The sequence below is a fragment of the Citrus clementina genome, unplaced genomic scaffold (genome assembly GCF_000493195.1).
Source record: "Citrus clementina cultivar Clemenules unplaced genomic scaffold, Citrus_clementina_v1.0 scaffold_1, whole genome shotgun sequence".
Classification (NCBI taxonomy): domain Eukaryota; kingdom Viridiplantae; phylum Streptophyta; class Magnoliopsida; order Sapindales; family Rutaceae; genus Citrus; species Citrus x clementina.
The window spans coordinates 17,749,320-17,866,057 of NW_006263303.1; the positions used below are offsets into that span (position 1 = coordinate 17,749,320).

The 116,738-nt window shown below is 35.3% G+C and overlaps 11 protein-coding genes and 1 non-coding gene across 19 annotated transcripts; 4 read left to right on the forward strand and 8 right to left on the reverse strand.

The window, feature by feature from the left end:
- The first annotated feature begins 7,911 nt into the window (after positions 1 to 7,911).
- Positions 7,912 to 12,558, forward strand: LOC112095691 (non-canonical poly(A) RNA polymerase PAPD7-like). The gene is made up of 8 exons (XM_024177795.1): positions 7,912 to 8,068; positions 8,334 to 8,446; positions 8,535 to 8,591; positions 8,774 to 8,869; positions 11,543 to 11,593; positions 11,858 to 11,955; positions 12,064 to 12,112; positions 12,514 to 12,558. The coding sequence occupies exons 1-8, from the start codon at positions 7,912 to 7,914 to the stop codon at positions 12,556 to 12,558; spliced, it is 666 nt and encodes a 221-aa protein (XP_024033563.1).
- Positions 12,559 to 15,636: 3,078 nt separating this feature from the next.
- On the forward strand, positions 15,637 to 19,253 carry LOC112095692. The gene is made up of 2 exons (XM_024177796.1): positions 15,637 to 18,501; positions 18,690 to 19,253. The coding sequence occupies exons 1-2, from the start codon at positions 15,637 to 15,639 to the stop codon at positions 19,251 to 19,253; spliced, it is 3,429 nt and encodes a 1,142-aa protein (XP_024033564.1).
- Positions 19,254 to 20,033: 780 nt separating this feature from the next.
- Positions 20,034 to 22,150, reverse strand: LOC112095693. The gene is made up of 3 exons (XM_024177797.1): positions 21,880 to 22,150; positions 21,310 to 21,786; positions 20,034 to 21,199 (listed from the first exon to the last, which is right to left on the reverse strand). Exons 1-3 carry the CDS (start codon positions 22,148 to 22,150, stop codon positions 20,034 to 20,036), a joined length of 1,914 nt encoding a protein of 637 aa, XP_024033565.1.
- Positions 22,151 to 24,918: 2,768 nt separating this feature from the next.
- Positions 24,919 to 26,568, reverse strand: LOC112095694 (putative adenylate cyclase regulatory protein). The gene is made up of 2 exons (XM_024177798.1): positions 25,782 to 26,568; positions 24,919 to 25,601 (listed from the first exon to the last, which is right to left on the reverse strand). Exons 1-2 carry the CDS (start codon positions 26,566 to 26,568, stop codon positions 24,919 to 24,921), a joined length of 1,470 nt encoding a protein of 489 aa, XP_024033566.1.
- A 1,786-nt stretch (positions 26,569 to 28,354) lies between these two features.
- LOC18053847 (disease resistance protein At4g27190) lies at positions 28,355 to 31,242 on the reverse strand. The gene is made up of 2 exons (XM_006451820.2): positions 28,780 to 31,242; positions 28,355 to 28,393 (listed from the first exon to the last, which is right to left on the reverse strand). The coding sequence occupies exons 1-2, from the start codon at positions 31,240 to 31,242 to the stop codon at positions 28,355 to 28,357; spliced, it is 2,502 nt and encodes an 833-aa protein (XP_006451883.2).
- A 3,998-nt stretch (positions 31,243 to 35,240) lies between these two features.
- Positions 35,241 to 42,903, forward strand: LOC18053848 (non-canonical poly(A) RNA polymerase PAPD5). The gene is given in 16 exon segments (XM_024177799.1): positions 35,241 to 35,323; positions 35,911 to 35,939; positions 36,352 to 36,531; positions 36,798 to 36,910; positions 36,999 to 37,055; positions 37,238 to 37,333; positions 37,421 to 37,491; positions 38,815 to 38,857; positions 39,692 to 39,772; positions 39,856 to 39,915; positions 40,857 to 40,907; positions 41,183 to 41,280; positions 41,389 to 41,437; positions 41,837 to 41,881; positions 41,965 to 42,025; positions 42,028 to 42,903. Coding segments are annotated over 16 exon segments (1,503 nt in total). The 3' UTR covers positions 42,414 to 42,903.
- A 54-nt stretch (positions 42,904 to 42,957) lies between these two features.
- Positions 42,958 to 50,404, reverse strand: LOC112095899 (disease resistance protein At4g27190-like). 7 transcript variants are annotated; one of them, XM_024178591.1, is made up of 7 exons: positions 50,134 to 50,404; positions 49,578 to 49,641; positions 49,365 to 49,409; positions 48,608 to 48,686; positions 45,939 to 48,510; positions 43,577 to 44,518; positions 42,958 to 43,382 (listed from the first exon to the last, which is right to left on the reverse strand). In XM_024178591.1, exons 5-7 carry the CDS (start codon positions 48,501 to 48,503, stop codon positions 43,296 to 43,298), a joined length of 3,594 nt encoding a protein of 1,197 aa, XP_024034359.1. In that variant the 5' UTR covers positions 48,504 to 48,510; positions 48,608 to 48,686; positions 49,365 to 49,409; positions 49,578 to 49,641; positions 50,134 to 50,404; the 3' UTR covers positions 42,958 to 43,295. The 7 variants fall into 7 exon arrangements, with proteins under 7 accessions (XP_024034359.1, XP_024034358.1, XP_024034357.1 ...); XM_024178590.1 differs by having other exon boundaries at positions 48,608 to 48,690; XM_024178589.1 differs by lacking the exon at positions 49,365 to 49,409.
- A 6,517-nt stretch (positions 50,405 to 56,921) lies between these two features.
- On the reverse strand, positions 56,922 to 62,050 carry LOC18053849. 2 transcript variants are annotated; one of them, XM_024177633.1, is made up of 3 exons: positions 61,814 to 61,944; positions 61,368 to 61,601; positions 56,922 to 60,996 (listed from the first exon to the last, which is right to left on the reverse strand). In XM_024177633.1, exons 1-3 carry the CDS (start codon positions 61,845 to 61,847, stop codon positions 57,419 to 57,421), a joined length of 3,846 nt encoding a protein of 1,281 aa, XP_024033401.1. In that variant the 5' UTR covers positions 61,848 to 61,944; the 3' UTR covers positions 56,922 to 57,418. The 2 variants fall into 2 exon arrangements, with proteins under 2 accessions (XP_024033401.1, XP_006451885.1); XM_006451822.2 differs by having other exon boundaries at positions 56,923 to 60,996; positions 61,368 to 61,536; positions 61,814 to 62,050.
- Positions 62,051 to 81,858: 19,808 nt separating this feature from the next.
- Positions 81,859 to 85,284, reverse strand: LOC18053850 (3-deoxy-manno-octulosonate cytidylyltransferase, mitochondrial). The gene is made up of 8 exons (XM_006451827.2): positions 84,925 to 85,284; positions 84,229 to 84,274; positions 83,672 to 83,758; positions 83,482 to 83,606; positions 83,081 to 83,220; positions 82,922 to 82,973; positions 82,654 to 82,764; positions 81,859 to 82,332 (listed from the first exon to the last, which is right to left on the reverse strand). Exons 1-8 carry the CDS (start codon positions 85,156 to 85,158, stop codon positions 82,240 to 82,242), a joined length of 888 nt encoding a protein of 295 aa, XP_006451890.1. The 5' UTR covers positions 85,159 to 85,284; the 3' UTR covers positions 81,859 to 82,239.
- Positions 85,285 to 88,358: 3,074 nt separating this feature from the next.
- On the reverse strand, positions 88,359 to 88,709 carry LOC18053658 (dynein light chain, cytoplasmic). Its single transcript, XM_006451828.1, has one exon. The coding sequence runs from the start codon at positions 88,707 to 88,709 to the stop codon at positions 88,359 to 88,361; it is 351 nt and encodes a 116-aa protein (XP_006451891.1).
- Positions 88,710 to 92,509: 3,800 nt separating this feature from the next.
- Positions 92,510 to 93,984, forward strand: LOC18053659 (thioredoxin 1). Its single transcript, XM_006451830.2, has 2 exons — positions 92,510 to 92,891; positions 93,434 to 93,984. Exons 1-2 carry the CDS (start codon positions 92,645 to 92,647, stop codon positions 93,745 to 93,747), a joined length of 561 nt encoding a protein of 186 aa, XP_006451893.1. The 5' UTR covers positions 92,510 to 92,644; the 3' UTR covers positions 93,748 to 93,984.
- A 13,904-nt stretch (positions 93,985 to 107,888) lies between these two features.
- On the reverse strand, positions 107,889 to 107,995 carry LOC112096041. The gene has a single exon (XR_002904199.1). It is a non-coding gene; the product is annotated as a small nucleolar RNA R71 (small nucleolar RNA).
- Between the last annotated feature and the right edge of the window lie 8,743 nt (positions 107,996 to 116,738).

Here is a 116,738-nt window from a genome sequence, read left to right on the forward strand (position 1 = left end):
ATAGCATTGGTTTTATGCACTGGGAAATATTTATTCAAAAATTTAGTTACCATTTGTTCCCATGATGAAATGCTATTAGCAGGCAACGTATTTAACCATGAACGAGCTCTATCCTTTAAAGAAAATGGGAATAGTCTAAGTTTAACATCATCATCTGAAAAATTCTCATATTTGAATGTTTGACAAATGGCATGAAAATCATTCAAATGATTATATGGATCCTCATTTTCTAGGCCATAAAATGTAGGGAGACAATTTAACACACTAGGTTTTAATTCAAAACTCCTAGCAGCTACATTTGGGTATCTTATGCATGACGTGCTCAAATTAGCTAAGGGACTAAAATAGTCCTTAAATGGCCTCTCCTGTGGTGCTTGTAAATCCATTTTATTTTTAACGTGTTTGTGTGTGCGAAGTGTTTTTTCTAATTCAAGGTCTATAGGTTCAAGATTAGGTAATAATGACCTACGACCATGCATGCAAAATAAATAAAATAAAAATAAAGATGCAAACAAAACAAAAAATAAAGATGGGAACAAAACAAATAAAAATAAAGAAGAGGGAGAAATTACGATACTAACCTTATTGCGTTATTAAAACCTTTCTATAAAAATACACAAAAACAAATACGTGAAATAAATTAACTAAAAATAAATTAATAAGATAAACAAAAAAAAAATTACAAAGAAAAATAAATTGAAAAATAAATTACAGAATTTTAAAGAAGAGAAAAAGAAAAGAAATACTAACCTTTAAATGTAGATTCACTTTTTTTTTCTTTTTTTTTAATAATAAAAAAAAAATACAAGAAAACAAATAAAAGAAATTATTCACAAAAATTAATTCTATGAATTAAAATTACTTACCTCCCCGGCAACGGCGCCAAAAACTTGTTGTGCAAATTTTAATGTACTCGCAAGCGCACGAATCTATTGTAGTATAGACTAATGGTGACGAGTGTCGATCCCACGAGGAGGTGGATTTTAATTATATGTAGAATTAATTTTGTAAATGGGTAGTTGGATTTATGGTGGAAATGATTTGGAATATGCTAATAATTAAATTAAAATGGCGAGAATAAATTCTAAAATTGGAATTGCAATTGAGAGAATAAATTGAAGAGAAAATCTATTAAATTGACGTACTTGGGTATCTGGATCCGTATCAACATGCATCATGGGCTAAATATTCCTTATTAATACCAATTAAATCATGAGGGGGGAATCCACACCTCATGAACCACGCTCTAATCAATATGGTGCTAAGGGCTTATCGTGCCAAATAATAATAACCTTGTACCAGAGGGCCGGTGAAACCAAGGCGGTACTAGACAAGATTAGTATTATTTGTCGACGAGAAGTCAAAACATCCACAAAAACTAGAGGGGAAGAGAAAATAAATTTACCAAATTAAGCCCATGACACATGTTGAGACTTCACCTTCAACCCAAGCTTGAAAGAAAATTAGCCACTCATAATTGAACTAGGGGCAAAATGGGAATTTATTAAAATACAAAGAAAATACAAGATGGAGAGGGAATTACAGAAAATGGATCCCAAAAATGGATTCAGAGATATCAAATTAGGGGGGGAAGGCCCCCTTTTTATAGATACATGGAGTAAATCATGGCCATCGGATTAAAAACAGTTTGGACGCTCAGGATTGCGCCACGTCATCAGTCAACAGTCCACGGTTTGACCACGCGGATGAACAGTAACACGGTTTGACCCGACTTTGAACAGTAACGCGGTTTGACCCGGATGAACAGTAACGCGGTTTGGTTGAAAATAATCCTGTGTGATGCATGCACCGTACACGAGATTTTTCGTCCACTGATATGATGTGAATAGTGCCATTTTTCCTTTTATGCTCCTCCTAAGGTTTTCGACCGTCCTGAGTTCAAAAGTGATGTCCGTTTTGCCGTCTGATCTCTCCTTTATTGTGAAATGGCTATACTGCCCCTAAAATACATAAAATACTTAATTAAAATAACACACACGTAATTACATCACAAGAAGGTTAAATACATAAAAGTAAGGGTTGTTAGTAAGACTTGAAATGTAAAATGACGGTTTTCTCCTTTATAAATATGCATTTTCTAACACTCAACACCTGCGATGTTTGGATGAGGACGACGCAGATTACGTACTGAGAGAAGTACATGAAGGAATTTGCGGGAATCATTCTAGTGGGAGGTCCTTGGCCCACAAGGTTCTAAGGCAGGGATATTTCTGGCCGACAATGCACCAGGATGCACAAGAGAAGACCAGGAGCTGTGTAAGCTGCCAGAGTTTTGTATGTTTCTCCAACCAGCCACCAGAGAAGCTCACCTCTATGGCCTCCCCTTGGCCATTTGCTCAATGGGGAATTGACCTGATCGGCCCGCTGCCAAAGGGACGAGGAGCAGCAACACATGCAATAGTTGCTATAGACTACTTCACGAAGTGGATAGAGGTAGAAGCCCTTAGTAGGATCACAGAGAAGAAAACAACAGACTTTGTGTGGAGAAACCTGGTCTGTCGATACGAGATCCCTTATGCCTTGGTAACGGATAATGGCAGGCAGTTCGATAATCACAGATTCAGAGATTTCTACCAGAACCTCGGGATAGAGCTGAAGTATTGCTCGCCTGCTCACCCCCAATCGAATGGACAAGTAGAAGCAGCCAACAAAACCATCAAGAGGCTTTTGAAAACCAGGCTTGGAGCAAAGAAAAGTGCTTGGGTTGATGAGCTATCATGCGTACTATGGGCATACAGGACAACCCATAAGACAGCAACGGGGGAGACACAGTTCGCCTTGGCTTTCGGACATGAAGCGGTCATACCAGCTGAGATAGGAACGACCACACACCGAACAGATCATTTCAACGAGCAAGAAAACGACGAACAGATGTGTTTGAATTTGGACTTGCTAACGGAAAAAATGGAGCAAGCAGCCGAGCGATCAGTCATTTACCAGCAGAGGGTTGCCCGGTATTATAACCAGAAGGTGAATGTACGGCAGTTCAAGGTCGGAGATTGGGTGTTAAGAAGAGTAAATCAGAACACCAAAGACTCGACTCAGGGAGTGCTCGATCCGAATTGGGAGGGACCATATAGAGTCAAGCAGCTAGTTGGACCAGGAGCGTACAAGCTAGTTCGCATGGATGGCCACGAGGTGAAGCGCCCATGGAACGCAGCACATCTCAGGAAATATTTCCAGTAAGAGTCGTTAATATTTTCAAGTTATTTCTGTTAGTATTTGCCGTTATTTATTTTATGTACAAACAATTCCATGTAAGTTGAATCCTGCAATTAATGGAACGTCAAGGAAATTTAGTCACTGGAAATCGTGAAAATTTCTAAGGCACGCAAAGGACTCGTCAAGTCTCAAAGCCTGTTTTATGGAAAGACAGAAGTCAAGCGTACCAGGATCTGCTCGACCACATGAAGGCGAGCAGACTCCAAAGCATTCGAAAAAAGTTCTAAGGCATGCAAAGGCTCATCAAGTCTCAAAGCCTATTTTATGGCGAGACAGAAGCCAAGTGTGCCAGGATCTGCTCGACCACGTGAAGGCGAGCAAACTCCAAAGCATTCGAAAAACGTTCTAAGGCATGCAAAGGCTCATCAAGTCTCAAAGCCTGTTTTATGGCGAGACAGAAGCCAAGCGTGCCAGGATCTGCTCAACCACGTGAAGGCGAGCAGACTCCAAAGCATTCGAAAAAAGTTCTAAGGCATGCAAAGGCTCATCAAGTCTCAAAGCCTATTTTATGGCGAGACAGAAGCCAAGCGTGCCAGGATCTGTTCGACCACTTGAAGGCGAGCAGACTCCAAAGCATTCGAAAAAAGTTCTAAGGCATGCAAAGGCTCATCAAGTCTCAAAGCCTGTTTTATGGCGAGACAGAAGCCAAGCGTGCCAGGATCTGCTCGACCACGTGAAGGCGAGCAGACTCCAAAGCATTCGAAAAAAGTTCTAAGGCATGCAAAGACTCGTCAAGTCTCAAAGCCTATTTTATGGCGAGACAGAAGCCAAGCGTGCCAGGATCTGCTCGACCACGTGAAGGCGAGCAGACTCCAAAGCATTCGAAAAAAGTTCTAAGGCATGCAAAGGCTCGTCAAGTCTCAAAGCCTGCGCCATGGCGAGACCGGAAGCCAAGCATGCCAGGATCTGCTCGACCACGCGAAGGCGAGCAGAATCTCAAGCATTGAAGAATTCTCTAAGGCATGTGGCAAAACCATATGCCAAGCCAGAACCTGCTCAACCAGACGAAGACGAGCATGTTCTCAAACGAAAAATAACTCATGATTCCAACGCAAGAAAGTAATAAAAAACATCTTTATTAATTTGTTAATAATGAACAGAAGAGGTAATCTTCACAGATATTGTTCATTACAACACAAGAAATATATTCAGGAAGATGGTGGATCGGTAAGCCGAGCAGCATCAGTTGGCTGGACCTCCTCAGGTGCAGGGGGAGTATCACCAGTTGCGTCCGGGGGGGTGCTCGCCTCGCCAACAACGACAGGGGTTCTCGCCTCGCCAACGTCAGTAGGGACTACACGTGGAGGAAAATTTTCTTCCTCAATCACGATCGATTCTGTCCCTTCGGCATCTTCCTTAGCCGCCTCCTCATCCATATGTTGAGCAACACCAGCTGCAAGGTCATCCATCTTCAGATCAGGGTGCTGCTTCCTGAGGACGGCCATGATACAACGGTAGGAATGCCGAAGTCCCTGGTCGTACTGGTTGTCGGCTTCCCTCTCCAAGTTTTCGACCTGAGCTTGGTGGGAATCGCGAAGAGATTCGAGCTGAGCCTCATACATAGCCTTCTGCCTTCGCAGATCCTCCTTGACCTTGTTCAGCTCCTCAAGGGTAATAGCTTTTGCTTGAGCGAGAGATTCTTGCTCTATCAGCTTAAGGTTCTCAACATTCAGCTCCCCTGCTTTCTTCTCGGCAACGTCAGCTCTAGTCGTCGCCGATTGAATATCCTCCTTCATCTTCCGGTCGTAGCGTCCAACCTTGGCCTTATAGTAGGTGGTCATGCAGCTGAGATGGAAAGCGCTGTACTACATAGCTCCCACCAGCTCGCCTAAGGTGCAGCCATCAAAATGCTCGAGGTCTTTCTTGCTCACGAGTTTGGAAAGCTCGTTGAGATAGGGCTCCAAGTGCTCTGCTCGGTTGTCAGGTAGACGAGACTGAGGCTCAACAGGAGGAGAAGAGGAAGCAGGATCAGTGGCTGCTCCAATGGTTTCTCCGGCTTTGGCAGGAGGAGGAGGCAAAGTATTCAAGGGAGAGACCTGCTGCACGATGTTGGCCCGCTTTGCAGTAGGGGCGTCCTTACTCTGGTCCTTCTTCGTGGCTGGAGGACGAGAACGTTTCCTGGTTAGAGCCCCAATCACAGCGTCCTCCATCTTATGGCCAGGAAGTATCAAGCGAGACTCGAGGAAGTTGTATGTAGTTAGCAGTTCTCGGCTCGAGCAGGAATTGGCCAGTACAGCCTCGACCCGTTTAAGCTGGTCAGGTTTGAGCGGGAAGTGAACACCCCAAGAACCTGCAACACAAACAAACTCTTGGTTAGGGACAAACCAGTAAAGAGCAAACAAGAAGGGAGACAAGACATCTAATACGAGCAGGCAACCTGGGACCACGAAATGAGGTAGGACGCGGAAGTCCTGCCCATCAACCTGTGCAACTTGACCCTAGGGACCCCCTGCAAAAAAGAACTTCCTCTTCCAATTCCGACCACCACCAGTAGGAAGATCGGTTATGGGTTTCCTGGTCTTGGTACTTGATTGGAAGTAATACCAGCCGGCGTCTTTGGGGCTGCTTTTCAGCTGGTACAGGTGCTTCACCTCATCGACCATGGGCTCGCTTTGGCAACATCTGTCCCACAGTATGAACAGACCAGAGAGCACTCTCCACCCGTTTGGGTTCAGCTGACCAGGAGCTAGATTTAGCCCGTTAATAATCCGGGCAAAGTAGAGTTGCAAGGGACACCTCAGCCCGTGCCTAAAACTCTCCAAGAACAAGGTAACATAACCCCTAGGAGGCCGGCTAGGGGTATCCTTCTTTCCTGGGACCTTAAGAATTATTTCACCAGGAATGCTATACCTAAGCCGGAGGTCATCGAGCTCGCCAAACGGGGTCGTGCACGTCATATAATCAATAGCGTAATCCCGCGATAGGGCTCTACCCCCTACTGTACTCTGCCCTTCTGGACGCGACGCTCCTAATGGGGACACCTCACCAGAATTATCTCCTCGACCCTCACTTAAGGTGTTCTCCGAGCTTGAAGACCCCTCTTCATCGCTATGTCCGCTCGAGGAGGTTGTTTGGGGGGACATCCTCCTAGCGTTAGTGCCAACACTGGATCTAAGAGGCTCCAAGGGGATCCCGGGGTCAAAAGCAGGATCGGTGAGCAGACTAGGCAGGAAGTCCAACCCACCGTCGTCAACCTCAATGACCTTTTCTTTACCTTTCGACATTCCCTAAGCTCTAACCACAACACCACCACCAACTACTACCCAAACAAAAGAGAAGAGAAATTATCTATAACTATCCGAGACGAAGGAGATAGAAGAAATACCTGAAGTAATGGTTCAGTCGGTGAAAGACAGAGATGGAGGCCTTTATGCCGGAACTTCTTCGCCGGAGAGACAGAGACGAAGACGGAGGGAAATATGAGTTTTTCGATTCGAAAAGATATGGGTTACCTAATGGGGACGGACTCTTAGGTTGCCAGCATTTAACGGCACCAAATCCCAAGGGCCTCGTAACCGTTGGTTTTAAATTCGAATAGAGGGGTAGATTTCTGCCACCTCACTTTCTCCGCAATTAAATGCGATATGACTCTTGGCAGCCTTTCCCAGTCCCACGCGAGCAAGAGCTATTGAGTTTCTACTGCTGGTCCATTACATTACCCAACACCAGAAACTGGGGGACCGGTGTTCGAGGAAAATATATCGAGGAGACCAGACGTGATGAGCAGGTGTCTGGTGGCAGAGTTCTGTGAGCAGGTGTGTCCTGTAAGAGCCAAGTAGCAGGGGAATAGGAGTAGAAATATTCTGCTCATCCATGAATATGCCATTCGCGAGGCCGGACTCCCGATTAGAGGCATAAGGTCATTCCTGCTAAAGGTCGAGGCGAGGAGACCCAGTCAATGACAATTGGCAGGACGTGCGTTCCTATCCAAGAATTAAGGCACGAGGTCCGACTCCATTCGCCCATAATGGCGATAATGGGGCGTCCACATCCGAGAGTGGGGAGAATGACGGGCGTAGACTGCGGAAGACCGGGATTCAGAGGAAGCCTATAAAAAGGTAGCCAACGAAGGTAAAAGGGTTAGAATTTTTGCTATTTAGAACTAAAAAAAGAGAACTCTAAAGAACAGAGATTACTGAAAAGCCATAAGATCCGTGGCAAGCGTTCCCGGAACCTTCATATCTAACTTGAGCGTCGGAGGGTTTACGCCGGAAAACCAACCGGCGTGCTCTGACTTGTTTCTGTGGACGCAGGAACACCTGGAGAAGAAAGCGTACGATGAGAGATCCTGATCGAGGTGAGGTTGGTCGAGCAAATATCCTGGTCGTAGGAAGAGTGTAACCAGAATCTCGCATCAACAGTGAGTTTTCCCTGCTACTAGTGCTCCTTGCTCTATTTTCACGAGGAGTTCTATCAGAAGTCGTGTCCTCACCCCCATCCTCGTCATTTGACCCACTAGCTTCGGTAGTTATTCTTCTTGAAGAATCATTCGAGGAAAGAACAAACAAACTTTAGAAAGATCTTCAAGGCATAAAATGGTGATGACTTGTTACATTTACAATTAACAATAAAAGAGCATAAATATTACCCTTTTTATTCCATTAATTATAGAAAAGAATTCTTTTAAATAAGTAATACGGTACATATTCACAGGCTCAACATTAGACGATGACGAAAAATAAAAGGCATTATTATAATGAATTAACGTTTAACTCGAAATTACAATTACTCACAACTACTGGTACAAATAGACCTGTAGAACCTAGTAGCAGATGGTTTAAAGGGAATAGTAGGTTTAAAAGTCCTATGCTTCAGATGCATAAAGGTGATAAATTTGATTTGAATTGCGAGATTAACAGCTTAATTTGTGAATACTTGCAACTGGGTTTACTTGCTTTGTTTGTTTTTGTTTAAATGTTTCAAAATTTGAACTGTTTGGAATTTACAGTTGTTCTTCATTAGTTGAAAATACGTTTATGCAATGAAGGTTAATTTCTTTAATATTTTCAATAAGTTTTTATGAATCTATTGTTGTGTTTTTATAAATATTCTGTATGTTATCATGATTTGTATCTGTTTGTAAATTGCAGAGATAGTGGACTTCTGTGATTTTCTATCTCCAACTTCAGAGGAACGAGAGGTTCGCACCACTGCAGGAGAAGCTGTGCTTGATCTTTTTAAGTATACATGGCCCAAGTGCAAGGTATGATAAGATGCTATCTCTTTCTTTTTGTCTGTGCTTTCTCTGATTTTGTGGTAGGCATGGTTGTCTTACTAATGTTGCTTTATAGCCTAAAGTTTTTGGGACCTTCAGAACTGGGCTTTATCTTCCAACCAGTGACATCGATGTAAGTATGATGATTTTTCTGCATCTCCTCTTTGTGATTTTAGGAACTTTTTTCAGTGATTTATCATTTTCTTCCTCAATTGTAATATGAAACATAAGAATCTATGTTGTCTAGTACTGGCGTTGATCAGTTTAATTAATTATTATCTTAATTAAGGCTTTCGCTGAAAGCTTTGGTTCTAGGTTGTGATTATGGAATCTGGTATCCATAACCCAGCAACTGGTTTGCAAGCTCTTTCTAGGGCATTATTGCAACAGGGCATTGCCAAAAAGATACAGGTGGAATTCCCTTAACAATTACCTTGTTTTGGTTTTTTTATTTATTAATAGAATAATTTTTAATGAATTGATCTATCCTCTTTTTAGGTGATCGCGAAGGCTCGTGTGCCGATTGTTAAATTTTTTGAGAAAAAAAGTGGTGTTTCATTTGATATAAGGTTTATTTCTTACCTTTCGCTCCAGCTGCATCTAAAGCCTACATTGCAAATTTCATGTGTGTGATTTTGCCTTTTGTTGACATCTTAATTTGAGCATGCTGAGGCACTTTATGGATATATGTCGCGTCATAAGAATGGTGTGTCATACCTGGGGTCTTGTTGGAGATTTAAGGTTTGGTGGTCTACAGTTGAACGGTTGAAGTTGGTTTCTGTAATTCAAGTTATGGCAAGAATGTTTTAGTCTGCTCTAAGAAATTGCTGCAAGTGGGACCTATTTTCCATTGCCATGCTTAGTAGGGTTTATTAATAATGAGTGAGAGTGTAGAGATATTTATGTGCATCTCATATAGAGGGATATGTGCGTTATCCACTCATCCTATCATTGTTCCTGCTTGATCAGAACTGTATCTTCTCTGCCTTCCATTCGTCTCTGATCATGTCGGTTATCCCGATGTCAGTCATTTGTGGCTAACCTAAGAAATCGGCTTGTTTGTCTTCATTGATTTTAACTTCTTGTTTAGTCGCGTTGCTTGCTAGTTTTGACTCTTTCTGTATTTTTCATCTTTGAAAGTACTTTTTCCTGTTAAAAGAAAAATAAAGTCATAAAATTTATTTTTTCTGCATTTGTACAGAGATTAACATTATTTTTCCTTGTAACTGTAACCAAAAAGAAGCAAATGATGATAATTAGGAAAGAAAGGGCACTGTTCCATTTTCGACATCTATAAATTATATTGGTTTTTAACTGTTATTGTTACTTAATGGGTTTGTTGGAGACGCGGTTTTGTTGGTGGAGGATTGAACGTAAGCTTACTTCTTAATACATAAATTATACCAGATTAACAATTTAATGTGCACGCAAACAAATACAAATAGTTGATTTTCTAATTTTCTAATTTTATTTTTTATTTTAAATTGATTATTTTAAAAAAATCTATAAGAAACATTTGAGCGAGATGTTGAATACCAGAATCAATCAAGATGTTACCTGTTCAGGCTCCAAAATGTGATATTAGTAACCAACGCTTTTGATGCGTTGTGTTTGTGCCGTCACCTTTTCCTTTTTCTTCTCTTCCTTAGTTTCTGGGTGTTTCTGATTACATTTAGCTATGCATGATAGTACAGAAAAATCATTTTAGTGAGTCACATGTGTGTTGATTTAATAGATTTATTGCACATTATCATCAGCTATGAACTCCATTTTGTTGTCGGGAATATTCATCAATTTTCTTCCACTTTGATGACAGTTTTGATGCACAAAATGGACCAAAAGCAGCTGAGTTTATTAAGGTTTGTTCCTCACCTATCTTTTTACAAGACCTGATAGTGGTTGCAATTCTTTAATAAATTTCAGATGAGAAAATTTTTTGCAACTTTGAATATTACTTGTGCATTACTCATTGGGTTTTGAACATCTCTCGGATAAGGCTTAGCATGCTATAACCATTAGTTGTATTAGGTTCTACAGTTTACTTGCTCTCATAAATGCATGTTGATGTGGAAAAAAGATGAGAAATGTGTGGAAATCATTGGTAGAATGTGAAATTTTTGTTGGAAATTGTGAATCTCACTGTGGCATTTTATATGTTTGCACGGAATTGATTATCTTGAAGTTATTAAAGGAGAAAGAAGATATACTTGTATAATCTTGTGAATTTTTAACTTATTAGCCTCCTTTGTTATCACTGAGTACCAAGATATTTTTGGACTTGTTTGGTGAGTTTGCTTGGTGTCTCCATCATCCTACTTCTTGGGCCATTTTTGGGATCTTGTCATCAGTTTTGTATTGCTGGTCTCTTTTTTTTTATTGTAGTTGTGCATCACCTGATTGTAGTTCTGCTTCACCTAATAATTTGGTATAAAGATTATGCATTATTAGTAAATTGAAATGAAGTGTAATATGGTTCCTGGCAAACCTTAAAGTTATGTTCACGAACAACTAGGTCCACTGTGTGTCATCAGTTCTGCACTGTAAAGGTCCCAATAGATGGTTTTTATGGTAATTTATGTCATTATGAAGAGCTCCTACGAATCAGAGTATATTAGGTTCGTTCCAGTACCGTTGTGACACAATCAAGCAGCGAGCTCATCAGTGAAAGTGGTGGGCTGGGGTGAAGACTTAAAATAATTTATGCATAACCTTAAAAAAACCCCCTTCTCCCTATATTAAATTTTGAAATAAGTCTTCAAAATCCTTCATTCCCTTAGCCCATATGCCGGGCGCGCCATTTTTTAATAATACCAGTCCTAAATTTCAACAAAGACTATTGTCTCGTGATTTTTTTGTTTCCCTTTTGGCTGGACTAATTTGGCAGTTGATGCAGACAGTGTTCTGTGGTTATTAATCCAGTCTGCTTAAGAGTTCCCAGACCTTAAGAATACATTATATTAATAGCCTTCAATTCTTATAATCGCTACAAGTGAACTATTCATTAATTCACCAGCATTATGCATTATAATGGACATTTTTTTTTCTCAGATAGTTAATGATGTTCCTTATATGGCATATTTGCAGTCTCTCTACGAGTGTCGAGCTTCTCCAGAACATAATTTGGAAATCCTTTTGGTATGTGCTTGGATTAAACTGTTATGTGCATGGATATATTGTTCTTCCAGTAGGTGCAGTGACTTACATTTCTAAGCCAGCTTGATTACACCTCTAGTGAGGTTGGACATGTTCATTGCACATGAAAATGCTAAAAAAGAATGATTTAACATTAAAATAAATGGACTAAGGAATGCTGTTTGTCAGCCATAATTGTTGTAAATTGAGATATATGAACTCTACGTACTAACCTCTCTTTTTTTTTTTAATTTGGTGAAAAAACAGGTGAACTTCTTTGATTTTTATGGACGCAAATTGAAAACCACCGATGTTGGTGTATCCTGCAAAGGGGCAGGCTCCTTCTTTAAGAAGAGTAGCAAAGGGTAAAAAGAATGACAATCATGCCGACTACACTTATTTTTCAGTTAAAAATTATATTTTCTGATTGGTAGGTACTAACTGTCTTTGTTTCGCGGGTTCTCTTCTTTTAGGTTTACAAACAAGGGGCAACCATTTCTCATCGCCATTGAGGATCCACAGGTTTACTTTTAATTTTAGATATTTATTTGTTATTTATTGTTTGTAGGACAGCTTGAGAAACAATAGGAGGAATGGAGGATGTTTTATGAAATCAAAATATTTGCTTTTCTGATGTTTTCATTTTACTTTAAGTGCTTAGTTGGATATGTTCCCAAAAGAAATTGTGGTTGGTTTTTGATGAAGCTCGTAGTGAATTCTCAAACAGGGATCTTGTTATCCTTGGCACATCACCTCCTCATTTTACAATTTATTAACAGACTAAAGAGTATATGTAGTATTTTGTGAGTCACTTGTTTGATTTGTCAATAGCACATGAAATTATTAATGGAGTTCTACCAGTGAACATTGGCTCTTGCATTCTTCTGTTATTGATTAGTATTGCTATCTTTATGACAAAATAGGCTCCAGATAATGACATTGGGAAGAACTCCTTTAATTATTTCTAGGTTTGTGGAATAATTTGTGTCTAAATTCTTTTTGTTTTCTTGGCTATTGATGCAGTGTGCATGATCAATCATGTTTCTTCTCTTTTGCAGATTAAATCAGCTTTTGCAATGGCATTTACAACCTTGACAAATCCAAAGACCATCTTGAGCCTAGGGCCAAACAGAAGCATTCTTGGTACAATAATTAGGCCAGACCTAGTCTTGCTGGAGCGCAAAGGAGGATCTAATGGTGAGATAACTTTTAACAGCTTACTTCCTGGAGCAGGGGAGCCATTACAAATGTTGAGTACATAAAAGCACCAGGTCGGCCATGCTACTATTTCCGCCCCAGCACGGATCGCTTTAGCCAAGTGATGCGAGCAGAACACGGGAGCAAACATGAGCTGACCAGAGATGAGAACAACCAGGAAAACATACCGACCATAGGTATATACCGAGCCGATACTCATCCCCAAGAAAGCGAGAACACGATCCCACAGAATCGCGGTAGTTGCGCTTTTCCCAGAACCGTTGAAGGGCACGCGAGACCCACGTTTGCCCACAATGTAACAGTTAGAGCCCCATGAGGGGCTGCCACCACCCGAAAAAGGAGGGATACAGGGTAAACGGAAAACGGGAGACAGAGAGCGGCTATAAAAGAGAAAGAAATCGATGAAGAAAGGATAGAAAAACTGAGAGGGAAAACGCTGCCAAATTGCAACCAGGCCATTTCCTTACAAATTTCTAACAAACTTCTTGAATCCAAATTACATTGTTTTCCCGTAAACACCTTGTGCTAATTTAGGCATCGGAGGGTTTACGCCGGCAAAACCACCAGCGTCTCTAACCCATTTTTGTGAACGCAGGTCTAGTGAGAGAAATGAGGGTGATTCCAGCCTTAGTGGTTCGAACAAACATTTGATAATATAAACGTTGGTGAAAGAATCTGGTCGGTCCAAGGGCGAGCAGATTTCAGCATCAACATTTTAGCGCCGTCTGTGGGGAGCTGGATAAAAAGCTACCACCGAATCAGTAATTACTGGAGAAACAGCGAACGATTAGATATGGATGTGCCGAGAAAGGATGCTTTGAGGGAGGATAACGAAACTGTGGAGAGGATGAGGCAAGACCGATTGGAGCGGATGGAGAAACAAATGGAGACTCTCGCGACCATACTGTATGAGCTGAGGGATGAGCGGAGAAAGAATTGTGAAACCCCCGTGGGGAGAGATGATGTTGGAGCAGAACCCAGCTTCCGGAGGCGTAGAGTTGAGGAAATCCCTCCGCCGGTAGACCAACTTAATGGGGTGCATCCCCACAGAAGCACTAGTCGGGCTTCAGGAGAACGAATAGATGAAGGGAGGGACCAACCTCGCCTCGGACGGGTACCGAAGATTGATGGCCGAGGGGCCAGTATTGATGAAGGAGAGCTCAGACAGCGGTTGCAAAACACCGAGCAGGAACGAGCTCAGATAGCTACGCGTGATCTTGACCGTGCCATAGAATTGTAGGAAGAAGTGCGCAGATTAGCGCAAGTGATAGAGGAGATACAGGGCAAGAGAAAGCCCCCGAGCTGGAGGATAATGCTGGATGAAGAATCTCAACTATCAGCTGTGATCATGGGTACCATAATCCCAAGAGATTTCCGCTTCCCCGACCTCAAATACTCCGGGCGAAGTGATCCACTGGTGCATATTGAACGTTTCAACGACGTGACGGGTGTTCAAGGGTTAACACCAGCCCAGAGATGTAGGGTGTTACCATTGACACTGGAAGGACGAGCCCGAGAATGGTACCGCAAGCTGTCACGAGGAAGTATCAGAGGGTACGAGCAGATGTGCCAAGAGTTGGCTGAACAGTTCCGAGGAGCAGTGGCCCTAGAGGATGATATGATGGAGCTAATGGGAATGAAGCAGGGGGAACAAGAATCCCTTCGGAATTTTGTAAAACGATACCACCGAGCCGTGCTTGATTTGGGGGCCTTCAATCACCCGCAGGCGTTGAGGGATTAAAGGAGGGAGTGAGGATAGGCCGGCTATGGTATAACCTGAGAAGTCCCTTGGTACAGAATTACTCAGCGGGGTATGAGCAGGCAAAGAGAGACATTGAAATCGAAGAGGAAAAGTCGGCGAGGATAAAAAGTGAACAGCTGGAGGAGCTGAGAAGAAAGGAAAGGAGAACCCCGAGTGGGAGCGGATCGGGAAAGCGAGCTGGGGAATCCTCAGCTATGGGCGGAATATCAGCTCGGTCCCGTCCTTACCCTGTAGCTTTGAGACCACAACAGTTCCAACACAGCCGAGCCCAACGTCCGCGCACTTCATTCCCGGAGCGGCAACGAGAATTCAGGTAGATGGCTGCCCGCCCTTATCACAACGCTCCCAGAGCGTTACATGCAAGTGGTTCCAGGGCAAGAAGACCAGACCAGCTAGCGACTATACCAGCCCGAGATGACATTCAGGATAGCCGAGCAGTTCAACTGGTAGACCAAAGCTTGGCATATAGACAGTACACTCCATTGAAGATCTCCATGGAGGAATTGTATGAGAGGATCGAAGGACGAGGCCTGCTGTACCCTCCAGCCCCTATAACAAAACCGGCTCACCGACGGGATAAGAACAGATTCTGCAAGTTCCACGACACTCATGGTCACACAATCGACCAATGTCGTGACCTGAAGATTCAGGTGAAGGACTTAGTACGGAACCGGTACTTGGATGAGTATGTACAGGGGGTGTCCCCGATCATCGAATCACAGTATACACGGGATGAAGAAGTTCAGAGGGGTCTGGGAGGTGAACAGCCGACCATCCATGTGATAGCTAGGGGGCCAACATTGGCTGGAGATTCGAACAGAGCACGGAAGAACTATGGGAGATACGCCATGATTGGAAAAGAGGTGCTTCTAAATTTGCCAGCGGCCAAGAAGGCGAAGGTACGGCAAGTTCCCATTATGTGGACGGAGGATGACGAGGAGGGTATTTTGTATCCTCATGAGGATGCACTGGTGATTAAAGCATGGTGGCTAGCACAGAATTGCAGCGAATACTGGTGGACACGGGCAGTTCAGTTGACATTCTATTTAAGTCAGCCCTAGATGATATGGGGATTTTAGATTTAAAGCTGGAGCGGACGAATACATCCTTAAAAGGATTTGGAGGGGGACGATTAACTCCCTTGGGGATCATTGAACTCCCGATTACTATGGGGACAAAGTCGTTTGAAAGAACGGTGATGTTGGACTTCGTCGTGGTAGAGGAAAGAAGCCCTTATCAGATGATATTGGGGAGACCGTTCATGAGGATAAGCCAATGCGTTGTATCAACGCATTATTTGGCGCTAAAGTACAAAGTAAATGGAGTGGTAGGCGTTGTAAAAGGCGACCAGAGGATGGCAAGGAGCTGTTATGCTACAGCAGCCAAGGAGACATTACAGGTTACTTCTCTGGATAATCGAGGAGATTCTAAAAAGGGTCGCCAAGAACCTGTTGAAAAGCTAGAAGAGATTGTTATAAGCAGAAGTGACCCGAGCAGAGTGGTTAAGATCGGATCAGGACTGGTCGGGACAGTAAAAGACGAGCTGGTAAAGTGCCTACAATCCCATGTAGATATATTCGCCTGGTTTCACGGGGACATGCCAGGAATTGATCGCAGGGTAGCTTGCCACAAGTTGGCAATCAAGAAGGGGGCAAGGCCGGTGAGACAGAAGAGGAGATGCTTTAACCAGGAAAGGTACGAGGCCATAAACACCGAGGTGGAGAAGCTGTTGAAAGCAGGATTTATAAGGGAGGCCAAGTACCCGGATTGGATTTCCAATGTAGTACTGGTGAAGAAGGCCAACGGGAAGTGGAGAATGTGTGTGGACTTCACAGATCTTAATAAGGCGTGCCCGAAAGACAGTTTTCCTCTGCCAAAGATAGACCAATTGGTGGATTCGACAGCAGGTCACAGTCTGCTCAGCTTCATGGATGCTTTTTCGGGATACAACCAGATACCCATGGACGAGCAGGATGAGAAAAACACCACCTTTATAACTAATATGGATTTGTTTTGTTACAGGGTGATGCCCTTTGGCCTGAAAAATGCAGGAGCTATCTATCAAAGGTTAGTGAACAAAGTTTTCAAACCATTGATCGGGCATACTATGGAGGTATATGTAGACGATATAATCACAAAGTCCAAAGAACCGAGGGATCACGTGAAACACTTGGAAGAAACCTTTGAATTGTTGAGGAAGTATGAAATGAGGCTAAACCCGGAGAAGTGTGCATTTGGGGTTAGCTCGGGCAAATTTTTAGGATTCCTGGTAAGCCACCGAGGGATCGAGGCCAACCCGGAAAAAATACGGGCGGTGACCGAAATGAGATCCCCACGAACAGTTAAGGAGGTGCAGAGCCTTATAGAGAAGTTGGCAGCATTAAACCGATTCATCTCGCGGGCCACAGATAAATGCCACCCTTTCTTCCAAACCATAAAGAAAGGGAAAAAAATAGAGTGGACATCAGAATGCGAGGAAGCGTTTGGGCAGCTGAAGGAATACCTGACCCGGGCCCCATTACTATCGACTCCGAGAGAGGGTGACCAGCTACTGCTGTACTTAGCAATCTCTAAATGGGCTACCAGCTCGGTATTAGTCAGGGAAGAAGAAGGAAAGCAACACCCAATATACTACACGAGCAAGGCCCTAGTAGATGCGGAAACCAGATACCCATTGATGGAGAAGTGGGCGCTGGCTCTAATAACGGCAGCACGAAAACTCCGACCATATTTTCAGGCCCATCAGGTTATTGTGATGACCGACCAGCCCCTTCGGCAAACACTTCAAAAACCATATGCATCGGGTCGATTAGTAAAATGGTCCGTAGAGTTAAGTGAATTTGACCTCTCCTATATGCCCCGAGGAGCAATCAAAGCCCAAGCTCTGGCAGAATTTATGATTGACCGAGCTGATACAGGAGACGAAATTCGGGAGGAGCAACCAACAGAGCAGGAGAAGCCAGAGGGGGTGTGGTTGGTAATGGTTGACGGATCATGTAGTGAGCAAGGATTCGGAGCAGGAGTTGTAATACGGAGCCCAGATGGAACCGAAATAACGTATGCAGTGAAGTTTGAATTTCAGCTCACAAACAACCAAGCTGAATATGAGGCCTTTATCACCGGGCTCGGACTTGCACACGCTCTAAAAGCAGAGAGGGTAGAAATTCGAGCAGATTCCCAACTGGTGTGTAATCAGCTCAATGATCAGTTCCAAGCAAGGGGAGAGAATATGGGTCTTTATTTGAAGAAGGCGAAGCAGATGGTTGGGCTTTTCCAAGCGGTGGAGGTAAAGCAGATATCCCGGAATGAGAATTACCGAGCAGATATGTTGGCTAGGATGGCTGCCATTGCAGATCCAAAATTACCTAAGTCGGTTCTACTAGAGGTGAGGACCTCGCCAAGTATAGAGGAAGAAGCAGAGGTGATGAGAATAAGTACTGGAGAATCCTGGATGGACCCGATTCGCGCATATGTCCGCGATGGAGTTTTACCAGAGGACAAAAGGCAAGCAAGAAAATTAAAATGCCGAGCAGCGAGGTATATGCTACTGGATGGAGTGCTGTACCGCCGAGGGTTCACCTTGCCCCTTTTGAGATGTTTGGATGATGAGGAGGCGGATTATGTGCTGAGGGAGATTCATGAGGGAATTTGCGGCAATCACTCGGGAGCAAGAACTTTAGCCTTCAAGGCACTCCGGCAAGGATACTTCTGGCCAACCATGCACCAGGATGCGAAAAGGATGGCAAAGAATTGTAAAACATGCCAAAGCTTCTCCGAGGTTCCTACACAACCCCCGGAAAAGCTGACGGCTATGACATCCCTGTGGCCTTTCGCTCAATGGGGAATCGACTTGATTGGTCCGTTGCCTAAGGGACGAGGAGCGGCGACACATACAATTGTGGCAATAGACTACTTCACCAAGTGGGTGGAAGTGGGAGTCCTCAGCCAAATAACAGAGAGAAAGACAACATATTTTATTTGGAAAAATATCATCTGCAGATATGGGATCCCCTACGCCATCATCACAGACAATGGGAGGCAATTTGACAATAGCAACTTCAGAGAATTTTGCCGAAACTTGGGAGTGGACCTGAAGTTCTGCACCCCGCACACCTCCAGGCAAACGGACAAGTGGAAGCAGCCAATAAGGTGATAAAGAAGCTCCTGAAGACTAGATTGGGAGAGAAGAATGGAGCTTGGGTTGACGAGCTACCAGGAGTATTGTGGGCCTACAGGACAACTCACAAAACTGCCACAGGGGAAACCCCGTTCGCTTTAGTTTTTGGTCAAGAGGCGGTAGTCCCAGCAGAAGTGGGAGTGGGGACACATCGGACGGAATATTTTACTGAGGAGCAAAATGACGAGCAGATCTGCTTAAGTCTGGACCTGCTGGAGGAAAAAATGGAAGGTGCATCGCAGAAAGTGGCCCAGTGTCAACAAAGGGTCATGCGCTATTACAACAAGAACGTACACGTGAGGCAGTTCCGAGCAGGAGATTGGGTACTTAGGAAGGTGAACCAAAACACCAGGGATCCTAACCATGGCGCTCTTGGCCCAAAGTGGGAAGGCCCATACCGAGTGATACGAGCTACTGGACCAGGAGCATATAAATTAGCGTACCAAGACAGACGAGACGTGAAGAGGTCATGGAACACCGAACACCTGAAGAAGTATTTCCAGTAAGCAAAATGCTCTATTAAATCCTCACTCTGGCAAGTTATTTCTGTTACAATGCCTGATGGCCTGTTGCACATGCATATATTCTGTATTTTTGTAATACATTCAAATTTCAATAAAGATGAATTCAGCATGAAATCCCCTGCTAGCGAGCCTAATAAGAAATTTTTTACTAAGGCAACAAAGTGCCTGTTTCTGCTCGGTCAACGAAAGACCAACAGCTAAAACTTCAAAAATTTTACTAAGGCAAGTAAGTGCCTGCTTCTGCTCGGTCAACGAAAGACCAGCAGCTAAATTCTGAAAAATTTTACTAAGGCAAGTAAGTGCCTGCTTCTGCTCGGTCAACGAAAGACCAGCAGCTAAATTCTAAAAAATTTTACTAAGGCAAGTAAGTGTCTGCTTCTGCTCGGTCAACCAAAGACCAGCAGCTAATTTCTCAAAATTTTACTAAGGCAAGTAAATGCCTGCTTCGGCTCGGTCAAGGAAAGGCCAACAGCAAACTCTACGAATGTTTCTCCAAGGGAAGCAAATGCCTGCTCCTACTCGGTCATCAATAAACCAGTAGATAATTTTACAAAAATGGTGATCAGGCAAATAAATGCCTATTCCTGCTCGGTCCACCAAAGAACCAGCAGGCAAAATTAGATAAATTGTCAAGTTAATTTGCAAAAAATAATCCATGAGCAAACACCAGACAAGAGAGCCAATGGAAAGCAGCTAGAAATTTTATAAATGATTAATTGTTTACAAGACTAATGGAACTTTAAAGTCTATACAAAAATAGACCTAAGAATTAGGAAGGTCGACGGCTTCAGCAGGTGAAGGATCAGCTATCTCAGGAGGTGGAAGATCAGCAATACTGGGAGGAGGCGGCACGGACCCTTGTCCCACTTCAAAAGCACGTCCCCCAGCTCCCCCCTCCTGCACCCCATCCAAAGGAGCCTCCGCCTGATCCTGCTCACCCTGCTCCTTATCTCCCTGGCCGACCTCAGCCATATACCTCTCCACTCCAGCCTCCAGTTTGCTCATGTCCAGTTCGGGATATTCTTCCTTGAGCACGGACATAATGCACTTATAGCTGAAAGCAACTCTAGAGTCGTACTCGGCATCCAGCCGATCATCCACGTCAGCGGATTTGCCCTTCGCTTCGGCCAGCTGTTCCTCCAGGGATTTGATTTCCCCCTCAAGGGCGGTCCTCAGAGTATCCCTTTCACTTTGGGCAGCCTGAAGATCAGACTTCAAGTCACCCAACTCGCCCTCAAGCTTGGAGGTAGTGGACTCAGTAATTGCAACTTTCTCCTCCAGCTCCGTAACCTGCTTGTTCAGCTCGGCCAGCTTCTCCTTCGACCGATCAGCAGACTCGACCCGCTTCTTCAAGTCCTGATTTTCAGCTTGGAGTTTCCTTTCATGGCGCGTGACCCTGTTCTTGTAGCAGGAAACTATGGTAGCCAGCTTGAAGGAGACCCTCTGGACAGAACCAGCTAATTCATTGAGATTCATACTCTCAATGTCTTGAACCATTTTCGGTCCCATTGACTTCCCATAATCCCTCTGATACGGGGTCAAGTAATCACCCTGATCACGAGCCGGAAGAGGGGAAGATCGATCCCCGGAGCGAGTGCTGACCTCAGAACTTTTTTCAGCAACTTTCTCCCCACCACTCTTACGAGGTGGGGGAGGGGGCAAAGCAGGAACAAGAGCCTTGGAAGGGCCGACACTGGACTTCTTTGGAGGAGGAGGAGGAGGATTGCTGGAGCTGCTCGAAGTCCGACCACGCTTTCTGGTCATAGCGCTGAGAATCTTGCTATCCATCCCAACAGCTATGTCGACTAAGCCCGAGCCGACCAGATTGGTTGACGACAAGAGGTCTTGACAGGTAGACGCGTTCAATAGAGTCGTTTCCACCTGAAGCAAATGTCGATCCTCAAGCCCCCCGATCAAACCCCACGACTCTGAAATAGCAAAGAAGGTTAAAGAACCCAATAAGTGGCAGTTTGATTAAGAATTTAGGCAAAAAATGAACGACTTGGGGTGACAAAATTCGTGGGAAGGTAAATATCACCACCCAACGAATGAGCTGCCGGACACCAATTTCCCCCAGCAAAGAAGAATTTGTTCTTCCAATTTTTGCACGAGGAGGGGAAGCCGGTGATTGGTTTCCTCTTCGCAGAGCTCGACATGAAATAATACCAGCCTGCTTCCTTCGGGCTACTCCTCAGCTGGTATAGGTGCTTCACTTCAACAAGGGAGGGCTCCTCTAATCCACACCTCTCCCACAACACATACATAGCCGAGAGAACCCTCCACCCGTTGGGATGTAGCTGACCTGGGGCCAGGTGCATACCACCTAGTATCTTAGCAAAATAGCGTTGAAGGGGCAGCCGAGCTCCTAATTTGAAGCTCTCCAGATGCATCGTCACATACCCCCGCGGAGGTCGATTGGGAATGTCACCTTTCCCAGGAACTACCAGGAGAACATCCGCAGGAATGTTGTAAAGGTTCCTCAGCTTGAACAGATCAGTTTGGGTGGTCGCACAAGCTGTGAAGTCAATAGGGTAAGAATCCGCCTCCACCCTATGACCAAGGTGCCTTCTCTAAGGGGGTCTGCTCGGTCCGGAACTACTCCCCTCACCATCACCAACTCCTTCAGGGACCCCAACCCCACCATAGCTGTGGTTCTCACCAGAGCCCGACGCAGGTCCACCTCTATTCCCTACAAGCTCTAGTTCGGGGGAGGGAGAGACAACCAGGGGGCGTGGGTACTCAAGGGTATCCCTGCCATGGGAAGGACCTATACTACTGGAGGGACCTAAGAAATCGGTAGGTATTGGCACATTGAGGCCTGAATCCCCTGATTCTTCATCACCCTCATCAACAATTAACTTTTTTTTCCGGTTTGACATATCGAAATCCCAAAAGAAAAACAAAGAAAACTCGAATATACGGATACAACAGGGGGGCAAAACAAAACCCAATCAACAACAACCAAAGCAGGAGTTAAAGGTTGTACCTGGAATACACTGGCACTGATAATGTTGTTGTGATGAAGGTAAAATCCCGCAAATGGAAGTCCCAGACGCAGAGAGTGTGAACGAAGTTCGTAGGAATTGACTCGTGACAGAAGAATGAATAGAACGAAACAACGAGGATTTAAGTCTAGGGATTTGAAGCGAAAAGGGAAATGAAAGCATTTACGTGAGGGAGATGCCAGCTCACTCACCAAATATCGAGGACAGATAGCCTGTCGTTTCAAATTTCAAATGCGAAGAGTCTGGAAAGGCCACGTCACTAACCGTTACAAGAGGCCAACTTAGATGAAAGCCCAGATAGGCAATGGATACACTCATTCAGGCCCATGTTCAGGTCAGGAACCCCCCAGAAGAAGAATGATGCCTCAGGTCAGTTCCAATAAACAGAAGATCAGATGAGAAGCTCCCCGGGTTGGTAAGATTTGACCATCAGTTTCTACTCTAAACTCATTTCACTCGCCAGACCAGAAACTGGGGGACTAGTGTTAAGTACATAAAAGCACTAGGTCGGCCGTGCTACTATTTCTGCCCCAGCACGGATTGCTTCAGCCAAGTGATGCGAGCAGAACACGGGAGCAAACATGAGCCGACCAGAGATGAGTACAACCAGGAAAACATACCGACCATAGGTATATACCGAGCCGATACTCATCCCCAAGAAAGCGGGAACATGATCCCACAGAATCGCGGTAGTTGCGCTTTTCCCAGAACCGTTGAAGGGCACGCGAGACCCACGTTTGCCCACAATGTAACAGTTAGAGCCCCATGAGGGGCTGCCACCACCCGAAAAAGAGGGATACAGGATAAACGGAAAACGGGAGACAGAGGGCGGCTATAAAAGAGAAAGAAATCGATGAAGAAAGGATAGAAAAACTGAGAGAGGGAAAACGCTGCCAAATTGCAACCAGGCCATTTCCTTACAAATTTGTAACAAACTTCTTGAATCCAAATTACATTATTTTCCCGTAAACACCTTGTGCTAACTTAGGCATCGGAGGGTTTACGCCGGCAAAACCACCGGCGTCTCTGACCCATTTTTGTGAACGCAGGTCTAGTGAGAGAAAGGAGGGTAATTCCAGCCTTAGTGGTTCGAACAAACAGTCGATAATATAAATGTTGGTGAAAGAATCTGGTCGGTCCAAGGGCGAGCAGATTTCAGCATCAACAACAAACACACTTTGGAGATCGGCAGGAGATTATGTGCAATTGGCAGTCAGATTATGAAGAAGAGTCATTTCCCCGTGGAAATGGTAGTGTGCAGTCTTCTGGTAAAAAGAGGAAATCTTTTTCTAAAGAGAAGTCTACCAGTAAGAAGAAGACGGAAGAAACTGGGGAGTCGAAAAGCCGTGAAGAAGGTGGCTAAAAGAAGGAGAAGAGTGGTAAAATGAAACGTTGGAGACAAAACCGAGGTCATGCAAATGGTTTTAGCTGATATATTGGTGGGTGCCCATGGAGTTGTTAATCCCCTTTCAAGCTTGCGCTTTGGCATGTCTACACCATTTTTGTATCAAGTTTGCCACAGTGGTTTTTCTTGATGCATTCGGTCATTTCATCAATCCTTGCAGGAGGAATGGAAATGAAGAATGCCACATAGTTTCAACATTCAAGTGGCAATCGTGCTGCTGTTGGGATGACTGAGTATATATGAATCTGAACTTGAAGGAGCCCAAATAAGTTGGAGAAATTCATATGCGTTCAATCAATTGGGAATTTTGACATTTGAAAAGTAACCACAAGCAGCCAGAGGAGTTTGCAGAGCACAATGTGTCCATCTAATCGATAGTTTTGATGTATTATTTCATGTGTTGCTCAACCGATTGTTTTGGCTTATATTCATGTATGTTCATTCATTCCCTTATTGGTGTATTGAAAGAATTAATAAAACAATCATTTTTTCTTCCCATAATACATGTGCTTTGCAACAGGTAATGGGGAGTTTTATTACTGTTCATTTGTTCTTCATAAACTGCACAGAAAAGAACCTTCACAGTCGATATTATTCAGGTCAAGTTTTCTATAGCTTTTATATGTACATAGGCTTTGAGATTAACAATCCGTGTCTTCAAAGTTTACGACATTTAATGTTTAAAGAACCTAAGAATTGTCTTCATGAATACAGTACGGATACTTAACATGCAATTAAGAGCACAGAATGAAAAAGAAGAAAAGCCTCAATCGATATATACACGGCAAGGCAACACATGCTGAAGAGTGGACTGGAGACTCATAAGCATAATACCTGCTCCTTTTCCTTTTATTCATTTGATAATGACGGGTCAGAATTTCTATGCTACATCTTCTATCATTCTGGGTTATCTGGAGGTCAATTGTCGTATCTGATCAGTTGACGAGCAATCAATCTCCATGGCAAAGTTTGTTTCATCACCAATTGGTCGTGCCTGCACAACCAACAGTATCAATGGCAAGCTATCATCAACCAAAGGTTGTTTCATATTTGTTCAACTCGATCCATAACTGGGCAAGCAAATTAAGCATGGTTTTACAACCAATCTGTGCAGTGTATGATCATAACCAACAAGATAACATGTACACGGACACGAGGAAAGAAAATTATTGAGTGGTAAAGTTACGATATTTATAATTATATCTAAATATAATTATACCAAACCTCGTGAAGATATTTAAAAAAAAAGTAATGTGAGTACCTCTGATTTGACATGCACTGATCCATTTTGGTCAACTGAAAATCTTGCTGCAATTCTTGGGCCAATTGTCACCCTCAAATGGGTTAATGATGGAAGTATCAAGTGACAACCCACTGGGCACAAGTGAACGAGTTTTGGTAAATTTCGAAGATTCAATCGCTGGACACCAGGTAGCACAATTTCTTTGCACTCTTCGACAGCATTATCTCCAACAAAGATTTGCTCCAACTTTTCACAACCTGCAATATCTAATTCTTTCAGCTGCTGAAGATTTCGAGCTACATTGACATGAAACAGACTTTTCAAATTGTCGCATCCGAAGACATATATCTCTAAGAGATTTGAGAAGCACGCCGCTTGCTGATGCTGTTCCTCTTCTTCATCATCTTGAAAGATGATTTGCTCCAACTTTTCACAAAATGAAATACGTAATTTTTTCAGCTGTTGAAGATTTCGAGCTACATTGACATGAAAAAAACTTTTCAAATTGTCGCAATCGGAGATAGATATCTCTAAGAGATTTGAGAAGCACGCAGCTTGCTGATGCTGTTCCTCTTCTTCATCATCTTGAAAGATGATTTGCTCCAACTTTTCACAATATGCAATATATAATTTTTTCAGCTGCTGAAGATCTCGAGCTACATTGACATGAAACAGACCTTTCAAATTTCCGCATCCGAAGATAGTTATCTCTAAGAGATTTGAGAAGCACGCCGCTTGCTGATGCTGTTCCTCTTCTTCATCATCTTGAAAGATGATTTGCTCCAACTTTCCACAACTTTCAATATATAATTTTTTCAGCTGCTGAAGATCTCGAGCTACATTGACATGAAACAGACTTTTCAAATTGTGGCAAAAGTAGATAGTTATCTCTAAGAGATTTGAGAAGCACGCCGCTTGCTGATGCTGTTTCTCTTCTTCATCATCTTGAAAGATGATTTGCTCCAACTTTCCACAACTTTCAATATGTAATTTTTTCAGCTGCTGAAGATCTCGAGCTACATTGACATGAAACAGACTTTTCAAATTTTCGCATCCGAAGATAGTTATCTCTAAGAGATTTGAGAAGCACGCCGCTTGCTGATGCTGTTCCTCTTCTTCATCATCTTGAATGATGATTTGCTCCAACTTTTCACAACGATAAATAGATAATTTTTTCAGCTGCTGAAGATCTCGAGCTACATTGACATGAAACAGACCTTTCAAATTATCGCATCCGAAGATAGTTATCTCTAAGAGATTTGAGAAGCACACCGCTTGCCAATGCTGTTCCTCTTCTTCATCATCTTGAACGATGATTTGCTCCAGTGCCGAGCAAGAGCTAATACTTACAACTTTCAATTTCGACAGATGTCGAGCAAGAGTCGTTGAGAAGATACGTCTAAGTTTAGGGCAATTCTTCACTGATAGAATGGATAGATTTTGCAGGTTTATGAATTGCGAGGGACCTTTCCATATACATTCTAGTTCGGGTAAAGCAGAGAACCTAAGAGTCTTTAAACTTGGGAATGATAAGAAATGTTCTCCTTCTCCTCCATCAAATTCAAAACCCTCAGGTTGAAATACCACTTGTGTTAAACAACCTGCAATTTCTAGAAGCTTCAAATTTTTTAAGCCATGCCGCATCCGAGCAATATTATTTACCTTCAGAAACTTCGAATCCTGGGAAGACAAATCAATCCATGAAATTAAAATCTGTTGTGTTGAAATTGAGATATGAGACAACTACGCCAGGAAAAAAAGAAAAAAACAATAAATAAAACAAAGGATGAAGGGACCTCAAATTGGTTTTCGCTCTTAAAAGCTATTGCTATTTGTAAAACAGGCTTGGTTTCATTTGGTTATTAATAATTTTTCCGTTTTGCAAAAGTAAGTTAGTGGTTATTAATAACTTATAACCTTATTCTCTATTCTTCTCTGAAAAATTGCTAGATTAATAAATTTTGGAACAATAATTCAACTTAATCTTAATTAGCCCATGACTAGTTTAAAAAAAAAAAGGCTAATGAATAAAACATAGAAATTATCTCCATGACCATGAACCTATATATAAAATTATCAATGTTATAAAAAAAATTATTGTGCATTTTATAAAATTAAGATGATATGTTAATATATAAAATTTACAAATTATATAATATATAAAATTTACATTATAAAATTGAATTCGTTTTGTGCTTTTTATAAAATTAAAATGATATGTAAAAGTTAAAGAGCGATATTATCATTTAGAGAAAAAGATACCTATACCCTCAAGATTTGGAGAAATGACATGTAAACCTTTAAGTTTTCAATAAGGGTCAACAAGATTCCTTTCTAACTATATTACCCTTTCTCTTTATTAACTCATAAAGATTTACTCCAATGCTTTATAATAAATATAAATATAATATTAAAATAAATATAACAATATATACATTTTAAAACACTTTCAATATTTAAAAAAATATTTTAATACTTTACAATCTTATTTATTTTAAACTAGATTTTATAATAAATAGAAACATAATATTAAAATAAATACACAAAATTAATTTATTTTCAATATCATATAAAATAATTTAAATATTATCAATACATGAGATATATTTTATTAATTGTAAAATCTATTTAACTTAAAGATTTTATTTAAAATTTTATAATAAATACAAATATATAATTAAAATAAATATAATAACTTACATTTTTAAAATTATTTTATATATTAAAAATTATTCCAATATTGTTAGTCTAGTAGACTAATTAAACATTTAAATTATATTTGTATTTATTTAAAAAATTTAAAATTAGTTCGTTCAGTTAATATATACACCGATATTATACTCAAAAGGGAGTCTTTGTGTCTTTTATTAAAAATTTAAAGGTTTACGTAATCATTTCCTTAAACCTTAAGGGTGTAGGTCTCCTTTTCTTTATCATTTATTTAAAAGGTTTGACATATAAGAAGAGTATATATATTGTTTAAAACATATAAAAAATAAATTTGAAGGTTTACATAATCATTTCCTTAAACCTTAAGGGCGTAGATCTCCTTTTCTTTATCATTTATTTAAAAGGTTTGACATACAAGAAGAGTATATATATAGTTTAAAACATATGAAAAATAAATTAAGTATCGACAACTCAAAGATTTTTATAATTTTAGAATTATTTACTAAGGATATTTATAGGTGTATATGTATATGTATATGTATATGTGTACACACACACACACTTATATATATCTCTAATCATTCTCAGGTTTGAGCACTTTTTTTTTTAATGCAGACATACTGTTAAACCGTGCGGCTTAAGAGAATTAATTTTCAATATATTATAAAGTCATTTGGTTTAATAGCTTAAAATTGACTATATTAAACTCCACAGGTTAAAAGTGTGTCCTCATGAAAAAAGAATACATATATAAGCATTCTCAGGTGTGAGCACTCTCATTTGTTTTAATGCAGACATACTGTTAAATCGTACAACTTAATAGAATTAATTTTCAATACACTATAAAGCTGTGTGATTTAATAACTTTAAACACCAATTATATTAAACTCTATATCTTAAAAGTGCGTTCACATAAAAAAAGAACGAGGGCGCCCGCATTTTATATACACACATGCGGTGACGCTATCACTCATTGTAAAGATTTATAGATGTGGGGGTTTAGGCGTCAATTAATACTTGGCATGTCCCCAGGTTATGCTATAAATTTTGACACCAATCGTCATATGTAATAATTTGAGAATAGCCCCCAATTTATCAATTTGAATGGTAAAACGTTACAAACTTTTTATTCTGAAAGAATGAAAACAATAAATTTTAAATAAATTAGAAATTGTGAAAACATACCTTGCCTGGTGCTTCAAAAACAGTGAAAGACGGACTCGTGTTGCGACACTCTTGTATCGTCAACTCCTGTAGAGACGGCCACGTTGAATAATAACTTCCTTCATAGAAGCCCATGAAATTTGGAAGTACACTAAGAGCTAATTTTGTGAGCTTAGGAAGCACGATATGGCTTCCCTCCCGAACAGGCATATTGTTATCTGCGACAACAATGTGCTTCATCAAGCTGCAGTTCCCAACAGAGAGTATCTCAAGTTGCATCAGGCTTCGAGCAAGGGACACTGTGAATAGACACGTCAACGCATTGCAATCACTCACCTCTAGAGTTTGTAGAGTATGACAGACTTCTTTGAATGCATTAAATGAGGTTAATCGAGAGCCTCGGATTTCTATGTGTCCTTGTGAACCTGTTTCGCTAAAATGCGAGGGAAAATATGGAGAATCATCCATGCCATAGTCACTAGGCAACACACTGATGTGATACCTTATCAATTTAGGAAAGGTAAAGTCCTTTGGAATGCATTTATCTTCTATTCTCAGTGACAGCATGGTCAAGTGAGATAGTGAATTCAGCTCGTAGAGGCTAGCTTTACTTATCTCTGCACCTGTCCCTTCAACGTTCCAAGTACGGAAGCTATCATCACCAATGTACAATTCTTCTAATTGAGATAAACTCCGTATCAAATTGGCAGGAATTCCTCTCAACCATCTACAGTCACGTAAATCCAGCTGTCTCAGCTCACCAAGCTCCCCTAATTCTTTTGCCAATTCATCAATAAAACAATATCTCAAACTAAGAATCTCAAGCCTGCTCAGTGTCCCGATGGAAGATATGTCTTTTAATCTGCAATCATCTAGGCATAGAGATCGAAGATTTGTCAAGAATTGAAGTGACTTTACCGACATGACACCACGACGTAAATGAACAACTTTTAGGGCTTTCATCTCTACAAAAAATTGATCTGAAACTTCCACTCCACCCATAAATTTACAATCCAATAACAAAGTTTCAAGCTTTGGATATGCCAAACTAACAGGAAGAACTTCTAATTCGTTGGCCATCAACGAGATTCCTGCGTATTGTTCAAGGCCTTTATCTTTTGGCCATTGTTTCAATCCCAAGCCAGCCTTACTAAAGAACTTCTTCTCCTCAGATGCTATCCATACGGCCACATCCCGAACTATGTCATGCATTTTCACAAGTTCTTCATTGCCACCATCTAATAATAAACAAGAAGCCTTGAGGTGATTAATCGTTACACGCAATTGGCTCCTTGCTTCTTCAATTGTGTTGGCATCTTCGAACAAACCTAGCCCCTTTCCATATATGACCAAATTCCCCAAAGGAATTTCATAATCTTCAGGGTATAGTGAACACAACAAAAATAATAATTTTGTTTTCTCATCCTTCAAATAATCGTAGCTCAATTTAAGAAGAGCATAGATGTCAGCATCCACATCCTCTACATTCACAAATTTCGAATTTTTCATTGTTTTCAACACTACATTCCATTCATCAATAGCCTTTCCTTTCAGAGCACTTCCTATAGTCACAATTGCTAAAGGCAGACCCTTGCATTCTCTAGCTACTTCTTTTGCCAAGTCATTTAACGTCGGCAATTCATCACCTATACATGCATTTCTTTTAAACAAATCCAAACCTTCTTCTTCCACCAGAGCATTCAATGGAATTTGCGACTCACACCCCATGGAATGACATACTTGTTTCCGGCGGGTAGTTACAAGAATTTTACAACCATCACCAAAGGGAACTCCGATCTTTTCCAGCACGAGTTTTTCCCAAACATCATCCAATATAATGAGGATCTGTTTCTTACCTTTCAATCTCTTCATCAATCGTCCTGCTCTTCCAGCGTCACTCTCCTCGTCTAATTTCAAGCCTAATGAGTCTGCCATCTGACCTTGTATATTTCTGACATTTGGATTCTGAGATACAGCAGCAAACACAACCTCTTCAAAAATATCCAATTCCAGCACTTTCTTAGCTACTTCTTTCGCCATGGTTGTCTTACCGACACCTCCCATGCCGTAAAGCCCAACCATGTTGATCTTATCATCTTTCATCGCTTCAATAATCTTAGCAAAAGTAGATTTTGTAGACTCGAATTGTACAAAATCTGTCGATGAAAAGAATTCAATGCCTGGTGGAATGTGCCCCACTCTGTCGAACTTGCCTCTGTTTACTAGATTCAACAATTTGCCTGTCATTTTTTCTGCTTTTCTACTCAATCGATATCGCCAAGCCAAATTAGGACACAACCCACTGAGACATGTCCTATTTGCTTGTATTTCTTCTTCTACCTTTTGAACGGCCGTTATGATGTCGCGCACTTCGTCAAGCCACTTTTGTACATCTTTCTCGATATCTTCAGCATTTCTTTCGGCTATTGTAACTTCTAGCTGCACACGATCTAATGCCAATCTCAAATTTTTATCCTCGTTCATTAAACTTTCAACGTTGCTTTTGAAACGAAATAAGTAACCGACTTGGTGTATGGTTGCTTCCACCAAGTATTCTCCAATTTTGGATAAAGCACCATTCGAAATTTCCGTTGCCATTTCAAGCCTAGTTAATATTAAAAGTTCATTAGGATAAATGCAACCCAAGCAAGTTAATTATAAAAATTATAGGATTTGAGAATGTTGGAAACTTTGAATTATACCTTGTTTCAGTAGATGCACAAGTGGAAAATTGCAACCTGTGGTGTGGATAATAATTAAAGCAAATGCCACACCCACAGCCTATATTAAGAGTTCATTAGAATTTATATGAAGTCAGAAAAGTGACATAGATTGAAGAAAAAGAGAAAAGTTTCGGCATACTTTTTTTTTCCCCTTCCTTTTGTAAGTGAAAGACTACGAAATGACGATCTTGAATTAATATTTTAGGAACAAAAACACACTGACCGCCTATCTGCCATTAAAAATGAAGTAGAATGTAAATGATGCAAGAAAAGCAGCAAAGAAGAGAAAAAGATAAGCTAAATTACATACACAATGCATATTATCAAGCTTTCATGATGTTCCAAAATGGCATGTGAATGGAGCAGATTCATAAGTGTTCTTACATTTCGGAAAGAACTACCATGGATTCAGCTCCAGTTGCAATAGTTAAAGCATAAACCAGTTTATTTTGTTTCTATTCAATGTTTTTTTTTAAAGTATATATGTGTATACAAACTTTCATCGATCCGCATCATATTACTCAACACTATTCTTTGTTCTCAAGCTTTTAATTTTCTTCTCCTTGAAATAAATATGTGTATCATTTAACACATCAGATTAAGCTCCTGACTCTTATTTTAATTAACTAATTAGCGCGTACAAGTAGTTCCCCATACCTTCTGTAAGGAGATATTCTCAGTCCCCTGCAGAACTTCACTTGGTTACCAATTACCAGCACATAAAAATCCAAACAACACGGGATTACTTCAAACTCAGTAGTATCCTGCAAATGCAAGGGAACAGTGGATGTCATTTGTCCATCTGTAAACCATTAAATGGTTAAAAATTGAGAGTAAGAATTCATAGCAGTCTATGAAACAGTTGTATCAGTGACAATCATCCAAGTTTTTGTTGCATCTCTCGAGTTTTCTATTATTCTCCAACGTCTTACGTAAACATCTTAACCGAAAAATTTAATTAATTACGCTAGCATTGGAATTAAAAGATAAAATCTTAGTAAATTGTAAATTTGACTATTCTTAAGTTGTTGGATAAACCACTTGACCGATCGAAAAGGTAAATCAAATATTAGAACTATTATTAGTAGCTAAGCCACTACACGTGGAAATGTGGAAACGATATGTATTATTTAAAAATTATGCGGATCCCAACTATTCTGAAGAGAGAAAATTTTTATTTGTCTTCGTGAAAAATTGTGCAATGTAGATGACTATATATACTAGTCAATTAATGAATGGGTAATAAGGCATAAATAAATAAACAAATGTAAATATACGATATTAATTAGTTAATGCTCATACCCGAATTGGCTAGCTCTCTGGTAAGCAATAAGCACGAAGATGAAGAGAAAGTAGAATTTGGCTTAGTCAAGCTTCTTGATGAGTTAAATAAAAACATTTTGTTCCAAGATGAAAGCTGCACCTTTATGGCATTATCCTTGGGAAGAGTAATCAAGAGTGAGCCGAGGTAGATAATAGCTTAGAATATATGTTGAAGATAATCAGTTTATTGGAGGGTAAATCGAAATTAATCAGTCAATTAATCTTGCGGGTAGCTAGCTAGACACTAACAAGTGACAAAGAATGGAATTATAAATTATATTAGGCCATTAACGCTTTACACAATCAGTTAATATTATCAAGCTTTCTATGAAATGAAGTTGTAAATGCAAGTGAAGAGAGTAGAATCATAAATTTTCTCTTATTGCCTAAAGGAATCACATGTTATATCCCAAATTAAGCTTCATGTCTTATTGTAAGTATCCATGCATAACACTATAAAACACATAAAAAATTGTAGATTCATCTCTAATTGACTAAAGAATAATAATACTAGTTAATCCATAAGAACAGTGTCACGTACCTTTCGTAAGGAGATATTCTCAGTCCTTGCCGCTTCACCTGGCTACCAATTACCGGTATTCCAAAACAGTAATATTATGCAAAAGAAAGGGAGCACAAAAAAAAAAAATTAATAAATGAAGGAAAAAAAAGAGAAAAAACGAAATGAAAATAAAGTAGGGATAAAAAGGAATAAATTGTCCAATCATAATCCATTTAAATGGTTGCAGAAAAGAAAGCACGAATTCATGGCTAGTGTACATAACAACAGCTGTATCCGTACAATGGAAAAAATCTTTTTTTCTCAGTCCTTGTCGATTCAAAAGTTTATTTCATTACTTTAAGACAAAACTGTACGTGGTACGTAGATGACTATAGAAATTAAGAAAAAGGTAATAAGCTATAAATAATTATACAAAACCAAAAGTAAATTCGATGCCAAAAGACAATACCGAAAATTGGAGAAAGTTGTCCTTGAAAATTGAGCTGCGCTTCAGCTTGATTAGAACTTTGCAAAGTCTCTGATTAGCAATAGGCAAGAAGATGAAGATAAAAAACAGAATTTGGCAAGTCAAGCATCTTGATGAGTTAAATAAAAACATTTTATTCCAAGGTGACAGATGCACGTATTCTTTGCTGCTTTCACCATGAAAGTTAATGAGAAGCTAAAGGAAAAAAAAATGCCAAAAGTAAAGCAAGGTTGATGAAGATGATAATAAAGGAATGTTGTGTTCCCAAGAAATTCCTTCCTTATTTCCTTATTTTTCCCTTTGCCTTTTTACTTTTTTTTTAAAAAAAATTATTTATTAAAATTGTGTTGCAAGAGTGAGGCTGTCAGGTGACGTTTATATCTGTTTCTAAATTAAATCTCCTTGACGTGGCCTCACAAAAAATTGAATCACTCATTGAGGGAGTGACAATTTAAGGCCGTAAAAATCAGTCACAGATTGTTTGATGAAGTTGATTTACTTTATTATCATCTTCATCAACCTTGCTTTACTTTTGGCATTTTCTTATTTTTCCCTTTTCCTTTTTACTTTTTTTTTTAAAATTATTTATTAAAATTGTGTTGCAAGAGTGAAGCTGTCAGGTGACGTTTATATATGTTTCTAAATTAAATCTCCTTGACATGGCCTCACAAAAAATTGAATCACTCATTGAGGGAGTGACAATTTAAGGCCGTAAAAATCAGTCACAGATTGTTTGATGAAGTTGATGTATGCCTCCTTAACATGATAATGAGCACATATGATAACATATATACGTGAGTAAACTATTAAGTAAAATTAATGAACGTGTGGGTACCTCTTATTTAGCTTTCACAGATTCATTGTGGTTTACTTAAAATCTTGTAGCAAAAAGGAAACACTCACGCATATTAAGTGGACTCTAACATAACCGAACTCAAAATTCATTATTAGTTTCGGTTTGGTTGGGTTAACTCTAAAACCCATTTGGGTTAATTTTCGTAACTTGAACGAGTTACAATTCAAATCAGTTTAAAATCAACGAAAACAAATGAAAAATATCTCAATTAAAATCACCTAATCCAACCTCCTCCTCAATTAAAACAACCTACAATCGTCCTTGAAGCCACGAAGGGGAAGCAACTGCACCTTCCCTTCGTCCTTGAAGCTGTAATCGTCTTTACGCTGACGTTAATATCCCACATCAGGTGAGACGCAGCTGCTCTTGCCTGCTACTATAGCTACTATATATTTTTGGACCAAGAGCCCAATTAGGTAACAGAATTTGGGCTTTGTTTAAAGATTTACGAATTTTACAGTCATGTCCAATATTTTGAATAATTTATACATATAATGTAATCAATTTTTTTTCTCTCTTTTGAAGCCAAAAGGAGCATTTTTTGCGGTATTACTTTGCAGGCATCCACTAGCGGTAGATGCTCATTTATTGATGTCGAGTGTTGATCACCCGTCTATTAGTGGTGAATACAGTAGAAACCTATCTATCAACGATTACTACCATCCTACTGTGAGGTAAGGTTGGAAAAAGGTTGGGTTGGATCATGTTTGCAAAAATCTAACCCAATCCGCTATTAATGACTACAAGAAATTTGTCAAAGTAAGGGGGTATGTGAGGAGCAAGACAAAAAAGGATGAGCACGAGATAATACGAGCAATACACAAACCTAGAGTGCAAAAGAGGGAATGAATATGAATATGAATATTCTTACCATCAATAGGAGCTACTTGACCCTAGTTATCTCCAACAAAAGAAATTTATTTTTTCAGTCATCACTCGAGGTGGGGATGTTGGTTGTGATCCTCCTTGTTTTGGTGCTCGTCATAAAATAATATTGGTGACAGTCCTTGGGGCTACTCCTTATTTGGTACAAATGCTTAATTTCATCAACACTAGGCTCTCCTTGCTCGCACTTACTCCATAAAATGAATAGACTAGAGAACACTCTCTATCCTTTCGGGTTTAATTGACTAGGAGCCAAATTCACCCTACCCAGTATTCGAATTAATTAGGATTGCAGGGCAAGCTTAACACCCATATTAAAATATTATAAGTACAACGTTACATATCCTCTAAGAGGATGATTATGTGTATCTTTCAGACTTGACACCTTAAGATATATGTCTTTAGGTATATCATAAGCCTCCCGAAGTCTATCTAGAACACTTTCCTTAGTACTATACTTAATTCGTCTGTGGAGTAAGATTCGACATGACACCACTGAATTTTCTCTTTTTGGCTAGTTGAGCCTCTTATATTGAGTTTTCCCCGCTACTAGTGCTCCTTGCTCTATTTTCACTAGGAGTTCGATTAGAAGTCGTGTCCTCACCCTCATCCTCGTCATTTGACCCACTAGCCTCAGTAGTTATTCTTTTCGAAGAATCATTCGAGAAAAGAACAAACAAGCTTTAGAAAGATCTTCAAGGCATAAAATGCTGGTGACTTGTTATATTTACAATTAACAATAAAAGAACATAAATATTACCCTTTTTATTCCACTAATTATAGCAAAGAATTCTTTTAAATAAGTAATACGGTACAGATTCACAAGCTCAACAACAGACGAGGACCAAAAAGAAAAGGCATTATTATAATGAATTAACGTTTAACTCGAAATTGCAATTACTCACAACTACTGGTACAAATAGACCTGTAGAACCTAATAGCAGATGGTTTAAAGGGAATAGTAGGTTTAAAAGTCCTACGCTTCAGATGCATAAAGGTGATAAATTTGATTTGAATTGCGAGATTAACAGCTTAATTTGTGAATACTTGCAACTGGGCTTACTTGCTTTGTTTGTTTTTGTTTAAATGTTTCAAAAAATTGAACTGTTTGGAATTTACGGTTGTGCTTGATTAGTTGAAAATACGTTTATGCAATGAAGGTTAATTTCTTTAATATTTTCAACAAGTTTTTATGAATCTATTGTTGTGTTTTTATAAAAATTCTGTATATTATAATGATTTGTATCTGTTTGTAAATTGCAGAGATAGTGGACTTCTGTGATTTTCTATCTCCAACTTCAGAGGAACGAGAGGTTCGCACCACTGCAGGAGAAGCTGTGCTTGATCTTTTTAAGTATACATGGCCCAAGTGCAAGGTATGATAAGATGCTATCTCTTTCTTTTTGTCTGTGCTTTCTCTGATTTTGTGGTAGGCATGGTTGTCTTACTAATGTTGCTTTATAGCCTAAAGTTTTTGGGACCTTCAGAACTGGGCTTTATCTTCCAACCAGTGATATCGATGTAAGTATGATGATTTTTCTGCATCTCCTCTTTGTGATTTTAGGAACTTTTTTCAGTGATTTATCATTTTCTTCCTCTATTGTAATGTGAAACATAAGAATCTATGTTGTCTAGTACTGGCGTTGATCAGTTTAATTAATTATTATCTTAATTAAGGCTTTCGCTGAAAGCTTTGGTTCTAGGTTGTGATTATGGAATCTGGTATCCATAACCCAGCAACTGGTTTGCAAGCTCTTTCTAGGGCATTATTGCAACGGGGCATTGCCAAAAAGATACAGGTGGAATTCCCTTAACAATTACCTTGTTTTGGTTTTTTTATTTATTAATAGAATAATTTTTAATGAATTGATCTATCCTCTTTTTAGGTGATCGCGAAGGCTCGTGTGCCGATTGTTAAATTTTTCGAGAAAAAAAGTGGTGTTTCATTTGATATAAGGTTTATTTCTTACCTTACGCACCAGCTGCATCTAAAGCCTACATTGCAAATTTCATGTGTGTGATTTTGCCTTTGTTGACATCTTAATTTGAGCATGCTGGGGTCTTGTTGGAGATTTAAGGTTTGGTGGTCTACAGTTGAACGGTTGAAGTTGGTTTCTGTAATTCAAGTTATGGCAAGAATGTTTTAGTCTGCTCTAAGAAATTGCTGCAAGTGGGACCTATTTTCCATTGCCATGCTTAGTAGGGTTTATTAATAATGAGTGAGTGTGTAGAGATATTTATGTGCATCTCATATAGAGGGATATGTGCGTTATCCACTCATCCTATCATTGTTCCTGCTTGATCAGAACTGTATCTTCTCTGCCTTCCATTGGTCTCTGATCATTTCGGTTATCCCGATGTCAGTCATTTGTGGCTATCCTAAGAACTTGGCTTGTTTGTCTTCATTGATTTTAACTTCTTGTTTAGTCGCGTTGCTTGCTAGTTTTGACTCTTTCTGTATTTTTCATCTTTGAAAGTACTTTTTCCTGTTAAAAGAAAAATAAAGTCATAAAATTTATTTTTTCTGCATTTGTACAGAGATTAACATTCTTTTTCCTTGTAACTGTAACCAAAAAGAAGCAAATGATGATAATTAGGAAAGAAAGGGCACTGTTCCATTTTCGACATCTATAAATTATATTGGTTTTAACTGTTATTGTTACTTAATGGGTTTGTTGGAGACGTGGTTTTGTTGGTGGAGGATTGAACATAAGCTTACTTCTTAATACATAAATTATACCAGATTAACAATTTAATGTGCACGCACACAAATACAAATAGTTGATTTTCTAATTTTATTTTTTATTTTAAATTGATTATTTTAAAAAAATCTATAAGAAACATTTCAGCGAGATGTTGAATACCAGAATCAATCAAGATGTTACCTGTTCAGGCTTCAAAATGTGATATTAGTAACCAACGCTTTTGATGCGCTGTGTTTGTGCCGTCACCTTTTCCTTTTTCTTCTCTTGCTTAGTTTCTGGGTGTTTCTAATTACATTTAGCTATGCATGATAGTACAGAAAAATCATTTTAGTGAGTCACATGTGTGTTGATTTGATATCTTGCTCATTTCTTTTACATATTGGTGTTGTGGACTGGGGAAGTGAGAGTGCTGTATGTTGAGAACATCTCACTGCTGTCTTCAATGAGTGAAGGGGCTCATATTCATCATATTACTGAAATTGGTCTGAAAATAGATTTATTGTACATTATCATCAGCTATGAACTCCATTTTGTTGTCGGGAATATTCATCAATTTTCTTCCACTTTGATGACAGTTTTGATGCACAAAATGGACCAAAAGCAGCTGAGTTTATTAAGGTTTGTTCCTCACCTATCTTTTTACGGGACCTGATAGCGGTTGCAATTCTTTAATAAATTTCAGATGAGAAAATTTTTTGCAACTTTGAATATTACTTGTGCATTACTCATTGGGTTTTGAACATCTCTCGGATAAGGCTTAGCATGCTATAACCATTAGTTGTATTAGGTTCTACAGTTTACTTGCTCTCATAAATGCATGTTGATGTGGAAAAAAGATGAGAAATGTGTGGAAATCCTTGGTAGAATGCGAAATTTTTGTTGGAAATTGTGAATATCACTGTGGCATTTTATATGTTTGCACGGAATTGATTATCTTGAAGTTATTAAAGGAGAAAGAAGATATACTTGTATAATCTTGTGAATTTTTAACTTATTAGCCTCCTTTGTTATCACTGAGTACCAAGATATTTTTGGACTTGTTTGGTGAGTTTGCTTGGTGTCTCCATCATCCTACTTCTTGGGCCATTTTTGGGATCTTGTCATCAGTTTTGTATTGCTGGTCTCTTTTTTTTATTGTAGTTGTGCTTCACCTGATTGTAGTTCTGCTTCACCTAATAATTTGGTATAAAGATTATGCATTTTGTTACTATTATTGTGATGATGAATGTTTAGTTTTGGCTTTTCAGATTTACTCTGTATTTTGTTAAAATTTATTTCGTGTCCTGACAAGATTAAACTCTATATGCTTTACGAATTTACTGGTAAAATGTTATTTCTTTATGCGTTGCTGTATCTTTGTTTTCAAACTCAAACGCTTTATAAAAAATAAGAAATTCAGTACAACATATTTTATAAATTTTTATCCATTTAATGTGTGCACTATTTACTCAGGATGCATTGGCTGAGTGCCCGCCATTACGTCCATTATGTTTGATCTTGAAAGTCTTTTTGCAGCAGAGAGAATTGAATGAGGTTAGACTTTGATAGTGCTGTCCATTCTTTAAGGCTTTCTGTTATTACAAGTTGTTTAATTTATATTTCTTTGAACTGTATAGGTATATTCTGGTGGAATTGGTTCCTTTGCTCTCCTTACCATGATAATGGCAGTCTTGAAGGTAAGTTTATGTTGTATTCTTGGTTTTCACCTCGATAGGCCCTGTAATCTCACGGTTGGCGTTACCCTATGATATGTTTTTGTCTTTCTATCATCATTGTCTAATCAAAGGACAATTTGTAATTATTTTTTAATATTAGTTTAAGATTAAGATTTGGGAATGAGACCTGATGTGGCTCTGAAAGATATTTATTCCTGGAACTTAGAGAGCTAGCTAAAGTTTGTTCCTTGCATCTCTTCAGTTATATTTCAATACCTGAAACTGCATCAGAGTTCTGCATACTTAACTGCATCCTTCTTTTAGTAAATTGAAATGAAGTGTAATATGGTTCCTGGCAAACCTTAAAGTTATGTTCACGAACAACTAGGTCCACTGTGTGTCATCAGTTCTGCACTGTAAATGTCCCAATACATGGTTTTTATGGTAATTTATGTCATTGTGAAGAGCTCCTACGAATCAGAGTATAGTAGGTTCATTCCAGTACCATTGTGACAATCAAGCAGCGAGCTCGTCAGTGAAAGTGGTGGGCTGGGGTGAAGACTTAAAGTAATTGATGCATAACCTTAAAAAAATCCCCTTCTCCCTATATTAAATTTTGAAATAAGTCTTCAAAATCCTTCATTCTCTTAGCCCATATGCCGGGCGCGCCATTTTTTAATAATACCAGTCCTAAATTTCAACAAAGACTATTGTCTCGTGATTTTTTTGTTTCCCTTTTGACTGGACTAATTTGGCAGTTGATGCAGACAGTGTTCTGTGGTTATTAATCCAGTCTGCTTAAGAGTTGCCAGACCTTAAGAATATATATATATATTAATAGCCTTCAATTCTTATAATCGCTCCAAGTGAACTATTCATTAATTCACCAGCATTATGCATTATAATGGACATTTTTTTTTTCTCAGATAGTTAATGATGTTCCTTATATGGCATATTTGCAGTCTCTCTACAAGTGTCGAGCTTCTCCAGAACATAATTTGGGAATCCTTTTGGTATGTGCTTGGATTAAACTGTTGTGTGCATGGATATGTTGTTCTTCCAGTAGGTGCAGTGACTTACATTTCTAAGCCAGCTTGATCACACCTCTAGTGAGGTTGGACATGTTCATTGCACATGCAAATGCTAAAAAAGAATGATTTAACATTAAAATAAATGGACTAAGGAATGCTGTTTGTCAGCCATAATTGTTGTAAATTGAGATATATGAACTCTTCGTACTAACCTCTCTTCTTTTTCTTTTTTTTTTTTTAATTTGGTGAAAAAACAGGTGAACTTCTTTGATTTTTATGGACGCAAATTGAAAACCACCGATGTTGGTGTATCCTGCAAAGGGGCAGGCTCCTTCTTTAAGAAGAGTAGCAAAGGGTAAAAAGAATGACAATCATGCCGACTACACTTATTTTTCAGTTAAAAATTATATTTTCTGATTGGTAGGTACTAACTGTCTTTGTTTCATGGGTTCTCTTCTTTTAGGTTTACAAACAAGGGGCGACCATTTCTCATCGCCATTGAGGATCCACAGGTTTACTTTTAATTTTAGATATTTATTTGTTATTTATTGTTTGTAGGACAGCTTGAGAAACAATAGGAGGAATGGAGGATGTTTTATGAAATCAAAATATTTGCTTTTCTGATGTTTTCATTTTACTTTAAGTGCTTAGTTGGATATGTTCCCAAAAGAAATTGTGGTTGGTTTTTTATGAAGCTCGTAGTGAATTCTCAAACAGGGATCTTGTTATCCTTGGCACATCACCTCATTTTACAATTTATCAACAGATTAAAGAGTATATGTAGTATTTTGTGAGTCACTTGTTTGATTTGTCAATAGCACATGAATTTATTTAATGGAGTTCTGCCAGTGAACATTGGCTCTTGCATTCTTCTGTTATTGATTAGTATTGCTATCTTTATGACAAAATAGGCTCCAGATAATGCCATTGGGAAGAACTCCTTTAATTATTTCCAGGTTTGTGGAATAATTTGTGTCTAAATTCCTTTTGTTTTCTTGGCTATTGATGCAGTGTGCATGATGTTTGTTCTCTTTTGCAGATTAAATCAGCTTTTGCAATGGCATTTACAACCTTGACAAATCCAAAGACCATCTTGAGCCTAGGCCAAACAGAAGCATTCTTGGTACAATAATTAGGCCAGACCCAGTCTTGCTGGAGCGCAAAGGAGGATCTAATGGTGAGATAACTTTTAACAGCTTACTTCCTGGAGCAGGGGAGCCATTAAAAACACACTTTGGAGATCAGCGGGAGATTATGTGCAATTGGCAGTCAGATTATGAAGAAGAGTCATTTGCCCGTGGAAATGGTAGTGTGCAGTCTTGTGGTAAAAGGAGGAAAGCTTTTTCTAAAGAGAAGTCTACTAGTAAGAAGAAGACGGAAGAAATTGGAGAGTCGAAAAGCCATGAAGAAGGTGGCTCAAAGAAGGAGAAGAGTGGTAAAAAGAAATGTTGGAGACAAAACCGAGGTCATGCAAATGGTTTTAGCTGATGTATTGGTGGGTGCCCATGGAGTAGTTAATCCCCTTTCAAGCTTGCGCTTTGGCATGTCTGCGCCATTTTTGTATCAAGTTTGCCACAGTGGTTTTTCTTGATGCATTCGGTCATTTCATCAATCCTTGCAGGAGGAATGGAAATGAAGAATGCCACATGGTCTCGACATTCAAGTGGCAATCATGTTGTTGGGATGTCTGAATATATATGAATCTGAACTTGAAGGAGCCCAAATAAGTTGGAGAAATTCATATGCATTCAATCAATTGGGAGTTTTGACATTTGAAAAGTAACCACAAGCAGCCAGAGGAGTTTACAGAGCACAATGTGTCCGTCTAATCGATAGTTTTGATGTATTATTTCATGTGTTGCTCAATCGATTGTTTTGGCTTATATTCATGTATGTTCATTCATTCCCTTATTGGTGTATTGAAAGAATTAATAAAACAATCATTTTTTCTTCCCATAATACATGTGCATTGCAACAGGTAATGGGGAGTTTTATTACTGTTCATTTGTTCTTCATAAACTGCACAGAAAAGAACCTTAACAGTCGATATTATTCAGGTCAAGTTTTCTATAGCTTTTATATGTACATAGGCTTTGAGATTAACAATCCGTGTCTTCAAAGTTTATGACATTTTATGTTTAAAGAACCTAAGAATTGTCTTCATGATTACAGTACGGATACTTAACATACAATTAAGAGCACAGAATGAAAAAGAAGAAAAGCCTCAATAGATATGTGCACGGCAAGGCAACACATGCTGAAGTGATGAGTGGACTGGAGACTCATAAGCATAATACCTGCTCCTTTTCCTTTTATTCATTTGATATTGACGGGTGAGAATTTCTATGCTTCATCTTCTATCATTCTGGCTTATCTGGAGGTCAATTGTCGTATCTGATCAGTTGACGAGCAATCAATCTCCATGGCAAAGTTTGTTTCATCACCTAATTGTCGTGCCTGCACAATCAACAGTATCAATGACAAGCTATTATCAACTCGATCCATAAGTGGGCAAGCAAATTAAGCATGGTTTTACAACCAATCTGTGCAGTGTATGATCATAACCAACAAGATAACATGTACACCGACACGAGGAAAGAAAATTATTGAGTGGTAAAGTTACGGGGAAAAAAAAAAGGTAATGTGAGTACCTCTGATTTGACATGCACTGATCCATTTTGGTCAACTGAGAATCTTGCTGCAATTCTTGGGCAAATTGTCACCATCAAATGGGTTAATGATGGAAATATCAAGTAACAACCCACTGGGCACAAGTGAACGAGTTTTGGTAAATCTTGAAGATTCAATTGCTGGACACCAGGTAGCACAATTTCTTTGCACTCTTCGACAGCATTATCTCCAACAAAGATTTGCTCCAACTTTTCACACCATGCAATAGCTAATCGTTTCAGCTGCTGAAGATCTCGAGCTACATTGACATGAAACAGACTTTTCAAATTTTTGCATCTGGAGATAGATATCTCTAAGAGATTTGAGAAGCATGCCGCTTGCTGATGCTGTTCCTCTTCATCATCATCTTGAAAGATGATTTGCTCCAGCTTTTCACACCATGCAATATGTAATTTTTTCAGCTGCTGAAGATCTCCAGCTACATTGACATGAAACAGACTTTTCAAATTGTCGCATCCGACGATAGTTATCTCTAAGAGATTTGAGAAGCACGCCGCTTGCTGATGCTGTTCCTCTTCTTCATCATCTTGAACGATGATTTGATCCAGTGCCGAGCAAGAGCTAATTCTTAGAACTTTCAATTTCGACAGATGTCGAGCAAGAGTCGTTGAGAAGATACGTCTGAGTTTAGGGCAATTCTCCACTGATAGAATGGATAGATTTTGCAGGTTAATAAAATGCGAGGGACCTTTCCATATACATTCTAGTTCGGGTAAAGCAGAGAACCTAAGAGTCTCTAAACTTGGGAATGATAAGAAATGATCTCCTTCTCCTCCATCAAATTCAAAACCCTCAAGTTGAAATACCACTTGTGTTAAACAACCTGCAATTTCTAGAAGCTTCAAATTTTTTAAGCCATGCCGCATCCGAGCAATATTATTTACCTTCAGAAACTTCGAATCCTGGGAATACAAATCAATCCATGAAATTAAAATCTGTTGTGTTGAAATTGAGATATGAGATTTATGATATGAGACAACTACGACAGGAAAAAAGAAAAAAAACAAAACAAAGGATGAAGGGACCTCAAATTGGTTTTCGCTCTTAAAAGCTATTGCTATTTGGTTATTAATAATTTTTCCGTTTTGCAAAAGTAAGTCGGTGGTTATTAATAATTTATAACCTTATTCTCTATTCTTCTCTGAAAAATTGCTAGATTAATAAATATTGGAACAATAATTCAATTTAATCTTAATTAGCCCATGACTAGTTTCAAAAGAAAAAAAAAAGGCTAATGAATAAAACATAGAAATTATCTCCATGAACCTATATATAAAATTATCGAAGTTATAAAAAAAATTATTGTGCATTTTATAAAATTAAGATGATATGTTAATATATAAAATTTACATGATAAAATTGAATTTGTTTTGTGCTTTTTATAAAATTAAGATGATATGTAAAAGTTAAAGAGTGATATTATCATTTTGAGAAAAAAGATATCTATACCCTCAAGGTTTGGAGAAATGTCATGTGAATCACTAAATCTTTAAGTTTTCAATAAGGGGCAACAAGATTCCTTTCTAACTATATTACCCTTTCTCTTTATTAACTCATAAAGATTTACTCCAATGCTTTATAATAAATATAAATATAATATTAAAATAAATGTAACAATATATACATTTTAAAATACTTTCAATATTTAAAAAAATATTTTAATACTTTCCAATCTTATTTATTTTAAACTAGATTTTATAATAAATAGAAACATAGTATTAAAATAAATACATAAAATTAATTTATTTTCAATATCATATAAAATAATTTAAAAGAGTTAATTTTTAATATATTATAAAGTCATTCGGTTTAATAGCTTAAAAATTGACTCCATTAAACTTCACGGGTTAAAAGTGTGTCCTCATAAAAAAAGAACATACATATAATCATTATCAGGTATGAGCACTCTCTTTTTTTTTTTAATGCAGACATACTGTTAAATCGTAAGGGTTAATAGAGTTAATTTTTAATATACTATAAAGTCGTGTGATTTAATAACTTTAAAAATTGATTTTATTAAACTCTATATCTTAAAAGTGTGTTCACATAAAAAAAAGAACGAGGGCGCCCGCATTTTATATACACACACGTGCGGTGACGCTATCACTCATCGTAAAGATTTATAGATGTGGGGGTTTAGGCGTCAATTAATACTTAGCATGTCCCCAGGTTATGCTATAAATTTTGACTCCGATCGACATATGTAATAATTTGAGAATAGCCCCCACTTTATCAGTTTGAATGGTAAAACATTTCAAACTTTTTATTCTGAAAGAATAAAAACAATAAACTTTAAATAAATTAGAAATTGTGAAAACATACCTTGCCTGGTGGTTCAAAAACAGTGAAAGACGGACTCGTGTTGCGACACTCATATACCATCAACTCTTGTAGAGACGGCCACGTTGAATAATAACTTCCTTCATAGAAGCCCATGAAATTTGGAAGTTCACTAAGAACTAATTTTGTGAGCTTAGGAAGCACGATATGGCTCCCCTCCCGAACAGGCATATCGTTATCTGCGACAACAATGTGCTTCATCGAGCTGCAGTTCTCAACAGAGAGTATCTCAAGTAGCACCAGGCTTCGAGCAAGGGACACTGTGAATAGACATGTCAATGCATTGCAATCACTTACCTCAAGAGTTTGTAGAGTATGCCAGACTTCTTTGAATGCATTAAATGAGGTTAATTGAGAGCCTCGGATTTCTATGTGTCCGTGTGAACCTGTTTCGCTAAAATACGAAGAATCAAACCCCCTAGAGTCACTAGGCAACACACTGATGTGATACCTTATCAATTTAGGAAAGGTAAAGTCCTTTGGAAAGCGTTTATCTTGTATGCTCAGTGACAGCATGGTCAAGTGAGATAGTGAATTCAGCTCGTAGAGGCTAGCATTACTTGTCTCTGCACCTGTCCCTTCAACGTCCCAAGTACGGAAGCTATACTTACCAATGTACAATTCTTCTAATTGATATAAACTCCGTATCACATTGGCAGGAATTCTTCTCAACAATCTACAGCCACGTAAATCCAGTTGTCTCAGTTCACCAAGCTCCCCTAATTCTTTCGCCAATTCATCAAAAAAACAACCTCTCAAACTAAGAATCTCAAGCCTGCTCAGTGTCCCGATGGAAGATATGTCTTTTAATCTGCAATAATGTAGGCATAGAGATCGAAGATTTGTCAAGAATTGAAGTGACTTTACCGACATGACTCCACGACGTAAATGAACAACTTTTAGGGCTTTCATCTCTACAAAAAATTGATCTGAAACTTCCACTTCAGCCCAAGAACTACAATCCAATAACAAAATTTCAAGCTTTGGACATGGCAAACTAACAGGAAGAACTTCTAATTCGTTGGCCATCAACGAGATTCCTGCGTATTGTTCAAGGCCTTTATCTTTTGGCCACTGTTTCAATCCCAAGCCAGCCTTACTAAAGAACTTCTTCTCCTTAGATGCTATCCATAAGGCCACATCCCGAACTATGTCATGCATTTTCACAAGTTCTTCATTGCCACCATCTAATAATAAACAAGAAGCCTTGAGGTGATTAATCGTTACACGCAATTGGCTCCTTGCTTCTTCAATTGTGTTGGCATCTTCAAACAAACCTAGCCCCTTTCCATATATGACCAAATCCCCCAAAGGAATTTCATAATCTTCAGGGTATAGTGAACACAACAAAAAACATAACTTTGTTTCGTCACCCTTCAAATAATCGTAGCTCAATTTAAGAAGAGCATAGATGTCAGCATCCACATCCTCTACATTCACAAATTTCGAATTTTTCATCTTTTTCAACACTACATTCCATTCATCAATAGCCTTTCCTTTCAGAGCACTTCCTATAGTCACAATTGCTAAAGGCAGACCCTTGCATTCTCTAGCTACTTCTTTTGCCAAGTCATTTAAGGTGGGCAGTTCATCACCTATACATGCATTTCTTTTAAAAAAAACCAAACCTTCTTTTTCCACAAGAGCATTCAATGGAATTGGGGACTCACACCCCATGGAATGACATACTTGTTTCCGGCGGGTAGTTACAAGAATTCCACAACCATCACCTAAGGGAACTCCGATCATATTCAGGTCGAGTCTTGCCCAAACATCATCCAATATAATGAGGATCTGTTTCTCATCTGTCAATCTCTTCATCAATCGTCTCGCTCTTCCAGCATCACTCTCCTCGTCTAATTTCAAGCCTAACGAGTCTGCTATCTGACCTTGAATATTTCTGACATTTGGATTCTGAGATACAGCAGCAAACACAACTTCTTTAAAAATACCCAACTCCAGCACTTTCTTAGCTACTTCTTTCGCCATGGTTGTCTTACCGACACCTCCCATGCCGTAAATCCCAACCATGTTGATCTTATTATCTTTCATCGCTTCAATAATCTGATCAAAAGTAGATTTTGTAGACTCGAATTGTACAAAATCGTTCGATGGAAAGAGCTCAATGCCTGGTGGAATGTGCCCCACTCTATCGAACTTGCCTCTGTTTACTAGATTCAACAATTTGCTTGTCATTTTTTCTGCTTTTCTGCTCAACCGATATCGCCAAGCCAAATTAGGACACAACCCACTGAGACATGTCCTCTCTGCTTGTATTTCTCCTTCTACCTTTTGAACGGCCGTTATGATGTCGCTCACTTCGTCAAGCCACTTTTGTACATCTTTCTCGATATCTTCAGCATTTCTTTTGGCTCTATTAACTTGTAGCTGCACACGATCTAATGCCAATCTCAAATTTTTATCCTCGTTCATTAAGCTTTCAATGTTGCTTTTGAAACGAAATAAGAAACAAACTTGGTGCACGGTTGCTTCCACCAAGTATTGTCCAATTTTGGATAAAGCACCACCCAAAATTTCCGTTGCCATTTCAAGCCTAGTTAATATTAAAAGTTCATTAGGATATATGCAACCCAAGCAAGTAAATTATAAACAATATATTATTTGAGAATATTGGAAACTTTGAATTATACCTTGTTTCAGTAGATGCACAAGTGGAAAATTGCAACCTGTGGTGTGGATAATAATTAAAGCAAATGCCACACTGACAGCCTATCTGATATTAAGAGCTCATTAGAATTTATATGAAGTAAGAAAAGCGACATAGATTGAAGAAAAATAGAAAATTTTCGGCATACTTTTTTTGTTTTTTTACTTCCTTTCGTAAATGAACGACTATGAAATGACGATCTTGAATTATTATATATTTTAGGAACAAAAACACAATGACTGCCTATCTGCCATTAAAAATGGAGTAGAATGTAAATGATGCAAGGAAAGCAGCAAAGAAGAGAAAAAGATAGCTAAATTATATACACAATGAATATTATCAAGCTTTCATGATGTTCCAAAATGGCATGTGAATGGAGCAGAATCATAAGTGCTCTTACATTTCCGAAAGAACTACCATGGATTCAGCTCCAATTGCAATGGTTAACGCATACACCAGTTTATTTTGTTTCTATTCATTGTTTATTTTGTACAAAATAAACAAGTAATTTACATACGCTTCCTTTTATATTTTTCAAATTATATTGTACAAGCTGTAGCCTGTATATACATGCATACAAACTTTCATCGATCCGCATCACATTACTCTACACTATTCTTCTTTCTCAAGCTTTTAATTTTCTTCTCCTTAAAATAAATGTGTATCATTTAACACAGCAGATTAAGCTCCTGATTCTTATTTTAATTAACTAATTAGCGCGTACAAGTTGTTCCCCATACCTTCTGTAAGGAGATATTCTCAGTCCCCTGCAGAACTTCACTTGGCTACCAATTACCAGCACATAAAAGTCCAGACAACACGGGATTATTTCAAGCTTCATGTCTTATTGTAATTATCCATAACACTATCAAACACATAAAATTTTGTAGATTCATCTCTAATTAACTAAAGAATAATAATACCAGTTAATGCATAAGAACAGTGTCACGTACCTTTTCGTAAGGAGATATTCTCAGTCCTCGCCGCTTCACCTGGCTATCACCTGGCTACCAATTACTGGTATTCCAACACAGTAATATTATGCAAAAGAAAGGGATAAAAAGGAATAAATTGTCCAGCCATAATCCATTTAAATGGTTGAAGAAAAGAAAGCACGAATTCATGGCTAGTGTACATAACAACAGTACCATCCGTACAATGGAAAAAAATCTTTGTTATATCTCTCAAATTCTTTAATTGATTTAATTTTCAACTCGTTAGATAAACCGCTTAACCAAAAAGCTCAAGTAAATGTTAGAGTTAAAAATAAATGTAGTATTAATCTTTAGTAATAAACACATGTATTACCCTACAAGTTACATAAGGATACGATTATTTTAAAAATTATGTGGGATGCTAACTATTCTGAAGTATCAAAATTTTATTTCATTGCTTTAAGACAAAACTGTACATGGTACATAGATGACTATTGAAATTAAGAAAAAGGTAATAAGCTATAAATAATTTAAAAAAAAAAACAAAAGTAAATTCGATGCAGAAAGACAGTACCGAAAATTGGAGAAAGTTATCCTTGAAAATTGAGCTGCGCTTCAGCTTGGTTAGAACTTTGCAAAGTCTCTGATTAGCAATAGGCAAGAAGATGAAGATAAGAAACAGATTTTGGCAAGTCAAGCATCTTGATTAGCACGTATTCTTTGCTGCTTTCACCATGAAAGTTAATGAGAAGCTAAAGGAAAGAAAATGCCAAAAGTAAAGCAAGGTTGACGAAGATGATAATAAACGACTGTTGTGTTCCCAAGAAATTCCTTCCTTATTTCCTTTTTTTGTCCTCTTCCTTTTTGCTTTTTTTAAAAAAATTTATTTATTTAAAATGTGTTGCAAGAGTGAAGCTGTCGTCAGGTGACGTTTATATCTGTTTCTAAATCTCGTTGACATGGCCTCACAGAAAATTGAATCACTCATTATTGAGGGAGGGAGTGACAATTTAAGGCCGTAAAAATCAGTCACGGCTTGTTTGATGAAGTTGATGTATGCCTCCTTAACATGATAATGAGCACATATGATAACATATATACGTGAGTAAACTATTAAGTAAAATTAATGAACGTGTGGGTACCTCCTATTTAGCTTTCTCAGATTTATTTTGGTTCACTTAAAATCTTGTAGTAATTTAAGACGTTAAAAAGGGAAACACACACATACTATCTAAGTGGACTCGATCATAACCGAACTCAAAATTCATTATTAGTTTCGGTTTGGTTGGGTTAACTCTAAAACCCATTTGGGTTAATTTTTGTAACTTGAACGAGTTACAATTCAAATCAGTTTAAAATCAACGAAAACAAATGAAAAATATCTCAATTAAAATCACCTAATCTAACCTCCTCCTCAATTAAAACAACCCCATCATCCTTGAAGCCACGAAGGGGAAGCAACTGCACCTTCCCTTCGTCCTTGAAGCTGTAATCGTCTTTACGCTGACGTTAATATCCCACATCAGTTGAGACGCAGCTGCTCTTGCCTGCTACTATAGCTACTATATATTTTTGGGCCAAGAGCCCAATTAGGTAACAGAATTTGGGCTTTGTTTAATTTTTATTGTAGTTGTGCTTCACCTGAATGTAGTTCTGCTTCACCTACTAAATTGGTATAAAGAGTATGCATTTTGTTACTATTGTTGTGATGATGAATGTTTACTTTTGGCTTTTCAGATTTACTCTGTAAAATTTATTTGGTGTCCTGACAAGATTAAATTCTATAAGCTTTACGAATTTACTGGTAAAATGTTGTTTCTTTATGCGGTGCTGTATCTTTGTTTTAAAACTCAAATGCTTTATAAAAATAAGAAATTCAGTACAACATATTTTATAAATTTTTATCCATTTAATGTGTGTACAGGATGCATTCGCTAAGTGCCCACCGTTATGTTTGACCTTGAAAGTCTTTTTGCAGCACAGAGAATTGAATGATGTTAGACTTTTTAGTGCTGTCCATTCTTTAAGGCTTTCTGTTATTACAAGTTGTTTAATTTTATATTTCTTTGAACTGTCTAGGAATATTCTGGTGGAATTGGTTCCTATGCTCTCCTTACCATGATAATGGCAGTCTTGAAGGTAAGATTATGTTGCATTCTTGGTTTTCACCTCGATAGGCCCGGTAATCTGACTGTTGGCGTTACCCTATGATATGTTTTTGTCTTTCTATCATCATTGTCTAATCAAAGGATAATTTGTAATTATTTTTTAATATTAGTTTAAGATTAAGATTTGGGAATGAGACCTGATGTGGCTCTGAAAGATATTTATTCCTATAACTTAGAGAGCTAGCTAAAGTTTGTTCCTTGCATATCTTCAGTTATATTTCAATACCTGAAATTGCATCAGAGTTCTGCTTATTTAACTGCATCCTTCTTTTAGTAAATTGAAATGAAGTGTAATATGGTTCCTGGCAAACCTTAAGGTTATGTGCATGAACAATTAGGTCCACCGTGTGTCATCAGTTCTGCACTTAAAAGGTCCCAATAGATGGTTTTTATGGTAATTTATGTCATTATGAAGAGCTCCTACGAATCAGAGTACAGCAGGTTCATTCCAGTACCATTGCGACACAATCAAGCAGCATGCTCGTCATTGAAAGTGGTGGGCTGGGGTGAAGACTTAAAAAAATTGATGCATAACCTTAAAAAAATTCCCTTCTCTAAGGCGAGCCCTCCTATATTAAATTTTGAAATAAGTCTTCAAAATCCTTCATATGCCGGGCGCAGCCTTTTTTAATAATACCAGTCCTAAATTTCAACAAAGACTATTGTCTCATGATTTTTTTGTTTCCCTTTTGGCTGGACTAATTTGGCAGTTGATGCAGACAGTGTTCTGTGGTTATTAATCCAGTCTGCTTAAGAGTTGCCACACCTTAAGAATACATATATTAATAGCCTTCAATTCTTATAATCGCTCCAAGTGAACTATTCATTAATTCACCAGCATTATGCATTATAATGGACTTTTTTTTTTCCTCAGATAGTTAATGATGTTCCTTATATGGCATATTTATGGTGCAGTGTCTGTACGAGGGTCAAGCTTCTCCAGAACATAATTTGGGAATCCTTTTGGTATGTGCTGGATTAAACTGTTATGTGCATGGATATGTTGTTCTTCCAGTAGGTGCGGTGACTTACATTTTTAAGCCAGCTTGATTACACCTCTATCCCAACTAGTGAGGTTGGACATGTTCATTGCAAATTAAAATGCTAAAAAAGAATGATTTAACATTAAAATAAATGGATTAAGGAATGCTGTTTGTCAGCCATAATTGTTGTAAATTGAGATATATGAACTCTATGTACTAACCTCTTTTTTTATTTATTTCTTTTTTTTTTTAATTTGGTGAAAAAACATGTGAACTTCTTTGATTTTGATGGAGTCTTTGTAAAGATGGATGAAAACTCTCCAATAGTTAAAAGAGTTAAAAAAAAAAAATCATAGAGACAGAAAAGTTGAACCTCCCTCAGCGTGACTTTCCTTGGTTTTTTATTAACAGCTCAAACCCACGACCTTAAATCGTAGCAATAATTATTAATGGATCAAATTTGTGCCCTGATTTTTTAAAAAAGATCTATGGTGATTCATTTTGATTGAATCTTACATCCTGGTCACTTGATCCAATGTCTCCTCAAGGTCACCAGATTTACCTCCTAGTTGAGGTGGTCTACTTATAGTTACCAGAATTACCTCTTGATCGAAGTGGTCTTCTCATAATCTTAAAAATTATCTCCTGATCGAGATGGTCTGCCTATGGTCTCAAAAATTACCTTTTAGTCGAAGTGATATGCTCAAGGTTAGCAAATTTACTTTCGGTGGTCTCCTTATAATTTCAAGAATTACTCTTGATCGAAGTGACCTGCTCGAAGTCATCAACTAATATCCTGGTTGAAGTTATCTGCTTTAGATCACCGAATAGTCAAGGTAGTCACCCTGTTTCGTTACCTAAACACTATAATTTAATCTGGAGCAAGCTGATTGCTGGCCCATGCAGACTGGCAACCTTTACTTTTATCTGATTCGGTCGCTAAAAACTAGGACATTTTTCTCTGTCGCAAAAATGATTTTATCTTCTCGACTTCTTATGGATTATCAACCCCATGGGCTTCATGCTCAACCTTTATCACCTACAAAAGTAGATTCTTAAATTTTTGGGCTTTTGCATTTTAAAAAGCAAACACCCAAACATTGTGTGTCATTTCTCAGTCTCACCACACTTCAACACCAAAGGAAGATTATCAAATTTTCATTTATAGTAATCTGCAGCATATTAACATTGCACCATCTTGTAGAACTTAGTCACGAGATAAGTTTTCCCTTCTTTCTTTTTAAAGTAAAAGAAGGGCAAAACAACCATAAGGTCGCAGAGGTACTACCGTGATATAAAAAGAAGTTCAAAAACTACTAAAGATTGAACCAAGTGTGGCAATGATAAATTATCATGGATCACTGTAGGCAAAAGGCATGGTAAAAGAAGTTTGCTGTACCTTCATCTTATACACATTCTCAAGGACTTTCTGCTGTCCCAGATACTCTTCTAGTTGAACGAAGTAAGTTGAAGGCCTGGATATATCTCTGGCCCAAGAATAAAACAGCAGTAAAAGTTTCACTGGATGTACAAAACATGAGTAACACAACTTTGTAACCACGATAAAAAGAAAGGTTCTTCCTTTAGATTTGTGTTTTTGGGAAAAAAAAAAAAAATACAACACTTGAAATCTAAAATGAAGCAAATATGGAAATTCTGGATTGACCTTGCTAAAACCAGACCAAAAAATTAATATAGTATTAAATAATAACAAAGAACACCTAGGACATATGAATGTATATACTCAATTTTTATGTGGAATCACTGCCCTAGGAAATTGAATCGCATAACCACGACTATCCACCATCATTTCACTTGATTCGGATCAAATGCATCTTCAGGTTTTAACGATGTCATGGGACAGCAGTGCTGAACACTGCATCTAAGGCTGCCTGCAGCAAAATCAGTAAAATTTAACATGAACCCAATGTATATCATAACACAATAGACAACTATGAATTTACAACACATGTAACAAAGCCCCCTCAGCCCGTTCAAGATTTTAAAGGAAGGTCAAAAGCACTTCATGTTGTTCAAAGAGCCCTTTTGACTTGAATTAATTTAGGATAGGCCATTATCAATATTATTTGACAGTAAAGCAGCAGTAATATCTTATGAGGCATTTGCATTGCATGATAAAAACAGCACTTGCAGAGCTTTTACAAATCTATCTCAGGTTCAATAAGAGGCTCATCCCCCTGATTATTGACAATAATATTACACTTCTACAGAATTTGTAATGCTTCATTGCATCATTCGATAAATATATATATATGCAATTAACTATTTGCCATTTCAGCAAATTTCTGAAGTCATTATCACATCGCCACCAAATCCTTAGCAGCATTCTGCAATCTTCAGATCATCTGTTGTCGCAACTACACCACAAAGAAGCAACGAATTACACACTGCAGACATGAACCACAAACAACAGAATAACCAGACATGAAAATCAAAATCTGTTGACAGCAGAAACTTGGAAATAATGACCAAGGAATTTTCGGATAAAAAGATATCAGGATATCCCATCTTGTAAACTCTCAACATATTCAAGCCCATATCCAAATGAAATTTTGAGCAAAGCGATTTAACAAAGTTGAGTAACTTCGCCGTTAATGTAAGCACATGAAGAAGAGAGAACGAAATATTTATCATCAAAATCAAAATCAACTTTTATGGGGATCACTATATTCGAGCCAAATGCATTTGAGTTCTAGACCATAAATGAATAAAAAACACTGCTTTAGGAGTATTCTCCCACCAAGGCTGGAAGTTGATAACCAGATTGAAAGACAATCTATGAGGATATCAAGGTGGTTCAGACAAAATTACAAGAAGCAAACGGTTTTGGAATTGCCATAACAGAGTAACACAAAGCTCTTGTAAGTGAAGTACCACGTGATCCAATATAGTTGCCAGTTTGGACCTCTCCCATGTTCTGTGCAAGATACCCACTAGAATGGTGAGTCAAATTATAAAAGACACATTACATTCTGAGACAGCACAATCAAAAACAATGTAAGAAAGAGAAAAGAGGTTGGGGAAAAAAAAAATTGATATTTACCCACCAAACCAAGGCTTGTCAATTATATAAAGCAAGAGCTGTGAAGAAATCTGAAACCATTATGTGAATGGCTACTCTTAAGCCAATCTGACTTCTTAATCCTAATCTCATCCATTCACTCTTCCACACGGGTATTCAAGGTTGGTTTGGTTTCAATTGATTTGCTGTTGAGTCAAAAGATGATCAACTTCTTAAAGTTGAAACCACAACCAAACCAGCAAACGTTAACATTATAACGAAAACAAAACGAAATATTTTCAATTTAATATCATTTCGAGCTCAATATGCGCTAAAACTACTACCCACTTTTAACAAAATTGTTGCTCCACTTCTTCATAATCAGCCACGAACTAATTGACAACACCATAATTTGAAGAACAAACAAAAATGCTTGTAATTAACACTTTAAAAAAATAAAAATAAAGTAAAAAAGGCAAATGTGTACCTATATCATCGGTTTGCTGGGTTGCTTTGGGTTACTTCGGCTTCCCAAAGAATCAATTTCTACCTTAATTCTCAAAAAATCAACTTTGCAAATAATTTAGTGCGGTGTTTGGTAAATGAAGATATTTGACAATTACTTATCAAATAATCTATTATACACGTTTGGTAAGTGAAAATGTGCAAATGCAATGACAAAAATGGACTGACTTATAATTTATTCAGAGTATTATTATTTTATAAATTATATTTTATTTAGTACTTATTTTAAACGATATATCTATTTTCTTTGTTATATATTTAGATCATTTTTTCATTAACTGTCCTATTTTGCAATAAATTCAACTTAAATATTTTTTGCACTAAAAAATTCTTATGTACAGCATGTAACATACACAAATATTAATTTTTAAAATTAATAAATTTAATGAATTAAATGCATAAAGAATATGAATATCTGAGCAAATAAATTCATGGAAAGAATATTTCGGTAAAAAAAAATGTACATATAACATGAAAATATCGTAATTCAAAGTAGACAAATAGTTGATAGAAATGCAACACTGTGGAATCGATAATATTATAGATGTATTAGTTACTCATTAAACTTTTAGCACAGTTATTTCACAATCTCTCCATCTAAAGAGTAATTTCAATAAATAAAAAAACGTACAAAGGCAAATATATAAAAGAGTCATTCCCATTCCCTCAAAAAGGACAGGGTGAGTTTTCAAGTCGTCTCCTAGTACCATGCACGTCGCAGACAAAATTCATGCTGCTTTTGAATGAATTTCATCGGTGAAATGATGAAATTGAAAGTAACCAAGATAATTCATTACTCAAGTGACGCTCATTCCAGTTCTGACAGTTCATCAATTATAACATAACAGATTAATTATATGGCTGGAGACAGTGAATCCCTTGTCTCCTACATTATCAAATTAACAACACTTTGGATTTTGACTGGTCTTTAAGATATGACACATACCGAAGACTCCAGAAAAGTGGAAAGAGTGAAAGACCAAATCTTTATTTTCCGTAATAGAAGAAAATGGTGAGAAAATGCCAGGATATGCCTGAGATGAAAGAAATGATTCGACTAATCTTCTAACAATCTTGTTTGAATCTAATTACTGGCTTCAAATGAGTACTATCTGAGTCACAAGTAGCCTTTGATTGGCAGCACAGCATACCCTCAATTCATTAGTTTGAGGCCAAAGAATTCAGTTTCTTTTCAAAAAGTTTTGCCCGGCGAAGCGCATCCAAAGCCTCACTTTGTTTTCCTGAACGTTTCAAATTCACTGCCTTCACTTTCTCTGCCTTGATTCGTTCTTCCAATTGAATTCTCTCTTGGCTTAAATTCTCACTCTTTCGGACACTGAGTTTCACAGGCTCTGGCCTTTCTGGGACTTGTGACACCACGTTAGAATCATGTAATCCAATGGCTTTAAGGGCAGACAAAATCTGAGGATCAAGATCTTCAATATTTACATCATCTACCACTTCTGCCTCATTAGCAGCTGACTTGGAATCATGAGCAGCCAGCTCCTCCAACTGAGCTTCAAGATTCTTGGCCATTTCAAACTCAGCTTCCGCTTCATCCGTTCGACCTTCCCTACGCAGCTTCAGGGCCTTACGTTTGTGGCTCAGGGATTCCTGCTGCAACTTAAAACGATCACGGGCAGACAATGGTTTTGGAAGAGACAAATTGGATGCATCGTGCTCCTTTTGTCCATCAGAAGGAGCCTTGTATGTAGACATTGGTGCATCTGGAACGCTGGTTTTGGGCTGGATGTTGTCTTCCTCTAGACTCTTCTCCAATAGCTTAGCCCTCCGTAGTTCCTCTCGAGCTTCTGTCAATTTCCCTTCTCTCTTCAAAGCAACTGCCTTCCGCTTGTGAGCCAAAACATCTTGCTGTATGGAAGTCTGGTTGTTCTGTGAAACATATGCCTGAACTACATTTGCTTCATGGACACGAGGATTCTCATAAGCATTAACTGTTCTTTTTTGAGTCTGAACATCATTTTTGCTTCCCAGGTCTTCCTGGAGATTTGACAAGGACTCTGACTGTAAAGAAGATCTAGCGGTTGAGGAAATGTGAGAACCAAAGTTCCATTTATCTTCTGGTTTTCCAGCAGGTACTTGAGAACTAGTCCAGTTGTTTCCTGTTAGTAAATCCACTGAGTTCGCAGAATCACTAGGAGAGATAAAAACAGAGCCCTCAGTTTTTCCCAAGTTGGTTGGAAGACCAGTTTCACCAGAGGGGCCCAGTTCTCCTAATAATGGATGTTTGTCTTCAATGAGATGAGAGGACCCAACAGCATTGTCATTTGAAACAACTGTCACAGGCGTTGATTGTATATTCACTCCCACCTCAGCAATCAGATCTCCCTGTTTTTCATGATTTTTCAATGATTCAAAATTTGACGATTCCTTGGCCTCAGAAGTATCAATCTGATGCTCCATTGGGGTTTCCAAATCTTCCATTTGAGCCTCTAATACCTTGGCCATTTTCAGCAATTCCTCAGCCTCACCACTTTCCCCCTTACGTCTAAGGGCAAGGGCCTTTCTTTTCAAATCCAGAAGTTGTCTCTGGATTTCTCCTTTACTTCTCGGTGTAACAACAGAAACACCTGATTGTATTATAGATGAGCCAGTGGAATGCAAAGGATTACCAGAAACTTCAGCAGAAGGTTTTTTCTGCATAGGAAAAGGTTCAAGCTCTTCATCCTTTGAAGCTAAGTTTTTCAGTGCAGAGAGTAATGCTGGGTTATGCATATCTTCTTCTGCAACATTGTCTTCGCCTCCTTTCTCATCTGTACTTTCAAGAGGATGTTCATTAACTCTGTCCTTTGGCCAATTAGATTCAATCTGCACTCTCTTCGGTGTTTCTATATCCGCCATCTCAGCCTCTAATACTTTTGCCATATTTAGAACTTCCTCTGCCTCATCAGCCTTTCCTTGACGTCTCATTGCAAGAGCCTTTCTTTTCAGGCCCAACAGTTCCCCCTGTATTTCAGCTTTGCTTCTTCTTGATGCCATGGCTGGAACATCAGAAGTGGCTTCAGAGGATGAGGATCCCATAATTTTTTCAGAAGGATTGTCCATTCGCCGAGAAGGTTTTGATGGATGACTTCCAGGCTCATTATCATCATCATTCCAACCCAAGTCCCTAAGAATTGACAGGTATGATGGATCATGCAAATCTTGATCTGTTACATTGTCTTCACCTACTCCAACAGGTAGCTCTAAAGATACAACAGGATCTTTATACGTTAAATCTGGTTCTTTTTTACAGCCAGCTTTTACCTTTGAAGCATTATCCATTTCCTCAAGCTGATGCTCAAGAACTTTGCCTTTCTTCAATTCTTCTTCAGCCTCATCCAATTTTCCTTCCCTTCTCAAAGCAAGAGCCTTCTTTTTCAGACCCAGAAGCTCTTTTTGGATCACGAATCTACTCTTCGGAGACACTTTGGTATCCATGTATTTTCTAGAATCAACACTTCCATCATCCACCTCAGCAGCTTGAGAAACTGAACCTGTATGAATAACCTTCGGATTTTGGGCAACTAAGTTGTTTGCTCGCGACTCGTAACTTTCTAGATCCCTCTCAAGTAACTTTGCTTTCTTTAACTGAGCCATTGCCTCGGCAACATTACCTGCTCGTTTCTGATTAAGGGCCTCTCTTTTCAATGAAATAATTTCCCTTGATAGTGCTGCCCTGTCAAGAGGAGCAGAATGGGGAATAATATTATCAGCATCATTAGAATCATCAGTCCAACCTAAAGATTTCAGAGCAGAAGCTATTTCTGGGTCCTGCATATCCTCATCAGTGACTTCAAAATTACTGTCAACACCAAGATCATCAGCAGCACCTACAAGGTGATCAAGACCAGGTTCCTGCTCATACTGAATCAGAAAGTCATCTTGCTCATCATTGTCCATACTTTGAATTATTGCAGATAGCTCATCATCAGAATCTTCGGCATCAGCCAACAGTTCCTCTTCTTCAAGTTGCTTCTCTAGAACTTTAGCTTTCTTTAGCTCTTCCTTGGCTTCTGAAAGCTTTCCATCACGCTTCAATAGAAGGGCCTTTCTCTTTAGTGCAATAACAGGGGTCTTATCAATTCCATGAGTATCCTTATCCTTAGTAGTCTTCTTAGACACATCTCCAAGAAGAGAAGAGAGTTCACCCTCTAAACTCATACTTGGCAATGGTTTATTTTCATCCTGAATATCCATATCAGACCAACCCAGTTCCCTGAGTTCAGCAGCAAAATCATTCTTTTCTGCTGCTGCTTTTGAAACGTGCTTATTTCTTCCAGCAGATTCTATAGAGCCGTCTTTATCCTGGGTCTCACCATTGCTTCCAGAAGACAAAATTCTTTTTCGGCTTTTTCTCATGGATATTTCTAATGCCTCAGCCTGCCTCTCAAGCTCCTTCCCTCTCTTATAGGCTCTTAGAGCTTCCTCAGGTTTTCCTTCTCCTTTCAGAATTTTATATTTCTTTTTTTCTTCCAAAGCCCGTTGGCGCAATTCCTCAGGAGTAGAAGATCCCATTTCATCCTTTACAAAATTATGGTCATCAACAGAGTGACATATACCGATACCAGCAAGCCCATCATGAGTCTCTGAACTTGAAGCACTGCTAGTTGCTCTTTGAATACTAGAACCCATGTCATTGTTGGACGAAAGTCCAGATGAAAATGATCCTTTTCCATCAGTTCCTAAAATCTTGTTCAAAACTTCATCCTCAGACTTTCCTGTCAGTTTCGAACCACCTGCAAACACAGCTAGCACCATTTAGTAAAGTAACATATCGAACTATGATGACAGTATTTCTATCAAATTCATCAAGTCCAAGGGGCTGTAGAGAACTCTTGAAAATAATATTAACCAATTGCTTAACTGAGGTATGCACGACAACATATAACAACAAGAATGAAAGAAGACATGATAGGGGTTTAAAAAGAAGTTTCCCCAAAAGGGGAGGAAAAAAAAAAAAGGCAGTAGATGACACCATTCTAACAAGAAGCTGCATCAAAGAAATTTAGCAACCATGTAGATTATGTGGTGATGTGAATAGTGCCAGTGAAGTAAATGTTGTACACAAAGATGAACAAGATAACAACTACAAGCAACTGAAAAATACCTTTTCCTGCTCTACTCTTGTATCCGTGTCGCATCTCAAAACGCGCCGCCTCCTCTAGTTTCTTGCAGGGTTCACAAATTCTCACAGGGGAATCACCTTGTCCGCGTAAAATCATTCGTTGCTGGGTGCAACTATTGCAAAATAAACCCCCACATCGTCGGCAGTGATGCTGAAAATCAAGTGCAAAATAATCATGAAGAACTTGCACATCAACTAGTATCACACTGTAAAATCCTGTAATAAGCATCAATGGAGTTGGGAAAAAAAACAAAAAAGTGAATTTTTGGCTACATAACCCCCAAAGTTTTCTACAACCACAATTCCATAAAAATTCCAATTTTACTTTAAAAGTACGAGTTCTATCAAATTTGATCCAAAAATCATAAAATCTTATGATCTGCCAAGTAAACTAAAGAGGAAGTGAAAATAGTAATAAGAAACAATACCTTGCGATTGATGAAGGTGAACTGGGAGGAACATCCTTGACAATGTGAGGCGTCGACCACCCAATTACTGCCGCGAAGCGATGGCTTTGCAGGCAGCCCGATCTTCTCCAACATCTCCGATCGGATTTATTTTTAGTTTTCTAAAATCAATCCAAATTTAAATAATTATTAAGAATGGAGTTTGTTTGTATTTATCTAGTTGGTTATTTTGGTTGACGAGTTTAATGGATTTTGAATTTCAACTTGAACTTTTTTTTTTTTTGAATCTTGAAGGGGATATAATCGATTATTGATTGATTAAAGTAAGTTTTGTCCTACACGATGTCGTTTCTTGTTAAAATTTTCACAGTAGTCAGTAACATGGTGCCGTTGCCGTGGCGCTGGTGGCACATAAACGCGTGTCTATATTATATATATATATATATATAGCCACTACTACATTTTCATTTTAACAAAATAAACATATGTCAATAAAGTATCATAAAAGATATAAATTTTAGTGTATTAAATTTTTTTAGAGAAAATATCCATCGTACACCCATTTTTTACATCTTTTTTAAAAATACACAATTTCTTTATTTTTTGGCTGGAATCTACCTAAAATTACATTTTGTTTCACTTTTCCACTTCCATTTGGAATCCGTTAAGAAAACTAACGGAAACTTAAAAAAATGATCATTTTACCTCCAAAATGAAAATTACAATTTCACCTTAAAAATTACCAAAAATAATCAGATTAAATCTAATTATTTTCCCCATCGGTCAATAAAGAAATTAATTCCACAACCATCAAATGCATGTTTTTTTTTTTAAATATGTCTGTAATTAGAATGCTAAATTATAACAGTAGTATTAAAAATAGCTTAATCTCGTAAACCATCAATTGAATTTAAGATAAGTAGAGTTTTATTATTCATTGAGTTATAATCTCTAGTAGTTAAGATTTTTTTGTACTTCATTAACGTACCAATAATGATATTCATCATTAAATCTTATTATTTTTGTATTTTTAGGGTGAAATTATAATTTTCGTTTTAGGGGTAAAATTATTATTTTTTTAAGTTCCCGTTAGTTTTCTTAACAGATTTCAAACGGAAGTAGAAAAGTGAAACAAAATGTAAGTTTAGGTGGATTCCAGCCAAAAAATGAAGGAATTGTGTATTTTTGAAAAATGTGTAAAAAACGGGTGGACGGTGGATATTTTTCTATTTTTTTTATTTATATATTAAAATTTATATTTTTTATTTACTTGTGACATCTTTATTTTAATAAAATGAAAATACCTTCATTAGAGAATTATTGTACATATATTTTTTACAAACACAAATATATAATTCTCTTTCTTATAAAAACAGTTTCCGATTTTTGTCCATTCAAATGATTTTTCAAAGTGAAGTAGCATGTGTAAAGATTTCTTTAAAAAAATTATTTTTTCTCTATTTTGATGTAATTTATTAGTAAATATATTAAAGTTTAATTTTGGTAAACTTATAAAGAAGTTAGAATTGCCTTATATTTATGAATAATTTGAGGTTAGAATTGCCTTGTATATTAAAGTTTAATTTTGGTAATCCAATGAACATGTTATCATGTCAATAAAAAAAGTAAAAACGAAACCAGAAAAGTTTTATTTTACAGCGGTGCAACCGTTGCACCGTACTCCACTTTTGTCCTAATAAATGCTAAATTTTATTAAACACTTTATACTTAATTTTATTTATAATTATCTTATAAATATTAAATAATTTTCAATTATACAAGTGGTACGAGACAAAAGTTTGGCCTTAGATGCTAACTCGCTACGACGCAGTGTGTAATTATGTATATGGTTCGTAAAATTTTGAAGAAAAAAAAGTAATATTATAGTTATAAATTCTGGCAAACCTATGGTACCACAGTTGTATGGTACCACAGTTGTATGGTACCACAGTTAGATCCAACCATTAGATTTAGTCCACAATTATCATCAGAGCTAGATTCAATGGCTGGATCCAGCTGTGGTACCATACAACTGTAGCACCATAGCTGAACTTTATAAATTCTTATATAAATTATTTTTGTACAAATTGATAGAATATTATATCATTAATTGAGGAAAAATATAAAATATAAAATTCATAAATTATATATTATTTTTATTCAACTTGTTAGAGCATCTCCAAAAGGGTCTTTAAATTTTACTCTTCAAATTTCAATTTGCTTACTGATGTGGCAAATAAGTGTATAAAAAAATATAATCCTCTCCAAAAGACTCACCAAATAAGAATAAAATAATATTATTTTAATCAAATCTTTCCCACAATCAAATTGAATTGTTATTATATTTTTTTAAAGAAACATAAATAATAATTATTGCAGTCTTATCTTTTCAATAAATAATAATAAAATATTAATAGAAGAGGGAGAAACTCACTCGACAATATTGAAGAGTGAGAAACAAATCTTATTTGAAGAATTTAAATTAACGTGTCTTTTGGAGTGTTTAATATTAATATGGCTCTTCAAATAAGAAGTAGAATCTTATTTGAAGAGTTTTTTGGAGATGCTCTTAATTTATATAAGAATTTGTAAATATATTGTTATTAAAAAATATAAGAAATTCAGATAATTTGGTGCAGCCCAAACAAACAAACATCTTTTTACAACCAGAATCATCCACATATTCTGATTTAAAAAGAAAGAAAAATAATCTTTTCAAAAGCTTTTACCAATCTCAAAAGTGTTTCAATTTATCGCAAAAAAGTACAAAATAGACAAAAAAGCAGGGATCAACCTGCAGTACCAGTAATCAAAAAAAAAAAAAAACCTGCAGTACCACAGTGGCACTGTGCCACTTCCTTTTGTCTTTTGTGGTAAATTATCATATAACCCCTTTCACTCTTTTTTATTTAAACTTTACTTTACAAATATTAAATTAATTTCAACTGCATCCATGTGAACATTACCGAAATACCCATACCGACCAACGGTGACCGGATTTCAACTAACGGCGACGGGAAACTCGAGTTAGACACTTTTGGCCGAGCTGAGTCCAACGGTGGTGGTGGTGACCTCTCACGCGTGGTGATGGCGCCGGATCGAGCTCCCAAAGTTGTGAATCCTTCAATGACCGATCAACGGCAAATCGGCTCCTCCGATGGCTGTGATTGGTCGGAAAATACAGAGGGAATCGTGGGGAGCAAAACTCAAGTGATAACGTCACCGGAAACCGGAGAAATCACGGCGAATTGAAGCGACAGTTCCGCGGCTTTTCACGGCTTCAATCGGCAGCTTTCCGAACGCTTTTCGGCGACAAGATTGGCAGGGAGATGACCGACATCGCACGATCTTCCGATCGGTACCAACCTTGGCCGGTGAAGTGGCCAGAAATGGAAATAGCATCCGGGTTGGGTTTGTGGGTTCGGCATGGGCATTTCGGGTCACAGAGGGGGTATTGTGATATAAGTGCAATATATAATAAGAATTTGTAAATAATAAATAGTATAAGGTGCTAACTAAAATGTTCATATGGATGCAATAGATATTAACTTAATATTTGTGAATTAAAGTTTAAATAAAAACGAGTAAAAGGGGTTTATATGAAAATTTACAATATTTGAGTCACAAAAGACAAAGGATGTGGCACGGTACCACTGTGGTACCGTAGCCTGATCCAAAAAGCAGTTTATATCTTTTAGATCATAAAACTTTTTAGTATAAATAAGAATACATCATCAGTCTCTTGTCATAACAAACGAGAATAAACAGATGCGTTGCTCGTTAGACTTTCATACAGTAATGCAACTCCTGAGAACAATTAAGTGATCAAGATTTCAATAAAACAGTGCCAAGGAGAAAATAGTAAAGCAACCATTCAATGTGCAACTAGCGAATTAAGCAAACTTTATGGAAGAAAGTGATTTGATTGAGGGTCGTATAGAGGGAAAATGATTCTCTCCTGATCTGATCTTTTCTAAGTTTTTTAAAATCTTCTGTCATGTGTCTTTTAGTGGTAATGTATGGGTAAGATTCAACTTCTTATAATTTTTTATTTATTAATTACCAATCGGTAATTGAATTATTTGCTCAGTACATGATTAGATCAAGAAAGAATCCTGATCCCATAACAATGCTAGCTAATTATAAGTTCTTGGCTTAATACTGGTGAATCAAGATTTTATTTTTTTAAAAAAGCAACCATTCAAGATTGTTTTTTTCCTTTAAAAAAAATAATAAAAAAGATTTTTTTTTTCCATATCCGCCCTGACGGAGCTAACTAGAGACTAGCATATGACAAAGAATGATATGGGATAAATTGGCCCACAACACATGGGAATTCTTCCACATTATGGCTGTCAAGATTTCTACGATAATAAGTATTTTGAAAAAAAGAAAGAAAGAAAGAAAGAAAACCTATGAAATGAGGTTCTATAATGGCATGGCATGTTCTTTTATTTGGGAATTAGGATTTACCTGTTTAGATGATGTGAAAACATAAAAATTGATAAAAGATAGAGAAACAAAGTTGCTGAAAAGTTAGAATATTATTGATAAATCTTAATGAATAAAATTAGGTTTTTGATCTCTTGTATATTAATACTAAATATCGTAAATTTACTAAAATAAATAAACTCATAATATTATTTTTAATGAAATTTTTCAGTCTAAATAAAGAAAACAAAATAAACGGCACTCAAATTTGATATCTAAAAAAAATAAAAATCTTGAAAATAATAAGAAAATAACAAAATATCTTAAAATGGCAAAACAACCACAAATGAAAAGGAATTTCTGTCTCGACCACGAGGTAAAAATAGCTAATTGATTTGTCTTGTGGCAACATTCGAAACGGCATATTTTATATCCAAACATACATTTGTAATTCGAGTTATGATTCCGAGAAGGTACCGCACTCATCGCTAGGAGTGGGCATGAGTTGGTTTGGGTTGGATTTTAAGTTAATCCAAATTAAATCATAAAAATTTGAACCCAAACCAAACCCGGGTTCGTTGGAATGTTATAATCCAAATAGTTTTTATTTTGATAAATTTAATTATATCAAAATAATAATTATTAATTATTAAATTAATATTAAAATATGAAAAAATATAGTGGATAAAAATTATAAATAATAGATTTTACAATAACTTCGTCCTTAAATATTAACCATATTACAACATAAATTCTAACAATGTCAATACAAATTAAAACAATATAAGACATCTCAACTCAAGTATCAAAGCAATCCATCAAAATTAAATTAAATTATTCAATTTTATAAATTTAAATCTTTCGAGAAATAAATCTAAAATTTATTATAATTAGAAAAAGCTCCAAAATGTAGTTAAGAGAATTTAGACATGAAATCCAATTAGATTTAAATTTAATCAAAAAATAACAATCGAATCATATTTTATTTAATAAAATGTTATAATCGATTACTTTTTTAATTTTAGTAAGTTACAATACAAATAGGACTATAAAATTATATTAGAGGATTTCATAAAAATATTGTCTTAGTAATTTATTAAAATATTAATTTAGCCTTTTAACTCAAGTTGAGACTATAAAAAATTATTATATAATAGTGTATTGTACAACCAATTGCATATGTATATGCCCTGTGCAGCACTTCTATTATTATTATTATTATTATTATATAATTATTATTAGTGTAATTATTATTATATAATAATAATTTTAATAAAAAATTATTATTAAAATATTACTTTAGCCTTTTATTTGTTTAATTTATTTTTCATTGATATGTCACATTAAATTTGTTCATGACCCATGGGTAAAGTATACCCAAACCATTATGAAATAATTTCTTACATAAAAACTCAAATTTAACCAATTTTATGATCTATCCCACCCCAACCATTTTATTTGGTTTGAGTTTGAGTAAACCTGTGGGTTAATGCCTACCCCTACTCATCGCGTACAACCATCCTACATCATGTTGGGGCTCAAATTCAGCTTCAATACTCTCATTGTCGTTATACATAACACTATAAAATACAACTGATTATAGATTCAGCTATAAGAATGGCGATAATTAATAATTATAAAAACAGTTTGCCGTACCTTATGTAAGAAGATATCATCAATCGCTACTAACAACTTCACTTGGCTATCAATTACTGATGTCTAAAGCCAACTGACACAGTAATATCCTGCAAATCAAAGAAGACAAAAGATAGCAGAAAAGAGTAAATGAGAAAAAGGGAAAAAGAGAAGAAAAGAAATGAACATGAAGCTTACATGACTAGAAACATGAAATGAGAAAAATTATCTGACTATAAATAATTAGATGGCAGACAATTGAGATTACGAAAACATGGTTGGTGTGTAGTACAACAGCTTTATCTGTACAGTCAGGCCAAGCATTTTGTTACATCTCTAATCTTCACTTGTTATAAAGTGCTTGACCGAAAAATTTAAGCCAATATTAAGATCAAGATAGAGATTGAACATGAAATTTAATTTGTTAGAGCATTCATTCAACCCAAAAGCATAAACTTATGGGGTAAGAGTCTAAAATTAGCATTAAGGAGGCAAATTTTAGCACAATTTATGGATTATATTTTAATTTTTTAAGGAACTTTCCCATATAATGAAGCTTTTTGAGATACATCATGTGTTGTTCTTGTGCCATCTAAATTGTAGTTGCTGTGTTAAGTTTTTTACCTGTTGACCAGGTAAAATCAGACCAGAACCATTCCGCAAAAATTGTGAAAACGATTATATAATTAGTAAATGAGAAGAAAAATGATAAATATATTAATTAATTCCAGTCTATGAGCAATTTTCTGACTTTCTAAGAAAACACAGATCAAATATCTGTCTAAAAGAACTTTGGATAAAATGTTTTACCCCTAGAAAACAGAGTACACATTAATAGTTTTCGCTCGTTTTATCAGCATACTATTACACCCAAAAATAATAATAATAATAATAATAATAATAAAAGAATTTTTTTTAAAGAAAACTCAAAAAATGTATTAATGAAGAAGATTTAAAATATATTGTGGACTAGCCGTCCACCAGGAAAAAAATAACTAGGATCATTTGTGCTATACAAAAGTATAGCCAATCACTCTTATATAAGGCTAGAATGAGCTATAACTCTTATCTCAAAACCCTATCCCAGTCTAGATGAGTGAAGACAAAATATGAATTACATAAACAAGTTTTTATGAGATTAAAAAGACTCCTCATACGTCATTGCTTTAAAATTTCATGTAAAAATGCAGCTCAAGAACCATCGAAGGATCATAATTTGATACAACATTGAGCTGAGCAAATACTAGAGCAACCAAAAAAAAAAGCAATGTACAATTTCCAATCAAGAAAATTTTATGGGAGAAAGTGATTCAATTGATAAGGGTTATGTACACTACTAACTATTAATAATTAAGTTCTTGGCCAAATTCAATGCAACAACTTTATCATTTTCACTTCCTTTTTTTCATGTGAACCCGTGGGTAGCTAGCAAGAGATTAGAGATTAGTATTTGACAAAGAATAATATGATAGGTTTTAAATTGGTGTTACTACTTACTAGGCGACTAGTAAAGTCTTTCAATCTAATTTTTCTACGTTCAATATTATCATGTTTCTAAAGTTTAGTGGTTAGGATCAAACCTCATAATTGTAAACTCAGGGGTTCGAGTCCCCACAATGAATTGTGGGAGTTTAATTTTTTTTTTTCAATTTGAGTGAAAACAATTAATTTTTTTTCTTTGGACATGTGAGTGAAGGTAGTTTGATTTGTAAATATAAATTGTAATTTCATGTAATATGAGTTGTACTCTTGAGTAATAGTCTCATGTAATAAAAAAAAAATTATTATCATGTCAGTCACTTTTTGTAATTACCCATAACACTATAATTTCAGCTCTAATTGAAGAATATCAAGGATGAATGCGTAAGAACAGTTTCGCATTTCTATAAGGAGATATCCTCAGTCAGTCCAGAAATTCATATGGCTGCCAATTTAAAAATTTATAAAAGCCAAAAGCCACAGGAATTTAGATACAGTAACAACATCATGCAAATGAAAGGGAACCCCAGATATCAGAGAAATGCAAATAAATGAAATAAAATGAGAATAAAAGCTAGGAGATAAGAAAGAAAAGATGCCAGACTTAGATGGTTGAAAATTGTGAAAAAGAGTTCATAGCAGCCAAAGATCTAGACTAGCATATGACAGAGAATGGTTTGGAAAACTAAACAAGCTTTTCAATCTAACTCTACCACATTCTATATCATCAAGCTTTCTATGAAAAGAGGTCCTAAAATGGCATGCGAGGAGAGTAGAATATATCACAAGTATTCTCATATTTCCTAAAGCAACAACTTGTCATGGCTCAAATTAAGCTTCAGTTTCTCGTTGCCTAATTGAAGGATTACGATAATTACTACCTAAGAAAAGTTCGGTACGGAGATATCCTGAAACACTGCTGAGAACTTCACTTGGCAATCTTACAAATACATAAAGCCAACTGCCGCAGGCTTTTGTATTATCCTGCAAAGAAAGAGGACACAAGATAGCAGAAAAAAGTAAGTGGACAAAAAGGGAAAAAGAGAACAACTAGGTTAAATGACTAGAAATATGAAATGAGAAAAATTTTCTGACCATTAAACATTAGATGGTACAAAGTTGAGAATAAGAAAACATGGACAGTGTACTACATACAACAGCTGTATCTTTACAGCTAAGCAAAGTTTGTTGTTACACGTCTTAAGTTCCTATATTTCTCTACTTCTTAGATGAAGCACTTTACCAAAAAGTTTAAGCCAACAATAGAATTTGTGGGGGTTCCAATAGAAACATAGATCCAACTTTTGAAGGTCATAACCTAATAAACGAAGACAGAGACCCAGAAATAGGATAGGATTGAAACAGAAGCTTGAAATTAAATAGGCCACGATTGAAACAAAACATGAATTGAGACAAAGTAAACACAGGGTTTGATCCGCGATATTTGACTTGCTAGAGAAACCATTCAACCCTAAAGCATAAACTTATGAGGTAAGAGTCCAACCGTTAGCATTAAAGACAAGTCTTAACACAATTAGTGAATTAAATTTTATTTTTGAAGATACTTGAGATGTAACCTGAAACATAATGAATCTAACAAAGAATTTGATAGATTTAAAGAAAAACTTGATTGGTCGTACAGATTCTTCCAGGCTGCCAGCTTTTCATAGGAAGTTAAACAGCTGCACGGTTGCACTTTCAATTTTTATTCAAAAATGAAAGGTGCGGAAATAAACCCATTAATTGAATCATAAACATCAATAGCTTTAGTCACAAAAAAGGAAGTTCAAGGATGATAGATAATCATTACCAAACTGAAGAATGCTATACTTGGAAGGAGCTTCAGCATGTACCAGATGATGTTTAGGACTTGGCAAGGCTTCTGATCAGAATCTGCCAAGTCAAGCTTCTTGATGATTAAGATGAAAAACTTCCATTCCAAGCTGACAGATGCACGCAGCAATAAGCTCTTTATCTTTGCTTTCACCATGAAATTTGAGAAGCTAAAGGAAAGGAAAATGCAAAAGTTAGAAGAAATTATAAAATTGTAGAAAGATAGAAGAAGAAGCTACAAAATATAATGATCAGAATAGAAGCAGTGTTGTATTACCAAGTGATAAGTGCATATTTTTCATATATTTTGTTATTAATTTCTCTGTCTATTTCTTGTTTTGATCTTAAATATTCTAGTTATTTTAGTTAAATTTTAATTGAATAAGGAATTAATTAATATACATATTTTACCCTTTTATTATATATTTACTAGTTATTTTTATTTCTTATTTTTAATTAATTGTATTATTTTATTGAATAGGGAATTAATTGGAGATTATGAATAAAAAGGGCATGAAGAAGTTCAAATTGAGAAGGAATAAAGATTAAATTGGAAGACAAAAATACAGTCAAAAATTGATAAAACCGAGTGGAAGAAATCAAAACAATTAATCCAATTGAGAAATGTTGAATAATTAAAAGATTTCATTTTTTCCAATTGGCAATTGGAGTACACGTGCATGGTATTGCAAAAGTGGAAAGCATTTAAACAGGCCCGCAATTGACTTTCAAAAGTTGAAATTAATGGCCTTTGGTGGAATTAGAATTGAAAAATGATTTCTTTATTCTTGTTGGAGAAGAATTCGGTCAACTAGCATTATAAAAGAAGAAGGAGCCGCAAGAAGGAAAAAAAAACAAAGGAGAAGAATTCGGGCAGCAAGAGACTTTGGAAGAGGGCAGATCCAATTGGGCAGCAAGAGGAAAATCAACAGCCGCTTGAATTAATCTCCATGATTGGTTTTATCAATTCTCTTATTCCCAATTCAATTATGTTAGGCTAGATTTTTATTTAGTTGAGGGTGAATTTAAAACCCTAAACATGCTATGCAATTAAATTTAAATTCTATCATTTAATTTATTTAATTGAGATTGTTTATGTTCTTCTATAATTAATGTTCATGGTTTATTCTTATTTTATTTGAGTGGCCAATTAGATAGGACTTGAATAAATTTTATTGCTAGATTAAAATTCTTGATCCGTAATTGTCTTGATATTTTAATCATTAGTAGCAGGTTGGAATTAATGATTTCAATTGGAGAACATAACCTAGGTTAAATAATCTGAGCTTGTGTGTTTATTGCCTAGATCAACCTAATATCTTTCTTTGTTTAATGCTTCCATTGTCTTAAATTTAAAGAGCTTGTTTTAAATTATTTAATGGTTAGAGATTAGGTGAAGAGCTTATTTTGTCTAACGACACACTAAGGAAAGATTGAGACTAACAGAGCTTATTGTTGTCTACGGTTGATAGTTTCAATATAAAGTGATGATAGAATTAATATATTATGTGCATGTTTGGTGGTGGCGAATGATCCTTTAACCAAAGTTTTCATCATTATTATTTCTTTCTCATTTAATTAGAGTTTTTATTAAATTCTTGTTCGTAGTTTTAATTTCTTTACTTCTTACTATTTAGTTAAAAATTCATAAACCCCCTTTTATTTTTAATTGGCATTTTCTTTATTTAGATTAATTTATATTATTATTATTATTACTATTACTATTATTTTATTTTAAATCAGGCTTGGAGTTAATAATAAATATAACTAGCATAGTCTCTGTGGGATCGATCCTTACTCGCTCTGTACTAATTATTTATATTAATGGTAAGGTTTTAAATTTGGTGCACCTTAACGACACTACCAAAATTTTGGCGCCGTTGCCGGGGACTAGCGTCTAGTTTGTTTATTATCACTCGTTTTATTTTATTATTTTTATTTCTTTTCTCATTTTATTTATTTATTTTATTTTAATTAGTTATTTTTGTTCTATATTTAGATTTTCATGAGCATAGAGGACATTCGATTGAAACTCGAACAACTTAGAGCAACCTTATCATATTCAGAACTCGATTTTGCCATCCACATTCCACTCCCAAAGACAGAGCCAAGCAGCCCAGAACCCGAACCAATGGCTCAGAATAACAACCGAACACTTAAATAGTTGGCAGCTCCTAACTTGGACCAGTAACCCTTATGCATTGAGAATCCAAACCCTCAGGTAAACTTTGAACTCAAATCTGGGATGATTCATCTTCTTCTTACTTTTCATGGTCTTGCAAGAGAGGATCCAAATAAGCACTTGAAGGAGTTCCATGTGGTCTGCTCCACAATGAAACCAACCGGAGTTTCTGAAGAGCAAGTTAAGCTAATGGCCTTCCCATTCTCTTTGGCGGATTCAGCCAAGGAATGGTTGTACTGTCTTCCCTCCGGTACTGTCACTACATGGAATGAGATGCGTCAGCTATTTTTGGAGAAATATTTCCCAGCATCAAAAGCTGGCAGCATTCGGAAAGAAATTTGTGGAATCCGACAGTATAATGGAGAGCCACTCTACGACTATTGGGAACGATTCAAAAAGCTATGTGCTAGTTGCCCCCACCATCAGATAAATGATCAACTTCTTATTCAATACTTTTATGAGGGTCTATTGTCTATGGATAGGAGTATGATTGATGCTGCTAGTGGAGGAGCACTCGTGGATAAGACACCAGAAGCAGCCCGAAATCTCATTGCTAACATGGCTGCTAATTCCCAACAATTCAACATTAGGAACGATCTAATGCCGCCACCTAAGCGAGTCAATGAGGTAAGTACTACTTCTCTAGAAAAACAAGTTTCAAATCTTACTTCTTTGGTGCAACAATTAGCTCTAGGGCAACAAATGAGACCGTGTGGCGTATGTTCTATGGTCGGACATGCGACTAACATGTGCCCTGCCATCCAAGAGGGTTCACATGAGCAGGCCAACGCAGTTGAGGGGTTCCTAGGCCAACCAAGACAAAGGTATGATCCATACTCTAATTTTTACAATGAATGGTGGAAGGATCACCTTAATTTTAGGTATGGGAACCAACAACATGACATTTCTAATGTGGCACCATCTCAACCACCGGGCTACCCCCAACAGCGGGTGCAACAGCCTTACCAAGTTCGGCCACCTCCACCTCCTCAAAATCAAGGAACGTCTTTAGAAGATCTTGTAAAAGCTCTCGCTACTAACTCTATGCAATTCCAACAGACTACCCAGACACAGCTCCAACATTTAGAGAATCAAATTGGCCAACTAGCCACATCTATGAGTAGGATAGAGGGTAGAACTTCAGGAAAGTTACCTTCTCAACCAGAAATTAATCCAAAGGAGAATGCTAGTGCTATGTCTCTTAGGAGCGGAAAGCAATTGGAACCATTATTAGCTAAACCATCAAAAAGTATCCACAACAAGGAAAGATGATTCCCACTCGGCATTGCTAGTCGATCCATCTGGCCAGGTAAGTATCCCCTCACCTCGAATTAAGACTCTCTCCATTCCTCCACCATTTCCTAGCAGATTTAAACAATCCAAGAAAGAGGAGCAAGAAAAAGAGATCCTTGAGACCTTTCGTAAAGTAGAGGTAAATATTCCTCTACTTGATGCTATTAAACAAGTGTCGCGTTATGCAAAGTTTTTGAAGGAGTTATGCAGCAACAAGCGAAAGTTGAGCGGTAACGAAAAGGTAAGTGTTGGAGAGAATGTTTCTGTTGTACTTCAAAGAAAACTTCCGCCTAAATGCAAGGATCCAAGTACTTTCACTATCCCCTGCACTATTGGTAATACCAGATTCGAAAGATGTATGCTAGATTTAGGGGCCTCAATTAATGTTATGCCATACTCGATTTATAACTCCTTGAATTTAGGTCCAATGGAAGAAACTGGTATAATTATTCAATTGGCTGACAGATCTAATGCTTACCCGAAAGGGGTTATGGAAGATGTTCTTGTGTAGGTCAATGAATTGGTCTTTCCAACTGATTTTTATATCCTTGAAATGGAGGATGAGTTGTCGTCCAATCCCACTCCTATTCTGTTGGGGCGGCCATTTCTTAAGACAGCCCGAACCAAGATTGATGTTCACGATGGAACCCTCACAATGGAATTTGATGGTGAAGTGATCCGCTTCAATATCTTTGGGGCAATGAGGTATCCTAGTGATGTTCATTCTGTTTTTGCCATGGATGATATTAATACTTTGGTGCAGGATTTCTTTGAATTATCCGGTAATGACAGTTTTGAAATTGCGATAAGCAAAAATCTTACGAAAGATGATTCTAAGGAACATGCAAATTTGATAAAGTTGGATGATGAGGTAGAGGAAGCTATGGCGATCTTAGATGGAGCAATCACATTACGCACCCATGGGTATAATGTTTCTTACCTTGAATTGCCTTTATTAAACGAGAAACTTTTACCTTCAATTGTGCAGACACCTACCTTAGAACTTAAACCACTCCCAGAACACCTGCAATATATTTACTTGGGTGAGAATGAAACACTTCCAGTCATAATTGCTAAAACCCTCACCCCAGTTCAACAAGAAAAATTAATTAGGGTGCTTTGGGATCACAAGACGGCGATTGGCTAGACCATTGCTGACATTAAGGGAATTAGTCCTTCCATGTGCATGCATCGCATTTTGCTAGAGGAAAGGTCTAAACCAACGAGAGATGCACAACGCCGCCTTAATCCACCAATGATGGAAGTCATAAAAAAGAAGATACTAAAACTCCTTAATGTGGGGATTATTTATCCCATTTCTGATAGTAAATAGGTGAGTCATGTGCAGGTAGTTCCAAAAAAATCAGGCATCACAGTGGTCAAGAATGAAGAAAACGAGCTTGTGCCAACTAGAGTTCAAACTGGGTGGAGAGTTTGCATTGACTATCGTAAATTGAATGCAACCTCTCGCAAAGATCATTTTCCTCTGCCATTCATTGATCAAATGCTTGAAAGGTTAAGTGGTCACTCTCATTATTGTTTTCTTGATGGTTACTCAGGTTATAATCAGATCGTTATCGCTCCGGAAGACCAAGAGAAAACGACATTCACATGCCCCTTCGGAACATTTGCTTACCGACGCATGGCGTTTGGTCTCTGTAACGCTCCTGCCACTTTCCAAAGGTGTATGATGAGTATTTTTTCTGATTATGTGGAGAACATCATTGAGGTATTTATGGATGATTTTACAGTTTATGGTGATTCTTTCGATAGATGTTTGGATAACCTTACACTTATTCTTAAACAATGCATTGACACTAACTTGTGCTTAATTGGAAAAAATGTCATTTTATTGTTAATCAAGGTATTGTACTAGGCCATGTTATTTCTGAAAAGGGGATTGAAGTTGATAAATCTAAAATAGATCTTATACGCTCCTTACCACCTCCCACTAGTGTGAGGGAGGTTCGTTCTTTTCTTGGTCATGCAGGTTTCTATCGTAGGTTTATCAAGGACTTCTCCAAGATAGCTTTACCTCTCTGCAACTTACTTCAAAAGGATGCAACGTTTGACTTTAATGAAGAGTGCCAAAGAGCTTTTAAGAAGTTAAAAGAGGTTTTGACATCGGCCCCTGTGATTCAACCACCAAACTGGGATTTACCATTTGAGATTATGTGTGATGCCAGTGACTATGCTGTTGGAGCCGTGTTGGGCCAGCGTGTGGGCAAGCTTCCTCATGTCATCTATTATGCCTCTCGTACATTGAATGATGCACAACTTAACTACTCCACCATAGAGAAAGAACTTTTAGCAGTTATCTTTGCCTTAGAGAAATTTCGTTCTTATTTAATTGGATCTAAGGTGATCGTTTACTCTGACCATGCAACTATTAGGTACTTGCTCACCAAAAAGGATGTCAAACCTCGTCTTATACGATGGATACTTCTATTGCAAGAATTTGACATAGAGATTCTAGATAAGAGAGGTTCTGAGAATTTGGTGGCAGATCATTTGAGTCGACTTATCCATAACGAAGATGAACTTCCATTGCATGAGAACTTTTCAGATGAGCAGTTATTACAGGTAGGTACAGTTACTCCTTGGTATGTAGATATTATCAATTACTTAGTTACCAAGACAGTACCGAAAGAGATAACCCGTGCACAAAAGGCCAAGATCAAGAGTGATGCCAAGTACTATGTGTGGGATGAGCCATACTTGTGGAAGCATTGTTCTGATCAAGTTATTAGAATGTGCGTACCCGAAACTGAATTTACTTCTATTCTCACATTTTGTCATACTTTGGCTTGTGGAGGACATTTTGGACCAAAGAGAACAGCCCTTAAGGTACTTCCGATTGGTTTTTATTGGCCATCATTATTTAAGGACGCATATTTGTTTTGCAAATCTTGTGATCGTTGTCAGAGAACAGGTAATTTGGGACCTAAAAATCAAATGCCGCAATCTCTCATCCTTATAGTTGAGATTTTTGTTGTTTGGGGCATCGACTTCATGGGACCATTTCCTTTATCATTTGGTAATTTTTATATTGTTCTTACAATTGATTATGTTTCAAAATGGGTGAAAGCAAAAGCCACCCGAACTAACGATTCTAAGGTTGTGGTAGATTTTATAAAGAGTAACATCTTTACAAGGTTTGGAACACCAAAGGCAATTATCAGCGACAGAGGCACTCACTTTTGTAACAGGTCAATAGAAGCCCTCTTTCGAAAATACAACATCACTCACAAGATATCTACATCTTACCATCCCCAAACTAGTGGGCAAGTTGAGGTGTCTAATAGGGAAGTGAAATCAATCCTTGAAAAGACAGTTAATCCGAATAGAAAGGATTGGAGCCTACGGCTTGATGATGCACTTTGGGCATATAGGACCGCATACAAAACTCCTATTGGTATGTCACCCTATAGGTTGGTATATGGTAAGCCTTGTCATCTTCCAGTGGAACTTGAACATAAAGCATGGTGGGCTGTGAAACAATGTAACATGGAACTGGACGCCGCCGCCAACACAGAAAGCTCCAATTGCAAGAATTAGAGGAAATTCGAAATGATGCCTATGAGAGTTCACGAATCTATAAGGAAAAGACTAAGGTTTTTCATGACAAGCAGATCTTGAGAAAGAATTTTAAAGTTGGACAGAAAGTTTTGCTATTCCATTCTCGCCTTAAGTTGTTTCCAGGTAAGTTACGTTCTCGATGGGTTGGGCCTTTTGTTGGTATTAATGTTTTTCCTCATGGTGCAGTTGAGATCAGAAGCTTAAAGACAGGTAAAGAGTTCAAAGTTAATGGTTATAGGTTAAAGCCTTACTATGAAAATTTTCAAACACTCAATGTAGATGAGGCTCCACTTTATGAACCTGCATACGTTGATGAGTGAAACTTGAGAACCAGGTCAGGCTGAGGACAATAAACCAAGCGCTTATTGGGAGGCAACCCAATGGCTGGAGAAAAGATTTTGAGAGAACGCCATAACAGATTTGATTTTTCTCCCTCTCATTCTCATATACTTTACCTACGTTGTGTTGAATTTTGTTTGTTTCTGTTTGTGTGTCTCATCTCATTTTCCCATGTTTAATTCTGTCTTTTGTTAGCTTAGGCTTACATTGAGGACAATGTAAGAATTAAGTGTGGGGGGTGGATTTCGAACTTAATTTTTGTTGCTTCGTCTTTTTCTTTTTCTTTAAAACAAAAAAAAAACAAAAAAACAAACAAAAAAAATGTTTTGAATATTAGCCAGTGATAAGAATTTAATTGACAATGAATATGGTTCTTAGAAAGGGTTGAATATTACCTTAGTTTATATTTGATTCTTGTGTTGATTTCCTCTTAATTGAGATTCTTTAAACCATGAGCACTAATATCAATTCTTTCATAATTTTGTCTTAGAATTTGAGATTGACGCAGCCTGAGTTGAGAATTTTAGATTGAGTAAATGACTGTTTGTCTTGATTTTTATCTCCACAATACAGTGTAGTATACACAGGCACCATAGTCAGAAAGAGCTACCTATAACCCTTAAGAGTGAAGCTATCCTTGAGTAATTTGGGCCTATGTACCACCAGTATGTAGAGGATAATCTACCATGAGAAGAAGGCTACCTTAAGGGGTAGAGTGAAAGCTCTTGACTAAAAAAAAAAAAAAAAAGAACTTCAAAAGAAAATGTACACAAATGCTTGTAAAAGAAGAAGAAAAAAAAATTGGAGATCAAGATGATAAGATTAGTTTGACCTACTCTTTTCTTTGTTCGAGGCAAAAGCTGTTGACATTGAAGATTTTGGGAATGAATTTTAATTGAATTGATTCACACACACACTATGAGAATCAAAAGAGAGATAGGATTGACTATTGAATTAAAGTTAGAACTTTGATAATATTTGAAATTTTCTTTGAGCTATATGACTTATACAATCTTTGAGGCTATTTTTATTCTAAATTCTTTTGTTCTTTGTTCTCAAAAAAAAAATTGCAATGATGTTTGTGGGTATCATCGCTGAAGCCCTCACGAGACTATAACTCGTCCACTAGGGCCGCCTAGGGGTTTAAAGGCTTGTTGCATACGCTAAATGCAATCGTGATTTCCTACGAAAGTGGACTAGTTTAGGTTTTCTTTTTATTTTTGTTCTAGGTTTGTTCGAGGACCAGCAAAGAGTAAGTGTGGGGGAATTTGATAAGTGCATATTTTTCATATTTTTTTTTATTAATTTCTCTGTCTTTTTCTTGTTTTGATCTTAAATATTCTAGTTATTTTAGTTAAATTTTAATTGAATAGGGAATTAATTAATATACATATTTTACCCTTTTATTATATATTTACTAGTTATTTTTATTTCTTATTTTTAATTAATTGTATTATTTTATTGAATAGGGAATTAATTAGAGATTATGAATAAAAAGGGCATGAAGAAGTTCAAATTGAGAAGGAATAAAGATTAAATTGGAAGACAAAAATACAGTCAAAATTTGATAAAACCGAGTGGAAGAAATCAAAGCAATTAATCCAATTGAGAAATGTTGAATAATTAAAAGATTTAATTTTTTCCAATTGGCAATTGGAGTACACGTGCATGGTATTGCAAAAGTGGAAAGCATTTAAACGGGCCCGCAATTGACTTTCAAAAGTTGGAATTAATGGCTTTTGGTGGAATTAGAATTGAAAAAGGATTTCTTTATTCTTGTTGGAGAAGAATTCGGTCAACTAGCATTATAAAAGAAGAAGGAGCCGCAAGAAGGGAAAAAAAAAACAAAGGAGAAGAATTCGGGTAGCAAGAGACTTTGGAAGAGGGCAGATCCAATTGGGCAGCAAGAGGAAAATCAACAGCCGCTTGAATTAATCTCCATGATTGGTTTTATCAATTCTCTTATTCCCAATTCAATTATGTTATGCTAGATTTTTATTTGGTTAAGGGTGAATTTAAAACCCTAAACATGCTATACAATTAAATTTAAATTCTATCATTTAATTTATTTAATTGAGATTGTTTATGTTCTTTTATAATTAATGTTCATGGTTTATTCTTATTTTATTTGAGTGGCCAATTAGATAGGACTTGAATAAATTTTATTGCTAGATTAAAATTCTTGATCCGTAATTGTCTTGATATTTTAATCATTAGTAGCAGGTTGGAATTAATGATTTCAATTGGAGAACATAACCTAGGTTAAATAATCCGAGCTTGTGTGTTTATTGCCTAGATCAACCTAATATCTTTCTTTGTTTAATGCTTCCATTATCTTAAATTTAAAAAGCTTGTTTTAAATTATTTAATGGTTAGAGATTAGGTGAAGAGCTTATTTTGCCTAACGACACACTAAGGAAAGATTGAGACTAAGAGAGCTTATTGTTGTCTACGGTTGATAGTTTCAATATAAATTAATGATAGAATTAATATATTATGTGCATGTTTGGCGGTGGCGAATGATCCTTTAACCAAAGTTTTCATCATTATTATTTCTTTCTCATTTAATTAGAGTTTTTATTAAATTCTTGTTCGTAGTTTTAATTTCTTTACTTCTTACTATTTAGTTAAAAATTCATAAACCCCCTTTTATTTTTAATTGGCATTTTCTTTAGTTAGATTAATTTATATTATTATTACTATTACTATTACTATTATTTTATTTTAAATAGGGCTTTGGAGTTAATAATAAATATAACTAGCATAGTCTCTGTGGGATCGATCCTTACTCGCTCTGTACTAATTATTTATATTAATGGTAAGGTTTTAAATTTGGTGCACCTTAACGACACTACCACCAAGCAATTCCTTTCCACTAGCTGCCTTCATCTTCATCTTTAGTTGATGATCTACCAAAATTTTATTTTAATGGAACACAAAGCATTGAAATATAGAGCATTAGGGGGCAACGGTTAATTAAATACCATCTGGGGCCTTTGCAAATTTGAAGTGGAAAATAAATAAATACTAAACGTCAACTTTTGTATCAAAATTTGGAGTGGTGAAATGCAAATATTCCACCTGTGCTCCAAACCTCCAACTATCTTTATTTTTCTTTTGTTTGGGCTGTTTTGCCAAAGCAGCATAGATATGGGCAAAGGAAAATGCAAAGAAATCATCGGAGAAAGAGCACGAACAAACTTTACAAAGATCTTTAAGCCATGAAATGGTGGTGCCGAAATGAAATTGAATCACGAGACTTGTTGCAGCACATACTATCAGCAAGTAAAAGAACTTAAATATTACGCTTTTTATTCCATTCATTACAGCAAGAAGTACTTTAAAATATGTAATATGGTACATATTCACAAACTCAACAACAGACGAGGACCCCAAAAAAACAAAAAAAAGTATTATTACAATGAATCAACGTCTAACTCAAAATTGCTGTTACTCACAGCTACTGGTACAAGTACACCCACAAAAACTCCGGTAACTCCAACAATGGGAAAAACCGTGGCAGGCAAATATAAATAGAATTATTTTCCCGGGGAAGAGACTGTCACAGAGAGAAAGAACACACCACCAATCAAACTATAATTAACATGGAGCAAGCTGACTGCTGGTACAGGCAAATTCGCATCCTTTCCTTTTAATCAGATTATGTCACTAAAAACTAGGACAAGTTTCTCTCACGCATAAATGATTCTATCTTCTCAACGTCTTCTGGAGCATCAACACCGTGAGCTTCATGGTCTACCTTTATAACCTACAAAAGTAAATGTTAAAATTTTGGGGTTCTGCATTTTGACAAGCAAACACCCGAACATCGTGTGTCATTCTCACTATGCGTTATTTCAAGATCATTTTCATTTAAATGGTCCTGCAGCATATTAATATTGCACCAGAAAAGTTTTCTTTTATTATTTATCTTTATTTTTTTGGGAAAAGAAAGACAAAAGAACTATGAGGTCAAAGATACGTATAGAAGTGATATAAGACAACCAAAAACTTACAACAGAATCAATTAAGGTGTTGCAAGGACAAAATTTCACCCAGGCAAAAAAATTGTAAAATAAGTTTGTTGTACCTTCATCTTATAGCCATTCTCAAGGACTTTCAGCTGTTCTAGATCCTCTTCTAGTTGTAGGGGAGTAGGATGAAGGCCTGGATATATCTTCAGGAAGTTTGAGTCATAGCTCTGGCCCAAGAAATTAAGCACAGAATTATAAGTTCACTGGACAATATAAAATGTGGCTAACACAACAAAAATTACAGAAACATGTAACCACCACAAAAAAAAAAAAAAAGCTATCTGTTTTCTTTCAACTTGAGTAATATGAAACAGGATACAACACCTGAATTCCAAGATGAAGCAAATATGGAAATTGTGGATTGACTTTTCCTGACCTACATCAAGAAGCAGGCAAGTTCATCAACCAGGCCCAAAATGTTACCAAGAGATGGTAGTAATAATAGCAGAGAACACGTATATACGTATGGATATGTATACTCACTTGTTATATGGAATTAATCCCCTTGAAAAATATATGGCATAACCATGATTATCCACAACACATTTCACCCGATTTGGATCAAATGCATCTTCAGGTTTTAAAGATGTCACAGCAGTACTGAACACTGCATCTGGGGCTGCCTGCAGCAGAATTAGTGAATTTTAACACAAGCTCAATGTATAAGATATCATAAGAAATTATCATAACATGCCCACTCCACCTGTTCAAGATTTTAAAGTAAGGTCAAAGACACTTTGGTGTTGTTCAAAGAAATCTTTTGACTTGAAATTTGAATTAAGATATGACAATACTAATAATGGTAAACAAAGACTCAGTACTCTCATGATGCATATTTATTGCATAATAATAATGATAACAATTAAAAAAAAAAAAAGGTGCACCTGCAGAGCTTTCACAACACCATCTATAATCTCTGGTTCAATAAGAGGTTCATCTCCCTGAATATTGACAACAATATCGTACTTCTTCTCCAGCTTTTGTAATGCTTCGTTGCATCTTTCAGTACCTATAAGTTAGAAAGAGAATGTCAGCGAATATAAACACAATGTTAAAATTGCAGTAATTTGTTACCATTTCGGCAAGATTCTGAAGTCATTATCACATCAGCACCAAATTGTTGGCAGCATTCTGCAATCTTCTCATCATCCGTTGCCACAACTAAACCACAAAAAAGAAATGAATGACACATTACCAACATGAGCAGCAGAAAAAATTAATAATCACAGACATGAAAATTAAAAATCAAGGACACAAAAAACTTGAAAGTACTGTCCAAGGAATTTTCACATAAATAGATGTCAACATTTCCTGTTTTTTAAACTCTCAACTTCAGCCCATATCCCCATGAAATTTAGAGCAAAGATGGGGATCACCATCGGGCCAGAGGCCGTATTCAACATGCTCTTCCAGCTACATACATCACACTGAATCCATATCTAACTAATGGAGATTCGCATCTAAGTTAAAAGCCAGAAATGAAAACAAAAACACTCTCTTCAAGAGTATTCTCCCAGCATGGATGGAAGTTGATAATCAGATTGAAGGACAATCTATAAAGGATTTCATGGTGGTTTGGACAAGATTACAAGCAGCAAAATTTTTTTAGCATTGCCATGAAACAGTCATACCCAGGTGATCCAATGTGGTTGCCAGTTTGGACCTTTCCCATGTTCTCTGCAAAATACCAATTAGAATGGTGAGAAAAAGAAAGAGATATAAAATAAAAAACAATATCTACCGAACAAGCCCAGCCATTTTAGTTATGTAAAGCAATAGCTGTGAAGAAATCTGAAACTATTACATAAATAGCCATTCTTATGCAAATCTGACTTCTCATCCATTTAATCTTCAACATAGGGTGCTCAAGGCTGGTTTGGTTTCATCTGATTTGTACATGCGACAAAATCTTAAAGTTGAAAACTGAAACCAAACTTGACCTTACAATAAACAAACAGAGCCAGAAATAAATATTTTTAATTTAACCTCATTTCGAGCTCAATGCCAACTATTTGTGTTAAAAAAAAAAAAAAAAAGCCAAACCACCAATTGCTAAACTTTAACCAGACAACTCCACTAAATTGATATCCATCAATAAAAGTCTTCACATGATGATCATAGAATTAACATAATTCAATAAAAATTTGGCTAAAAGATGAGTAAGTTCGCTTGCTCTCTCCTTCTTCATCATCAACATTATAAGTCGAAAATCAAACATTAAACGATATAATACAATTCATTTGACGCACAAAAACAATTGATATTTGATAACCCCGACAATTCCTGTGAATTAACATAAAAAATAAAGCGAAAGGGCAAATGTGTACCTGGATCATAGGTTTACCGAGGATATTAACAAGGGGTTTGCCCTCGAAGCGAGAAGAAGCGAAACGGGCGGGTATGATACCCACGACCCTGCTCCGAAAGTTCTTCGATCGACCCAGATAGGCGCGCGCACCGACGGCAACAGCAATTGCTGCTCCGGCTACAATGCCGTGCACGATCCACGACTTTGTTGAGGAAGAAGATTCGGACGGCGAACATATTGATTTTGAGCTCATCTTTTAATCTCTCTCACTCTCTAATTCTGATTTTACACGACTATGAGAAACTGGCATACTGATCCACAATCCACATCTTATTCAACGAAGCTTCCTAATTGCTTTGAAGTTTGACTGACACTTCGACTCTTCTTCTTCACTCTTCACTATCTTCACTTCAGCAGAGCTTTTTTTGGGTTCATTGGGCCGCAAGAGCCACCATCGGTCTTTGGGCCGATGAGCCCAAATTGGTCTCCAGCATGCACAATTTGGAGCTTCTAAACTTCGAGAGCAATGCCTAAGAGCATCACCAAAAGACTCTTCAAATAAGATTTTATTACTTATTTGAAGAGCTACATCAATATTTAAGGCTCCAAAAGACACTCCAATTAAGATTCTTCAAATAAGAAATGATCCTCTCTCTTCAAATTTGAAGAGTTACTTTCTCCCTCTTCAATTTATATTTTATTACTTTTTGTTGAAGAAAAAGAAAAATGTGCTTTAATTACTATTGACTTTTCCTTTAAAAAAATAGTTATTTAATTAAAATAATATTAACTCATTTCTATTTGAAGAGTCTTTTGGAGAACAATATCTTTTTTCACTCATCTATTTACCATATAGGTAAGTAAATAAATATTTGAAAAATAAAATTTATAGAGCCTTTTGGAGATGCTCTAATATCATTACCAAAAACTTTTCAAATAAGATTTTATTATTTATTTAAAGAGTTATATCAAATATTTAAATATTCAAAAGACATTTCAATTAAAATTCTTTAAATAAGAAATGATTCTCTCTCTTCAAATTTGGAGAGTTGATTTCTCCCTCTTCAATTTATATTTTATTACTTTTCATTGAAGAAAGAGAGAGAAATGTTTTAATTACTATTGACTTTTCATTTTAAAAAATAATTATTTGATTAAAATAATATTAACTTATTTCTATTCGAGAAGTCTTTTGGATGATATCATATTTTTTTACCTTTCTAAATAGATATTTGAAAAGTAAAATTTATAAAGACTTTTAGAGATGCTCTAAGAGATTAGTCATATTTGGTTTTAATTAAGAGTACTTAAAAAAAAGTCTTTAATTAAGAGTAATATACCAAAATATTCATGTCTCACGTGGGAGTTTGAGTATATGTGGAATTTTTTCGTTAAACAACTCAGGAACCTAATACCAAATAATGAGTTTAAATTAATTAAAATTGACACATGTAATAAATAAGTCAGATTCGGATAATGTGTAAGAGCATCTCCAAAAACTTCTATTAATTTTATTCTTCAAATATCTATTTGCTTACCCATGTGGCAAATAAAAGAGTGAAAAAACATGTTATTCTCTAATTGCTTCTTATGCAAATCTGAAACTATTACGTAATAGCTGTGAAGAAATCTGAAACTATTACGTAAATAGCTATTCTTATGCAAATCTGACTTCTCATCCATTTAATCTTCAACATAGGGTGCTCAAGGCTGGTTTGGTTTCATCTGATTTGTACATGCGACAAAATCTTAAAGTTGAAAACTGAAACCAAACTTGACCTTACAATAAACAAACAGAGCCAGAAATAAATATTTTTAATTTAACCTCATTTCGAGCTCAATGCCAACTATTTGTGTTCAAAAAAAAAAAAAAGGCCAAACCACCAATCGCTAAACTTTAACCAGACAACTCCACTAAATTGATATCCATCAATAAAAGTATTAATAATAATAATATTAATAAAAATAATAATAACAATAATTAATAATATTATTATTAAATTTTATTAACTTTATTATTTTAGTTATTATTAATTATTGTTAATATTATTTTTATTAATCATAATAATAATAATAATAATAACAACAACAACAACAACAACAATAATGATAATATTGTTAATAATGATAAATTAATTATTTTTATTAATTATTAATACTATGGGTATTTTGATAAATTAATTCTCATTCATCATTCCCATTTATTTTGCCAAGTAAATACATCAATGACATTCCAGCACATTCCTATTTTCATTTATTTTTGTCAAGTAAACATTAAAATTTTATTCTCATTCCTCATTCACATTTCAGTCCATTATCATTCCCAACCTATTCTCATTCCACCTCATTCTCATTTCCATGAATTAAACCCACCATAAGTGCAAAACACACAGATTTCAGGAAGAATGGCGTGGGAAAGAAGGCAAGAAAACAGACGCGTCAAAATCATTCAACATTTCATTGACTAGAGAGACTACTGATTTCAAATCTCATTAATCGATTTCGGGAACTTCAGTTCAACTTATATCACAAATCCAAAGACAATCATAATTCCTTCTTCAAAATCTTTGATCGGCATTTTAATTTGCTCTGATTTTGTACACCAAATTAAGAAAAGGATAGTGATTATTCGAGCCCTTTGATGGAACCTAACATGATTTTCTATGAACCCCATTTGTGGAATTGCCGGTTTGTTTTCCCATACCGTAAATTGTAAAATGTACGTTATGTGATCATCATCATGATTTGGTTCAAGTTTCATGAATATTGATCGTTTCAAAAATGGACCACGCCATGCTCAAACGTTTTTGCTATTTTGTGAAACTTTCTAATGACAAACTGTTTACTAATTTGGAAAACTTGAATAAAAAAATGAATATCAATCCCAAAAATATGGACTGCGATTCACATGTTCTTGTACGATCCCAATTTCATTTTTTCATTTGAAATGAATTCTCTTATATGCTCGCATAAAAATCAACACATGAATACTTCGGGCAATAGTCAATTTGACATCTACTTCATACTTACCTCTCAATACTTATCTCTCAACGCAGATTTTTCACAATAAAAATGAGTTAAGGCGAGTTTGAACCCTAAAGCTTTGAAGACAAAGAAGTAAAAAAAAAAAAAAAAAAGAGTTGCATCACAATAAAAATGATACCAAGACTTATAATATTTAACCGTCAAGTCCGTATAGTTTCAATATGAAAACTTTTCATGAATCAAAACTTTAGATTAATTTCACATATTTTATATGAATAAGGTTTTCGCACATTTAATAATATTAAGCATGCATATTTGATATTTTCTACTGAAGAACTTGCAAGTATACATATTCAAAAAAGTACTACAAATCTTTCTCTTTCAGACCAAAAAAAAAAAAACATATAACTCATTGAATCATCTGCTTTAATCATCTGCCAAAATCATGTTGAAGAAGATTGATCATATTCAAGATTCCTTGACCAACTGAACCTCCGTTTTGAAGAGAAGAACAGAGAGGGAGTCAATGGAGAAGTAAAGAAACCCGGCGGGAGAGTGAGTCACAAAAGACCCAAAGCTCTTACCCACCACACAGTGCCAGGCCGGGCCGTACGCGTCATCAAACTCCTTCTTGAGTGCCCGAGCGAGGTGGGTTGGGTTAGGGCGGGAGGTCTTGGGAGCCGATGATTCTGAATAGTAATCATCGACGAGTGATCGGGTGAAGCGCAGCGCATGCTGCTGCATGTGGGCCGGCATGTCCGATGATCTCAACCGCACGTTCAGGCTGATTGCCGTGGCCGCCAAGTTCACTTCCTCCATTTTTTGGAAGAGAAAATTAAAAAAGAAAAAAAGAAAAAGCTTACAGGTTTAGAATAGGAATGGCGTGACACAGAGAGTTGGTGAAACGAGTTTGTTTGACTGAATCTGTCTCAGGATATTAAAAGTACACGGCAACGTTGCATTACTGGCCGTGTTGTGGGTTTCTTCACTGCCCACTCAGAGCTTTACATGTGTTCCGAAAAAAACATGAATTTGATTTTGCGGCCGTTTTGATTGCAGTGTTATTTTGTCTCGCGGGACCGAGGAACCGTGTGAACAGGTTTCGTGAGTTGTACTGACGCAAAGGGTGTGCGTAACGCTTTGATTCTTGTTGACCTGACTCTTGTCATTTCTCATGCTACATTTTTGCAATTGCCGCTAAAATTTTGCAACGTCGTTGAACCTGCGTCTATATACATGTATAAATTACTAATAAATTATAGGGATGGATCCTAGTAATTGAGTTTTAAATTTTAATTTAATGGATAATAGAATATTAATATTATTAATTATAAAATTTATTATTCAATAAATAAAAATGGAATTTCAGTCATTGTTGATGAATTTCAGTCATTTGAGCGGTTTCAATTCGAAGTTATTGTATTAATCTTGAAAATGTCTTGAAGTATGGGGTCCAGCTGTGTTGCAATTGTGATACGGTACCACAGTTGCTTTCAGCCATTGGATCCAGTTAATGCAACTGTACAACTGTAGATCTAATGGCTGGTTGCAACTGTGGTACCATACCACAGTTGCAACATAGTTTTGCCTTGAAGTATGATATGTTTTCTGATATTGATATCGATGGATTAGAATTTTCATAGTTTAAAGTCTTAAAAGAAGTTTTACATATTGAAAGAAACAATCCACTTGATATACTTAATTATATTAAAAAAGTAGATTCTTTTCCAAATGCATTTGTTACTTATAGAATATTATTGACATTACACGTAACTGCTGCTTTTGTTGAGAGAAGTTTTTCTAAATTAAAGTTAATAAAATCTTATTTAAGAGTTACAATGTCACAAGTAAAATTAAATGGATTAGCTATATTAGCTATTAGAAAGATTTGATAGCTAAATTAGAATATAAGATTTTAATTAATAATTTTGCATCTCAAAAAGCAAGAAGAATAAAATTTAATTCATTAGTAATTTGCATTAGTGATGGCTTGCGGCAAGGATCATAGCAAGTAAGAGCAATGATTTAAAGTTCATAGGAAGATTATGGTTGTGGGTGATGAAGGTTTAGAGTATCTTAAAGGGTTGGAATTTGCGGGTGACAAAACTATTTAATATTCATGTGGAAATTAATAATTGTTGTAATTCAAGATATTATTGAATATAGTTGAATTTTGAGCTACTTGGTGTTCTTGTGAGAGTTGATATTTTAACATTAGAAGACCTAAAATAAAATTTCGCCTAAGACCCCCAATTGGTTAAAGTCGGCCCTGACTTTAAGACTTGTTTAAGATTAAAGTTGGACAGCTGTAATTTAAAAGTTACGGCACTAGTGTTTGGCAAATATTAACTAGTATAGCTTATAAATTATGTTGATATGATTTTTCATTTGTATAATAAAAATTTTATTATATGTTTAATAATTTTGTCAAAATTATTATTTAAAAATTGTATTTACTACATAATATTAATTTTTATTTTATAATTACAACTTTTCTTTTTACAGTAACTATAATTTAAAAATTACAGTACCTGAATCCCAAAATGGACATTAATCATCAAAATCCTCACATGATCAAAAGGAGCAAAATTACAATCACGAACAAGTCTATTCAACATCGAAACAAAACAAGCCCCTATCATATTTGTAAAATTGCCTCTTAGAAACCTCACATAAAACTACAATATTATGTTTGTATTTAAATGGGCATTGATGATTTTCAAGACACTGTGAAGTTTGAGCTTGACAAAGCCAACTCATTGAGTTTCGGGTTATTTGCCTTTTAAGATTAGATAAAATTTTGCAAATTATTGCAACCAAGTTTGAAATTTGAGCTTTGGGTAAATAGTGACGGGGTCTTGATGAGAATGAGAGGAAATGAAGAGGTGGAAATGAGAAATAGGGTTCAAGATAGAATGTAAAGTTTGTCGACCCTTGGGTAACAGTGGACTCGATGATTAAAGTAGCGATCATGTTGAGTTAAAACTAACCTATAATGTAAACACTTACCATAAAATTGTTCCAATTTGTATAAAAGCCATGTGTCTATTTTATAACCTTGAGAGATCTGTTAGGCTCAATTCTATCAACACTCTTACTACAAAACAAAATTTGAGTACTTGACTCCGGAAGTAACGTACCAAATGAGCCTTTGGTTTAGTGTGAGAGTCCTTACACCTACAATAGTAAGAGTAACGGTTCAAGACTTAATAAAAAAATTATGTGGGTTAATTTTAGTCATTTCTCAATTATCAAATAATTGAGTGGAGACAATCCCTCTCTCACGAAACATAAATAGAGCGGATACCTCTTGAATATTAAAGAGAGTCTAAAGAATATGAACAATACTTTAGAAGATCAATGTACATACTAAGAGGAGGTTCTCAATTGTAATATTTAATGTAATAACAGTAACAATCTTATATAACAATATTAAAAAAAAAAACTCTCAGAGTAATGTAGTCTTTACCTATTTTTAACACTATTTTCTTATTATTATTAATAGAAGTCAATAGTAATTTATTAAGAACAATCCAATCAAAATATAAATTTTGTACGCGTACACCCAACCCTTTCTGCATGCATGTTGTCTTCGTGGTTTGTGTTTTGACCCTGTCGCATTAATATTGATAAATTAATTGTCACGGTAATATTTTTATACAAAGAAATTTAGATTCATAATATTGTTAAGGGAAAAGGAAACCTACTCCCCAAAATTTGGGGAAATAATTATCTAAACCCTAAATTTTTAATAAAAGACATCCAAATTTACTTTTAACTATAATATCCTTTGTACATAATAATTAAGTACATAATAATTAAAAAGTTCACTTTAAATTTTTTTAATAAATATGAATATAATTTAAATAATTTAATTTGTCTAGTAGACTAATAATATTATAATATTTTTAATATACAAAGTAATATTTAAAATGTAAATTTTTATATTTATCATAAAAATTTTAAATAAATCTTTGAGTTAAATAGATTTTACAATTAATAAAATATATCTCATGTATTAATAATATTAAAAAATGATGTTATATAATATTGAAAATAATTTAGAATTTTATATATTTATTTGAATATTATGATTCTATTTATTATTGCAATTTAGTTTAATACAATATAAGATTGTAAGGTATTAAAACATTTTTTGAAATTAAATTATTTTAAAATGTTTATATTTTTACATTTATACATTTATTTTAATATATAAAATTTCTATTCATTATAAAATATTGGAGTTAATTTTTTTGAATTAATAAAGGTAAAGAGGATTATAGTTTAAAAAAAAAAGTATTGATGTGTGTTATTGAAAATTTTAAAATCTGACTATTTTCTCAAAACTTGAGGATATAAGTGTCATTTTCCCAATTACTAATACAATTTTACGATATAAAAAATTTAATAACTACGCAGCTTGCAAATTTGTATAAAATGTTCGTATAAATTTTTTTTAAAAATTTCAATAACAAGAAATAATCTAGCAAAAAAATCTCGTTTACAAGAAATAAGTTTTTCATCGAATTGATATTGATAATTGTTAATTATCGACGCACGCGTGGCAATATATTACTGGTCACTTGTACACACTGCAAAATATCCACCTGAGAAAATCTCCTCGTCGGCATCATCACCATCCACACTCTTTTTAAGTAGAATCCAAATAAACTCCACACACACCACAAGCATCCCATAGCTCTCTTTAGATCTCTACTTTTTGTTCCGACGTCCGACCTGCCTCTGTTCCGATGGCCACCGTGCTCGAGTGCGTCGCCGTTCCTCGCGCTTCGGCTTCTTCGGTTTTCTCCTCCCCGGCTAAACTTTCGTCTTCTTCCATTAATTCGATCTCTGGCCGTCGGAAATTCGCCGAGTTCAAGGGCCTTAAGGTCAGACCTGTTCGCTCGTTCGGATCGGTGAGTCAGAGTTCGAGTTCGAGCTTCAGACTCCGTCGCGGTGCGCAAATCGTGTGCGAGGCTCAAGAAACTGCCGTTGAAGGTCCGAATCGTTAATTTAGCCTCTGTTTAGATTATGTAATTTTGTTTAAATAATTGGAAAATTAATGCTTTGAATTGTTGTGTTTATGTTATACTTGAGCTGTTGTGAAATTGAAATTAAAAAAAAAGGTTTTGTTTTCTTTGAAATTTTGAAAATAATTAAATTGTTTATTTATGGGGATTTTATAGAAATCAATAAATTTTTTAAGAGCAATTTGAAATGGTGACGAAATAATGAACAATCTGTTTTGTGGGATGACAACGTATGACTGGCTATATTAGGGTGCGTTTCGAAGTGCTTTGTTCTTTCTAAGAAAGTACTTCGGAAGAAGCACTTCGGGTGCATCATTTGCCTCTCCAGAGTATTCGAAGTGTATTTTTATATTCATAAGCAATTCTGCACTTTTCTATTTCAACCAAACATAGCTTCTTGGGTTGTTTGAAATATCTTTGATGCTGATAAAGTCTCTTCCGAACATATTAATAATGCACAATTACATCATATTATGAACATAAGTCATCTGTTTTTCTTGAAATTTGCAGTGCCTGCTGTGACAGATGCAACATGGCAATCACTTGTTCTTGACTCTGGATCACCTGTGCTTGTTGAATTCTGGGCTCCATGGTGCGGGCCTTGCCGGATGATCCACCCTATTATTGATGAGCTATCAAAGCAATATGTGGGGAAGCTAAAATGCTATAAGGTTAATACTGATGAGAGTCCTTCAATTGCTACTAGATATGGAATTAGGAGCATCCCAACTGTCATGATATTTAAGAATGGCGAGAAGAAAGATACAGTGATTGGTGCTGTTCCTAAATCCACTTTGACCACCAGCATAGAGAAATTCTTGTAGACATGGTAAGTAAAGGACACGTTTGCTAGAAACAGGCTCTCTGTAGCATTTGTTTGTTTGCCTTGTAGCTTACTATGCCTTGGGTTAAGATACTTTGCTTTCCACAATAAATTATCTTCTGCCCTTGTATAGTTATGAGGAGATGTGATTGTGTTTCCTGATTCCATTACTAAAGTTAGTTGTCTATATATTTCTAACTTCTACAAGTAATTTCAATAGAAGTCTGCTTTTTATATATACGTATGAATTTTATTTGATTGCATCTCCTCCTTTATTTTCTGTTGATAATCTTGGTTAGTAAGTGGCCATCTGAGCCTGTGGGTATAACAATTTAACTTGGCCAAATTATGTCCGCTCTTGAGTTGCAAGCAATATCCAGAAACAATACATGGCTAAAAGGAACTTCTTATTATTTTTCAACCAGTTTTTCAACTTTTATCACATTCACTACTACTAGTATAAGGAGTTCTACTTCTACAACTCTCCACTTCCAACCTCTTAATGTAGAATAGATTAACATTTGTCCCTTCAAAACTATCCTTCCTATGTATCTGTCTAGTTCACTCTTTGCGTGAAGCCTACTGTTTAATTAGTTATTGCACTAGATTTTAGAGGGCCCTGTGGGATTCGGCAGCTACAGCTTGATGATATTAAGTGTCGCACCAATCCAAGGCCAATATGCTTATGAAGCCATTTATAGTTTGATGATGCTATTCTCTTTAGTGTCACTTTTGATATCAAGAGTTAGCTGTGAATTAAGTGATTCTAGTAAGTGCTTGTTGAGTAGAATGACTTTGGTTGCATAACATCTCAAAGCTTTTCAGGGTTGAGGTGTATTAATTTATGTTGGTAGTTGGATGACTTTGGTGATTGGAGATCTTGATTGTGGAGTGGTTAATGAGAATGGTCAACCATAGGGTTTTAACTGATGAATGCCTTCTCTCGTTTAGTATAATGGTGGGTGTTCCCATTTAAAAGAGTACGTGGAAGTTTGAGGTACTAGTTTTCATTTCTCATCCTTGGATAAAATATTGACAGTACTTAGTTTGATATTACGAAAGTCTTTTGTTGTCTTATATCATTAGATAAAATGGAAACATTGAATTTGATATTACAAAAAGTCTATCGTTATCTTTCTGGTATTTCATAGTACAAATCTTGTTACCTAAGATGGATACAATGTGTTAATTGTCTCCTTGTTCATTAGTCAAGTCAAGAGTCGAGACTTGGACGTCATACTTCTAAATTCAGATTTTTAGGGTGATGCGGCATTCTAGTAGATGAGGAATAAGTTTTTAGGTGTAAGTGCATATGCTTGGTGATGATCCTACCGGAGTATAGTACTGTTGTTGCTAAAGCAGTGCTCTATTGTCTGTATTTTCAGAAAATTGTGCATGAATGCTGGTGTCCATCAAGTGGATTTTAAAACTCAAATCCTTGATTTTTCTCCTTGTTTTGCTATCTTTGTAGTTCCAAATGCATGAAAAATGGGTGCTGAAACGCATCTAATTGCTACCTTATCATTCGACAGGGTCTTGGCGCTCGGGACAATAGAAGATTTTTCATTTTGGATGGGTCATTGATTCTTTTAAATTGATCATTACAACACACTTTGTAGTAATTTATATAGAAAAATTATATGTAATTTACGAAATGGTAAATAAAAATTAACAACTTACATGATTAGTCAGTTATTTTTCTTTTTTCCCTATTTATAGTCTCCCAGTGTTATTCATATATCTAAGAAAAGGAAAGTAATAAACGAAATCCTGCCGTTAAAACCCAGATTTGCCTAAGTGACTCACAACTAAGCAAAACAATGCAAAAATAAAGTAACATAGCATCGGATTCAGGTGGGCTAGTGGGGTGAGTTTTGCCTGTTTGGTCCATAAACCCGCCAAATATCACTACTACGATTGAAGGAAAGATGGTTTTCAAGTTCGTCCCATAAATAAATGGCTGCTATGGGAATTCAATCCAAACAATTACGGAGTTTCAATACAAAAATGAGCAACAGAGCAGTGAATTCAAGTAGGTTTTTGATAATTTGCTCATGACTGAAGCATTGCCTACAAAAAAGAACCTCCATTTGGGGAGGGCTTATCTTATTAGTCAAGTTTACCCGCTGGATTTGAATGGAGATTCGTTACTAGTAGCAAGATTCTGTTTCAGCATGATCTTTTTGTTGAGAAAATATGCTCTTTAAAAGCATATGTGTTTATTTAATTGTAATAAATAAATACATATGCTTTCAAACATATGGTAATCACATAAACACATATAATATGATTAAATTGACTTTAATTTTAATATATTAATGCAATTAAGATATTTGAATAAAATATCTCATTTATTTTATTAAATAAATGAGATATTTTAATTGCATTAATATATTAAAATTAAAGTCCATTTAATCATATTATATGTGTTTATGTGATCACCATGTAGATTTACAGAAGACATAAATACAAATTATCTTATGATTAAATAAATTTAGTTCGCAGTTAATAAATGAAGTTGGACACTTTAGTTAGATATAGACTGTAATGAATTCATTAAATGATTTGTCTTAATCATGTATGAATTTATTGATATTATATGTATTTATGTGATCACCATGTGGATTCACAGAAGACATAAATAAAAATTATTTTATGATTAAAGAAATTTAGTTCGCAGTTAATAAATGAAATTGGACACTTTAGTTAGGTATAGACTGTAATGAATTCATTAAATGATTTGTCTTAATCATGTATGAATTTATTGATGTAGTACGACTACATTGAACATGATCACATACGAGATTTAATTAAATTTGTAATAATTGTTAGACTTATTAAATCTCATAGGCATTGATTTTATTGTAATCTTAATCTTGAGTTAATTATAATTTCATGATTGTAATTGTTATTCCATTTGAATTATCAATGGGCACGACAAATACTTGTAGTCAAGATTATCTTGTATCTTGGTGGGAGTAATTATGAGTATTGGAATTATAGATTGACAATATAGAATTTGTACAACACATCTCTTGATGGGTTTTCACCACTTGATCATATCATTCTCTGGTCAGAGTGTCTCAACATATTTAGTATGTTGAAAATGATCATTAGAGAAAACTAGTAAAAATGAAGGAACAAGATGTAATTAAATTGATTGGACAGTTGATATATCGATTTAATTAATGATGTGGTACAAATGATTGTACAGTAAAGAAATTAATGTGGCTTGAGACGAATTATTATTCGAGCATGCAATTATGGAGGTCAGTTCCAATATTTTAGTGGAGTATATTTAGAATTAAATAATTGGACTAGTTTAATTACAGACCTAATTATTGCAGGCACTATTGTATATTCCCAAATGATCCCCGGGTTAGCTCATTTAATTGATTGCGCCGCTATTGGATTAATAAGCAAGATAACTAGCTATTTGGGTTAAAAACCTAAATATATTATTTAGTGAGAGGCTCCATGTAATATGCTTAGTGTAAGGGGCCTTGTGTTATTTTACAAGGTGGGCCCCAAATACACATGAATAAGTAATGTTGCCTTTGTTTTTTATTTTTTAATTTAAATCAAATTTGATTTAATAGAATTAAAAAATAGAAAATATGGAGCCTAGAGTTCCACTAGATAAAAATATAAAAAAACTTATTTTCTCTCAAAAGAGAGAGATGCCACATTTTATACAGATCAGAGAAAAATAATTTTTCTCTTTAATCTTGAGAGAAAAATTTTCTCCTACTAGTTGCTATTGGTAGTGATAAAGGCGCCTATACGTCAAGTGTAGATCAAACATGAGTCATAACCTGAAAAATTATTAGTGACAGTTTGTAATCTAACAAGTGTGGTGGTGACAGTTCGTGATCTAACAAGCGTGGTGGTGACAAATCGTGATCTAACAAGCGTGGTGGTGACAAATCGTGATCTAACAGTTGTGGTGGTGACGGATCATGATCTGAGAGCCTAGTTTCACTTTAGCGGAAAAAGCAAAGATTGTTCATCTTCTCAGATTTTCAAGGTACGATTTTTAGATTATCAATTCTTATATATTGTATGAGATCGACCATAATTTTTTTTTAATTTAAAAAATTAATTTTTCTCCAACACTTTTGTCAACAAAACTTTTGTCCAAAATATTTAATCAACTAATGTTTTCTTATACAGATATGGTTTTAGTGACAAATAATTATGAGTTCAAGCTCGTGAATCTGTGATCATTTTTTTAAAATCTAATTTCTACTATGGGTTTCTCTAGTGTTTCCACAAAATAATCTGTGAGAAGGGCCTTCGATTATTCCCTGGGAACCCATTTTACATGTCATAAGATTGATTGTTGTCTTACTATTACCCTCATTGGTAATGATTACTCCCTCTTTTTTTTCATTTTATGATTGTATAAACTATTATTTATTCTTTGTTTTTAAATATACGGTAGAGCATATCTATAATTACAATTAACTCCGTCGCTTTAAAACAACCAAGTTAACAAACAGATATCTATAATCAGAAATTTATTAAAACTATTTTATATCAGTAGTATAATACTGACACGCATATTAATGGTAAGAAGTGTTACATAGCAAAAATGGTAAAAATGTTATTTATATAACACTCTAGAAGTAAATAGTATGCAACTTACTAGACTATATATTATACAAAAATTACGTTTTAACAGTGAATTTTTGGAATCGAATGCAATGACAAACATATCAATGTCAATGTTTTGGATGGGTTTTGAAACTTGAGTTGGTATTTGGTAACACATATGACATTATTTTCCACATGTCGCTATCTTATCATCTAATATTTTGATTTTTCTAGCGAAGAATTTTTGTTACTTTATTTTATTTATTTATTTATTTGGTTGTACTAGGCGTGCAAAACTTGAAGCACACTTTCAATGATTAGCAAAGAAACTTTAATTGTTTAATTACCTAAACGCATTGACAATAAAATGTTCTTAAATGGCGACTATTAAATTGTATTATCTCATTTAAGAGAAAACTTTATTTAGATTACATGCATCAATTCAGTGACACCTCCTTAACCTACCCGAACGAAAGACTTACATAGATTGGACGTACGTGTACTTTACGAGTGTTTAGAATTCAATCCGATCCGCTCAATCCATCTAATCCGTACAAATCCAACCTGTAAAAATTTGATCTGTGAATTGGTAGATTGGATTAGATTGAAATTTTGAAAATCCGTAGTCGGTGGATTACATATGAATTTATTTATGTAAATATGTAAAAATCCGCGAATCCGCAAAAATATAAAAAAATATTTATTTAATAAAAAATTAAACTTGTAAATATGACATTATACTTACTAATAAATAAATAAGTTACATTAACACCACATTATGTCTTATTCGATAACAATATAAAATAAAAATAATTAAATAAAAATATAGTTTCCCAAGCAATTAATTTTCATGTATTGATCTAAACAAATAAGATTTTTTTTTCTTTTTAGTGTGTTATATTTTAAAACTTTGAATGTATTTTCTAGTTTTATTTAAGCAATTAATTAATTTAAATCTTATTTAATTTTGAATTTGATCGATAGTAAAATTATTTTTATATTAATTTTTTTATTTAGTTAGTTTGTAGATCGGACATAATTAAAAAAATTTTAGCCCGCAAACCAATCCACAAACATATGGATTGGATTTAGATTGAATTGAATTAAAAATTTATAATCTGTAAAATCGTGGATCGAATATGGATTGATATCCAATCTGTAAAATCTGATCCGTGAACACCCCTAGTGTACTTGGCCCATGTTACTATTCTTTTCATTCAAATAGATCGACATTATTAAGAGTTAACTTTGCACAACAACAATATCTATGATGATTATAAGACCATAAGGGCTAATATTTATATGTAGTTATTTTTTGATAATGTTATTTATTGTAATTATAAATAGGGTTCGACTATGGTACCACAGTGGTATCATACCACAGCTGGATCTAGTCATTAGATCCAGCTCTGATGACTACTGTGGACTGGATCCAGCTGTAGTATGGTACCACTGTGATACCATAGTTTTACCCTTATAAATAATTAAAAATTTAGTTAGTAACGGAACACCATAATGTTGTCAATCGATGGTGTTAAGTGATGTTGAGGTTATTATCAAAGTAAGTTTGTTAATATTAATAAAAAATTTATTTGAATGAAGGGAATATCTTTTATGTACTCTATACTTAACCATAAATGATGTCGCTTGAATTCTGACGGTTAAGCTTTAATTCCCTCGCAATCTAGAATGGGTGGTTATTAAAAATTAAAAATCACCATCCATTCAATTTTTTTTTTAATTCTTCTTTTGTTTTATACCAATTAATTTCGGGTCCAGCGATGTTATTACAGTAGTAGCATACCCCAGTTTTTACCTTTTCCTAATCCACCGTTAAAATGCAAGTTGAAACTAGTTAAACGGCTAGATGTTTCTATTGGGTTATTAACGCTATAGTCCTTAATGTTTGTTACAAAATTAAAAAAGTCGAAAAATTCAAAATTTTGATACATAAATCCATAATATATTTAAATATTTTATACTTAGTGTATTGATCTCGTTAATTTCACTGATAAAATGACTTATCCTTATATTTGAATTAACAAATTTAAATTAATACTTTTTCTTATTAAGCTGGCACCCATCTCGTTAATTTCTTCCTTTTATGGAGGTAGGAGGTCAATTTCTGCAAGTTAGAGAGGGAAAAAAAAATAAAGATGAAATAATCGATTTTAATACTACTAGCTTAATGCAAACACAGTTTGTATGCAAAAAAATGGGCAAATGAATGTTAGATTTTATTTTATTTTTTCGAAAAGATCAGGATGGATGCCTGCCTAGGGATGGTTAGTGGATCCATCTATAATGGATATACATAATATTCATTCAAAATTTTTTTGAATCCTAGAATGAATATTTTAAGATTATATCTATATGATGGATATGGAAGGATATGAATAATTGTTTTTGTCCAATGGATATCCAATTAACCAAATTTAAGTTTAAAATTTTTAATTTTACAAAATAAAAAATTGAAAAAATGTAACAAACAAACAATCTAAAAAGTACCAAAAATGCATGAATCCAAAAGTGCCCTTGACTAAAATATTTATTGTCAAATATGCCCTCACAACAAAATTATAGAAAATTATAGAAAATTAGAAAAACACTTACTTGTAACACTCTCCTGTTGCCGGGGAATCACTGCCTACCCTATCGCCAACGACGAAACTTCATCAAATGTCGACACCGCCGACATAACTAGATTTGGAAATTTCATGATCCATACAACTGTGGGAGCAGTCAACGACAATCACAAACTGTGAAGGTGCACACGCTCGAAACGTGCGATCACCATGTGGTGGCCACGGCTCTTAAATGAGGCACGTGCGCCAATGCTTCCATCATTTGCTATTTTCCAAATCCGACGCCACCTTCATATAGATTATGAAATTCACGATCCCTTGGTACGAGTTGTGTTGATTGTGAGTGATTTTGGGTCATCAGTACCTGCGGTGGCATCGGAACTAAGCACTAAGCAGCAATTTTTTTTTTTTCAAAGTTTCTAAAACAAAAATATTGTTAATTAATTTTTTTGCTTACATTTTGTCAACGAGTCCGGCTGCTTTTTCTATGACTGATGATAGTGCAGCCCACCACCAGAATAGTGCAATATTTGTTTAATTATTATATTTTATACGATATAATTTTAATTATGTTTTAAAATTAATGATTTTAGGAAATATAAATAAAAATGATTAAGAATTTCTTAAGGTAATGTATCATTAGTTAGTTTTTACTATATTAATACCTATGGACATCCATGAATATCTATATCCATGTACATAAAATCCATATCCATATCCAATATATGTCCGTCATAAATAATTATGACTTTGTACAAAAGTAGATAATATACACATCAAGAGACTTATTCTTTAATTACGACTTCTAAAAAAAAAGTTTTCTTTTATTTTTAATATGTTGAAACTTTTTTTGAATTATTAAGTTATAATATATTGATATTATCTTCAAAGTATAGGAATTTAGATCAAATGTCGAGCTAATTTTTTATAATCATCTATGTTTTTTTATAATCATCTATCACGCATGTATTAATAGGTCAAATTTATTAGATATTCTTTTTTATCTAATAACTACCGGTCACAATATATAAAATGATTAGCTTAATAATAAATTCAAATACAAAATCTAGATCCTATTTTTTATCAAATAACTATCAAACAACATTATATAATATTATATAAGAAGCTTAGCTCTAACAAATCTAAAGATATAGATCATATTTCAATATCGGAATTCAATTCCTCCCCCAATTAAAGAATAATTGGGACTGCAATCCCTGCCTTATTAGGCTCTAGCTTTTGTTAGGCTTCGTTTTTTAATTAAAAAAAAGAATAATTGAATGGAAGTAGTCTTCTCTGTTACAAAATATAAGTGTAATAGACATAAAAATAAAAAGAATAATAATATAAAATAATCTTAATAATAATCTCATTGTAATATCATTTTAAGGAAAAAAAAAGGGAAACAACTCTGAAACATTTTAAAAGATCTTGACTTGGCTTGACGGACTTCATTTTTATTTATTTATTTTGCTCTTTTTGTAAGGTTCTTGGAACTTGCCGGACAACCTTCTAGAAGTTTGAAAATTAGCAACCTATTACAAATCATCTCAATCCTACCGAGTCTATCCAATTGTCATTTGTCAAACATTTCTCATGGGAATTACGGAACTATATTTCAACTAGGCGTTTGGCTACAATGCTCTGGGCTATCTTTGGTTGCTTTTTGTTTTTTAAATTTAAAAACATTTAATTAAAATAATATACTAATTAAAAAATTATGAAAAAAATAATATTAATAGTAAGAAAAAATAAGTAAAAAGAAAATGAAAGAAAGATATAATCTTATCACAATCAAGAGAGAATACAAAATTTTATATAATAAAAGACAAATATTTGTTTCATATTTTACATGTGATGTTTGATATTTAACATAAAAATTTTCATGTATTTTGTTATTTGTCTCAACTTTATTATTTTAAATACTCCCAAATTTTTTTTTCCTACATGTTTCGTGTTCCACATCCATGTTGCATATTGAACCTAGTCTGTTACATATATCGCGTAAATTATTGCATGTTTACGTGGTTCTTATATTTGACCTCAGTTGTTGCATGTTTCATGTGACTTTTTACATATAAATTTCATATTGTATGTTTTGGCCTATGAATTTCATGTTGCATGTTTTATGTGACTTGTTGCATGTTTACATGATACATATGTTTAGTCCCTTAATATGTGCACCAAATTAATTTGAGATATATAATAACTCTTAGGTGATGTTTGGTTTGAAGAAAGGGGAGGAGAGGAGAGGCGTGAAATGGAGGGGAAGGGAGAAGAAAGGAGAAGAGGAGAATGATGAAATTAAATCACATTGTTTGGTTTAAAATAAAATTTCATAGGAAAATATACATATACATATGCATACATACATACATACATACATACATACATGCATGCATACATACACACATAATTTTTTTTTTTAATACGAACACGCTCTTAAACTACAATTAAAACTAATTCTCTTGAACCGTGTGGTTTAAAATTTTGTCTGCTATATATATATATAGCAACTTTAAATATATATATTTACAATTTATTTGAGTAAGTCAAAATCAAATGCACTGACTAACTTGATCTTACTAGTTAGTGTACAAGTAATCTTGGTGTTGCAGTGGTTTAGCTTAGTTGGAACTATAAAATCAGTAGTCATGTATGCTAGATACAGTTACTTTTTGGTGTTTGCATTTTTTGAGATTACTAATTCTCCTTCTTGTTTTTCTTTTTTGGATTAATTTTTGTGAATTAGATTGAATCACGGTTGAAGAGCTACGAGGCATTCAACCATTTCAACTCAAGTTTACAAGGCTTCATATTCCAACATCATTTTTCCATTTTTTTTTTAATTTAAAGATTATGATGCTGAGTTTTGTTTTTATAGTAATCACTGTGCTCAATTTTCTAAGTGGTTGTAAAAGGTTTTTTTTTTTTGAAAAGAATACGATTACTTGCATAGAACTGTGCGGTTGATTACTTGATTGTAACTCTTAATTGTAAGGTATAAATAGACTTTAGCTCAATGTTATATAAACTATAACAATTTACAATTATAATGGTCTGCAAAAACATACTATAGTAACGAAAATAAAAGGGTCATCTTTGGGATATTAACATACAACATGACCCTTCATCCAGTAACATTTTTTTCCAACAAAGAACGGGACCGAAACCTATAGTAGTCCGTCAAACAGGGTATAAAATCACTTGAATCATCAAATAAAACATGGATATAGTTTTCTCATCAATTCCAAACCATTAATCATCTCTTTAACATCAATTTTTCATCATCTAAACATCATTTTTCACTCAAAATTTCCAAACCCCTAATTGGTTCACATCCCTCTAAAATTTTAATATAATTGCATAAATCTCTAATTATTTAACATCACATTTTCAGTACACCACAAAAACCACAAAGGTCAAAATTACTTCCTCACCTTTTCCTTAACTCGCAAAATGAAGAAGAACGAGAGGAAGTTTTGTTCAACTTCAACAGCTTAAGATGACAGATATGACTCAAAAGTATTGTTTACTCCAAAGTACAAGAGTGTCTAATTATAATATAACCCAGTGAGTCCGGAGTCAAACCACAAGGAATTTAAAATCTAGTAATCAAATTATTAAACAAAGAAAATTAAATGCGAGAAAAGAAATTAATAGGAAACAATCTAAAAATATGTTAAGGCTATAAGATCCACTCTCGAATTTCAAAATATGGTTATAATACTCTCATATTTCTATTTTGCATTTATTTTACTAGTTAATTATTATGACATTTAATTCTTAATTAACCATTAATCTGATAAATATGAGACCAAGTACCTAATGTGCCACAACTATATTGAAGAGTTGACATTATATATCATAATACCATATAAATATAAAGAGATTTAGATTATAAATTAACATGACATAAAAGAAACTAGTAAGGAAGAAAAATACAACAAACAAAATGAAATTTTAGACTCACTTAAGAAAATAATTAATCAATAATTTGAATCCTTAAGTTTCATCTTTCACTTCATCTCAAAAAATTAGCCACTCATATTGCAAAACAAAACATTCATTTTATTTAACAAACTTTTGAAATATATTACAATAGAATGAACTATAAAAGAAGAAATTTCTCTTAAGCCTCAAAGGTAATTTTTAAGGACCTTTCTTGAAGTTTGGTATATTAGCACTTAGAAAGAATGTATCCACGTAATTACAAACACCTCCCTTACTGTTAGTATCTAGTTAGTTGGACTAATAGTAGACTATTAAAATTATAAAAAAAACCCCTTCTTTCCAAAATAATAAATTATGAAACAAGACTTTAAAAACCGATAGATAATAAAATTAATACTAGTCACAAAACCTAAAAAAAATAACCAAATTACCCAAATATGGATAAAATAAATTAAAGCTACCATTATTATTGTTGTAACTAAATGGTAATATTTTGAGTAGTAGCAGTAGCTAGAAAAGGCTTGGGCAAGTCAGCAAATCACCATAACAAAATTTCATCTTCATCTTCTTCTTAAGGTTTTAAATCATCATCCATTCAACTCTTCAATAGAAGCACTCATCATCATCAACATCAGAAGCATTCATTCAACTCATCAATAGAAGCATTCATTCATCAACAGAAGCATTCATCATCATCATCATAAAAAACATTCATTCAACTCATCAACAGAAGCATTCATTCAACTCATCAACAGAAGCATTCATTCATCAACATAAGCATTCATTCAACTTATCAACAGAAGAACTCAACATAATCAAGATCAAACATTATCTTAACCATATGGATTCTCAAAGCTTAAACACATCCAGCTGATCAAATATGCAACTAATTTATGAGCCAGCTTGTAGGAACTTTGATCATGAGAGGTGATAACTCTCTGAAATGAGAGTTATCATGATACTTATAGACTTAAATCATTATTACTTAAAGAGTAAATGACATGTTTCTATTGCATTTTAGTTTTATTTTGCATGAATATCCATTTTATTTTATTTTTAATAAATTGTGTTGTTTTAGAATAATTTTATGTGCATAATTGTAGGTGATTGGAACCTCAAATTTCAAGGAGGAAATGTTGCTGCAATAGGCTTGCAAAAGATGGAAAAGAACTTGGCTACAAAAGAATTGAAACAAATCTGGAACAGTGCAGTTGCTGTAGCCATTGCTGTAATAATCCTAGAACAACGACAAAGAAGATTTCGCGTGAAATATTTAGAAGATTGCGATATGGAGTTTCCTAATTTGGAAGATACACGCCCTAGACTTCCGTTTACCTAATTTTCAGCTATAAAAGAAGCACCCATGCAAAGGAAAAGGAGAGCCGTCACCCAAGGAGAAAAACCGCAAAAAAACAAAAGAAAAACATAATTTAAGAGAAAGATTGAGGGTTGCACCAGAGGAGAAAACGCAGAGATCTATTGAAAATCAGTCCTTGTTCTTTTCTCTTTTTTCTATTTATTCATGGGGATGTATTTGATGGCTAAAACCCTTTTCTTTATTTTTCTTTCACAAACCATAAACTAAATTTAGTTGTGGTTGAGTGATAAACAATCTTAATGGTTCTTTGATTGATTATATGTGTTGCTGCATGTTTGCTATAGCGCTTTGTTTTGATAATACTTATTTCTATTCATTACTTTGGTTGATCACCCATTTAATGATACTACCTAAGAAAGAGCCACAAAAAGGCCTATCTTAGTGGAATATATAAGAGCAATACTTGGTTTTAGATTGAGTTTCTTGAGTTGAGTTTTACTTGATTCCAAAAGGGCCATACTTAATCTAAAATTAATGATGAACTAGACATGAGGATTCACCTTGTAAGGTAATTAGAACCTAAGCGTGTAATGTTATATCTTATGTTGCCATAATAATTTATCACTGTTAGGTTGCGTATAAATATAAGATATCCAACATGCAACAGCTGAGGATACATAAAGATTCTGTCCATTGCTATAGCAGGATGCTGTATCACACAACTACTCCATTCCCATTGGTTTTATTCTTGTGTGTGACGTGAGAATTTATTTATTTGCATTTTTATTTGTTGCATTTTATTTCAATAAATTTATTAGTTTTATTACCTGTTTTATTTTTAATTAAAGCAAAACTGTACAGTTGAGATTGCTGTAGCAAATCTAATAATATCAATCCCTGTGGAGACGATCTTGAATACTCATCATTACATTACTTGTTGTGTACATTTACACATTGACACCCATAACATTTGAATTTATACCAATAAGGTTTTGGCATCATTGCTAGGGATTGATGGTTCATTGTGATTTGCGAAATTAATTTTAACGGTGTTAATTTTTAATTCTATTTTAATTTGTTTACTTTGTTGACATAAGTGATCTAGTAGCCCTTGCATGCGCAAATATAAATCTATTGAATTCCAATTTGATCCAGAAATTAAAAGAGCTGCAAGGAGATTGGGAAGAGAGCATTGGGAATTACAAGCTGCTGTAGTAATGGATGATTTGCAAGATATGAGAACCTTAAACCCTAGAGGGGAGATACAACCAGTCAATGTACATGAAGGTTTGAATGGAGAACATGTTCAAAGGCAACCAAGGAACAACAATATTATTCATATGGCGAGCGATAGAGATAAAGCCATTCGAGATTATGCAGTTTTGACTCCTCAAGCCATACATCTGGGAATAGTTAGACCCAATGTTCAAGCTGACGATTTTAGTGGGGTAATTTAATGGATTTCCATTAAAAGATATTCATCTACATCTTAAGCTATTTTTGAAAGTGAGTGATGCTTTCAAGATTGTTAGAGCATCGTAGGAAGCATTAAGACTCATATTTTTCTCGTTTTCTTTGAGAGATCGAGCAAGAGTATGGTTAAACTCTTTACCACCTGATTCCATCACTACATGGAATGACTTGGCTGATAAATTTTTTATGAAATATTTCCCGCCAACTAAGAATGCAAAATTGAGGAACGAAATCACATCTTTCCATCAACTAGAAGATGACAATTTGTATGATGCATGAGAAAGATTTAAGGAGTTACTCAGGAGATGTCTTTTTCATGGTATTCCTTGCTGCATACAGTTGGGAACTTTCTATAATGGTCTCAACTCAAGCACTAGATTGATGGTGGACGCTTAAGCAAATAGGGCATTGCTATCTAAATTTTACAATGAGGCTTATGAAATTTTGGAGAGGATAGCCAATAATAACTATCAGTGGCCATTAACCAGACAAGCTGCAACAAGAGGAACAACAGAAGTCCATAACGTAGATGCCTTGACAGCATTGTTAGCCCAAATAACCTCATTAACAAATATGATGAAAGTTATTACCACTGCTCCAGCAACTGTCAACCAAGTTACTGAAGTATCTTGTGTTTATTGTGGAGAATGACACTTATTTGATAATTACCCCAGGAATCCAGTTTCAGTCAATTATGTGAGCAACTTCAATTAACAGAACTAGAACAATCCATATTCAAACACTTATAACTCTGGATGGAGACAACACCCAAACTTTTCATGGACTAATCAGAACCAGACTGCTGCATTATTTAGTGGATAGAACAGACCTGCTCATCATTATATTACTTGTTGTGTATACTTGTACATTGACACCTATAGCATTTGAATTTATACTAACAAGAGGCTGATTAAGTTTTCAAATGAATTTGTAAATGCCGTATGAGAGCTGAGGTGATGATATTCGATTCAGATGAGAATCTTTATAAGTTTTATTATAGATGCCTGAATAGAACAACACATGGATATTTCAAATGGTGGGTTCCAAAGAGAGATGATTTTAATAATGAAGATGTGTTTGAGGGGAATTTAGGTGCAATTATGGATTGTGATACCTTGAATGCTATTGAATCAAATGTGAAAGAAGTGAAGACTATTGTAAAGAAGCTGCAAAAGTCAGGATTTTGTGAAGGTGTTGTGAAGATGATGATGTACCTGAACCTAGCTATGTTTGTGTTCAATTTAATGGTGCTTAAGAACTAATATTCCTAAGCTATCCTAGGTTTGCAAAATGCAATAAAGTGTAAAATATATTGGTTTTTGCATGTAATTTATTAATGGATAAGAAAGAGAATGCATGTGACAATAATCGTTTACCCACAAACTGATAGTATATAGCACAGTAAACGAATAACACAGGACAACAACTACATCTCTTAGCACAAGCTCTTGTCCACAATTCAACAAGCACATACAGTAACAATAATCTAAAACTACAACCTCAAACACAACACAAGATGTTGTTCAAAATTCAGAAAGTAAACACAATTACAACCTTCTATAACAATAGCTTCAAGCACATGACAAGCTTTTGTACAATTTGACGCTATCAAGCACACACAACAACTCTCAATTCATAACAGCTGGCACATCCTCGAGACGAAGTAGAAATAAAATACAAATTGATGCTTAAACTGAAAATATCAAGTACAACAAACATATACAGCAAGTCTCACTTTGTAATATCAAGCACAAACAGAGCAAATTCTGTTGTTTGAAGTGACAGTCTCAAGCACAGCAAACACACACAACAATTGTTGTAATTAGGAACCAAGTAATGAAATGTTCAATAAACTAAAATTAATAAAGAACTAAGTAACGAAACTAGCTAAACATTATTTGTGACTATATAAATTATAAATTCGTATGCATCTAGAAACAATAAAACTGTCAAATGTCATTAATAGCTGAATTCCTATCAGCCAATACAAATATCAGCAGCCAATATTTAAACTTGTAGTGGCAAGTCAGCATTTATAGTATTAACTTGCCAGTACCGAAACAAACAAAGCATATATGGCCTCATCAATAGTGTGTGTTTGTAAATACCACACAACTACAAAATGTTAAAAAACTCAAACCTATATCTACGGCTGAGTGACAAAAAGATGATAAGACAACTTCTTCATATCAATGCTTACAGTTGAAGGTGATGTGTCATCTAATCCCTAAAAAACATTTGTTAGAAGGGATTAGCTTCGCTCTTGATATCTTCACTTTATAATTACAAAATGGTGTTTCTAATGTTGTTGGATGCTTTAACTTGGCAATGCTCATTCTTGAGTAAAATGTTCTTAATAATTCAAAAAAAATTAAATGCAATTTATTATTTGAAAGTACAACATGAGAGTAAAACAAATTGTTCGTGTATTTAAACTTGCGTATATTTATTAATTTAAAAAATACACTAGACACGAAAATGTTTACCGTTTTCATGGACACTGTTCTAAGTGTTCATGATAGCACTAAATGCCACAACATCTTCATTCTTAGAGATAGATCTTTCCTTGATCCTACATATAAGTAATTAGATTATCTATTACTTTTTCATCAAAACATCATAAGATTGAAGAAAGCAATGTAAAAATTATAACAGAAGCAAGTAATTAAGACCTGATATAATTTTTTCTTCATAAATTTTTTATGTTTTCCACTTTTGATAACAGATTTGCAACTCCTTACATTATGGCCCTACTAATCACAATTAGAGTATCATACGCTTGAGCTCCTCTTAAATGGTTGTCTTTTACCATCCTCTCTTTTTCTTTTAGTTTAGGGCCTATCAGCAGCTTTAGTCACAGTCGGTGACAGCAAGTTATTATGCAAGTGTAATGGCCATATACTTTCATCTAGTACTAGATGTAATTGGTGCTAATAGGTCTTCATGAATGCATTTTTTTTCAAGAAATGATGAACATATTCATTCACATTATACCTTATTGCATCAATGCAACAAATAGCATGCTTGCAAGGCAAGCTTAAGATAACCCGCTCCCCACAATCACAATCCTTATTGCCTAGATCTACAATGCACCTCTTAAAAGATATCTTCCATGACTTCAAATGATTTTTTGTCCTAAATATTACAGATAATGCTCTAGATTCAACCCTTACATCCATTACTCTCCTTCTAATAAGTATGGGTAGTTTATCATGCCAAGTGTTGCCTAACTCATGTCTTTTGTGTATAAGAATCATAATCTTCATCCTAATCTCCTCTAACATGCTTACTATTGGCATGCCTTTAAAGCTACTTATCTAATTATTGAAGGACTCAGTTATATTGTTTGTGATATGTGAGCACTGGATTTGAGTGGGGAAGCAATGTTTGGCCAAACATGTCACCGGAATTTGCAACAACCACCTATGAGTAGCAAGGCTAGTATTATTAATTTCAGCCATGTGGTTGTTGAACTTGTTAGTAAAACATAAATTTTTCTCATAAAAAACTTTTAGGACCGATTTCATACAATACATAAGAATCTGTAATCTAGAAAATCATACATTGACAATTCGACTTGGCTTTTTTACTTAAGTAATCTAAGCTTCTAGATCACAATTCGTTACCACTACTCTTGTTAGATCACGATCCGTCAGTGAATAATCTTCCAGGTAATGACTCAAGTTTGATCACTGGACGTGTGAGCGTCCATTTCACTATTTCCAAAACAACCAGCTTCTTTTGCAATGTTTTTTTTAAACATGTATTTTGGAATCCCATATATTTTCTTCTTGAGAAAAATACACTTATGTAATATCTCTGGTAAAACTCTAGATATGTATTATCCTTTATTATAATTCAAAATAATAAATATTTTGAATTTAATATTATCTCTCCACTTATGTGTAACCACTTTGGGGCCCAACTTGTAAAATAACACAAGGCCCTATTTGCACATGAATATAACACATAAGGTCTTAACAAATATTATAATTAGGTTTATTACTAATATGTCAGTTTTCTTGTTTTTAGGTCTAGTAGTGGTGCAGTTAATTAAATGAGCTAACCTAGGGATCATTTGGGAACTTAAAATAATTAAGCTTATAAATGAACAAGCCTAATCATTTATTTCCAACTTTACTCCACTATAAGATTGGAATTGACCTCCATAATTGTATGCTCGAATAATAATTCGTCCCAAGCCACATTGATCTCTTTACTGCATAATCCTTTGTACCACATCGTTAATTAAATCGACATCTCAACTGTTTAATTAATTTCATTACATTTTGTTTCTTGATACTTACTGGTTTTCTCTAATAATCATTTTCAACATACTAAATATGTTGACATACTTTGGTTAGAGAATTCTACGATCAAGTGTCAAAAATCCATCAATAGATGTGTTATACAAATTCTATATTGTTAAGTTATAACTTCAATACTCATAATTGATCCCACCAAGATATCGGGTAATCTTAACTATAAGTGTGTGTCATACCCATTGGTAATTCAAATGGAATAATAATTACAATTATGAAATTATAACTAACTCAAGATAAAGATTACAGTAAAATTAATGCCTATGAGATTTCATAAGTCTGATAGTTATTATAGAGTTAATTAAATCTCATATATGATCATGTTCAATGTAGTTGTACTACATCAATAAATTCATACATGATTAAAATAAATCATTCAATGAATTTATTACAGTTTATACCTAAATAAAGTGTCCAACTTTATTTATCAACTACGAACTTAATTTATTTAATCATAAAATAACTTGTATTTATGTCTTCTGTGAATCCACATGGTGATCACATAAATACATATAATATGATTAAATGGACTTTACTCAAAATATTAATGCAACTAAGATACTTGAATAAAGTACTTTATTTATTTTATTAATTAGAAAAATTATTTATTACAATTATATAAACACATATGCTTTTAAAGAGTATATTTTCCTAACAAAACTCTACTTGGTTTCCACTTCTATATGCTGCCCAAAATTCCTTTCCAAGCAAGATTCCTGGAAATTTCAGCTTAAAGTTTTCATATATGTGCCTACAATAGTATCTTTTCACAGCTTTAGGAAAAACCCTATCAAGTGCATTCAATATACCTTTTTGTTTATCACTCATGAAGCACAAACCTTCACCATGATTACAGCATATCGATCATATAGTTTCTCTATAAAATAAAACCAACTGTTAATGTTTTCAATTTTTACCACACACATGGCCAGTGGATATATCCCATAGTTGGCATCTATGCTAACAATCGACAATCTCTTATATAGACCCTTTAAGTGACAACCATCTACACTTAGGAACTGTCTATAACCTTAAAAAAAACTCCCTCCGACATGCATCAAAGAACATAAAAAACTTTTAAAGTGAGGATTTACCCCACTACTAAGCCAATCTTTTTCTAATGATACTATCGAACCAATATTTGAGGCTAAGATTTCATGCATGTACCTGAATAGCTTTATGAAACTCGCCTTGTGGTCTTAACCAAGCAGCTCCAAGGCTTTGTTCTTCGCTCTGTACGGCCTCTGATTACAACATTTTATCCCATAATTTCTGAATAATTCTGACCTTAGCACATCAATAGTGAGTTGTGTGTTGCCTTTGAATAAATGTAAGAATATGGTAGCAATCTATATTGAATTTGCTTAATAGTTCTTTTTTTTTTATAGGTATGTTCAAGCATATGAGTCTTAATTTCAAAATGTTTCTTGTTCCAATTTGGACTCGCATGTATTCTCCAAGTGCATTCTGCAGTTGAGCACTTCAATGTTAGCCTACTCTTCTTAGTCTTTACCCTTTTAAGTTTGAAACCATTCTTTATTGCAAACGCTTTGACAACATTTCAAAATTTATCAACTGTCTTGAACAACTATACGATCCTAAGCACAATGTTATCACCATCACGGGTGAACTCAAAACCCCCTGAATTTGCATCATATCTGCAAGCAGTAGCTTGAACATTTTCATCTTCATCATCTGAAGATGGCCTACTGTTGGGTGAATTCTAATGCTATTTGTGTCAATGTGCAAGTGTACGCAACAAGTAATACAATGATGAGTATTCAAGATTGTCTCCACAGGGATTGATGTTATCAGATTTTGCCACAACAATCTTAACAGCGCAAATTTTGTTCTAAATTAAAATAAAACAATTAATGAAACTAATATACTAATTAAACTAAAAATACAATAAATAAAATGTAACAAAGTAAATTATCACGTCTAACTCAAGGATAAAACCAATGGGAATATAGAGTAGTTGAGTAAATAAACTCTCTTAATGATTTTGACTATTTTTCTAATGTTTGGCTCGATTGCTACAGCATCTGCTACAGCACTGGGCAAAATCCTTATGTATCATCAGCTGTTGTATGTTGGATATCTTATATCTAAATGCAACTTAATAGTGATCTGTTGTTATGCTAATATTAGATATAGCATTACACGCTTAGGTTCTAATTACCTTACAAGGTGAATCCTTATATCTAGTTCATCACTAATCTTAAATCAAGCATGACCCTTTTGGACTCAAGTGAAACTCGATCTAGGAAGCCCAATCTAAGACCAAGTATCGCTCTGATATGTTCCACTAAGATATGTCTTTTGTGGTCCTTTCTTAGCTAGTATCATTAAATGGGTGATTAGCCGAAATAATGAATAGAAATATATACTATCAAAACAAAATGCTACAGTAAATATACAACAACACATATATTCAGTCAATAAACCATCAAGATTGTTTATCACTCAACCACAAATAAATTTAGTTCATGATTTGTAAAAGAAAAATAAAGAACAAGGTTTTAGTCATAAAACACATCTCTATGAATAATTGAAAACAAGAAAACAAGAGAATAATAAGAAGGACTGAGCTCCCAATTGATTTCTGCAAATTCGGCTCTTGTTCAGCCCTTAGTTTCTCTCTTGAATCATGTTTTTCTTTCGTTTCTTTGTATTTTTTTCTCCTTGGGTGACGGCTCCCCCCTTTCCTTATGATGCGTGCTCTTTTTATAATTAAAAATTAAGGTAAACGGAAGCCTAGGTCGCATATCTTCCAGATTAAGAAACTACAGATCGCAATATTCTACAAAATTTTCTCTGTCGTTGTTCCAGGATTGCTACAGAAATGGCAATGGTTGCTACAGCAATGATTGCTACAACATCGTCTACAATAATTGCACTGTTCCAGATATATTTCAATTCTTCTATAGCCAAGTTCTTTTCCATCTTTTGCAAGCCTATTGCTTTAGCATTCCTCCCTTGAAATTTGAGCTTCCGGTCACTTACAATTATGCATATGATTTAAGCACACAATTTATTCTAAATCAAACAAAATTTATGAAGAATAAACTAAAATGAATGATTATACAAAATATAATAAAAAATGCAATGAAAACACATCATTTACTCTATAAGTAGTATTGATTTAAATCTAAAAGTGTTATGATAACTCTTATTTCATAGAGTTATCACCCACTATCATCACTAGATTCATAGCCATCCAATCCAGCATCCAACTCATCTTCATTGTCAAATTTAAACTCATCTTTACTCATATCATATTCTAAATCATCTGCATTATTTTCTTAATTAGGTACATTCATTTTATTCTTGGCATTAACAGACTTGCCAGCAGTGTTGCCATCATCTTTATTACCTTCAAGCACTACAACAGTAACACTAGAACATCCATCACCAGTAATGATTTCAACATTTACCCCAGTCAAATCAAACCAATCCAGCTCATGATCTTCTGAAATAGGGAACTAGTCAAGTGGACTCTCTTCATTATCATTCTTATCTAACAAAATAAGGTGCTACATCTAACTCTGTTCTGATAATGAACATGGCCCAAGAGTAACTCATCTTCTTTAGCTTTTTTAATGCATCTTACGTGTCAGAATCAGTTTTCAAATCATATTTGAAGCCTCTGATAACTCTATGAAATGAGAGTTATTATGGCACTTTTAGACTTAAATCTTGATTACTTAAAGAGTACATGACATGTTTTTATTGTATTTTAGTAATGTTTTGCATAAACATCCATTTTAATTTACTTTTAATAAGTTTTGTTTGATTTAGAATAAATTGTGTACTTAGATCATATGCATAATTGTAGGTGATCGGAAGCTCAAATTTCAAGGAATGAAGGCGACTGCAATGGGCTTATAAAGATAAGGAAAGAACTTGGTTATAGAATATTGAAACAAGTCTAGAACAATGCAGATGTTAAAGCCAATGTTTTAGCATTGTTGCTGTAGCATCATTGCTGTAGCAATCCTAGAGCAACGATATAGAAGATTTAGTGCGAGATACTTGGAAGATAACGATCTGAAGTTTTCTAAACTGGAAGATGCACGCCCTAAGCCTCTGGTTGCCATAATTCTAAACTATAAAAGGAGCACAAATACAAAGAAAGTAGGGGTCGTCATTAGAGAAAAAAATAGAGAAACAAAACAGGAGAAAATAAAGATCAAGAAAGAGAATTGGCGATTGCAACAAAGGATTTGAAAGAACATTAAACGGATATCACTCTTATTTCTTGTTCTCTTGTTTTTATCTCGTTATGATGAATTGTTTGATGGCTTAAACTATTGTATTTCTTGTTTCATCGTAAATTATGAACTAAATTTACTTGTGGTTGAGTGATGAACAAACTTGATGGTTAATTGACTAATATTCTGTGTTGCTGCATGTTTGCTAGAGCACTGTTTTTTTATAACACTTATTTCAATTCACTATTTTGGCTTACCACCCATTTAGTGATACTGGTTAAAAAAGAACCTAAAAATGATTGTATTAGTGGAACATATCATAGCAATACTTGGTTTTAGATTCGGTTTCCTGAGTTGGGTTTAACTTGATTCGAAAAGAACCATGCTTAATCTAAAATTATTGATTAACTAAATATAGGGATTCACCTTTGTAGAGTAATTAGAATCTAAAACGTGTAATGATATATCTTATGTTAGCATAACAATTGGTCACTGTTAAGTTGCATTTAGATATAAGACATACAACATGC

Bases quoted from the DNA above. Each gene is read 5' to 3' on its own strand.
- LOC112095691 (XM_024177795.1), top strand. From the start codon at position 7,912: ATGACGAAAAATAAAAGGCATTATTATAATGAATTAACGTTTAACTCG. The intron at 8,592-8,773 runs GTAAGTATGATG...CTTTGGTTCTAG, and splicing joins TTCCAACCAGTGACATCGAT to GTTGTGATTATGGAATCTGG. The intron at 11,956-12,063 runs GTAAAAAGAATG...CTCTTCTTTTAG, and splicing joins TTTAAGAAGAGTAGCAAAGG to GTTTACAAACAAGGGGCAAC.
- LOC112095692 (XM_024177796.1), top strand. From the start codon at position 15,637: ATGGGGATTTTAGATTTAAAGCTGGAGCGGACGAATACATCCTTAAAA. The intron at 18,502-18,689 runs GTGGGAGTCCTC...GCACACCTCCAG, and splicing joins ACTTCACCAAGTGGGTGGAA to GCAAACGGACAAGTGGAAGC.
- LOC112095693 (XM_024177797.1), bottom strand. From the start codon at position 22,150: ATGTCAAACCGGAAAAAAAAGTTAATTGTTGATGAGGGTGATGAAGAA. The intron at 21,787-21,879 runs GTGAGGGGAGTA...TTGACTTCACAG, and splicing joins CCCTGAAGGAGTTGGTGATG to CTTGTGCGACCACCCAAACT. The intron at 21,200-21,309 runs GTGATATTTACC...TTGCTATTTCAG, and splicing joins GGCAGCTCATTCGTTGGGTG to AGTCGTGGGGTTTGATCGGG.
- LOC112095694 (XM_024177798.1), bottom strand. From the start codon at position 26,568: ATGCGGCATGGCTTAAAAAATTTGAAGCTTCTAGAAATTGCAGGTTGT. The intron at 25,602-25,781 runs GTCTGTTTCATG...GAAATTTGAAAG, and splicing joins CTTTTGCCACAATTTGAAAA to GTCTGTTTCATGTCAATGTA.
- LOC18053847 (XM_006451820.2), bottom strand. From the start codon at position 31,242: ATGAACGAGGATAAAAATTTGAGATTGGCATTAGATCGTGTGCAGCTA. The intron at 28,394-28,779 runs GTATGTTTTCAC...ACGATTTAACAG, and splicing joins TTTTTGAAGCACCAGGCAAG to TATGTCTGCATTAAAACAAA.
- LOC112095899 (XM_024178589.1), bottom strand. From the start codon at position 48,503: ATGGCAACGGAAATTTTGGGTGGTGCTTTATCCAAAATTGGACAATAC. The intron at 44,519-45,938 runs GTATGTTTTCAC...TTGTATTCCCAG, and splicing joins TTTTTGAACCACCAGGCAAG to GATTCGAAGTTTCTGAAGGT. The intron at 43,383-43,576 runs GTACTCACATTA...TTGATTGTGCAG, and splicing joins CAGTGCATGTCAAATCAGAG to GCACGACAATTAGGTGATGA.
- LOC18053849 (XM_006451822.2), bottom strand. From the start codon at position 61,927: ATGTTGGAGAAGATCGGGCTGCCTGCAAAGCCATCGCTTCGCGGCAGT. The intron at 61,537-61,813 runs GTATTGTTTCTT...CTTGATTTTCAG, and splicing joins TCACCTTCATCAATCGCAAG to CATCACTGCCGACGATGTGG. The intron at 60,997-61,367 runs GTATTTTTCAGT...CTGTGTTTGCAG, and splicing joins CAAGAGTAGAGCAGGAAAAG to GTGGTTCGAAACTGACAGGA.
- LOC18053850 (XM_006451827.2), bottom strand. From the start codon at position 85,158: ATGAGCTCAAAATCAATATGTTCGCCGTCCGAATCTTCTTCCTCAACA. The intron at 84,275-84,924 runs GTACACATTTGC...GGTATTTTGCAG, and splicing joins TCGGTAAACCTATGATCCAG to AGAACATGGGAAAGGTCCAA. The intron at 82,974-83,080 runs GTGAGTATACAT...TTCTTGATGTAG, and splicing joins GGATTAATTCCATATAACAA to GTCAGGAAAAGTCAATCCAC.
- LOC18053658 (XM_006451828.1), bottom strand. From the start codon at position 88,709: ATGGAGGAAGTGAACTTGGCGGCCACGGCAATCAGCCTGAACGTGCGG.
- LOC18053659 (XM_006451830.2), top strand. From the start codon at position 92,645: ATGGCCACCGTGCTCGAGTGCGTCGCCGTTCCTCGCGCTTCGGCTTCT. The intron at 92,892-93,433 runs GTCCGAATCGTT...TGAAATTTGCAG, and splicing joins TCAAGAAACTGCCGTTGAAG to TGCCTGCTGTGACAGATGCA.